The sequence below is a fragment of the Panulirus ornatus genome, chromosome 11 (assembly GCF_036320965.1).
Source record: "Panulirus ornatus isolate Po-2019 chromosome 11, ASM3632096v1, whole genome shotgun sequence".
Classification (NCBI taxonomy): Eukaryota; Metazoa; Arthropoda; class Malacostraca; order Decapoda; family Palinuridae; genus Panulirus; species Panulirus ornatus.
Genome location: NC_092234.1, coordinates 61,819,068 through 61,963,246, shown reverse-complemented (window position 1 = coordinate 61,963,246; position 144,179 = coordinate 61,819,068). Strand labels below are relative to the sequence as shown.

The 144,179-nt window shown below is 44.6% G+C and overlaps 1 protein-coding gene and 1 long non-coding RNA gene across 2 annotated transcripts; one reads left to right on the top strand and one right to left on the bottom strand.

The window, feature by feature from the left end:
• Positions 1 to 30,311: 30,311 nt before the first annotated feature.
• LOC139751600 (uncharacterized) lies at positions 30,312 to 64,573 on the top strand. The gene is made up of 5 exons (XR_011713376.1): positions 30,312 to 30,404; positions 31,978 to 32,173; positions 51,650 to 51,850; positions 60,724 to 61,017; positions 64,448 to 64,573. It is a non-coding gene; the product is annotated as an uncharacterized lncRNA (long non-coding RNA).
• LOC139751599 (uncharacterized) lies at positions 64,424 to 139,277 on the bottom strand. The gene is made up of 6 exons (XM_071667200.1): positions 138,482 to 139,277; positions 99,078 to 99,313; positions 97,839 to 97,974; positions 71,331 to 71,473; positions 68,668 to 68,857; positions 64,424 to 64,560 (listed from the first exon to the last, which is right to left on the bottom strand). Exons 1-6 carry the CDS (start codon positions 138,543 to 138,545, stop codon positions 64,484 to 64,486), a joined length of 846 nt encoding a protein of 281 aa, XP_071523301.1. The 5' UTR covers positions 138,546 to 139,277; the 3' UTR covers positions 64,424 to 64,483.
• Between the last annotated feature and the right edge of the window lie 4,902 nt (positions 139,278 to 144,179).

The window sequence follows — 144,179 nt, the reverse complement described above, 5'->3', positions numbered from 1 at the left end:
GGAATTCAACCCGGGAAAATGCAAGTTAATGAAGATGGGATGGGATACAGTGAATGGAAACCTCAAAACGTGTATCACCCAGCATGAAATAAGTTGTAGGGACTTGTAAGGGAAAAATGTCTTGGAAGTCGACAGTGTATCTAACCTGTAGCCAGAGCTCCACTTAAGGAGAATCTTAGATATGACATGTTGTCTGGAGGTAAATATTAGAATCCCTTTTGAATGCATCGATATGTGAATATTAAGCAATATGTTCACGGCGTATATTAAGTCGAAGCTAGACTATGCTTCCCAAGTCTGGTCACGAACTCAAGGAAGCACAAGGTCCTACTAGTGAAGATCCAGAGAAGGGCAGCAAAGATGGCATCAGGATTAAGGGAGCTAAGTTTCAGTGAGAGGTCAGAGGTCATGACTTTGCTCACCATGGAAGAACCTGATCACAACCTTCGAGTTTATTGATATCAAGAGTGGACGATTTTCCTGTAAGTTCAGAGACAGAGCTGACAGAGGCCAGGACGAGAGAATAAACAAGAATGTTAGAAAAATGCAAAGAGGAACTTGTACTGTACTGGAGAACTGGATGAATGGAAAAAGCTTAACGATAAAACTGAGAGCCAATAGTATACAAAAGTTTAAAAAGTCGTATGACTGTGGAGAAAGTTTGTGATGGTCCACCACTAGTGCAGGACCTCCCTGTACTGGGTGTTGTACATGAGTATGGTGCTGAGAACTCCTCGCCTGGAACCTTCTGTTGCAAGTTTTTAACTTGCTGCACCTGAATCATTGGTTGGAACTCGTTGCCGAAAACTTCTCGTTTAAAACTTAAAGTTGAGAACTCGCTGGCTGGAATTGGTGTTGAGAACTCGCTGGCTGGAAGCTGGTGTTGAGAACTCGCTAGCTGGAAGGTGGTGTTGAGAAACTCGCTAGCTGGAAGGTGGTGTTGAGAACTCGCTGGCTGGAAGCTGGTGTTGAGAAACTCGCTAGCTGGAAGGTGGTGTTGAGAAACTCGCTGGCTGGAAGCTGGTGTTGAGAACTCGCTAGCTGGAAGGTGGTGTTGAGAAACTCGCTAGCTGGAAGGTGGTGTTGGGAAGTCGCCGGCTGGAAGGTGGTGTTGGGAAGTCGCCGGCTGGAACCTAACATTGCAGCTTTTCTACCCAGAAGACATGGCTAACATTTATCTGGCGGGTCTCACTTCTTGAGGAGCAGGGTATGCAATCTCTGGCGTCATACATCCTCCCTAGAATCTATGATCAGGAATCTCCTGCCCGGGAAATTCTTTGGAATCTTTTGCCGGAATCATAGCCTCGACCTGCTTGCCTGCCTGGAAGTGTCTCGGACACCAACGTCCTTGGCCGGGACCTTCATCTTCTGGTGGGGAATATGAACTCTCATCTCATCCTCTCCCACTAGTGCAAGGACGTGTTTCTCTCTCTCTCTCTCTCTCTCTCTCTCTCTCTCTCTCTCTCTCTCTCTCTGCAGTTAATGTGCCTGTCTATCTATCTATCTGTATGTCTCTTATCTATTTGTGTGTCTACCTGTCCGTCCGTCTGTCTCTCCTGGACATAATGACTCGCCACTGTTCGTGTCTTGGGCGAGTTAGGACCAGTTCACTGTCGGCAGGAGACAGTTCGAGAGTTGCAGGAGATTCGTGATGGAGGCTGGTGCAGCAGCTGCTCCAAGCGGGAGCCACTCTGTGCCCGCACTACTGCAGAAGCTGCTCATTATGGCTGGTCACAGCTGGGTCTTCCGCCCCCTTTTGTTTATGTCTAGTGGTAGTCGCTTCGAATGGTGATGACGATGGTGGTTGACGCTCTCTCTCTCTCTCTCTCTCTCTCTCTCTCTCTCTCTCTCTCTCTCTCTCTCTCTCTCTCTCTCTCTCTCTCTCTCTCTCTCACTCGTATTTTCTGATCATCTAGACCCATCACCTCCAAGTCTGGTCATTTCCTGCAGCTGTCAGAATTAGGGGATTAATACTACTTTTTTTTTTTTTCATCTTCTCTCTACCTCCCCCTGGGCCATCACTCCTCGCTTCCTCTCTTGGCTTTACTTTTTCACCACTCTCGCTCCCTCCCTCCCTGTGGGTGACGGCTCCCCCCAGGGGAGAAACCATCCGTCTTGGGGGGAAAGTATCGAGTTTTAGGGGAAACGCAAGTCACCGTTTTCTTCGTAAAATGTTGAGAGCACCTGAGGAAATGTTGACAGGTCAAGACGGAAGCACTGCAGAATTACTGGCGACTTGACCCCACCTTAGTTGACCCGACGACACGCGTCAAAGGCACACCACAAGAGAAGGACGTGGATAAAACTGGTTGACTTTATCATGACGTGGCCGATAAGGCAGCTGAACTTAGGGATTAACCGGCAAAATAACTGGTCAGATAGATAACGCCGGCGGTTGGGACCAGGAAGGGAGTGTTGGAATCTAACCCACATAGTCCAGGATAACTTTGTGAGCGTTGATGAATGAAATCAAATGGCATTCATCTGGGTCGCTCGAGCTCTGATTGGTAGAACTCAGGTGGGAAGAAAAAATGATCTCATCCAGTATGTTTTGGCTGCAGATAAACCTGGTCTTGTCGGCTTTGGGTGAAATCGACAGCTGTTTGGTCTACAGCAGTCTGGTTGTTGCTGTTTTGGTCGGTTCTGAAGCGATGTGCAATGGTTTAGTTGACCGGAGTCTGGTCGATGGGAGATTTGACCAAAATAATTCAGACTGCACCGCTCTGGTCGGCAGTGGTCTGGTCGGCTCTAACATTGTATTAGTTAGCAGAGAGGGAAGTGTCGACGGTGTTAGTCTGGTCGACGTTGATATGGTCTAGGAGTCATATTTGCCATCGGTCTGGTTGGGAATGGAACACAGGCTGCCGATAGTGAACTGTGAACCAAGCTATACATTTTACGACGCTGTCTCCTACACGGACTCCAATGTCTACCAGAGTTGAAGCCCAGGCTGACCACACTGTCTACCAGAGAAGAAGCCCATGCCTGTAGCAACATGTGTGTGTGACGACATCCCTACTTCCTTTTACCATGCTGTGTAACACTGGCTATCAGGAAAGTGTTCCTACCCTACTTACCCTACTGTCTAACATTGGCTCCCCTCAGTGTATCCCTGACCTACTTACCTTCCTACCTAACACTGGGCCCCCCCCAGCAGCATGCCCCTGCCCTACTTAACGTACTATCTAACGCTGAACCCCTCCCCGCAACGGTGTGTCCCTACCTAACACTGACCCCCAACCATCACTCCTCCGCCAGGCAGGTTTCCTAACACATCTGGTGGGAGGTGAGCTTCACGTAGTCACTTTTACGTCATGGTTCTATGATCAAATTATTTCTTTTCCCTCTACTTACAACTTTTACTTACAATGTCACTTATTTGATTACTGATCAGATTTTTTTTACGTTCCTCTCCCGAGCCGCAGGTGGGACAAGTGCAGACCGTGAAGTAAATAACGTTGGTATAGACGACTGCTGCTTAATGAACGCTTTGCACGATGGTTCTCCACGAATTCGTTCATGGCTAACAAATCTGCTCGATTTTTTTGGTAATATAAACATGAAAATATAACGGGTGATTTTATTTGATTAGGTTTATGATGGAACATTTGATATTGACCACCACGAAAGACTAGTGGCAAAAATGAAGTCATTGTGTAGATGGAGTTGTATATCGGTGGTTAGATTTTTTGTTAGCCGAGACGGCACGGCCAGCTGAGGTCCTAATCAAGGCTATCTCATTAACGCTATATATATATATATATATATATATATATATATATATATATATATATATATTTTTTTTTTTTTTTTTTTTTTTTTTTTTTTATACTTTGTCGCTGTCTCCCGCGTTTGCGAGGTAGCGCAAGGAAACAGACGAAAGAAATGGCCCCCCCCCCCCACACACATGCACATACACACGTCCACACACGCAAATATACATACCTACACAGCTTTCCATGGTTTACCCCAGACGCTCCACATGCCTTGCTTCAATCCACTGACAGCACGTCAACCCCTGTATACCACATGACTCCAATTCACTCTATTTCTTGCCCTCCTTTCACCCTCCTGCATGTTCAGGCCCCGATCACACAAAATCTTTTTCACTCCATCTTTCCACCTCCAATTTGGTCTCCCTCTTCTCCTCGTTCCCTCCACCTCCGACACATATATCCTCTTGGTCAATCTCTCCTCACTCATTCTCTCCATGTGCCCAAACCATTTCAAAACACCCTCTTCTGCTCTCTCAACCACGCTCTTTTTACTTCCACACATCTCTCTTACCCTTACGTTACTTACTCGATCAAACCACCTCACACCACACATTGTCCTCAAACATCTCATTTCCAGCACATCCATCCTCCTGCGCACATCTCTATCCATAGCCCACGCCTCGCAACCATACAACATTGTTGGAACCACTATTCCCTCAAACATACCCATTTTTGCTTTCCGAGATAATGTTCTCGACTTCCACACATTTTTCAAGGCTCCCAAAATTTTCGCCCCCTCCCCCACCCTATGATCCACTTCCGCTTCCATGGTTCCATCCGCTGACAGATCCACTCCCAGATATCTAAAACACTTCACTTCCTCCAGTTTTTCTCCATTCAAACTCACCTCCCAATTGACTTGACCCTCACCCCTACTGTACCTAATAACCTTGCTCTTATTCACATTTACTCTCAACTTTCTTCTTCCACACACTTTACCAAACTCAGTCACCAGCTTCTGCAGTTTCTCACATGAATCAGCCACCAGCGCTGTATCATCAGCGAACAACAACTGACTCACTTCCCAAGCTCTCTCATCCCCAACAGACTTCATACTTGCCCCTCTTTCCAAAACTCTTGCATTTACCTCCCTTACAACCCCATCCATAAACAAATTAAACAACCATGGAGACATCACACACCCCTGCCGCAAACCTACATTCACTGAGAACCAATCACTTTCCTCTCTTCCTACACGTACACATGCCTTACATCCTCGATAAAAACTTTTCACTGCTTCTAACAACTTGCCTCCCACACCATATATTCTTAATACCTTCCACAGAGCATCTCTATCAACTCTATCATATGCCTTCTCCAGATCCATAAACGCTACATACAAATCCATTTGCTTTTCTAAGTATTTCTCACATACATTCTTCAAAGCAAACACCTGATCCACACATCCTCTACCACTTCTGAAACCGCACTGCTCTTCCCCAATCTGATGCTCTGTACATGCCTTCACCCTCTCAATCAATACCCTCCCATATAATTTACCAGGAATACTCAACAAACTTATACCTCTGTAATTTGAGCACTCACTCTTATCCCCTTTGCCTTTGTACAATGGCACTATGCACGCATTCCGCCAATCCTCAGGCACCTCACCATGAGTCATACATACATTAAATAACCTTACCAACCAGTCAACAATACAGTCACCCCCTTTCTTAATAAATTCCACTGCAATACCATCCAAACCTGCTGCCTTGCCGGCTTTCATCTTCCGCAAAGCTTTTACTACCTCTTCTCTGTTTACCAAATCATTTTCCCTAACCCTCTCACTTTGCACACCACCTCGACCAAAACACCCTATATCTGCCACTCTGTCATCAGACACATTCAACAAACCTTCAAAATACTCATTCCATCTCCTTCTCACATCACCGCTACTTGTTATCACCTCCCCATTTACGCCCTTCACTGAAGTTCCCATTTGCTCCCTTGTCTTACGCACCCTATTTACCTCCTTCCAGAACATCTTTTTATTCTCCCTAAAATTTACTGATAGTCTCTCACCCCAACTCTCATTTGCCCTTTTTTTCACCTCTTGCACCTTTCTCTTGACCTCCTGTCTCTTTCTTTTATACTTCTCCCACTCAATTGCATTTTTTCCCTGCAAAAATCGTCCAAATGCCTCTCTCTTCTCTTTCACTAATACTCTTACTTCTTCATCCCACCACTCACTACCCTTTCTAAACAGCCCACCTCCCACTCTTCTCATGCCACAAGCATCTTTTGCGCAATCCATCACTGATTCCCTAAATACATCCCATTCCTCCCCCACTCCCCTTACTTCCATTGTTCTCACCTTTTTCCATTCTGTACACAGTCTCTCCTGGTACTTCCCCACACAGGTCTCCTTCCCAAGCTCACTTACTCTCACCACCTTCTTCACCCCAACATTCACTCTTCTTTTCTGAAAACCCATACTAATCTTCACCTTAGCCTCCACAAGATAATGATCAGACATCCCTCCAGTTGCACCTCTCAGCACATTAACATCCAAAAGTCTCTCTTTCGCACGCCTGTCAATTAACACGTAATCCAATAACGCTCTCTGGCCATCTCTCCTGCTTACATAAGTATACTTATGTATATCTCGCTTTTTAAACCAGGTATTCCCAATCATCAGTCCTTTTTCAGCACATAAATCTACAAGCTCTTCACCATTTCCATTTACAACACTGAACACCCCATGCATACCAATTATTCCCTCAACTGCCACATTACTCACCTTTGCATTCAAATCACCCATCACTATAACCCGGTCTCGTGCATCAAAACCGCTAACACACTCATTTAGCTGCTCCCAAAACACTTGCCTCTCATGATCTTTCTTCTCATGCCCAGGTGCATATGCACCAATAATCACCCACCTCTCTCCATCAACTTTCAATTTTACCCATATTAATCGAGAATTTACTTTCTTACATTCTATCACATATTCCCACAACTCCTGTTTCAGGAGTATTGCTACTCCTTCCCTTGCTCTTGTCCTCTCACTAACCCCTGACTTCACTCCCCAGACATTTCCAAACCACTCTTCCCCTTTACCCTTGAGCTTCGTTTCACTCAGAGCCAGGTATCCATTTTATCGACCAACCCCCCAGGGGTAGATTGAACAACTAGGTTGACTGTGGACCGACTTACGCCGTAACCAGGATTCGAACCTATGTGCTCGACCCTGGGCGGCCCGTGAATGCGTCACGGTCAGGAACGCTAACCGATACACCATTGAAGTCCATAAGAATAGCCTTAACTCCCTATACCAAGTGTAGTGACGATACCCCAGCCTCATAATGGTTAGACGTAACACGCGGTGTGCTACGGGGATTAGTCTTGGTCCGGTTCTGTTTCTGATGTTTATAGTAACTACACATGCTTAAACATAGCTTCAAGTCCACGATTTATATTATTTGCGTCTCCAAGTATTTCTCCCCCCCCCCTCCTCCTCTATTTTTCATTTCCCGGGACGGGAGCTGAGGGGCTGGAAATCCTCCCCTCCTGTATTGATTCTCAAAAGAAGGGATGGAGGAAGGGGCTGTCATCTGGTCTTGACACTACCTTGTTCAGGCAGAAGATATCAAGCATGCATGAAAGAAATAGTAATGATGATAATTACGATGATAATGGTAATAGTAATTATAATAATAATGATAATAGACAGGATAGCAATGATGGTAATGATGATAATTACGCAATATTCATATGACAGAGCAAAGGCCTCGTAGCTACTGAGCGAGAATATCAGTGTAGGGATGGAGGTTGGCTGGCTGCGTCTTGTTACAGTTGGTATTAGTTCCTTAATTACTGTTCATCAGCGCCGAGCCTAACTACAGCACGCTCATTATTGTCTTATTCATCGTCAGCCCACACCGCCAGCACCAGTTGGTTGGAGTTGAGCATCACTATAGGATCCCTTCCCTATACCTCCGACTGCCTCGCTAATGACTCCCTTTCCGTCTCCCACTGTTTCCTCGCTACCACCTCCCTTGCTGCCTCCCACTGCTTCCTCGCTACAATCTCCGTTGCTGTCCCCTACTGCTTGCTCGCTGCTGCCTCCCCTGCTACCTTTCAATGCTTCCTCGCTATTGCCTCCCCTGCTAACTCCCACCGCTTCCTCGCAGCTACCTCTCTCGCTGCCTCCCACTGCTTCCGCGCTACTGACTCCCTTGCCCCCCCCCCCATGCTGCGTCACTGCTGACACTCTTGCTGACTCTTCCTGCTGTTTCTCCACGAAATCTCTTGCTACCTCCTTTTGTTCCCTCCATCTTGCTACCGCGCTACTGCTTCCTCTCGTGCCTCCTACTGCTTCTTTGCTATTGACTCCTTTGCTCCCTCCTCTTCCTCTGTCTAGCTACCTTCTTGTATTCCCTTCTAATGACTCTCTTGTTGTCTCTTCTTGCTGCCTTACTACTGACTCTCGTGCGTCCTTCTCCTCCTGCTTCCTCACTAGTGAGACAGTCTACCGACCCTAGCTACCTCCTGTTGCCTTTGCACTAAATCTCGTACTGTCTCATTTTTTCCCTTCCTTTATTGACTGTTTTTCTTCCTACTTCCTCTTTACTGAGATCCTTTACTGTCTCTCATGGCTGCCTCCCACTTCTGCCTCATTACTCAGGTTCCTTGCTACGTCGTCCTCCTGCCTTACTTCCGAAGCATCTTGCTTACTCCTCGCTGCTGCCTCAACACAGACCCTGCTGCCTCGGCTGCTACCTCCCCAGGCTGCCTCTTTACTGTGTCCTCCTAATGCCTCCCCAATGATACTTCACCGCTGAGTCTCCCTGCAGTGTCCCTACTGCTGCCTCAGGACGGAGGACCCCTGCAGCTCATTACTGAACCCGCCCCCTCTCCTCCTGCCTCCCCACTGCTGCCTCACGACAGTGTCCTGCTGTTGCCTCTAATGTTGCCTTGTTACTGAGGCCCTGTCGCAGCTTCACTGCTGAGTACCACTGCTGCCTCACCATTAAGTTCCCCTGTTGTTCCTCCTTGCTGCCTCACTGCTGAGGCCTCTTAATTCGTCCTCCTGGTGCATCACTATCGAGACCCGCCTTATTTTTCAATAGTCACTGACGGGGCACGGGCTAAACGTACCGCAGTCAGGGGTCATCTCGAGTGAAAGGAAAAAGGAAAAGATAATGTAGAAATAAATCAGGGTTCAGCAGGTGTTTGTAGACCTGACTCATAAAGATAGAGAGGTCATGGGAAGAGGAAGATGAAGGAAGGAACAGAATTCCACATTGTAGTTGTTTAAGGGCAGAAGGAGGTATCCTGGTGGTCCATCCTCGAGCTGCCGGTCTAAGGAACTCAGAAACTGTGGGAAGCAGCGGCCAAACAAACACGTGCCACCTTGGGCGTGGGGACACGTGCAGACAACTCCTGAGGACAGTGGCTGAAATACCACTTGAACAGGCTGAAGAAAGGAGTAGCATCACGGCGTACGGAAAGGGATGGGTGAACAGGTGATGCCAGAAGAATCAGCGAGACAGAAAGCTTTTGGTTCCACTTTAACACCCAGGCAGAGGAGAAAACACTCCCAGATGTGTGACCAGTACTCCATTCTTGGGCATATCAATAATGATGTGAATGAAGGAAGATAATCTCCTCACCTATACATCACTCATAACTTTTAGGTTAGAGAGTTTGTGATATGTGGGGTTTCCGTGATAGTGGAAACTAGGGTATTGCCCAACATGTTTGTGTTATCACGGGGTAAAACTGTGGTGTACTGAAATTGAATGAGGGAAACGAATGATTTTCAGATAGAGGTAGAGGGAGAAATTGCGTTTTAGCACTATTAGTTCTGACTAAGTTACTGCTTCCTCTTTTCGAAATGCTACACGGGTCCGATATGATAGAGAGAATATGTCCCACTACTGCCCCACACCTCCCCACAGCCTCCCTACTGCCCTACAGCCTCCACACAGCTGCTTCAGCACTGAGACTTTCTGCTGCCATCTTTTTTTCCACGCTATTGAGGCCAGTGGTGTTTCCTCCGTCTGTCTCCCTATTGAAGCCTTTTGCTGCATCCCCCTCTTCCTATCCCCTACTCTCTCTCTCTCTCTCTCTCTCTCTCTCTCGTCCTACCCTTGTCTGCCCCTGCTTCCTCACTGCTTAAGACATCTCCCGCCTACCCCCTGCTGTCTCCTGCTGCTGCCTCCTCGTGCTGCCACGCTTTGCTGCCTTGCTACCGAGTACCTCTGCAGCCTCTCTAAAAAAGGTTCCATGATACCTCACTACCGAAGCCTCCTGCTGTCTGCCCACTTCTGCTGTACTACCGAGGCTCCCATTTGACTCCCCCCTGCTGCTACTCCTGCTGCCTCGCTACTGAAGCTATTTGCTTCCCCTCTAATTATCTCTTCTGCTGACTTACTACTGAAACCCTCTGTTTGATACCTTGCTTCCTCGCCTAATGTGTCCCGAATGAGGCACTCTGCTATCCACTACTGACTTTTTACGGACACCTTTTGATGCCTCACTAAAGGACCTCCTTGTCCCTCACCACTAATGCCCTCTACTGTCTCGGTAGTGATTTTCCCTGATGCCTTCCCCTGCTGCCTCTTGCTGCCTCAACTTGCTTCCGTTCTTCAAGGGCTTTCTGTTGCCTTACCCTGCTGTCTTCCCCCACTGTCTCCTCTGCTACCTCCCTTCTGTCTCTCCCCCTGCTTCTCCCACTATCTCTCCTGCTACTTTTCCTGCTACATTCCCCTCTGTCTTCTCTGCTGCCACTCCCAGTGCTTCCCCTGCTACCTCCGCTGCGGCCTACCCATGCTTGCTACCCCAACTGCCTCCCTTGCTGCCTTTCTCTGTTGTCTACCCTGCTGCCTTCCCCTGCTACTACCTCTACAGCTTCCCCCTGCTGCCTCATGACCGAGGCCCCCTGCCGCGTTCCCCGGCGCAAACTACAAACGTCCCCTGTTGCCTTACTAGTGAGGTTCCTGCTGTCTTACTATCCTGCTACCTTACTACTGAGACCTCTATTGCTACTCCTGCTGCCTCACTACTGAGCTCTTCTGCTGTTTCCACTGCTGCCTCTCCATGCAGTAGTACCTCCCTGCTACCACCCTCTGCTACCCCCCCCTTGCTGCCTCTCCATGCAGTAGTACCTCCCTGCTACCTCCTCCTGTTGCCTCCTCTGCTGTCCATCCATGCGGTTTGCTGTTGTTGCCTCCCCTGCTACTTCGTCTTACCACTTCACATATGAGCGCCGTGTTGCACCATTAATGATACAAAATGTTCCCTCACTACCGACTCCCCATGAACCATGCTGTCACACCTCGGAATTCATATGCACCTTGCTGCTTGCCTCCCCACTCGATCACCGTGCACAGTGCCACACTGCTGACTCCCCATGCACAGTGCCACGACTCCCCATGCACAGAGCCACACTGCTGACTCCCCATGCACAGTGCCACGACTCCCCATGCACAGAGCCACACTGCTGACTCCCCATGCACAGTGCCACGACTCCCCATGCACAGTGCCACACTGCTGACTCCCCATGCACAGTGCCACACTGCTGACTCACTGTGCCACACTGCTGACTCACTGTGCCACACTGCTGACTCCCCATGCACCATACTGCCTACTTACTGACTTACCATATACCATATTTCTTCACTACAGATCCTCCATGCACCATGATCCTTATTACTGACTCCCCATGCACTATGTTGCTCAATACTGTCTCCCTGTGCACTATGCTGCTGCTTCCTCGTTACCGGCTCCCTGTGCACTATACTGCCTCATTACCGACTCCCTGTGCACTATACTGCCTCATTACCGACTCCCTGTGCACTATACTGCCTCATTGCTGCCTTTGTTCACTATCTTCACCGCCACTCCTTCGCTGTCACTGACCCCAGAATAAATATTTTCACTCACTATCTTCGTCTTCACCAGCTTCGCTGTCACTATTTTCACCATCATCACTTTCACCGTCATCACCTTCACTGTCACTATTTTCACCTTCATCGTCACTCTCTTCGTCATCATCTTCACTGTCACTATCTTCACCATCACCTTCACCGTCATCTTCACTGTCAATATCTTCACCTTCACCATCTTCACCGTCACTATCTTCACCATCACCTTCACCGTCATCTTCACTGTCAATATCTTCACCTTCACCATCTTCACCGTCACTATCTTCGCCATCACCTTCACCGTCATAGCCTCCCACGATAATGTCCTGCACTTCACGTCCCTCAGCCACTCACTGTCTCCTGCTTTCACTTCCTCCTTCCAGTACCATTATTTCACTTCCTTTCTCGTCACTTCCTTCATGAATTTCTTTCAGTTGTGTCACCACGACTTCCTTCATCGTTGCTTCCTTCACTACCACTTCCTTCCCACCCTCCAGCATCCTTCTTTCTCCATCACTCACGTTGCTCACAGTGACCAAGTATTTCTCTCATATATTCGTGTCTGACTCATAATATTTGAGTTGTTGTCTGTCACCAGCCATACCCTACTTAGTTTCTCTGTCTTTTAGTTTCTGATGGCGTGGTTAGAGAGGAGGTGGGACAGGGAAAGGGATAGTTTGAAATGGAAGAGAAAATTGAAGACTGTACGGGTATATGGTGTAAGTTTTTTGATTCATGTTGCTGATGGTTCATAATGTACACAATGGATGACTGGAGCCTCCCTCAATTTGAGCTTTGAGACTTGGAGGGAACCAAAGGGGTTCCATGTTTGTAGTGTTGTCCAGATCTTTGGTTTGTCTGTAGTTTGTATCATTAAGTCTCTGCTACACTCACTGGACTGCTTCTCTCAGGTATGTACCGACTGGTTTAATCTCTAGCCGTCTGTGCTACTCTGCGGTGTCTTCAATATAGGTTTGTTTGTCTGTCTGTGTATGTCTGTCTGTCTGTCTCTCTCTCTCTGTCTGCATGTCTCTGTCTGTCTGTCTCTGTCTGTCTGTCTGTCTCTCTCCCTCCCTCCCTGTCCAAACATACCCACATTCTCCGTCAGAAGCAAAATAACCTAACACACTTGGGCCCCATCTGTCTCCCTCCATCAAGGCTCACGGCGTCGCTCAATATGTCTTCCTTCTCGGGCTTATACACACACACGCACACACACACACACACACACACACACACACACACACACACACACATACACACACACACACAAGCTGATAGACTGAATTCATGTTTTACATTTCGTTAGTAAAACAAGAAAAGCCACAGCATCAATTCTGAATATGAAGAAAAGACTTGACTGCAGTAATCTGTGATGACCTAAAGCTTAGGAAGCAATGGACAGAAAAACAATGAAAAGGTAAACAAAATTCTGAACTTCATGTACGGAGCATTTGAAGTCATGGCCGAAGAACAGATAGGTTAAAGGGGGATTTGATATTGAGTAATGAGAACGATCGAAGTTGTTGATAACCTTGACTTTGGTAGCTACTGAAGACTCTTATCAGTCTTTTACGCTTAGCAACTGATATAAACTCGTGGACAAACGTTTTCTTTCGAATGTAGCGAAGGTCTTTGTCTTCAATAGGATCGTTAAGATATGGAACAACTTACAGATAACTGTAGACGGAAGACGCACCATAAATACGTTCTGAAAGGTCTTGACGGATGTTTGATAACTTGCATTTCCACGACTGACATCATTTGTTCCTCCTCAGTAGATAGTAAGATTCCCAGGAAATATTTCTCTTCCTGGTGTCTTCCCACCAGCAAGCACCGCATCTCGGAACGACACTGCCATAAACCCTCAGTGAGATCTTGTTGGTATACTAAACACGGTCGTGGGTTTACTTTGTTTCATCTCAGGACATCTGTTAAAACTCGAGAATGAATCTACGTTGGAAAATATATTGTTTGTTCCTGAGCTCTGAGGGAGTCCGGTGTGGACAGGTAACGGGAAGCTGTCAGCACCTGCTACTGTATTCCAAGCCCTGTAGTTCCTCAGGGTTTGTACTTTTCGGGAAACAAGGTTGTACTGTGTGGTGATTGCCTAGGTTGTGTTACACTCTGTGGCAGTGTTTCTTTTACATATTGGCGCGTCACTTGTGGCTGGGAATTGGGGAGGCGACAGGCAGGGGCATACAGTGGTCATGTTCCAGATTGTAATAGTGTGGGAACAAAGAACTTTGGCAGTTCACACACTAGGGTCTCTGTATGTTTGTAGCAATTAAATGAGTACAGTTGAAGAGTCGTCCACCAGCCCTGCTGATACAACCTTTCTAATAATTGGTCTTAAGTCATGAGTCCTGGAAAAATCTGGGTAGGCTGCAATGTATCCTCCGCTGTTATCTCCAGTTTTCCAGGTTGTCACAAAGAAGGCGAGGAATATGAACCACATATGCACCACTGAACAAAGTAAGATCTTGTGGTAATCCACTGGTCAGGAAGAGTGTCATTTACCATCATTGGTCACGCAGGAAGTGAGGGTCTGTCCACGTTGCCTTCCTTCGAACCGTGTCTTGTTCGGAGAAGGTTCTAATAGTCGCTTTCGCAGTACAGTCGTGTAGGGGTGTGGATGATGCATACATGGGTCGGACTCTTAACAAGTATAGTATTGTCTTGTGACAGGATTACCCTGTGAGTAGCCTCCTGGCAGTCATCATTTCCTGTAATGAGTTTCGTTACTTCCTTATCACGAGAGAGACTGTGACGTATTTCCCCTGAATTATGTCTTGAACAATTAAGCCCTAGGGAAGAGACTTTAGGAAACCTTTGGTATCTTTCTTGCAAAACCACATTCCAAACTGTATCTTGTACATATAGAAGGAGCAGAATCCTGAGGGTGGAACTGTGAAAGTTAGCTAACACTATCCACTTCAACGCACTTTAGGAGTATTGATTGAACTGCCGCTTGTAGACTGATGGCTGTTCTTCCAAAAAATTTATACCAGGTGGTCAGTGGCACCTCTTTACAGTTCTGTGTAAGCCATGAGTACGCTCTCGTACCGTCTCTTTACGGCAGTTGGTTAACACGATCCATCTTATTCAAGCTACTCTCACTTCCGATACGAGGAACAAACCTTAGCATATAAGTTCATCTAACCTTCCTGGGAAAAGAGGGATTCCAGACGCACAGGCCAGTAAGGTCAACTCATAGTCAGTGTTACATTGGTGTCTCATTGTATTTAAAAAAAAAAAAGAATACTTTCTAATACTATGTGAGGACTTGGGTGTTGTTCCTGGGTTGGAGAGGCATCAGGTCTTACATTTGTAGGTTTAATGCCAGGAATATGGATCCCAGATCGTAGAGTTGTGTTTGCAGCCAAAGTTTGGGATATATTCGTTCGCACTTGATTCCCGCATGATAGCGTGTTTGGTCGGTGGTAGTGGCTGTATTTCTATAGGGCTATGAGGTTATCCATGACTCGTGTGGGAGTTGAGATGTGTCAGGAAGATGCTGCTAAGTGCAAGCACCGAGACCTGATGTTTCCAGTTTGTATGCGTCGTTGACAAAGTGAGGGCGTATCTCTGGTAGGGAACATAATGACTATGTATTTGTGTCTGTGGGTTCGGACGACAGTCGACTGCACCATCTTTCTTATATCTTCATGAATGACTGGAATGTGAAACTGATGAAGGATGAGAAGGCACAGTGATATTAAGCTGGACCTTGTGTGTTTCTTTCTTAGGGCCAGAGTTTTGAACCGACAACACTGCTGACTGAGAAATTACAATCCAGTTTTCATGCCCTCGTCTGTAATCTTCCTCTGTACCTTCTCCTGGGTTACTTTTGTTACAAAGTGTCATATTCTCGGTTACTGCCAGCCGGGTCTCTCATCCTCTTGAACACGTCGAGTCTGGCTGAGGAGCTGCCTTGTTTTTTAACTTGTTAGGTCTTCCTTATAAAAAGACTCGTTAGTGATATTAACGTGTGTTTGGTCTGTAAGTAAAGTGAACACATGTTGTTCCCCATGTTTGATAATCCTTCCATTATTTCCTCAATTGTGGCCACTTTTAAAGTAGCGTCATCCTCACACGTCACTGTAAACCTGACCATTTGCTGAGAAACAATCTAACGTTCCGCTTCCTGTATGTTGTCCACCTCCGTAAGGTTTACATTATTTCAGCCATGAGTTCAGCTGGGAGTGCTGCCACGTATAGCGGAGCACCTTCCCATTTTGAAGCAGTGTATGGACAATAAGCCGAGCCATATTAACCAAGCTTATTCAAACACACTATGTAACAATCAACTCCAGTTATAAGTCATGAGTTAAGGCAGTCATGTGACATTCAGTGGTGTGGAGGTGACAGTTCAAAGCAGTGGCGTCCCTCCCTCCACTTGATAGCACTACCCTGATGGCTGGTGTGGTGGGCCGATTAGTGCCCACAGTTCCCAGAAGCTTGGTGTCGAAACCGCTGGCCATAAGCTAAGCTGACGTAACAGGGGACGTAAACCACGCCTTTGCTGTGGTGTCCGTCATGCTGTGCGTGGATGAATCACGTAAGGAGAGCGTGTCGCAACATCTTGTTAGAAACAAGATGCCAGAGATTTTGAGTTTGCTCGCTTTTTACATCTAGTCGGTTAAAACTTACCATAAGAAGCTATATAATGAAATATCTTTTATGAATTGTAACATCCTATGTAATATCAACCCCTCTGAGGTCTGACTGGGACCCCTTTTGTGACCCTTGTGATCCATTTGCGCTACCGCTCACAGGATGATCATGGGGCGCACAATGAATTTGCCAGGGACACCGGCACAAATCAAATCAATTATCTCAAGACTCGCGGGTACCAGCCACAGACTCGTCTGCCGAGCTTGCCGCTCGAACTTAATTGTTTATGAAGCGAGGGAAGGTGGTGCTCTGACCTCTGTATACAAATACACAACTGCTCGAGAGGTTTGTGGTGCAGTGTAAGGGTTAGGTTTAACCTGCCCAACATGTTAATTTAATGGATTATGTATAAAAGTGGCGGAATGGGTCTTAAAGACTCTACAGTATTGCATCGTCATCCATCACGCCATAGCCTCATTGGTGGGATCGCAAAATGCTTCATGATTTCAGCATATCGTCAGCATATTGTTATCAAAACCACGTTGCCATGTCATGACCACATCATGACTTCATCATCACACTGTCACCATATCCTCGATTCATTATCATACTGTTTCACGGACACCACATCACCTCCCATCATCAGGTCATCATGTCTTGGTCATCACCACATCATCATCATCAGGTCATCATATTTTGACCATCATCACATCATCATCATCAGGTCATCATATCTTGACCATCATCACATCATCATCAGGTCATCATATCTTGACCATCATCGCATCATCAGGTCATCATACCTAGGCCATCAGGTCATCATGACCGCGTACGCCACCACCAATTCATCACACCAGCACATAACTTTACCGAGTCACCTTGCCACCATCCCGTCATCACATAAGTCACTGTATCCGGACCATAACATCAGTGTGTCACCATATCCTACCATCATTACATTACCACATCATCAGAACACCAATATAAATTTGCACTGTCCCTGTGTTATCGCACCACATCGCGTATTTTGTCACCACATCATCGCACCATCCGTATACCAGAACTGTCACCATGTTAACGCTTCATCATATTCATCTGTTCAGCATCACATCAAACCTTCATATCTTTTTATCGTCATCAGACCACTAGGAAATCATCTCATTATCACGCCATCATCACATTATAATCACATCATTCCATCACATCATCATTTTACCATTATCATATCACATGGTCATCATCATTTTTACTATTAACATATTACATGATCACATCATTACACTGTCATCACATCATTCCAATACCATCATATCATTATCACATCATATTACCACTTCACACGATCATTATCCATCATTACATTATCAGAACACCATCATCTCATTCAGTGACCATTACAACATTATTTTATAACCATATTATAATCAGTACATCACCATATTCACATCATCACATAATTACACCATTACATTATCCCGCCATCATTGGACCATCATGATAACATCATACCCTGATCATTATCATCCAGTTATCATAACATTACATCGCCCTACTCATTACACCATCATTACTCCATATTCACATTACAAAACCATCTTTACATTATCCTCTTCTTCCTCCTCCTCTTCCTCCATCTTCTTTTTTTCTCCTTCTTCCCACCATCCTTTCACATCATCTTATCTTCAAACTACCCTCGCATCACCACACAGTTATCATGCTATCATTACACCATCGTCAGCTGTTCACACTACATATTTGCATCGCATCATTATCACATCATGCTATCGCCTCATCTTCACACTATCTTCTCATCACCACAACATACACCATCACATCACGCCATCATCATATCATCTCACCATCATCAGAATGTTCATTTCCATTTTTTCCCTCGACTTCATCTTTAGCGTCTACCAATCTCGCTCACTTTCCTGTCACTTCCATCCACTACTCTCTCTTCCCATCCTCTATCCAGCCTCCCTCTCTCTTCCCATCCTTTCTTTTCTACACTGTGTAGATCCTTCTCTCCTTCACTCTCTCTCTCTCTCTCTCTCTCTCTCTCTCTCTCTCTCTCTCTCTCTCTCTCTCTCTCTCTCTCTCACTGACTCAACCTTTTCAAGATTATCAATAATTCCCTAACTTTCCTACTTTCCCCCCACTCACTCGGAACATTCAGAAAAGGGGGAAATAATATTATACTCTCCTCACTTTGTGATTATTTGCCATCGTCTGTTCATTTACCCATCATCATCAACTCATTTACCCATCATTATCCCTTTAACATTACTCAACCTCTCCCTTCTCCCCGTCGTTTCCCCAGGAACGCACCTGGGGACCCAGGCAATTAAGAGAACTTTACAAATAACTCAAATCTTTAAGCCTCAGCCTGACCCAGAGTGGAGTTCCTTGTACTTCCAGAAGACGAGCTGGATGGGTAATGCCCTATTGTTGCGCCTCACTCCGGCTCACTTTCTCTCTCCTTTCTTGCCTTTCTTTGTGGCTCCTTTATTGTGTCTCACTTTGTGGCTCCTTTATTGTGTCTTATTTTGTGGCTCCTTTCGTCTCATTTTATGGCTCCTTTATTGTGTCTCTTTGTGCCTACTTTATTGTCTCACTTTGTGGCTCCTTTATTGTATTTCACTTTGTGGTTTCTTTGATGTGTCACACTTTGTGGCTCCTTTATTGTGTCTCACTTTGTGGCTCCTTTATTGTGTCTCACTTTGTGGCTCCTTTATTGTGTCTCACTTTGTGGCTCCTTTATTGTCTCACTTTGTGGCTCCTTTATTGTGCCTCGCCTTGTAGCTCCACTATAGTGTCTCACTGGGTGGTGTCTTTGAAGTGTCTTACTTTGTGGTCTTATCAGTAGCGTCTCTGTTTATAGCTCTACAACAGTGTCTCACTCTATTGCTTCTCTGTAGTGTTTCACTCTCTGACTCCTCTCTTGTGTTGAACTTCGTGATTCCACTGTCATGTCTGTGGTCTGGCTCTGGTATGCTTCCTCACTTCTATTAGAATATATTTTGTGAAACGTAAATATAGATGTTATGTTGTCACTACGTTTGTTTTACTATACATTTGCGTGTGAAAGATTTTCATTTTCCTGGCTTTTGATAGATAGTGGGCAATTGTGGCGATGATCAAGTAAACTCAAAGATTTGAAGCAAAATATAAAAGAGAAAAAAAAGGCTAAAAGGACAGCTGCGTTGTTTGTTTGTGTTACCCCTATTGTGCCTTGGGGCTCTTTTACTGTGTCTCATTATATGGCTCTCCTATCGTGTCTCACTTTGTTTTTTTATAATGTCTGCTTTTATGGCATCTGTTAGCTTTATTTTCCAATTTGGCTCTTATATAGTGTCTCACTGGTGGCTTCTGTGTCGTATCTCTGTCTCCCCTATATCGTGTCTCACTTGCTGCCCTTTTGCAGGGTCTCGCTTTCCTGTTCCTCTGTCGTGTCTCATGTACTGTATGTCTCATTTTGTGGTTCCTTTACCGTGTCTCACTTGTTGGCACTTCTGCTGTGTCTCTTATTGTGCTCTGTGTATCGTGTCTCCCGTTGTGTTGTCCTGGTTGGCAGAAGTCTTCCCAGTCAGTTGTGTCGACATATGCTCAGGTCTGCATTATTTGTATGGTCTGCTGTTGGTTGAAACTGCCGGTTTCAAAAGCCTTTAAGTTGGTCAAGAGTTGATACCTGAAGTGTGAGATTGTGCTGAAACTATTGTTAATGATGTATCTTTTAGTTTTGTAATAAAATCCATAAAACTAAGCCATACCCCGTTAGTGGAGTTAGGCGTAACCTCTGTGTACTTTATTATTTTACAGTTCTGTGTTTACTCCAAGTTTGATACAGTTTACAGCTGTTGTTGTTCTACCATTGCCTCGGTCGTAGGTAACTACTGGTGCCGATGTCATCCGTTGGTGGTGCGGTCATTGGATATGTGCTGGTGTCACTGCCAACTCTCTGCATTGCTGGTGTCTCCTCCCACCCTGCAGGTTCGGTGCAGTTCGTCACGCCGCGTTATCTCTTCCTAGGATCTCCAGGCGCAGTGTGCCGTCTCCTTTGGCCTTCTTCATGACCTGCAGCACGTCGTTATGCGGATGGAGTTCTTCCCGGCCGAGTTCTGGGCCGAAGCTACTTAAGTATTTTTGCTGTGGCTGTTCCAGAGTGGCGTCGGCCTCGCACATTGTACAACTTGCCACTTTCGTCATTTGCTACAAAATGCTTCCGCTCCAGCCTGTAGTTGTGGTCCTTGTGTCCTGGCCGCTGCCTAAAGCGAGACCATTACGTGCACGTTTGACTTAATGGACTTTTGTCTCGTCTGGCGCAGGGTGGTGTGACAACACACTGCACCTGTCCGGCCAAACCCACCCTCTCCTGTTGCACCCAACCTGCCCAACCCAAACCTGCGCCCTGATTATCCAGGTGTGCCTGCTCTGTGTGGTGGCGGCACCGTCAATGGTGATGTAAATTCTGTCATCTGTCATTGTCTCCTCCAACTAACTAGTCGGCCTGGTCCCTCCTCCCAGAGTGACGTGGCGAGGGAGTATTCCGGTACTACCGGAGGCTGCTTCGCCACGCCAGTAGGGGCAGGAGTCTCTTACTGTCTCTTACTGTGGAAGCCAAGCCAGCTCGGGAGTCCTACGTCTTTTATATGACAGAGGACAGGGTCGCACCACGGACGACTGCCGCAACCCTTCCTTCTGCTCCTTCCATGGTTGTACGAGATATACAAAGGGGGGAAAAATGTGTGAACCATGAGGACCATTAAGAGAAACCGAATTAATGGGTTCAGTTTCACTATATCCTGACCAGCCATGGGTTAACCCACCGATGACAGAAGTCCCAAGGGGACCACAGACACCGTAGGAGCTTTCCTCAATCGGCTATGACCTCTGTCCTAGGAGAGTAATGCTGTGGTTATTGTCAGATGGACGATGACTAGGATGACGGATGAGAATGTCGCGTACGAAAGGATGTTTACTCGGCGAAAGATAAGAATCCGTATGTGACGAACTGAAGGAGTTCTGACTTTCGCCCTGATGGTCACAGACTGCGGTCCTTAACGTTAAGCTACCGTGTTTCCTTAAGGTGCACAGTGTTCCTTCAGGCCAAGTGATCAGAAATGGGTATTTTTCCTTCCTTTTACTCTTCAAGCTATGGCACTTCTCTGCACTACAATATGATACTTGACCAACAAAAGCATTTAGTACAAAACAGAATCTCTGCTGGAGGAGATGTAAGGACAACGTGCTTCAGGAACACAGGAAAATGGGTATAAGAACGACCTAGATGCTCGAGATTTTGGAACACACAGCAGACACGTCTGTTTCCTAAGACGGCTGAGGATTCCCTGGCATTTTATCTCCTCACAGAATGATGTATTGCTCATAAGCACATCGGGGCCAACATAACCCGCCATAACAGGAATGTAGAGCAACTTTTATGCTCTCCTCTCTACCCCCTCATTCCGAGGTAATGAAGTCTATAGAGCAGAAAAAAAACGGGAGTTAGTTTTAATTTCTGTAGATATGTCGTCAGCAGACTAGTTGACTACAAACGACACATAACAGAGTGAGATACAAATGAACGACCATACGTATGCCATGCCCACCACCTGATGATCCACTCATTCCTGGGGGATTCCTGGTAGTCCCCCCATTATTAAAGGGTGAAGACTTTCGCACTACAATGACAAGTAAAGAAAGTGCGAGAGGAAATGTTGGTACTGTCTAAATATCTCGAAGGCATGTGATAGAGAGAAAATGAAGACACTGTTGAAAGTTCTGACACAGTAGTGTGTATTGAGTTCTGTTAACTGCTCTCAAGTGATTTTATAATGGATGTGACTTGTGTGTGTGTGTGTGTGTGTGTGTGTGTGTGTGTGTGTGTGTGTGTGTGTGTGTGTGTGATCCAACCCATGAATAATGTACGGGTGATGAATAGACAGAAGGGAAGCTCGTACGTCGAGGATCTACGAGTGGGTGCTAACACGAGGAGCTCGTCAGCATAACCAGAGACCCAGGAGCACGAGCATCTTGTATGTCACTAAGACGTGCAGTACCTCGCTTCTGCCAGGGGATTGATACAGAATGTGTGCGACACTTAAAACTCGTGAGAAATAGCGTCTTCCCCCACAAATGGCTTCTCACCGTCCCGAAGTCCTGACAGATAACGTGGCTCATGACAAGTAGAGGTCTAATCCCACCGTAATCTGTCTACTTAGAAACGCCTTGACATACACCATTAATGCTGTAGTCATTCAAGTGTTCACACTCTCCTGAGAATCATCATCGTCCCCATCTATATACGCTACACACGAGTTTATAGATCTTGTCTTCCCTTACAGTCGTAGTTAAGTTAGAGCTGATGTGATGTCATCCAGCTAGCTCGACATCAGATCGAAAGGAAACTTTCTTAGCATTATATACTAACAGCAGACGCCCATGGACGACCAAGTTTAGGAATGCTAACAAATAATCTGTCACTTCTTCCTTACCAAAACCCTGAGTCAGGGTAAAACTTCCCCTTACTTTCAGAGGTGTTCCATCTATATCATTCACTCTTGTCTCATTCTGTTCATGGTCCTTGTCGGTTCTAATACCTTAACTGTCAGGAATGTTTGTCTTAATACTATTTTCCAGACACAATGTCTGGGAGAGATGGAAGATGTCAGTATATTAAAGTTACCCAATAAATAAGGTGGTCCGTTTCCATGGATAGTTTGTCCCATGACAACCACAAGTGATTAATTCATCACCTGAAAGTGTCTCTAGTTACCACTGGAGGACCAGCACAGCGGGTCATGGCATCAAAGTGATTATTCTGTGGGAAATGACAGGGTGCTTGCTGTAGGTGAAGATCTCCAGCATGGGTCGAGTTCTCCTCTGAATAACTGAAACTGTGACATGTCGACTGATTCGTAATCACGAGCTGTACATACACACGACTCTCTGCTGGTGTTTAGAGTCCGAAAAGGATGAGGGCAATCTGGAGGATTCCTTAACTCGGCAGCAATTCTCCAGTTTTCTCCATCTTTGTAACATGCTACAGCAACCCATTGCTTCGGTCTTCTACATCTTTCTGGACTTATGTATTACCTTAGTGGCCTCTGCCGTCACTCACGAGGCTGGCAGACTACTACTGGAGTTACTACCTTCGAGATAAGTAAATTATCAGACTTAGGCCAATGAATGTCGAGCCTAAGCTATGCACTTTCCGTATATATACCAGTACTCGTGTGTTGTGGGGGGTCAGTCTCGTACCCATATCGTAGTCTTTTGAACTTGATATAATTCTGACATCCTCAAGGCATATTGGGAGCTGCGGTATCTCACCGAAGATGACTTTTCTCGCTCTCGGCCTAATCACAAGCGGGAGTAGTCCGGTACACCAGACACACCAACGTCCATATCAGCCCACTATTCACCTGGTGGCTTTATACCACTGGTTATCACCATATCAGTAGCACCTAATCTTGACGCTTGCAATATCAACATCCGAGGAATTTGGGACCTTTTCTAGGATATGCTATTCTATTTACTAAACTGCCATCCTTGATACAGATCTGGATGCGAGAGAACTTATGAAACGTAACGTACAAGTCATTTGGCAAGCAACGGTGAAGATAGCACAGTCAGTAGTGATCCCAGCACAAAATACTGCCATGACCTGTAACCTGTAAATCCCGGGGAGTTACAGACGTAGGACACCGCCTCACCAGCTTATGAACCAACTCCCAAACCCACGGGTGGTAATGTGCTACATGCACCAGACGAATGGAGAAAGCCAACCTTCTCTGTCGGCGAGTCGCACTCCCTCCATCCCTCCTCTTTGGTAATTCGGAGGAAAATAGCAAGGCCTAAGGGAATGGGGGAAGGCCTTTTATTCTCACCCAAGGTCGCTACGCCGAGGGTTGGGCGGGGAAGGGAGGGGACAAGCAAGACACACTCGGGTAACAATCTGCCTCAGCACCAGACGGAGGGAACATATTAATAAGGGTACATTCTGTTCCTCTTCCTCCCACACCATTCTTTTGGTTCATTCTGCCACCCAAACTTTCGCACTTGTATAATGAAGGTCGACTTTGGTCAGGCCTGTTGTCGCACCGTGATCATGGTTCTCTGCGTCCGTCCTTACCACCACATCATTGTCTCTTCGTCAGTAGTAGAATCATACTAACTCGCTTTCACACTGTCCGCTACATCATCATTCTAATGATTAGTTGTGCGCCGCCTCCGCCTACATCAACGTTAATCCTCGAGTTCTACCTCCAGAGCCACGATTGTTTTTTTGTGTGTGTGGCGGTGCGCCTTAATGAAGAGCGGGGCATTTCCTCCGCCATAAAGGAAGATCTTGGCGCTCAGGTACCTCTTTCTGGCCCCCTCATTATCCGCACATTACTGGTGTAGCGCCAGAGTTCAGAGACTCTTGTGATGGACAGATTGTGTGGGAGGAGCGCCCCCCTCCCTCTGGAGAGGTACGTGGGATGATAGTGGCCCCCCTTGATGGGGAGATGGGGACGTTAACCCCACCCCACTCCCCATTCTCACTCAGAGATCGTGGGACGGTATTAAGGAGAACGTGGCATCGTGGCAAGTGTCGTGGTCCACCAGGACGAGGTCATTATCACACTACACAACCAAATGACCCAAGTCTTCGATCATTGTCTCATTAAGAACATAGTGTGGGTGCACCTCACCAGGACAGGCCCTGGACCACCTCGGACTGCTGACGTCACTATGACGGCACACAACATTGCCTGAACCATATGGAACTGCTGATGTCACTATCAGGACATCACATGGACCATTTCCCACTGCTGGCACCACTGTGTCAGGACATCCCCTCCCATCCATGACTCGCTGCGACCGAGTTTGCACAGTATAACTCACAGGTTTGTACTGGGAGGATAGCAAGAGTATACGACGAATGGTCAGTGTCTATATCTCATGACCCACTAGTATAGACACTATACACGAAAATTCTACATCCTGTGTGTATATCATACTACCTCTGCTGTAATACATTACCCTCCCCCTCCCTGTCATACATCATTACACCATTGTTGTTATACTCTGCCCTTCATAACTGTCATGCATCACCCGACCTATGCCACTGTACATCACGCTTCCTCTGCCGACATATGGCACACTACTACTGTACATCACTCTACCTCTACTGCCATACATTGTAGACGATGCCGAGCTGGAAGGTAAAGCTGCAACAGAATTAGAACGTCAACAGCTGCAAGCTGACGTACACATACTGTTGGACTGGGTTTACATGTGGTAAATGATTTTGTGTCGACACATACTAGTGTCGGGATGTCTTGAAGGTTAATGATGGCGATGCAGTGAGCAAGTCATGAACCTCATACCAGGTTCACTGGTGTCTTCACTAGTGTCCATTGGCCTCCCCGCTAGCATCCGTTAGAATACTTTAGATTAAGAATCGGTTAGGTCATCCATGATGGTACAAATTTTTTAGATCTATCCCATCGGTTAGGTCATCCAGGGTTGACTATACCTGACCCCCTTGGCACTTCGAGTGACCATCACCTGACCTACCTAACAGCTGAACTACTAGATTTATGACCTGATCCTAAACTGGTCTTGGTAAATACCTGCTTTGTCTGTTCGTCTACAGTCTTAATGAAGCATGGAATATCAACCCCATTCAAGTGCGAGCCGTTTCAGCCAAAACCCCTTACAAGTACCTTCAACTCTGTTACAAATACGTAACATTCTCCTTATAATTGGAGATCCTACAAGTTACTTATAAAGTGGTTCTGCTACCAGTACCTTCCTCCAACTTTTCCTAAGTTTCTTAATGAGCTACTCATGCTTTCCTATGATCTCCTCTGACCTACATAGACCTCGTATCATGTTAATTAACGTTCCAGCTTGGACAACAGGAAAAGTTTCTTCTTCAATATCCCTAACTACAGCCTGTACCTTCTAAGTTAAATCTTCCAGCGCAGCCTCGGGGTAAAACCCAGTCTTTCTAAATTTGTTCCCAGCAACAGAGAATCTGTCCAAGTGTCTGACTAAAGAGTCGGCAATCAAGGATGAAGATTGGGTCGTCCTCCATTTCCCAGAATCTGGAACCTTGGACTGGTCTGTCCTCGCGTCCTTCCTTCACTGGGCTTCGTACCATTCCCAACCACTTGGAAGTTATAATGGATATCTAACAGCTCTTCCTTCACCATCTTTTTTTTTTTTTCCTTGATTTCTGATCTTACTCGTAACTTCTGACACCTTTTCTTCGAATTGTCTAATTTTACTATGGTGTGTCGGGAGAGAGCCTTTGCTATATAGTCCTTTTCTTTCACTGCTTTTAAGGGAAAAGCGTCTTTTTCAGGAGTGTTTAGGCCAGACCACCTCGCCTGGACCATGGTGGGTCTGTGTGGTCTATGTATTAACGCATAAAACTCTACGGACCTCGAGAGAACAAGTAAGACGAAGGTGACGAGATGTGTAAAGCGTCTAGGTAGATTATCGTAACCTTACTAGAGGTAGGAGAACCCTGAGCTGAACTGTCGTACATGACAAAGGTCAGGGGCTGGCTAGCCTTAGTGGTCTGGCCGAGGCTGGCCAACCACACAAATCTGGCTGAGAGTTGGCCAGCCTTGGAGGTCTGAGGGCAGGGGCTGGCCGGTGGTGGCTGGTCATACAGGTTCTAGCCGGGTCTGGTTATCCGCTCAGGACTGGTAAGCCTTACAGGGCTGGCCAAATATGCCGGCCTTGTTTCAATATACAATTAAAAGACTGTGTAAAAATATGTGGGTCTCACATCTTCATGCAAATTCGGTGACGTGTGGAATGTAATAAACGTGGGCGAGCGTGTCGGGCTGCGGGACCAGCACCAGCAAAAAATTATAATGAAGGATGGCAGCACATGAGACGGGAGACCCTGCTGCCCTGGGGTGAGTCTTGGCCCGTAGTGCTGGCCAAGAGTTAGCTGCCCGTAACGCCTGCCACGACCAAGCTAGCAGTGCCGGTCAAGACCAGCCCGTTGTGCTGGCCAAGACCACCTGTAACGTGCCCACACTGACGGTCTACAACATCGGATTCCCTCAAGTATCTCACGTTGGATGACCAGACATTGGTGACATAGGAAATCATATCGCAGGTGGGTCTCTTCGTGCGAGAGGCACTGGTCACTGGTGGTCAGAGAAGACCAAGGTTCAGGATGCGTATGGAAATGAAAATTAAGAGATTTGCAGATTAGAAAAAAAAAATGAACGCAGTAGTACGATGGTTAATATGAACGCAGTAGTACGATGGTTAACATGAACGCAGTAGTACGATGGTTAACATGAACGCAGTAGTACGATGGTTAAAATGAACGCAGTAGTACGATGGTTAAAATGAACGCAGTAGTGCGATGGTTAAAATGAACGCAGGAGTACGATGGTTAAAATGGTTAGAACAGATATGGTTCTTTCGGGAAGCAGTGTCGATGTATTTCTCAAAAAAACACTTTTTTTTTTTTTTTCCTTTCACAGAGATAAAGCAAAGAACAAAGGCGGACATAAGTTTAAAGAGACAGTGCTGCTAAACAGGTGAAGGGAAGCTATATGGACCATAGCCTTTGTCTGTGTCTTGAGCGAGGAAAGTGCTCTCTCGACGGAAAAAAACAACCACATCTTAAGGAGAGGCACAGGAGTAGTGAGGTGCGTCAGGGGGTGAGGAGATGTCAGTCATCGAAGATGGAATTTGAGAAAAATAGAACGAAAAAGAGTGGCTTTATGCTGTAGAGGAGGAGAAACACCTCTGCTATGGTCGATACTTAGAAACAGAAATAGAATTTAAAAAAGTTAGTGACTTTTGGTTAAAGATAAGAAAGTGGGAGAAGAGAGGTTGTTACTCATATCTGACAGTGATTTTGGGCGCCAATGAAAGCTGAATGTGAGTGGGAGGATGAAAATTGCTGACGGTTTGATATGCCTGGTCCCTCGCCCGTATGGCCCTGGAACAGGAATGGTTGAACACCGAATGGTACAAGTGGGATAGTAACGACTGCTGAACGCTCGCTGCGCATACAATCGTCGTCTGAGGAGAGGCAGCAGTTTACACTCGGACAATCAAACGGGAAATCTCAAAGTTAGTCCAATCAATGGTACCTCAGTGCCATGGATGGAGTTAGGAGAGAGCTTCTTGTGGATGAGGTGGGATGGGAAAGACCTAACAATCCTTTATCAAGTGAACCAACTGGGATGAAAGTATGGAGGTATGAGACGTAGAGTTAGATTTGCAAAAGCTGCTCCAGAGTGGACCTTATTGCCTGGATCGTGAGTAGAATTGTTGATGATTATTCTCAAAATATCCAAAATGGAATTATGAAGGCCTCAACCCCTTCTTGAAGTATATGTTAATGTCTCCCAAGTAGAGGAACTCATCTCTTGGATGAGTATCGCTGGTTTCGTTGGAGGAACAAAGATGGTGAAAGAATGTCATAACTTTGGAGAGATAAGAGCAAAAGATGAAACGGAAAAAAAATAGTGGTGGTTGCGGGGCAAATCCTGAGCCAGATGACTCCAAATTCTGGAGGTTCAAGTGCAATAGGCATGGAAGAAGTGTCTTGGTGTTGGAAAAATACCGGAAACATTATTAGATATCTGGGTCTCCAAAAGAGGTAAAATATCAGGAAGGTTACAACACCCTGGGATATGAAAGGATTTTGAAGGTACGTCCCACATTGGGTGGATCTAGTGTTTGTAGAAAGCCCCTCACAGGCACATCAAAGAACAAGATTCGCGGTAAACCTTCGGTAAAAAACTGCACAGTATGTTTGAAGCAAATTTTCTGGTGTAAAATTTCATATTCTTGCTGTAAGCTCATGAACAAAGATGTGTTCTTGCTGCAAGTTCATGAGAAGTGGCGTATTCTGAGTATCTGTGAATCTCTTATATGTGAGATAAGATCACACACTTCATTGTGAGATAAGATCGCACACTTTATTGTGAGAAGATCACACACTACATATGGTTTTTAACTTTATCATCCTAATCTGTGAATGCTACCCGAAGGTGGGAGATAGGTTTTCTGGCATATTCTGAAACACAGTTTCAAATTATGAGCTATATCTATTTTGCATTATCTTGTGACTATATTATGATAGTGTGATCAGTTAGATTCCCAAGACATTGTATACTACAACAATACTGATCAATACATATCACAGTTTGCGAACCAAGTTATTTCCTCACTTCACTGATCTCGGTCTATTCCTTTGCAATGTATTGTTCAAGGTGTACTTGACTTAACATAGGTTGGAATATACTTACTGCATTTCAAGGAAACTTCACCTCGCTGAAACTGACATTTGTTCAGGTTTCGTGTATATTTTTTCGTGGGAACAGCCACTCCAGCAGTACAGAGGGTAATCCTTCCCTGTATGGAGTGCTTGCTCCTCACACACCTGGGGAGCTCTTGTTTCACCCTCCTCAACAGTTCAGCTAAAGCTGTCCAACTTATCAACTCACTCTTTTAAATTTCTCTTACCCCCATCCCCCTTATCATATAGCCAAAATACTTCCTCTCTCTCCATTTCTTGTTCAAAAAAGTAGAAAGGAGTGAACTAATTGTGAATACATCCATCACGTATGTATTCGACCATTATTCACTTTCTGTATTTGTACAGAGATATGCCGTTCCGGAGCATAGGTGGCCATAGCTCAGCCATTGTTAGTGATGGTAGACCTGCCACTTGAGATGTGACTGATTGAAGTAATCGGGGGTAAACATGGAGGTAAAAATTTCCATGGATCTGGCTGTGGCAGAAAATAATTGGACGTGGATTTAGCAGATCCTCACGTTTTGCAAACGATCACCCGGTATCTGTGGGACGTGATAACCCTTGAACACTATGTGCTAGCCTGCCTGGTTACTAAGTTTGGCTCCTGCTCCCGACATCTGGCTACTTGTTTGGATTCTTCTCTGGCTGGGTCAAGCAGCACATCCCACAGTGACTGGGTTACCGTTAGCAACTCTAGTCGGTTGCTTCCTAAACCTCAGTCTAGTGTAAGCGTGTGTCTGTTGTTTCCTCAGGTCAGCCCATTATCAGATACGGTGCCCGCACTAAGCTTCATGTGTCCCACCTCTCAAAGAGACAACCGAGCACTTTCTACTAAAGAATTTGGTGAGTACGTTTCTTTTACGTTTTGTGATCTGTACCAGAGCAGATACGAGGGAGAAATAGTGAGGCATTAGTGAGTCTAGACAACAGGATGAAGGTTCTATGGAGTGAGGCAGACTTGCTGACTGCAAAACCAGTATCTGTTGAAGAAAAGGAAGCATCAGTAACTGATAGGGTAGACCAGATTGTAGACACTTTTAAACGTCATACGTACGAGGCTGGTCAGTGGCATCGACAGGAACAATCATTTGGTGCAACATACGTTTGATAAAGTGCACTTATATGTCACACACACTTCAGTACGTAGAACAATAATCAAGTCAAGGACAAGAGCAAGATAACAGTGTCCTGTGGCGTCAAACACCTTGATGAGGAGGATAGAATAGTCTGGTCAATCGTTGATCGGTCACTTGGCTAGGTATGCATGTCTGCAGTCGGTGAATAGGTGGCGGGTAGGGCAGGGGGCATCTTGATGGGTCGATGCTGTGCCTCCAGATTTTTCGTCGTTTGTCAGTTTTTAACGAGAGTGATCGAAAATGAGAGCCATATTCTTCTTTGATGCTGAGTCCGATTTTATTTGTTAGTAAGGAAATATCGTAACCATGCATGATTGTTGCTGATGATACAAGAGATTTATCAAAGTCGATCATAAAGTCAAACAATACATAAATTTCCGATACTGAGGAATATTGCGAAAACGCAAGAGAAATGGAATGGAAGTCTTTTCTTCGTCTGTTTCTGGCGCTACCTTGCGAAATGTAGGAGACGGCGAACAAATATAAAAAATCATTATTATTATTATTATTACTAGTAGTAGCAGTTGTATTGTCAATGATGTTACCAATTCAGAAATCATTCTGATCTCCCTTCCGTTCCTCCTGGTGCCTTCGGCGTCTATCGCCCTCCCGAAGGACCCATACCACACCTCCAGTCTTCACGAGGCTCCATAGAGGATGGAGAGACCTCTTGTTATGAAGATAGGAACGGCCAGCCATTGTTCATGATAACATGAACACAAGCCCATGGAAATGTTTGGGGTCTTGATGCGTCCCAGAGGGGCTGGGGAGATGGACACGGGTCTCAGGGGTAAGTGAAGGAGACCATTATCTTCAGGGGGAAGTAAAGGGGACGTGACCCTTAACCCTGCGTTGGGAAGTGTGACGTTCAAGGTGGATGGGATAGGGGGGGGTGTGTAGGCGTGACCATGGAAGAATAGATCATGACTCTCAAGGGGAGATGAGTAAGAAGGATGTAACTCACAGGGGAAAGTTAGTAGGATACAAATCTCAAGGGAGGTGAGTAGGATTTAAGTCTCAGAGTAAAGTAAGTAGGATGTAAGTCTCAGAGTAAAGTAAGTAGGATATGATTCTCCGGGGAAGGCACGTAGGATATGCTTCAGGGGATGATGAGAAGGACTTCGCACTTCATGAATAATTTCATCATCAGCAGCAAACATATTCAGGCTATGAATCCATCACGTTCGGCGGACCAGTACCGTATATCACAAATATCAGTGACACCAAACTAGACCAGCTTGAGAATGATCCCACGATATGTGTTCTCTGTTCCCTCCCAGGTAAGAAGCTGTCAGTCCATTTGAGTAATGCTGCTCTGACCCCAGAGTGGACGTCATCCTGCGTCATTAGTCTTCTGTTGGGAGCGACAGAATCTAAGATCTTTCGGCGGTCCAGGAATATACTACCTCCTACCTACGCATTCCTTGTGTCTTCGGTGCTGCTCACTCTCTCGCTGATATCCAACAGCTTCGTCAGGTAAGATCCCATGTTCCTGGATCCATATAATTTCTCGGCTCGTCTTTAGTGTCTTGCAGGACTTGTATGGTATTTGGTTGGAACTGAATATAGTTCTGGTGCTAATTCTCAATCATTCATTCTGGATACTGGCACTTGGCTGATTCCTCTCCATCCTGTATGGAGCTTCCCCACCGCTGAGGTGATCTTTAGCAAAATTCTTAATGGTCTTAGAAGAGTCCCTGAGTACTCTGGGCAAGATGGCATCTGGTTCATGAGCCTCCTCACTTCCAGTGGATTTGTTTTGATATTTCCTTGACACATGTTCCTCTTCCCTGGCTGGTGCATACCTCCAGGACTCGAGAGAAAGTACACTCTGGGCCACCGTTGAGTACTCAGCTCCCCACATGCGATAATCACCTGTAAACACAACTCTTCCTTCTGACTTCCTTCGTTTGATATGATTTGCCTTTTGACTGCTGGTTTTGCCTCATATGAATTTGAGATAGTATTAGGTGTTCTTTGGATTTATCAAATAAGTTACATTCATAACTCGTATGTTCCTGTTTTCTTGTGCTAATATAGCCATTTCGGGCCTTCTTGTATGTTTGGAATGAGGTCTGACTAACTTCCATCCTGTGAAACCATTCCCTCAATTTTTCTTTTGTCTCCCCCTCGCTGTACCGGACTGTTGACACACACACCTCTACTAAATCTATTACATATCGCTCGATACCCAGCTTTTAGAAATCGACCCCCAAGTCTGTCTTTTTAAAGTAGGTATCTGAGGCTTCAGAGTTCGCTACATACTCTCATTTCCCGTTTCGGGTCGACTTGTTTGTCTTTGAGCACCTCTGTCTTGTTGCGTAAACTCTCTGAAGTACGACCTTATAATTTCAAGGGGAGTTCTTTAAACAATGACATTATGTTTAGTTTCACGACTACTGTGCATGAAGAGTACATACTGTTTGCCTGGTATATCCTGTGATCCATGGCACAAAATGATCGCCTGCATCAGAAACATTCAAGTGTTTACGTCTTCGAGCGGGTGTAAAGGCATCTCTGTCTGTTACCTTATACCTGAGGTTCCCTGTCATACATATGTTATACATATCTTTTAACTTGTGTGTGTGTGTGTGTACTTATTACATTTTGTACGTTATGGGGAGAGAGTTTTACACACATGTTCGGTCTTTTTAACCTAGTCCGTATGCCATGTCTTAACCCCATGTATACACGCACATACACACACCCCGGCTTATACCAGGCACACATCCATCAACCAGCCCCAAATGGGAGGATGTACAGCTGGGTTGGCAGCAGTGAGCCGGCTGCTGCCCTGTCCGGGGCTAGAATCCGAGCCCGTTAGATTGGCGGATCGCAGCGCTAACCACGGTATTACGGGGGGGCCGTGTGTATTTTTGTGTTGTGTATGTTCGAGAGAGAGAGAGAGAGAGAGAGAGAGAGAGAGAGAGAGAGAGAGAGAGAGAGAGAGAGCAAATCGCTGATTCATGTTGAGGGCGGCTTACCGTAATGTCATTACTACCTTCTTGATCAGTACTGGGGGTCGGGTGGACTGTCAACATACGGTTATAATTCTCAAGAGGTGGGGCGCCTTGGTGACGAATTAGGCACTGTGTTGACTCTTAAGTGTTCCCTCTGAACTTATATTCCTGAAGCTTATATTCTGTTGTAGCATAATAGCATCATCGAGGCTTTGTTTCATTGTGTCCCATCCTCATTACTCAGCATTTTCTGGGGTTGAATTTCGTCAAATGTGTATCAGACCAATTTTGGAGTTCATATCGGTTAGCTTGTAATTTGATGAAATCCTCTTCATTCTTATTTCCCTGAAGACCTTGGCATCATCTTCAAACAAATTCAGGTACGAGTCCAGTCCTCCTGGTAGGTTATTTACGTAGATCATGAAGATAACCGGTCGCCAGCCCAAGCTCTGTATCACACCCGTCTCGAGGAGGTCTTACCAACAAGTGTCCTCTTGTACCTTCCACTTGGGTAATCTTCTATCTACCAAAGGAATCTCGCCCTCATTCCTTCCCTTTCTAGAGCAAATTATCACCCACCCCACCCGTATCCCAGACCACTGTGGCCACTTTCCTCATATTCTCGGATCTAATTTTCACTAATCCTTCTCGATGTAGCTACACAATTTTGGCCTAGTTGGTTCATCTGACCAGCCTCTTTATATAAACGTATCTGTTTTAACGTCACCTTACCCTCCAGCAGCCCCTTCTAAACGTGAATATAGGCACGTCAACAAAGCTAACTGGAATAACTTGCGAAAACTCGTTTCTGACTCTCCCAAGGCACATTGCTGTATCTTATGTTGTGATGCTTTTGTCTCCTACAAACGCATAGCAGAAGTTATTGTTGCAGGAATGGAAGCATTTCTTCCATCTTCCTCGAAGATAACCACTTCTTTTGATCCATGGTTCAACCATTCCTAGCTAAAACTCATTCAGGCAAGGGATCAGGCATATTGGGTTTGAAAACACTCTCCTTCCTTCGCCTCCCATTTATCGTTGCCCGTAATCAATGCGTCCCATTATCCAAAGTAGGTATGATAATCTCTCCTCATCATCCACTGATAGGTCTTTCTGGTCTTTAGCCAAGGGCATTGCAAGCAACTTCTGTCGCTCTGTCTTTCCTTTCCTTTTCCGTTCTGACGGTACTATAGCTGTCTCTCCCGTAGACAGAGCAACTCGTTGGTTCTCGTTTCTTCTCTAGAGCTACCTTGGAAGACTACCATTCCTTCACCCCCTGATGCTCCTCTTACTTTCTCTCTGGACACAAGCAAGGCTCATGGTCTTGATGGCATCTTGTCTCGACTTACTCGATAAACTCAGATTTAGACAGGATGAACCCGTGGGTAGACGAGACCTAGTTATGTTGAACGCCTCCAAGACCCAATTTCTACCCATCTTTCTGTTGAAGAGTCCTACAACTTTCCTCTTTCCTATGACGGATCTGAAATCCCGTCTTTTGGCGCAATGAATATGCTTGGTATTACTGTGACAGCCACACTATTTTGGAAACCTCACATTGCCGAATAGCCCACTCTGCCTGTAAGAAAGTAAGGGTCCTGTTTAGATGTCGAAATTTCTTTTCTGTTGAACAGTTGCTGCGATTTTACAAGGATTGACCCATCCATGTATGTAGCACTGCTCTCACATATTTGATGGTTCTGGCTCTGCATCTTTACTTGACAGAGTTGAATCGAAAGCCTTCCTACTTATAAACTCTCCCAGGCTAACTTTAATCCTGATCCACTTGTCCTACGCCGCAATGTTGGTTTACATAGGTTTTTGTTGCTGCTAGCTGGCTGTTTGTGTGCTCCCACCAGCAGATGGCTGCTGCGTCACATGATTGTTGTGTTGCCGTTGGCAACTCAAGGATTGGCCGTTTTGAAAACCCTTTTTCCCTACACCTCGAAACTCTGGAACTCTCTTCCCTCTTATGTTTGTTTCCCGTGACCTGGCACTTATAATTTAAGACAAAGTTTTTCACCTTCCAAAAGCCTTAAATACTATCCTTGTATCTTCTTTTTTTTTTCTTGTCATTAGACTCTTCATATTTCAAGGTCCTGCCTTGATGTAAACTTTTGTCCGTGACTGGAGCCTCGAATGTGAAAAAAAAGAAAAAATCCTGTCAGAAGATCCAGCTTCTTTACCATCCTTCCATGTGGTACAGTTTCTTTTTAGTGTTATTTTTCTTTTCTGCCTCTTTTCCTTTGATCTACCACGTCTCATGAATACATCCCTGACTTCAACCGCTTTTTTTTCTTATTTCTTTGTCTTTCTACGTACCTCCTTGCTTGATAGCTCAAAGACAAACGTAACCATGTAAATGGTCGTTCTTTACGTCTTGATCATAACGACTAATTCTTCCTGTTTCTTTTATCACCAAATCTGCGTCTGGCAACTCTATATCTTCCGCTGGTCTTTTGATAAGTATTTCTTCTTTCTAACCTCATTCTTCCTCATCTGGTGTATGACCTTCCAAACTAGAAATATTCGGTGATTTGCGTCCATGAACTACCTGCGTTACTCATGATCCTAACTTTGGAGCCACCCACTTTTCAGTGTTGCATTGTCAACCTCTGTGTATCTGACTTTCCGTAAGGTCTCTCACTAAGCTAGCAAGCACTGGTCCTGTATGCTCTGTAGTCTTCTGAACCTTTCATCAACCACTCCAGAAACTTTCTTGCATTACTCCTTCTCCTGATAGTAGATATGATTCTTTCTACAGCTTCATCTAATTCTTTGTCTACCTTTGCTAGAATAGTCCCAGTTCTCTGTTCCACTAACACCATTCTACAAGCTCTGTGTCTGTTGATCAGCTACCAAAATTGCACACTCCTGCACCTCCCAGCCCACTTCTGATAGATGATGTATGTGTTTTAGTCCTTTCCTCTTGCTGATATGAGGCTGGCTGACCCAGATTCTCAGTGACGACAACTAGCAGTGAGAGGTGCAGCATGTGGGTCACCATCAGTGTCAGGTTATGGCTGACACTAACGTGCACTCTCGCTGTCCCGGTGGCTGGTCTCCCTTCCTCCTCCCCCCTCACCAACTCCACAAAAAGGGAGTGTTTACCCCCTCGGGGTTACACACCTCTTACCGCTCTCCCACACGACTTGCCTCCCTGCCTTGCCCCTTCCTGGCCTGTCTTTTAGGCCCTTTCTTGCCTTCCCCGAGGGCCCCAGTCACCCAGGGCTCACCCCCCAGCGTCCGGAAGACAAAGAGTGAAACAGAGACAAAAGGCGGCTGTGAACAAGGCCGCCACGGAAGCCCAGACCAAGATGGATAATGTGTCTGCTTCCTGCTCCTCACCCTCTCGCTTGGTAGATGATGACAGAAAATGAAAGATAATTATTACGATTTTCAGAGACAAAAGAATGATTAATTAATACAAAATCAGAAAATGAAGGAAGGATTCAGTGTTTACACACACACACACACACACACACACACACACACACACACACACACACACACACACACAAGAATGATTGTCAGAGTTCTTTGAAACCTCAAAGGCTGAACCAGAATAGATAAGAGAATTTGTGAATATTAAAGGTATTATATCTTTCGTCAGGCAAGAGATGTTCAGAAATGACGCCAAGATACCAGATGGAGGTATTAACACTCCCAGCATAAACTGATACCTCCTGACAAGTGACGTAGAGGAAAATAGACCCATTTATTCATTTGAAGACGATTTTGAATCAAATGATCTGAGATCCAACGAGAGGTGGTAATGTTTCTTATTTAGTGATGTCTGTAACTGTTTACGAACTGCGAGATCGGTGAAAATCTTGGCGTCAGCGATCACCACCGTCCTGTCCGATCTACTGAGTCGAGACCCAGGTACCGTAAGTGTGGATCAACCTCTTAAGACGTGGATATGGTTGACAAAATGTGGACATATTGTGACGAACCCAATCAGTACTCAGTGTAACCCTCGCTGTGGACACAACAAAATTCATAACAACGGCCAGTTCTTCCCACGTGTTCATCATTTGTGGCGTGATTTGCGGGGTGTCTTCGGAAGTTATGTTCTTCAGATCATTAATGTTCTTGGGACATGAACATAGATAATGTTCTTCACAAATCCCGACACGAAGAATCAGGCCGTGTTAAGTCCAGCAAAGATGGAGCCCGCCAGCACGCTTGTCGTTGGCAGTCGCTGCTTTCCTGAGGTGATAGCTAGCTGGTGTGGTCGCTGTGGGCCATCGCTTGGCCTCCAAGTTTACCAGACTTGACTCCGCTTGATCCTTTGTGTCGGGGTGCACGAAGAACATTTGTGTATGATCAGTCATCCAAGGGCACTGTGTATGATCAATGACCCAAAGACACTATGTATGATCAATGACCCAAGGACACTTTGTATGATCAATGACCCAGAGACACTATGTATGGTCAATGACCCAAGGACACTTTGTATGATCAATGACCCAAGGACACTTTGTATGATCAATGACCCAAGGACACTGTGTATGATCAATGACCCAAGGACACTTTGTATGATCAATGACCCAAGGACACTGTGTATGATCAATGACCCAAGGACACTGTGTATGATCAGTGGACCAAGAACAATGATCTGAAGAACAAAGCTGCCGCAGACTACACCCATATCACGCGGGAGATGATGAACAACACGTGGGAAGAACTGGCTGTCGTTATGAACTCTGTCGTGTCTGGAACGAGGGTGCGATGGTCTCTGGGCACGCCCCTTTCCCTGGGTCTTACGAGGTACTGGTTAACCCCCTTCTCTTCGTCTCACGATCTCTGGACACTTCCCCTTCCCTTGGTCCTATGGGGTCTTGGCGTGCCCCCAACCTACTTCCATATAAACCATGGCATGAGTCTCTATGTTCAGTGGGGTCTGGGAGCGTTCCTTACCCTGGGTCACACGGTCTGAGGAAGCCCTGGGTCTCATTTTCTCGTGGTACGCCCTCCCTCTCCCTGGATCCCACGTGGTTGAGGCAGCCCTCTCCTTTCCCTGGGTTCTACGGTATGGAAATGCCCTTCTCCTTAGGTTCCAAGAGGTCTAGACGCCCCCCTTTTCCCCTGACTACCTTACCATATTTTCTCGTCAGTTTTTCAAACCTAACGAAAATAGCGAGTTATTCACAAGGTTTTGTGGTCATCCATCATGCTAGGCTCGCTTCTCTAGACTCTTTGTTTTTCTTTTGATAAGGTGGTTAGAGACGAGGGAGAAGAGGTGGGACAACGGAAGGGATAGTTTGAAGTGGAAGAGAAGACTGAAGTGTGGACTGGTGTATATCATGTAAATATTTTGATACATGTGGCTGATCTAAAAGCGTGTTATTAGTGCCTTATATAGCCATACACCCCCGGCAGCCTGGGAGCGTGTATGTATTTACGTTGTATATTTTGGTTTTTGAAAGGTGAATCAGTGTTTGTAGTGTTGTCAAGATCTCAGATTTGTCTGTCGTTTGCATCATCGTTGTCTTCATGTCTTTACCATACTTTCTGGTTTAATCTTTTGTCGCTTGTGTAGCTTTGTGGTGTTTTGAACATAGGGGTATCTTTCATAGGTGACGAATCGTAGGACCTCTTTACGTATCCTCCGTAACTTCAGCATGCTTGATATGGTGGCAAGGAACGTTGGTATAGATGAGTAGGATAAACAGGTATCATCATGGCTGTGACCTGGTATGACTTTTGGTTTTCTGAAAGGCGCCAGAATCTGTGAAGATTGGTCAGGGCCACTTTTCTTTGTGTGGATCTCTTGCTGGTATGACCTACTATCAAACCTCTTGATTTGATGTTGATATGTGATCCAGGATTCTGCAGCTTGTCCTCTGTGCTAACTATTTACCTTCTATAATATAGCGTTCAGCTTTATTCTTCCTAGGATCACTACAGTAGATCTGTTATGTTTGTTTTTATTTTCCAGTCCTATTTAAATTCGTGTTGTCTGGTTGCCTCCGACTATACTGAAGGGGTATGTTCTAGAAATTTGTTCTTCGATACTTTTGAATGAGTGGCGTCGATGGTATATTTGTCCATGTCCATGGCACCAGCTAGCTAGCTAGCGGGGAATGTCAGCGGTGTAAGTTATGAATAGTCTTGGTGACGGGACGCTGCCTTGTAGGACCCTGCTCACTAGAGGGAATCTGGGTGACGTTGCAGCGTTAATGATCATTTCTGCGGTGCGTTGGTTTAGAAAGTTACACAATAAACTTTGTGACGTCTAGTGTTACATGTTGTCGTAGTTTGTATCGTAGGTCGCTGGTCCACACTTTTTCAAAGGCTTTGCTTGTGTCTCGTATGACTGTATAATCTATTCCTTGTCCTCTGGAGTGAGCAATTTCTTTTTTTTCCGCAGCAATAGCCATTTGTTGAGGTGATGCTTTTGCCCCTCTGGAAGCCGTATTGATTTGGGTTTTACAAGTTAATATTTGCGAGGTGTCCTCGTAACCTAAGGCTTATAATTCTTTCAAAATGTCTCCTCTGGGACTTGTAGGAAGGAAATATGGTGGTAGTTCCTGGGGTTTGTTTCTGGCTTTCCTGATTTAGTTTTCATTTTTACTCTGACCTCTCTGAACCTTCGGGGAAAGTATGCTATACTTCACATAGCACCGTAGGTGTTGAGAAGGTACTGAAGTCCTTTTAGAGGTAACGTGTTCATATGCCTTCTGTCTTCCTCCCGAGGTAGAGTTCTTGGTTTCGTGGATGGCTGCTCGATGTTCAGGAGAGTCATCTGTCGTTGAGAAGCAGTCGTCAGGGGCCAGTTGAGCTGAGTCTTTGGTTTGGTGCGGGATGGTTCTATCTCGGGTATGTTTTCCATGTTTTCGTGAATTGTGTCGCCATAGCTTGATCATTAATTTCGTTAATGATAACTATTATGTATTTCATGTTAACTCTGAAATTCCCTTGTAAGCGCCTGACTCCTTGCCAGAATGATTTTAGGCCAGTATATTTCTGTGCTAGAGAGTTGATCGTATTTTCCTGGCGCAGTATTTTCATTAAGGTCGGCTGGAGGTTTTACATTGGTGGTATAGAGCATATATCCAGCCGTAGGGGTTGGCGTAGGCTAGGGTATTGGTGTGGCGGTGTTTAGTGTCTATCATCTCTTGAGCGGGCGGAGGGTATGATGGTGCAAGTGACTGCACTTTTTCAATGGTTTCCTACCACTTATCTAGCGCCTTGTCTACATCATCTGGGGCATGTGGGTATGAGGCTGGCTGGTCGTGCTCCCGTGTGGAAGGAAACCTGAGGATATTTCTGTGTTTAGACATCCTTGGTAGGGTGATAGACGGTATCAGTATCATGGATGAGGTGGGTGGAGGACTGTAGGAGAGTGTCCGCGCAGGTGTCCGAGTCAATTAGGTTGGCGCCAGATGTTTCTGGGTGTTGGTGAACATTAATCACAAGATGCTTGTTACCATAGGTAAAACCTCTTCTACCAGATTTTTTAGTGATATTTGGTTGCTAGCCATATTGTTTTCGTTCTTTTTGGTATGAACGAGTCTTTTCTATTAAGGCATGACTGAGTAAACCATTAGTGGTTCTCTTACGAATTGTGGGAGTGCGTACTCCCGTCTGGGTTGTTTTGTAGCCTTCAGAGTGGGACGTTGGGTCGGGTCTTCTTTCGTCTCTGTTGTTTTCGCTTTGCCTTTATTGCCTTTTTCTTGATACCAGATTTCATTGCTGTGGCTGGATGCTGCTTTTTGCAGTGAAGGCATTCTTTTTTTTGTTAATTTGCTCTGCATTCTTTCCGTGTGTGGCACTTTTCTGAGCCTAATGAGCAGATCTGATAACCAGAATGTTGAGCCTAATGAGCAGATCTGATAACCAGAATGTTTATCACGTTCTTTTGTGGTGCGAGCATCAACTACATCACACTTACAGCTAGTGAGCAGGGAGAAAAATTGCTCCAGTTCAGTTGGATGGCCGGGGGGATGCGTAGGCGGCATAGATGGAGTCCATCCTGGCAGGCTTGATTAGCCATGTCTACCGAGGGAAACTGGATTTTGTGTGTTTGATCTCGGGAGTTCGAAGACTCTGTAGACCTCTGCCTAGGTCTGATTTCTTTTGATGTGTTTCAGGTCACAGTCCTGTAGGGCTCTGATGTTCTTCAGTATGATGGATCAACGACAGTAGATGTCTGGAGGACATTATTGTAAATCCCTCTTTATTCATATCTTGGGTGACTCTGTTGTTGAACACTGATTCATATGACATAGCATCATTATGTAAAGATTTGCTCCCCCATAGCTGTCTGTAATGTCCACAGGAAGTATGTTCCCTTGAGAGAGGAGCTCCAGTAATTATGATCTTCCTTCCCTCCAGACTTTGCTCATTCTTAGAGTTGCTTCGGTTTTGGATTTCGCTTTCCCCCTCAGCCTGTTGCCTTCCACCATGGAGGTGAAGTGTGCCTATTGTAGCGCAGACACTCCTTACATAGACCTACGCCAGCAGGAGAAAGGGTGGAGGTAGTGTGCCCCACGCTATCATGAATACAGTTTTGAAACACCACACGGGTCGTGTACTTCACGATAGAGGGTGATGGTGAGAAAATATTAAGTAGAGAACAAGAGCCTAAGACCAAAAGCAGAATGAGGGTAGGCCTAGCGAGACGGAACTGGTCAGAGGAATGTCCTCTCTCTCTCTCTCTCTCTCTCTCTCTCTCTCTCTCTCTCTCTCTCTCTCTCTCTCTCTCTCTCTCTCTCTCTCTCTATCTATCTATCTATCTGTCTCTCTCTCTCTGTTAATCACCTTCACTGTCTCTGCGTCTCCCCTTCCACCATCCTCTGCACCTGCCACCATCATTATCACCACTCCTGACCATTCACTATCCTCACCACCAGCTACCTTTCTCTCTAGTCCCCCACCCGACCATACACTGTCCCAACCACTCGCTACCATCCCCACTATCCCTACACCTGACTTCACTATCCTCACCACCACCACTATCCTTACTATCCTCACTCCTCACCATCCATAGCCAGACCAAAAATCGTGCAGGTCTTTGGCCGAGAATTGATAGTGAGGAATAACAAAGAAATCGGTGGAGGGAGCTGCCGGTTGGCTATTAAACTGGAACATTGGCCCAGGTGTCGGGCGAGTTACGGCCGATCAACCCCGATAACCGTGATCGGCTGCCAGAGGAGTCGATCTCAACTGACGATATTCTGTGTCCCGGGAGATCTACGACCCAGAAACCCCAGTGGATGTGTTTATCGTAGCCTGGAAGGTCATTGATGTGCGAGTTTTGCATTTCGTAAGTGCTGTTCCCGTAGAAGCTCACGGAGGGAGAGAGAGGATGTTTGAGGATTTGACAAGGATGGGAAAATTAATGAGTAGCGCAGATCCACTCTTCATCTTCCTCCTCCTCCTTGCAAGGCCCTTCACCTTCACAAGGTTACCCCGTCTACCTCTGGCCTCATTAGCTCATCAGTGGCACACTTAGTAAAGAAAATGATTCCATAAAATGTACCTTCGAGAACGCTCTGAACCCCTAATTAGACGACGCTCAGTGGACGCAAACCAACACACACTGTCGCACTAGATCACCAATCCAACATTTTTGTCCTCCATGACAGCTTCCAGTAAGCTAATATATGAACTACTTCCATTAGGGCTACAGCTAAATATCATGGCTTTATTTCTGGAGTAGGAGATTCCATCAACAGGAGTGACTACTCAGGTCCATTTCTTCGTCTGTGGACCCTTGGAGAAAGCACCTCGAGACAACATCCGTGTTAGTCCTACCTGACCAGATTATTATACATGAGAGGGACATGTGTACAGGTTATAATGGCCTTACACACAGAGGACTTGCTACCTGATGTCCTAGATTCTTCCCTCGACACTTACCTTGACACGCACACACTTGCCGTCACTGTAAGCCTGGAATACGGATGTAACTGTTGTTATAGTAAGGTCGCATTGCCTAGTGCTGAAAGAGTTTTCTCAGACATTACGATAGGCACAGTGAGATCAGTCACGTGGCTTCTACCATTTGTCCAGTTGACAGAGAACCCCAGCTCCTCATACACGGTGAAAGTGGCAAGTGTCGTAATGGAGCAACTCTCAGATGTCTGGATGATGAGGAGGCCAATGATGCGACACTAGACATACACATGGTGATTACAAAAGCTCCTCCTGAACCAATTATCATAAGAAAAGGCCGTGACAGTGACAAGCAAGATGGAGTGATAAAGAAAACCTAAACGAATCTATTTTCAAAATATCCACGTTCAATATGATCTGTGGCTTGGCAGATATCGGAGCGTTATTTTGATTCCCACCTATAATTTTGTGGTATGAGAAATTGATATTTTCTGTTATTCCCACGTATCGTTTTCTTCAAATTTTCTAAAGTTGTCGAAACCCAGAAATAGTGTGTGACCAGGTGCTGTAGGACCCAAAAGGACGGCGGGACAGTAACTGTGGGACCCAGAGAGGTCGTGCCCAGACACCATGAAACCTAGGCAAGGGGCGTGTCCAGTTCCCATGGTACCCACGGAGGTTGTGCCCAGAGATCATGAAACTTAGGGAGGGAGGTGTGTCCAGCTCCCATGGGACACAGGGAGGAGTCATACCCAGAGACAATAGAACCTAGGAAGGGGGCGTTTGAAGTCCCCATGGAACCGAACGAAGGGTTTTGCCCAGACACCATGGAACGTAGGGAATGGGAATCTCCAGACCTCATAGGACCAATGGAGGGGCCCCCCAGAGACCATAGAACCTATGGAAGGAGCGTGTCCAGACCCTATGGGACCCAGGGAGGGGTCATGCTCAGAGACCATGCAGACCTCATGGGACCGAGGGAGAGGCGTGCCCAGAGACCATGAAGGGAGGTGTGTCCATGATACGTTGAACCCAAGGAAGGTGCATGACCAGATACCGTGTGACCCAGAAAGGTGAGGGGGATGGTTGTGCCCAGATCCCATGTGACCCAAGATTGCAGATCTAAAGAGAGGGACGTTTCCACACCCTGTGGGACCCAAAGAGGAGTTCTGCCCTGACGCTTGCTCGACTTAAAAGAGGGGGCATTCCCAGACACTCTGGGACCCAAGGAAGGAGCGTGTCCAGAAACTGTGGGACTCAAGAATATGGCATTTCCAGTCCCCATGGGACTCAGGGAGTGGGGAGCGATCACACCCCATGAGAGCCATAGAGGGTTCGTGCCCATGTAACCCAAGGAAGGGGCATGCCCAGACCTCGTGGAACCCGGGAATATGATTGCCCAAAAACCATGATTTTCGGAAAGAGGGCGGACGTAGAGACTATGGAACCCATGGATGGGACATTCCCACGTGGGACTCACCGAGGGGGCGAACCCAGAGACTGTGGGATCCAGAGAGAGGAATGCTTACACTCCTTGGAAACCAGAGAAAGGGAACCGTCAGAAACTAACACCCGCTTCCACAGCCAGCATCCACCTGCACCACCAGCAACAATTACCCCACTGCCAGTGCCCACCTGCCCCACCTGAACTGCCTGTTTCCACCCGCACCACCTGCGCCTGTCAGTCTACCTTCATGTGTACCTATTTGTATTATGATGACGTAATACCCACCTATTGTACCACCTCCATCTCCATCTAACCTTACCATAAGACCATGAAATCCACCTTCGTTAACAGTACTTCCTGCAATCCTTGTCTCGCGACAACTTGACACCATCGCCATACCACTGACGCGCACCGTCCTCACCCACCTGCATCTCCAAGATCCAACACCTCCACTTGCACCATCTGGACCTTACAGCCTTTGCACAATACCAACACCATCTGCTCCACCTACACCATCTAGACCTAGCAGCCCTCCTTCAGTACCACCACCAGCTTCACCCATCTGCACCTACTTCCTTATGTCCACCACCTTCACCCACCTACAGAACCTGCCTCCTCATGCCCACCACCTACACCCACCTGCACTTACCCTACAACCCACATCATCACCAAATCAAGTTACCACTCCGGCCTCACAACCAGCCTTGTGGACATCACTAACCCCACCTGCACCCACCACTGCCACTTTCCCCACACTTCCCATCTACAGTTTACCGCCACGTATATTTGTGTATTCCACATAAACTCGCACAAATGCAAATGTGTTGGTTCTCTGTAATATAGCAGAGTAGGAAAATATACGTTCAATCTATATTCAAATGTTGTCAGGTAAACTTTCTTAAACTTATCCTGACGCTGACCTGGGCGCAGACGATTGTGGTGACGCAACTCGGGATTGTGGTGACGCAACTCGGGATTGTGGTGACGCAACTCGGGATTGTGGTGACGAACATAGGGAGTGTGGTGACGCAACTCGGGATTGTGGTGACGAACATAGGGAGTGTGGTGACGAACATAGGGAGTGTGGTGACGAACGTAGGGTGTGTGGTGACGGACATACGAAATGTGGTGACGAATGTATGAACTGTGGTGACGAAAGTAGGGAGTATGGTGACGAACGGAAGAGTTTGGAGACGTGCGTCGGGGGTGTGATGACATACGTAAGGACTGTGATACCGCACGCAGGGAGTGTCTTGACGCACGCAGGGAGTGTCTTGACGCACGCAGGGAGTGTGTTGACGCACGCAGGGAGTGTAGCGATACACGTAGAAATATGATGAAGCACGTAAGCAGTGTGCTGACGCATGTAGGGAATGTGGTGATGGGCGTAAGGAGTGTGGGGGAGCACGTAGGAGGTGTGGTGGTTGATGTAGGGATTGTGGTGACGGATTTAGGGAGTGTGGTGGTACACGTAAGGAATGTAGTGACGCACGTATGGAGTCTAGTGACGCTCAAAGGGAGTATGGTAACGGACGTAGGGAGTGGAGTGTGGTGGCGCATGTGGGGAGTGTGGTGGTGCAGGGAGGTGTGTGGTGATAGACGTGGTGTGGTGGCTGATGTAGGAAGTGTCTGGAGGACGTGAGGAGTGTAATGGCTGATTTAGGGAGTCCTAATGATGACGGACGTAGGGAGTGTGGTGGCTGATGTGGGGATTGTGGCGAGGATATTGCTAATATTCATGTTACAGTTCCTTGTGTGCTTAATGGGAGAATATTCACTGATATTTCTCTTGAACATAAAGTTACAGGTTTTAACTGGAATTATAAATCAGTGACAGCTGTATGGCATGGAGGAGTGCTATTTCAATTAAGACCTGTAACTCTTTGATCAAGAGAAATATTACTGAATCTTGAAAGAATGGCAGTATGAATATTGGTGAAGGCCACTATAAACTGGATTGCTTTGTCGTAAGCAAAATTTTTAGACTGCTTAATCTGTCTTGACCGTGAAATAAAGATAAATGACAGGCGCGGTGACAGACACTGCCTACACCAGTAACCACGCATGTGAACGAAACCTGGATGTTCTGGCCTTGAGTGACACAAAGCTGAAGGGTAAAGGTGAAGGACGGTTTGGGAATGTCATAGGGGTAAAGTTAAGAGTTTTGGTGAGAGGGCAAGAGCTAAGGAAGGGGTAGCACTATTGATCAAGCAGGAGTTTTAGTGATGTCTGGAAGAGAGTAGGGAAGTGTGGTCCAAACTGGTGTAGGTTAAGATGAAAATAGGCTGTGGGAGATAGGTGATTATTAGTGTTTATGCACATGGCCATGAGAATAAGGATGATGAGAGGCAAGGGTTTTGGGAGTAGACGAGTGAGTCAGTCAGCAGTTGTGGTGTTAGAAATCTGGTTGTAGTGAAAGGTGATTTGAATGCGAGAGAGTAATTCGGAAATTGGGGGTTTAACTGGGGGACATTGAGTATTCAGTGAGGTGAATCGGAATGATAAACATCTTGTGGAGTTGTGTGCTACAAAAGGACTGGTGACCGGAAATACCTGGCTTAGAATGAGGAGCATACATGAATATACGTGGGTAAATAGGAAAGATGATAAGTGGGCATTATAGGATTACGTACAAATTGATAGGCGTATAAAAGAGACTTTTGGATGTAAATGTGTTAAGATGGACAACTGGTGGAATGTTTGACCATTACCTGGTGGGAGCAAGGGTAAAGATTTGTTGGGGATTTCGGAAAGGGGGAAGCAATATGTGTGCAAAGAGAGTGGTAAGAGTAAGTGAGCTTCGAAAAGAGATGTGTATGGGGAAATGCGAGGAGAGATAGGATGCAGAATGTTAAAAGGTGAGAGGAAAGTGGGTGAGGAATGGAAGGCATTAGGGAAGCAAGCAGTGTTGGCATGCGCTAGAGAAGTGTTTGGCATGTGGGAGGTGGGTAAGTGAGTAAGGGTAGCGTATGATAGGCTGAAGTAAAGTGGTTAGTGAAAGAGAAAAGAGGTATATGGGCGGTACTTATAGGGAAGAATTCCAGATGATTGGGAGGTGTACAAGAGAAAGCGACAGCAGGTCAAGAGGAAGGTGCAGGGGTTAAAAAAAAAAAAGGAGAATTGAGAGTCGGAGTGAACTAGCATCAGTGAACTTTAGGGAAAATTAAATGTTTTGGAAGGAGGTTGATAGTGAGAAGAGAACAAACGAGAACATCGGTGAAAGGGGCAGATGGGGAAGTGCTAACTGGTAGGAATGAAGCAAGGAGGAGATGGAATGAGTCTTTTGAAGGACTTTTGAATGTGTTTGATGATAGGGTGGCAGATGTAAGTTTACGGGTCGAGAGGGTGTGTGAAGTGATAGTCATGGAAATTGGTTTAGTGAAAAGAGAAAAGGTGGTGAAAGCCTTGCATAAGATGTAATATAGCAAGGCGACTGGAGATGATGTTATTGCAAATGAATTTCTTAGAAATGAGGTGACTGTGTTGCTCATTCGTTAGTTGGGATTTTGTGTGTTTGGCCGAGTGCCTGTATAGAGCTGATGGATAAAAGCAAGGGGGTCAGAGATGAGCGTTTGAATTTACAGAAGTACAAGTTTGTTTAGTGTACCAGGAAATTTGTATAAGAGTGGTAATTTGAGAGGGTGGTGGTATGCACAGATCATCAGATTGGGGAGGAGCAGAGTGGTTTCAGAAGTGGTAGTGGATGTGTGACTCTGGTATTTTCTTTGAAGAATGTGTGTGACAAGAGAAACAGTAGGACTTATGGGTGGCATTTATGGATCTGGAGAAGGCATATAATTTTAGGGTTGACAAAGGTGCTTTGTGGGAGGTGGTATGGTTATGTGGCGTGGGAGGGAAGCAGTGAGGAATTTCATCAAGTGAGGAAGAGTGTGTGCGAATAGATGGGGAGGAGGGTAAATGGATCCTGGGGAAGGTGGTGCTGTGGCATCAGTGTATGATGTCACCATGGATGTTTAATCTGTTTACAGTTGGAGCAGTGTGGGAGATGAATGCAATGGTCTTGAGGAGAGAAGCACTTATGCAGGTTGTTGAGGGTGTGGAAGCCTGGGAGGTGAGTCAGTTGTTGTTTGCTAATGACACGGAGCTGGTGGCAGATTCGAGTAAGAAACTGCTGGAACTAATATCTGAGTTTCAGAGTATGTCAAAGAAGAAATTGATGTTAAATATGATCAAAAGCCAGGTCCAGCAGTGAAAAACAGTGAACATTGTCTCCAGGTCATTGTTCACTGTGGTTTATGCGTTGTCTCTCATAATTAGTCAAAGTCTTTGCCGCTGCTTTCCATCCTCTGTTGTCACAAGTCACTGGTCTCAGTGTTAGAGACATTACATCCTGTTGGTCTAACCTAAGGACATCCATGGCAACCCTTTGATCCATCTCTCTAATGTTTTTTTATTGGAAGCCTCCTACTGTCTCTTGTTACATTCTTTTTCAATGTGTGTGTGTGTGTGTGTGTGTGTGTGTGTGTGTGTGTGTGTGTGTGTGGTTACCTAATTGTAATCACCATTTTATATTACATGGAGAGGGAGTTTTACACTCGAAGGGCCTCATCTCTTGAACATTCTCACCATGATTTAACTGTTTGAATCTATGTATAGTGTCTGCATTGACCATATCCTCAGTCATATTTTCACTGTGTGTGTGTTTGTGTGTGTGTGTGCGTGTGTGAGTGTGTGTGCCCCTAACAAAAAACCTTCTCGATGAAGTTGAGAAAGTTTACACTATAATTCAGAGACACTGTGTTGGACTCCACACACTGACCCTCCTCTGTCGTGCCCAGGGACGGAGGCAGGGTATAATGGTAGAGTCTCGGCAGGATCCACCTGGAGGAGGGCCCACCACCGTGCTCCACACCTCTGTCTATTCGTCGACTTTCACTACCTGGACATGTTTCGTAGCGCTCTCTCTCTCTCTCTCTCTCTCTCTCTCTCTCTCTCTCTGGGCTTATCTTACATTCTAGAGCTTAAGCAGGACTACACACCAACAACTAGTAATGGTGTTCTGGCCAGTGAATCACAAGGAAGTTCAACCACAATAACGGGGTAAAAATGTTAGTCACTTTAGTATTCTCGGTTATTTTTTGACTTGCCCTCCAGCATCTGGTATTGGAGGCTGAACCACTTTGTATCCTGGAGTTTATGTTGGTCAGACCTCTTGCCTGTGAACTGTTGACTCAATAAACATGGTTTGTATTTATATGTGCGAGGAGCGGGGGCCATGGCCACTGCCTGCCTGCCTGCTAGCCTGAACACCAATCCAGTACACTGAAAAATCTAATCGTATTCTCACCATTACGAATATCACTATACCAGAACACGATATGGTGTACGGACACTGGGGCTGCATGATGATGATGATAGATGTCAACAAATTTCAACATGCAGTATGGTGCTGTTCACCGGCACGACTTGGACAAATATCATGCACCAGTCAAGGCTGTCTCAGGTGAAAGAAAAGAAAAAGGGAAAGAAAAAGAAAGTAGAAGTTATTAAGGTCAGCAAGTGTCTGTAGACCTGCGTCTCACGAGTGTTAAGCCAGCACACCTCGCTCATACGAGAGTTGGACTCGCATAACTTCCACCTTAACGGCGGTCAGAATAACATGATTGATTTCAAAAAATTATCTGATGTAACTTCCTCTGCTGAGAGGGCTACCGTACGTAACTCTCACATGTTTGAGTTATTCACTGACCTAACTCACTCCTACGAGTGCTGGACTAAAATAGCTCCCTCTACAACGAGTGTCAACATAACTTCCACTTGCATGAGTGATGTGCAAACGTAAATTTCCATTCCACCAGTGTAACATGAACATGACTTATTCCCAACTCTAATTTCTAACGAGAGTTACAGTAACATAACTCTCCTCTACGACATTTCTGTTGAAGTAAACTCTCTCTTCTTCAAGTACTGCACTGCTATAACCCGCCACTCCTGTGAATGTTGGACTACCCCTAACTTTCACTCCTCTAGGGAGTAATCAAACGTAACTCTCACTCCTGCCAGTGTTACTAATGCTGGAGTTGTTAGCATGATTCACTCATGCGAGTGTTTGAGTAGCTGAATTTTTACTCGTACCAGATCTCTGCTGCAATATCTCTCACTCCTGGATTGACATGGCTCACTCAGCACGGAAGATGGACTTCCTTAACTCTTGTTTATACAGTTCTGGGGCTAATAATTCTTATTCAGAGCTCTGGAATAACAGGTTTCTCATTCGTATGAGTTTTACACTGACCTGACTCTTTCTTGGGATGTAGACATCAGCTGCCAAAAGTATTGACACCTTCCTGACGTAGGAGTGCTGAGGTGATGGCCGGAACCATCTTAACATTCTTCGTGTCAGTGGGTTGTGAACAGCAGCCACCCAAGGTAGTGCTACTTTCCTGACTTGAGCATGTTGAAACGGTACTTGAACCATCTAACACTACTGGACTTGCTCACTATATAGTAGGTAATAGTCGGCCGGGCTAATAATAGGCTACTGGGTTAATAGTAAATTAATTTTCATTACTTTTCGTAAGATACACCATACACGTATCTCTTTCATTCCCTGTTTATCTTTCCACTCTTTCTGGTACACACACACACACCATGTACAACACACACACACCATGTACAGTCGCTGAGAAAAGTATTGAAGGTTCATTGGCGAGCTCACGGCTCTCATATTCGAATCAGGATCGTACCGGGACCGCTGTGAATATCGAGCCTGTGATTCATAGTGAGTGAACCCTGCTGCCTCGCTCTGGTAACAGCTGATCTGGTGAGGATGGAGGTGACGGCTGCAGACTTCCAGTGTTGCCTCGCTCGCCCCAACTGCATCCCATCTACTGTGGAGCTCCTATGCAAGATACACCCCTGAGTGTCCTCAGTAATTAGGTAAGTGGACCAGACTTTTGTTAATGGGTTTTTGTTGCTCGTATGCCGTCTGGACCTGATGGGTTTGTCACGACTGAACGGTCATGTGACCTTGAGACAGTTTGATATCTTTCAGTGATTTATTGTAATATTTTGCCAAAACCCTAATCTGTCGTCAGAGGCCGATAGTAAAGAATAGTTATACAAACTCTCTGCAAGCAATACTAGAATAGACTTCAAGTATATGGATAAGGAAATATAAAGCTATTCATATCATACATATGTAACTAGAATGAGCTTCTCATGTTTGATCACCGCACTTAAAGAAGCATGAAGAGCTAAGGGAGAAGGTCCAAAGGAGGGCAACAAAGATGTTACCATAATGAAGAGAGCCAAATGGCAATGTGGGTAGAGGCTTTAGATTTGTCCAGCTTGGAAAAGACAAGAGTTAGGAATGATGATGTGGGCAGTAAACAATTCTTTGAGAGATGTAGGGATAGTAACCAGAGGACGTAACATGAAGCTCACTCAGAAAATGTGGATATGATGTAAAGATATACTTTTAGCGATTACAAATGGGTAAATGGAACAGCAGGATAGAGGACATGGTCAATGCAAAAAGCATTCATAACTCTAAATGGTTGTATGATGGTAGTAAATGTTCAAGAGATGTGGCGCTATGAGTGTACAACTCCATCCCATTAGTGAACAAATGTGTAATTATAAATAGGTAATCGCACACAAGAGCCTGGACCTCGTATGTGTAAGATTACTTCTCCGTACGTTACAAATAGTTGATTACCCACAAGGGAAGATATACCATACAAGGTATTAAGGGATTATCATGGCTCCATAAAGCTGTCGCAGGTCCAGCTTTACCTCACTGGCAACACCTGCACTCCGCCAGACTACCTCGTAAACACCGCACATTAACCACACTAAATTATTACCCACGTGAACAACAACTTAAGAAATCCGGCCCAAGTTTCTGCTTCATCTTGATTGTACCTGAGGCAGGGATGGATCCTTTGGTGGGGGAGGGGGTCATGAGGACCTGCTCCTGCAGGGGGAGGGGACCACCATAATGTTGGGTGGAGGAATGGGTGGGTGGCTTTGACGGGTGGGTGAGACTGTCGGGTGAGTGGGTGTGGCGAGTGATTGGGTGTGGCGAGTGAGTGGGAGTGTCGGGTGCGTGGGAGTGCCGGGGGGTGGATGTATCGAGAGGGTGGGAGTGTCAGGTGGTGGGTGGAAGAAAACGATTCCCTTGAAGGAGTTAAGATCAGCAGGTACCGCGGGATAACAGGCGCCGTTGTAGAAATGGAGACCTGCCACTCCCAGCCCCAGGGATCACGGTCATCGTTATTGCGTCACTCGTGCACCATGCCCCTGGCAGTGCTCGTGTTGCGTCACTCGTGCACCATGCCCCTGGCAGTGCTCGTGTTGCGTCATTCGTGCACCATGCCCCTGGCAGTGCTTATCCTAGGAAGCACAGAACAGTGAGCTAGGTTTGGCTCAGATACGTATGGCCCAGGACATCCGATCTTATACAAACCACGGGACTAGGTCTTCCTTGATCACGTCAGTGAGTCGCACTAAGTGCGGATGGGTACCAGCGACCTAGTCATCATGGTCGGTAACTTCTACAGTTCTTCTGAACCAGTCCCCAGTCTGAGGTACAGTAGCAACAATCTCTGTGGTACTTTCTTTTCAAGACGACGTCACCTGTGGTCACACGACCCCTCAGATCAGCTCTCTTGGACGACGAGACAGAACTCAACGACGAAGTTGTGGATGAAATTTGCAACATTTTATTGGGAAAATGCAACACCACAGAACACCATCTTGCCAGTATTGGCTTGGTTAAGCGACGGGATAAGAAGGTACTGGACGTGATGCGTCAGATCATAAGTGTTGGTCATGCTTCGAGGAACAGGGTCGTGGCTATGGTACAGAGTGCAATAGATTCGGCGATAGATATCTCGGTTGCGGACTCGCCTGTACTCTGATGAGTCAAAGATACTACCTTATGATCTGGTATGCTCTAGACCGAGACGTGAGCATAACAAGGAGGAATACGTCCAAACTAGACTAATATAGTCACGGATCATCTGTAGCAGCGTCATACATTCCTTACGGAGAGCGAGCGTGAACATGGCAAGTGACCAAAACAAGACTGCAGAGTTAGAAGAGGCCGACTGGTCATAGTTAACGTACAGAAGAAGGCTGGCCCTGTGTCTAAAAGGTTATGCGTCCCATTCACAGTGGTAGACATCCTCTATAAGTTTAGTTTGGCACATACGCTTACCGGAGAGTCACGAATGGAGCGCGTTAATCTAAAGGTCTTCAACGATACAAATATTCCCCAGGGACGTTTCTGTTCCCCGAGTCACCAGCACCCATTCCACCGTTGACAACAGATCCCCCTCCGTTGCCTCGGTCGCCTACCGGATTATCGATAAACACAAAGCCCTTGTTTCGTATCAGTACGCTTCAGGCGTAAGACAGAACTTTCAGTGGAATCGGAAGCTCAAAGGGTAAACAACACACTGAAAGAATTGTGTGGTGATGAAGATAGCTCGTACACCGGAAAAAGTTATTGTTCGACATCAGAAGTTTATTGCCTTTCACAGACACTATTCATCATATTTTATGTATATTTTGTTATTGTTGCATTGTTTATAGCCTCCCCCGTTACTTATATTATTCATTTTATGAATCGGTGATTCCAAATTATATATTCTCGTAGTGCCTGAGGAGCAGTGCCACTGTTTAGCCTACCGCCTGTTGGATATTGTATGGTGATATTATATATCACATCAGCTTACCAGCTTTTGTATCTGATTTGTTATTTGTAACGAATTTTGTTAGCAAGCAGTAGCCTCTAAGAGCGTAACCTGAAGACACTATGAATAAGAACCCTCGAATTTTAACAGCTTTTAAGATTTAGAACAGTTTGATTGAAGAAAAAATGAAAAGACTCGTTTCTTTGAACTTGTTCCCTTGATGAACAGCATAAACAGAAGTCCTATACCTTTCATCTTGTAAACTCGAAATTATATAACGAGGAACCTTTGAGCTTTGAAACCTTAGAAAAAAGAAAGCATGAATAGAAAGGTGTGACTTTGAGACTGTAACCTCAAAAGCAACGTGATGAAGGAGATCCTAACCACTCACTCAAAGGGTCAACTCCAAAACAGCCTCGACGTGTGTGACATTGTAATACCAAAACAACTGAGTCGCTAAGAAGCTTCGACCCTTTGACAGTGTGACATAAGACGCGTCATGACGCGGAAACCCCCCCGCGAGAAGCCTCCAAAACAGCATAGCTAGTAAGCCTTGACCTTTGACAGTGTAACATAAGACACATCATGACGAGCTAACCACTAAGCATGATTAGGAAACCTTGACCATTGTCGGTGTAACATCAGACACAACAGTAACAGGTAACCCGGCCAATAACATGGTAACTTCCATAACAGCATGGCTAGGAAGCTTGACCTATGACAGTGAAATCTCAAGAAAAGTGTTACCACGAAGCTTCGATCTTTGACATATTGGAGCTATCACAACAGCATGACCAGCAGGCCTCAGGGTTTGATGTTATAACTCGGGTATGGATAAAAAGCCTCGACCGACCATTTGACGCTATAACAGTAAAAAAAAAGATATATATATATATATATATATATATATTATTTTTTATTTTTTTATTATACTTTGTCGCTGTCTCCCGCGTTTGCGAGGTAGCGCAAGGAAACAGACGAAAGAAATGGCCCAACCCCCCCGTACACATGTATATACATACGTCCACACACGCAAATATACACACCTACACAGCTTTCCATGGTTTACCCCAGACGCTTCACATGCCTTGATTCAATCCACTGACAGCACGTCAACCCCGGTATACCACATCGCTCCAATTTACTCTATTCCTTGCCCTCCTTTCACCCTCCTGCATGTTCAGGCCCCGATCACACAAAATCTTTTTCACTCCATCTTTCCACCTCCAATTTGGTCTCCCTCTTCTCCTCGTTCCCTCCACCTCCGACACATATATCCTCTTGGTCAATCTTTCCTCACTCATTCTCTCCATGTGCCCAAACCACTTCAAAGCACCCTCTTCTGCTCTCTCAACCACGCTCTTTTTATTTCCACACATCTCTCTTACCCTTACGTTACTCACTCGATCAAACCACCTCACACCACACATTGTCCTCAAACATCTCATTTCCAGCACATCCATCCTCCTGCGCACAACTCTATCATATATATATATATATATATATATATATATATATATATATATATATATATAGTATGACTCACTTACAATATATGGTTTCAAGTATTTGACTCCAGTTTTATTACTTTCAACTTCTCCAGGAGAGAGAGAGAGAGAGAGAGAGAGAGAGAGAGAGAGAGAGAGAGAGAGAGAGAGAGAGAGAGAGAGGCGGGGGGAGTTTGGACGAGGGCTTTCCTGCCTAAACATTGTCGGGCGGGTTACTGCCACAGCTGCAGCAGTTATTCAGAGGTAACTACCTTTCCATACCTCACTGTGAGCACAGTAACGTTCCCTAACGTACAGTGTTACCTGTACACTACCCTCGTAACCCACCAGACTTTTTTATGTATTGGATCTATGATACGACCCATCACTGGCCAGTCATTACCCAGAATCCATTAAATGTTCGGCGATTACCCAGGATCCGTTATACGTCCAGCCATCAGCCAGGATCCATTACATGTCTAGCCATTAGTAAGAAGCCATTAAATGTTCTGTCATGAGCCAGGATCCATTATACATCCAGTCATTAGCCAGGATTCGTTTTATGTCCATTTATTAGCATGGATCCATTGTATGGCCATTCATTACCCCGGATCCATTACATGTTCTGTCATTAGCCAGAATCCATTAATATGTCCAGCTATTTCCCAAGGAACTATTATATCCCCTGTCATTACCCATGATCCACTACATGTCAAACCATTAGCCAGGATCCACTAAATACTCAGTCATTAGACATGACGTATGTTCAGTCATTAGCCAACCAATTTCCATTATATGTCCAAACATTCAACAAGACCCATTATATGTCCAGCGATTACCAAGGATCCATAACATGTCCGGTCATTAGTCAGAATCTATTATATGTCTAGTCTTCAGCCACGATCTGTCACATGTACAGACGTCACATCCAGGAACCATCATAACGTCCAGCTTTTCTTCATGATCCGTCTCGTGAATATCAAGATGTCCCAGACTCTACCTCTGGCGACCCCTTGATCCAGGATCCACACCTCGCCCGAACCCAGATACCAGGCGGAGACTACTACACCCACTGGTAAAACCTCAAGCGTTAGAAAACATCGTCTCAGAACTGAACTTCCTAACTCTAAGGGAATCATTTTCAAGTGTCCATAGTTTTAGTTAGTGATGAAGAATGGGGGGGTATAGGCGAGTGGTGGTGGTTGCAACTGTGACGACTGGGGCGCTGCACGTCTCAAGGAGCTGTACCCTTGTTGAGGGGGACGGATCGCATCCTAGAGAACTTTGCGTTGGGGAAATACTGTACACCATCCATGTACAGTCGTTGTCCAAGGTCCATTACATGTACAGTCGGTATTTGGCTTTGTACTCATATCAAAGGGCATGATGACAATGCCAAGAAATGAAGGATTACACTGGTGGCTCCTCCAGGGAATAGTGACAGCCTGGGCGACATTAGTAGTTCCCTGGGACACTGTACGAGTCTGGCTGAGTGTGGCTCCTCAGGGCCAAAGGGAGAGCTTGGCCGACACTGGTGACCCCCCCCGGGGTAAAGTGAGAGTCTGGTTGACACTAGTGGCTTCCCAGGATACAGTGAGCCAGGCCGTCACTGGTGGCTCTTCTGGGCCATGATTTGCCTTGCGAAATGTATCCTTCTCTTGTGAATAGATTTCTATATATTTCTAAAGGAAATTGAAACTGAGCCTGAGGGTGAGGCTGCAGTTCATAATCGTAAAGCAGCCTCGTTCAGAAAATATACTGGTAGGTGCTTCTGTGGAGTGAGGGTTTGTGCCAGAAAGGAAATATACTCATTGGTGGCCACTTGGGCTAGATAGGTTGTAGGTCATTATTCTCCCCAGCCTGCAGATTTGTGTACAACAGATTTGGGGTTAAGTCCTGACAGTGCTTTGTATTCTGCAGTATTATCCTGTATATACATTATCCTATTTATCTTTCATTTTTAGTTCAATTATTGTGTGCAACATACCACTGGCAGAGAAGCTTTAGGTAAATCCTGCCTTAGAGTTATTGCAGGGCTTTGTAACTAAGGCGAATGGATTAGCTTAGACGGGTTGTATAAAATTTCTGTTGCTACCAGCTGGAATAGACAAGAAGTTGTACGGTTGTCGTTAAGAGGTTAATGAAAAGGATATTTTGCCTGTCTCTTCTTTATGTTGTAGCAGCTTTTGCTTGATAGAACAGAACTCCAGCTACCATCCGAGCTGAGGCAGAAGGAACTACACACTGGAGTTACAAAGAGACAGACCACACACACTCAAGGTCCAGGAGAGGTGTTCTGGCCTTAACACTACTTAAAAGGGCAAAAAAAGACGCAGTCCCTTTAAAAGCAGTAGAAGAAAAGGATAGCAAGGCAAAATGTGTCTCCCACCCTTCACTCCCTCCGACAGCACGCCAGACGTAAAACGGGTAGAAAAAAGTACCTTGTAGGATTAATATGCCTGAAAGAAGCTTTGACTGGAAAGTCAGAAGGTAGAATGAACGTGCACATGTCATGTATCCCAATACCAATGACATCTCCTGAAAAGGCCACACACTGTGGCTGTTGCTCAGTTGTTGAGGAGGGAGATGATTCTAACCATATATCCAATAGATGTGCCCATTGGAGATACTCTGACGTACTGCAACATCTTGATGTGAAATTCAAGCATCTGATCAAAGTCGAAAAAGTTGCCCAAGTAAATCTGAAATTATTTTTGGAGAGGCACCTCACCAAACTGACGTAGGTGTAGGAAGAACATCACAAGTGAGGACCGCCAGAAAGATTGATTGCGTCTTGCAAGGTAAGATTACCGAACCTAGTCAGAGTGACAGAGTCGCCATAATGACTAGTCCGAAAAACCAGTGAAACTTTTCGACTTTATACCGATTATTGCAAGTAAGATATCATGACTAGAACTGATACCTACCCCATGTAAAGGCTAGGTGACGTTATTGATTATCTGGGTACCGAAACCACGATTGATTTACTTCGATGTTATCAAATACGTTTGTTGGGGGAAAGCAAAAGAACTTTTTGCCTTTGTTACACCAGATGGTTTTTGGAAACATCCTGTCTCGCCTTTTGGACTTGAGCATACTCTTGCTACATTCCAACTTCTGATTCGGCAAATGAAAGTAAAATCATGGAGGCGTATCTTATAGTTTACAACTCAGAGTTGAACAACTTCACGAGCTCTTTGCTCGCCTCCATCGAGCCAGTCTAGCAGTAAACCTCACTAAATCTGACGTTTGTAAGGCTTACGTAATGTTTCCAGGAGATGTAGTGGGTCAGGGAAGTGTTATACCTATTGACGCCAAAGGTGAGGCTATTCATATATTCCCGCTTACAAAGATAGAGAGAGCGAAGCGAGGTTTCTGTCGAATTTGCAGAAATTTCTCCGCCATTGCTGCTCGTCCCGCAAACCCTTTGAAGAAAAACAACAAAGTTAGCTGGTCAGAGGATTATGAACGTGCTCCACCAGCATGAAAGGACTTGTCGTTGATACACCAGTTCTTCAGGCACCTCATTATGAGCGGCTGTACTGTCCTGCAGGTTGATGTTATTGAGCTGGGTGTTGGAGCCAGTCCTTATGCAGAGAGTCATGGGTAGTTATGCAGAGAGTCATGGGTAGTATTTTCATGTTTGGTGATACAGCACAACATCTGCGTAATACCAGATTTATTAGTTCGCAACTGAAAAGAAAGCGTCTGCCGTCATTCTTGTCCTCCAAGCGTTTTGATATCTGTGCTAGTGTGTTGACTTAGATACACAAAGCTCATAACACGCTCGTATTCACTGAATGTATTAGGAACAAAATTAATGCTTTAGGTGCTGGAAGTTGCAGTTAAAGCTTATGTTTTAGTGATACGACACATTAACATGGTTAATAGATTTATGTTTGTATTAAGAAACTATTTCATTTCTGTTCTCTGATATCTGGGCATTAGATATTACTGTGAAATTTCAAAATTATTTTTATGATACCGAGATGTTTTTTCTTTGGTAATTTCCGTATGCACTTAAAATTTATTTTGGGTGAAGGGGGATAATTATGTCCATTAGTATTTGCATCCGATTCACTACAGTCATTTATGAATAAATGATTTTCTGGTATGGCTTAGTGAAAATTTTTCTTTTTCAGTTACATTATTTCCAAGATGCAGCGTATGTTCACTGATAACATCTCTATATCAGTTGTATAGAATTATATGAGCATATATCCGGTGAACAGAAGCCATAGAAGAAAAGGAAGTTCTTATTCTATTTGATGTACATTAACCCTGGCGTCACTTACCCATTTCCCTGTCTCTTGCTTCAGCCATTCTTCTTATGTCTGCTTTCAGCCTTTCTTTATCCATCTCAGTCCAGCACAATGCTCCCTGGAAGGCGGCCAGAAGTTAGGGAAAATGCTGATGTATTGCTGGGTTGACCTGTCGGGTAGGGTTCATATCTTCTGTGATATATGTTCCTGATGGAAATATGTTTCGCTCTGTTCTTGTATCCTTTTCTTGCAAATCACTCTGTGTATTTTCACGTGAATTTTTCATTAAGTATTGTTATGTCTCCCTCTCATATAACTTTAGTTGCTAAGCCATTAGGCCAATACGCAGTGGCTCTCCGCAGTATTGGCATCTGGGTCGGGGCGCGTAAACCTCCCGTCTAGGCTCGTACCCTGGGAACCAGTGTGGGTCGGGTGGCATAAACCTCCCTTCCTAAGCTCGTCGTACCCTGGGAACCAGTGTGCCATCTGCTCTCCCGCTCTTCATAAACCGTCCACTTCATCCTTGTTCTCTGTTCCTTACTCTCCTCCCTGCATATCCCTGGTGGACCTGCATGAGTGAGAGAGCCGCAGACCACACCTCTCCACGGAAGGTCAACCAGTAGTGGGCGGTGGCTTAGTCTCTCGGCTTATTGAGGGTAAGCTCACTGATGATGTGTGTTGTGTGGTAGTCCTTATCCGTATGTTAATCTTATCTACGTTAGCCTTATCTGTACGTCAGCTCTTAGATCTGTACTTAGTGTTATATATTGACCACTATAGTTAATGACCAGAGACGGGTTATTGAATAATTGTAACTCGGTTATATAAGATTAATATTAGTTGATATATATATATGATATATTCCTCTGGGTTATGTCAGCTTAAATTGCTGTTTAAGGCATCGATAAGTAATGGTATTGCTTCATTTAGGAGAAGTAATGGTATTGCTTCATTTAGAAGTAATGCAGCCTTGTCATAGTTTGAATGCCTGGCAGACCTACCTGTAGAGACAGAGTTTTGGCATAAGATACGAGTGATTTCTGGTGGCCACTTGGGCATGTGTAGGTTGTGGTTGACCGTTTGCCTTGTACCATATATTATGTTGTAATGATATGTAATAACTACAACCCCAGGTATCCTTCTGTTGGGCACTTGAGGTTTTATGACTGCGTTCCAAACAGGAGCAGGAAAATTAAGGACCCTCCTGGGACGAACATTACTCACACACACACACACACACCACAATCCCCTACAACACCAAGGTTTCCCAACTACCACACAAGAGGTCCTGGTTTCGAACCCTTGCCGTTAGAGGGCATTATTTGTTCTATGAAACTGCACGTTCATATACACTATATTCGCATATGTATGTATATGAGCTCCAGACTGATGTAGGCGAATATAAAAATGAACTGGGAGAGATGTGTCCTGGGAGCAGCTGAGTAAGTGTTTCAGCAGTTTTGATCCAGGAGAAAGTATGAGTGATGAGTTATTTGATTGCAACAAGAGTGAGTAATATGACAAGTGAGAGTACAACTGGGAGACAGTGGCTGTTCAGCAAGGTGAATAGGAATGGTGAGGAGCATGAGGAGTTATGTGCTGAAAAAGGACTGGAGATTGGTTGAAAAAGAGGAACATGCATAGACATATACAGAAAAGGTGGTCAGCAAGCATATTAGATTACAAACTGATTGACAGGCGTGTAAAAGAGAGGCTCTTGGTTGTGAGTGTGCTGGGAGAGGCGGATGATATGTCTAGTCACTACCAGATGGAGGCGAGAGTGCAGATCTGTGGAGGCCTTCGGGAAAGAGGAACTGATGCATGATGCAGGTGAGAAGAACAGTGAAAGTAGATGAGCTTGGAAAAGTAGATGAGCTTGGAAAAGATATTGCAGGAGTGATTGGATGAACGATGGCAAAAGATGAGAGTAAACGAATCCAGGCTAGTGGATTAGGAATGGGAGATATTAAGAGAAGAAATGCTGGCATGTGCAGGTGAAGTGTGTAAGAATGCTTAAGTTGAGAAATGGGCAGGTGAGAAAGGATAGCGAGTGGTGGCGTGACGAAGTAAACTTGATAGCAAAAGACAATGCAAAGATATATGGGCATTACTTGCAATGCAGGACTGAAAATTATTACCTGTATAAGAAAAAGTTGCAGGTCAAGTACAGGGTGCAAGGGGTTAAAAAGGAGGGCAAGTGAGAGTTGGGGTGAGCGAGTATCAGTAAACTTTAAGGATAAAAAAAATTTTCGGAAGGAAGTCACTTTTGTGACAGAGCGCGAGAACAGATGTCAAGAGGACAAATAAAAATGTGGGAAAAGGTAGTGGTAAAGTGAGGGCGAGATGGAGTGAGTATTATGAAGAACTGTTGAACGTGTTTGATGATAGGGTGTCAGGTGTAGGGCGCCTGGATTAGGAAGGTATGCGTAGTGAGAGAGTCATGGAAAGTGATTTGATGAAGATATAACAGCTGGTGAAAGCCTTGCGTAAGAGGAAATGAGGCAAGGCGATTGGAGTGAACGGTATTGCAGCTGAATTTCATGAGAAAGGGGGGTGACTGTGCTACTGATTAGTCGGTTAGCTTTTTCATAGTGAGGTGGCTGAGGATTGAATGAATGCACGTATAGTGCCATCGTATAAAGGGAAGGGGAACAAAGTCGAGTGTTAGAACCACAGAATTATAAATCAGTGTATCTGGTAAGATGTATAGGAGAGTTGTGAATGAGAGGGGTGGAGGCTTGCACACAGCATGACTTAGGAGGACCAATGTGGTATTTGGAGTGGTAGAGGATGTGTAAATCATTTGTTTACAGTAACCGACTCGCTTCCCTGCCTACTAGTTCCTCTTTGCAAGACCACTGCATGTAATTCCCTCACCGTCCCATTCATAAGAAAAATTAAACTGACATGGTGACATCACACTACCCTGTCGCAGATCAACGTTCAGTCGGAATCACTCGCTCTTCTCTTCGTACTTGTTCACATGCCTTACACTCTTGATGAAAACTTACCGCTTTTAGTAGCTTTCCTCCCACACCATATATTCGTAAGACCTAGGACAAGGCATCTCTGTGAAATCTTACATATGTTCCCCTCAGATCCATAAATGCCACATACAAATGCTTTTGTTTTTTCAAGTATTTCTCGCACACAGTTTTCAAAGCAAACATAAGATCCACACATTCTCTACCACTTTCCTAAAACACAGGTTCCTCCCCAGTCTGCTGCTATGTACATGCCTTCACCCTCTCAATCACCACTCTCCCGTACAACTTAAATGTTGCACTCGACAAGTTTATACTTTTGTAGTATGAACATTCATCTCTGTTCCCTTTGCCTTTATACAGTGGCACTATACATGCATCTACCAATCTTCAGGCACCTCAGCATGATCCATACATGCTCTGAAAATCCTAACTAACCTGTCTACCACACAATCGCCCCATTTTTTAAGAAATTCAACTGCGCTACCATCTACTCGACCCCCTTGCATCAAACCCCTTTCCATGATTCTTACTTCCCACACCTTCTCAACCAACACACCCTCCATCTGCCACTCTGTCATCAAAAAACACATTCAACAATCCTGTAAAATATTCATTCCAATCTCCTCCTCCAAATCATCCCTACCTGTTACCACTTTCCCATTTGCCCCTTTCACTGATGTTACCATTTAGTCTCTTGTTTTTCTCGCATTATTAACCTCCGTCGAAAACATCCTCGTATTCTTCGTTTACCTGAACTCTTATTTCTCCTCTTTTTTTTTTTTTTTTAACCCTTGCGCCTTCCTCTTGATCACTGCCGTTTTCTCTCGTACAGCTCCCAATAACTTGCATTCCTTCCCAGTATCGCCAATATACCTCGCTTTTCTCTCACATGCAACTTTACTTCATCCCACCACTCGCTACCCTTTCTAACCTGTCTACGTCCCACATGTTACCACTTCTCTTGCGCTTAGCAGTGTATATATATATATATATATATATATATATATATATATATATATATATATAAAGAAAAAAATACAGGTGCTCGATCGTGTTGGGCAATAAAAAATCGTAGTACATAGAGACATTATATTTACAGCTGTACATGGGAGTTGTGTTGGCTTGAGGGGGATCCTCAGTAGGTGGAGGCCAGCAGCAGCAGCAGAAGCAGCAGGCACGGCAGCACCCGCCCAGCACTCCATCCTCCTCCTCCTGCACATACAACATCGTTATTTGGTTCACATCATGGCTACAGTGTTGGACATTGTTTCTACAGTGTAAGATTGTGTCTTCAATGTAAGATGCATGTCATTTACAGCGTAAGAGTGCTACAGTGCAAGATGATGTGTCTACAGGGCTAAATATGGTAGTTACAGCGCAAATATTGTCTACAGTGCAAGGTATGGTAGTTTTATTGCAAGATGATGTGTGTACAGTGGAAGGTAGATAGTTACAGTGCAAGAAATTGTTTACAGTGCAAGGTGTGGTAGGTACAGTGCAAGGTATGGTGCTTGCAGTGCAAGATATTTTCTAACAGGCAATTTATGGTAGTAACAGTGAAAGATGACGAGTGTACAGCGCACGTATGGCTTGCTTGGTTAGAATATTCCTCATGCAGCACCTTGCTTGGTTAGAATATTCCTCATGCAGCACCTTGCTTGGTTAGAATATTCCTCATGCAGCATCTTGCTTGGTGAGAATATTCCTCATGCAGCACCTTGCTTGGTGAGAATATTCCTCATGCAGCACCTTGCTTGGTGAGAATATTCCTCATGCAGCACCTTGCTTGGTGAGAATATTCCTCATGCAGCAACTTGCTTGGTGAGAATATTCCTCATGCAGCACCTTGCTTGGTGAGAATATTCCTCATGCAGCACCTTGCTTGGTGAGAATATTCCTCATGCAGCACCTTGCTTGGTGAGAATATTCCTCATGCAGCACCTTGCTTGGTGAGAATATTCCTCATGCAGCACCTTGCTTGGTGAGAATATTCCTCATGCAGCACCTTGCTTGGTGAGAATATTCCTCATGCAGCACCTTGCTTGGTGAGAATATTCCTCATGCAGCACCTTGCTTGGTGAGAATATTCCTCATGCAGCACCTTGCTTGGTTAGAATATTCCTCAACCAGCATTTTGCTTGGTGAAAGGACATCTCTTGCAGCATATTACCCGAGTAAAAAATACCTAATGCAGCATTTTCTTTCAGCTGTATAACCTGGCATCTTATAGGTCACTGTCACTCAGAGTTCAACCTCGTAAGGAACTGAAGGTTTGACTACAGGTGTTGGACCAAGATTGAATATGTAGAGAGAGTCATTGTCATCAGAATGAACTGGACGAGAAAGTGTCACTGTTAGCAAGCTCTTGTTTTAGCTGTGTTGCTAGAGGCCTTGGACAAGTTCGACCCCGACTTCTCGTATATAAAAAACCAGGGAAGGGGCCGCCACCAGGCAAAGGCCCGTGTCGGACCACTAAAGGTCCCAAGATCTAACAAACAAACAAGTTGTGTTCACTCTGCTCTGTACCCACTCTCTGCCTGGCTGCTCTCTACTCCCGCACCTTCACTCTCTTATGCTATCATCTGTGCGTGTGATCACAATTTGTATGTTATGGGGAGAGAGTTTTACACTCGCGTTGCCCCGTCTCTCATCCTTGTATGTATGTACCATATCTTTACTCCTGTGTATCTTTGCACGCAGACATACACATCCCAGCCTAAGCCAGGACCCATGTCCCCCGTGTGTCACCCTTGCTTGTGTCCCACAGTTTACCAACCGATGTCGTAATCGTTCACAATGCTTGCTGTTGACTTTGTGTCTGCTTTCACGATCATGTCTCTCCACCTTCGTCTGAGTATCTGACCCTCCATCTGTTGTTTCTGACCATTACCATATATATCTTCTATTTACCTCTGTATCTATTTCTCTTCCTCTAATTATTAGCTATTGTATATCTCTCATCGTCAAACACCATATCTACTTTCTCCTCTCTCACAGAATTTATTTTGCTCTGTCCGTAGACATATCTATCTCATTACGTCTATTAGCACATCTATCTTCATCACCAATCTATCTTCTAACTCTGTCACCACATTCATCTTCCTAACCTGTCTATCAGCACATCCAACATCACCCTCTAGCCATGTCATACCCAGGTTGCCAGGTAGCTCCAGCCTGCCCCGTCAATCTGGTCGGCAGACCGATATATCCCCTTGCAACTGTGCTTCTTAACCTCTATCATCTCGCGTCACAATGTCGAATTTGCTTGATCCTCGCGGGACACCGAGTCAAATTTTGCCAGTATTCCACAGCAATTACCCATTGCGAGGATGGAAAACAACTGTTTTTCTACACATACGTACAAATGTATTGCCTTTATAATCCCATATATTCATGTGATTTACAAAATATATTCCTTATAGAATAAATACTAGAGTTGTTTGTTAAGAGACGGTACGATATTCGCTTCACGTCACTAATTAGAAAAGTCCCACATCATCCTACTCGAGCGGCGCTCCACCCAGGGTGCCAAGCATTGCCTTACGGAGAACAATGCCACCTGTGTCCACTCTGCTATAGGGGTATAAGTGTCTTGATAACGTATACGTTATAAGACCTGCACTGTACTGCTGCTTCCTGTAGAGTATCTGAACGACACTCGTCAGGTATTATGGTCCTTCACCTGGTAGTGTTGTACACACAATGTGGCATCCAGATATACCACCCACAATTTGGTGCCCGTATCATCGGACCTGGTTGTATGACGGTCAAGTGAAGGTAGCCCAATCTATCTGCAGCAGTACTGAACCCTATGCACTGTAGTGGTGTACTCTATGCACCGAAGGAGTGTGCCATATGCACTGTAGTGGTTTACCGTATCCACTGTAGCAGTGTACTGTATGCACCGTGGTGGTGTACAGTATGGACCGTAGTGATGTACCGTATGCACTGTAGTGATGTCCCGTATGCACTGTAGTGGTGTACATTACGCACTGTAGTAGTGTACCGTATGCCCTGTAGTAGTGCAACGTATGCAGTGCAACACCAGGATCACACGCCTAGTATCAGAGCACGGATGGGCACAATGCTCGTGCATCATGATCAATGATATTGATGATCCTTGTGCACCGCGCTGTTGCAGGTACAGCATAGCAGGAGGTCTGTGCACAATTGATACACACTACTAGCAGAGTGATAAGAGTTCTATATACACTATCACACTGTACCAACAGTATAGTCGTCCTGGCACACTAACGCACTCCTCCAGCATTATTGCAAGAGACCTGTGCACCTGAACACACCCGACCAGCAGTATAGTAGGAATCTGTGTACCGTAACACACCTTACCAACAGTATGGCAGGAGACCTATGCAACTTAACACACCCTACCATCAGTATAGCAGGAGTCCTGTGCAACCTAACACACCCTACCAGCAGCATTACAGTAGACCTTTGCAACATGACGCACCCTGCCAACAGCATGAGTCCACTGCACACCTAACACACTCTTCCAACAGTATAGCAGTTCTGGCACGCCTAACAAACCCTACCAACAGTATAACAAGAGTCCTGTGCGACCTAAAACCCCCAGCCGAAAGGAAAGCATGTCTTGTGCACGCTAACATCTCGCCGACAGGTTGATAGGAGTCTTGTGCACCCTAACGCACCCTACCTACAGAATAGCAGTTCCGTTCACATTAACCCCCTACCAACAGTTAAACGGGGGTCCTGCGCAACCTGACCCACCCTAGCAACAGTACAACAGACGTTCTGTTCACACTATTTTACCAAGAGTTCTAACAGGGTTCTTGTGCAAGCTGACACACCTTACCAACAGTATAACAGAAGTTTTTGTCACACTGGTATCCTACCAGTAATATAACAGGTGTCCTACGCAGCCTAACACACCAACAGAATAACAGGAAATCCACCCATACAAACACCCTACCGACCGTACAACAGGGGTCTTGTGCAACACACCCAGCCCAGAATGAAACAAAAAGTTCTGTTCACTCTGACTCTCTACCATCATTATAATATCTACGCGCACCACAACACCACAGAAGTACTAACTTAAGTTTTCTTATTGTACAGAGAGGACAGTAACATCTCTGTACATCGATACTGTACAAGAACTATGATGATAATTTCGTGGTATCGCACTATAATGATACTGGTATAGCATACTGACACTCCCATACTGGTATCGCTATACCATGACATTACTGCTATAGCACTATAATAATACTATAACAGCTCAGGTTTGGTATCAAGATTACTAAAGTTGTAGGTAGGTAGGAATATGGGGCGTGGCTTCACCTGTGTTATAGTAGTATTCCTGCGCACTTAAGTAGTCCGGGTCTCGGAGGATGACCTCAGGTGACCTGCTGTGGTGGCTGCCCAGCGACGTCACACAGGCGGCCCGGATGACCCCGCGGTGGAAGAGGTCAGCTCTGGCCTGGAAGCGTAGACCCAACGTCCGCCGGTCGGAGCCCTTCACCAGGTAGGTCTGGAACCAGGCAGGGAACTGTGCCAGTATTTGTGGCATCGTCTCTTACATGCAAGTGTATGATGATGATAGTCTCTCTCTCTCTCTCTCTCTCTCTCTCTCTCTCTCTCTCTCTCTCTATATATATATATATATATATATATATATATATATATATATATATATATATATATATGCCATTCTATCTATCTACCGTTATAGCTAATCCATCTATCTATCTATTTAAATAGCATCTTTAAGTCCCTTTCCAATTCCCAGGGACGGGCTGGTTGCAGACAGCCTCTGCAACATCACTCACACGAGTCCTCAACACATGTCTAGTGTGTTAGAGTGAACCATGGATCTCCACGCTCATCACGCTTCTCACATACTTTCACTTTGCAGGCTTAGTTGATACGTTATGTAAAATAAAAAGAAATACTAACGGTGAACCTTAGAATGTTGTAAGATAATGCAAGTAACTCGAAGCGTACACAAAAAGCTTGGAATAAAGATGTTATCAAAGCTTCAAAGTCAAGCTGAAAGCCAATGTTGTGGCAGCTTAATCTAGCGCTGCATACCTGTGTCTGACAAACACACCCAAGCAATACAGATAAACGATAAGAAAAAAATATATGGCATTAGGTGGAGGAGGTAAATGCAAGAGTCTTCGTAGAGAGGCGAGTATGCAGTCTGTAGGGGATGAGGGGCCTGGAAAGTCAGTTAGTTGATGTTTACTGATGATGCAGCACTGGTGGAAGATTCGAGTGAGAAACTGCATTAGTTTGTGACTGAGTTTAGGAGGTTGGACGTAATGTGAATAAAAGCAAGGTTATTAGGTTCAACAGGATAGAGTGGGCAAGTTAGTTGGGGTGAGTTTGGAGAAAATTTGAAGGAAGTGAAGTTTTTTTTAAGAACATGGAAGCAAATGGAGTATGAAAATGGAAGAGACTCGTAGGGTGGGTGAGGAGACGGGAGCATTGAAGAATGTGTGGAAAGAGAAGTCGTCCTCTAATAAAGCGAAAATAGATGTTTGAAGGTAATTCCAAGTGTTGTATGAATGCGAGGCATAGGCTATGGATGAGGATGTGTGGAGAGGGTGGAGGTTAGGAAATGAAATGTTTAAGGACAATATGTGGTGGGAGGTGGTTTGATCGAGTGAGTAATGAAAGGGTAAGAGAGGGTGTGATGATAGTGTGTGGTTGAGAGAGCTGAAGGTTTACTGAAATGGTTTGAACATAAGGTGAGAATGAGTTTTCAAAGTGTGTATATATATATATATATATATATATATATATATATATATATATATATATATATATATATATATTTATATTTATATATAAAGTGAAGGATATAAGGAAAAGGGAGGAGAGAGTGAAAAAGATTTTGAGATTTCGTGGCCTGAATATGCAAGTGGTGAAAGCCGTGCACGGGACAGAGTGAACTGGAAATGTAGTTTACAGAGGTCGTTGTGCTGTCAATGGACTGAATCAGGGTATGTGAAGCAGCCGGGGGAAACAATGGAAAGGCCTGCGCTTTAACTGTTACAGTTAGAGAATGGATGTAGGCGAACGCGCCTTTCTTAGTCTGTTCCTGGCGCGACCTTGCTGACAGAGAAACGGCGATCGAGTATGCCTTCTTATATATATATATATATATATATATATACAAGCAAAGTGCATAGGAACGCGCACCTTCATAGAATATACAAACCTCCAACAGTCAGGATCGAACCCGGGACCCCTGTGTAACAGGCGGGAATGCTACCGCTAGGCTATGGGCCAGGCCCATAGCCTACTTCATGTGTGCGGGATTATTTGTACACGAGATAGTAGATATGACAGCGAATGGCACGATGGAAGCTGAAGTGAGCCATAGAGTGGGTATGGGGGCGAACTTTTTGGACTCGTTGAGGAATGTGTGGAAAGAGATTAAAGTTTTCAAAGGCCAAAAAATGGGTATGTTTGATTGCATAGTGACCCCGTCGTTGCTGTATGTATGCGATGTGTGGGTCGGAGACAATAATGCATCCCCCTCCCTCACCACCCCAATGCACAAAGGAAACACGCAATAGTAACATCGGACACTCCTGACGCAGACCCATCCTCACCATGAATCATTCACCTTGCTCTTTACCTCCTTGCATACCAGCCTTACTCGCTGACAGCTATACCGTTATGAAATGTGGCCAACAGTTTTACCTTATTACAGGTGCGTGACAACTGTACCATGATCATGGGTGTCTGGCAGCCATACCATTATGACAGGTGGGTTAAACCTTCATCATTATGACAGATGGATGATAGCTATAGCAATATGACAGGTGGATGAAAGGTGTTCCATTAAGGCAAGTGGATGACAGCCACACTAATATGACAGGTGAGAAACAGTTATACCATGATAGATGACAGCTGAAGCGGGTGAGAGCAATGCCACTATACCGTGTGTATGATGACAGCTCCACCATCGTGACACATGGATGGTAACTTACTGAGGGGGCTGGACGGCCGTTGAGGTGCCAGGAGAGGAGCGGCAGGTACTGGGTGTTGGCGGAGGAGCAGTTGAGGTCCACGATGTCCAGCGGGTGGTAAGTCTGCCTCGCCCCGGACACCACTGGCCGCTGCAGAGCCTCAGCTACCACGAGACGGAAGACTAGATCAGCAAGTGTCAACACTGGTCACCAGGGGTCATCTACTGTCACCACAGATCACCACCAGTCAACAGGTCACCTTAACACACTGATCAACTTTTGTTACGACAGGTCATGATAGATGATAATGAATACTTATTGTCCATTTAAAATGCAACTTGTACATTTTTTATGGTATTGAAAGTAAAAAAGAGAAACATTGTCGAATAGAAAATCTATAACACATTGCAGACATAAAAATACAGATATAAAAAAAAACTTTAAACCTGACTCTTGGCCATCATGACCAAATATATGACCTACATTTGATGTCTGTCTTGTGCTTTTAATACATCAAACAATCTCACACTTGAAGGTACAACTGACCTATTATATGTAGCAGTACGACACTGAATAGATCTTGGTCTGACGGCAACATCTGATACTTAGGGGACAAGGAATGTTTTCTTTCATAATTACATCTTTGAATAACTTCCATTCATATAAATGAAATATCTTACCTACTCCCATTTACTTGTCCAATTATCTTAATTTCCCTTTAAACTCACTGGCACAGTTCCTAAACCAAGTTATAGCAAATGACATGATGCATTGTACAAATATGTAAAATAAAATCCAATATTTCACAATAAATTTTTGATTAACACAGTTGTCTGAAAAGTATTATTTTGCATTGATTTTTTTTGTAAATTACGTTAACATTGTTCACAAAACTAAATTGATCATCTTTGATTATTCCAAGATACTTATAATAGTTAACCTTTTCATTCACTTCATTATTACTATATAGAGGCAGGTGTTTTGATGGTTGTCTACTATATTGAGGCAGGTGTTTTGATGGTTGTCTACTATATAGAGGCAGGTGTTTTGATGGTTGTCTACTATATAGAGGCAGGTGTTTTGATGGTTGTGTACTAAAATCTATAACCATTTTCTGTTTCTCTTTCATTAAGATCTAAATAGCTGCTCTTGCACCATGCATGGGAATGTTCACCTTCCTCTCTATACCCCAAATCAGTGTTGAGACAAAGACTTACAAGTGCTGTGTCATCTGTATATTTAAAGATCCTGCGATGCAGATGTATGTAGATTAACAAATGTCTGAAATGTTATCACACATTAACTTTGATCGGTATTAATCTAAAGGATGAAGGAATATATGCCTAATGGTTAACTCAAGCTATAGTAAGGGCATCACTTGTCATCGTAAGCCATCATAGGTCAGCCAAGGTCAGAACAGGTCACCGTAGACCAACGTTAGCCATGATAGGTCAACATGGATCCTTCGTTATCAACTTTACGGAATGACGTCACAAGTTTGCAAGGACTACAAATCGTTATACTTCACCAGAATTTTTGATATACCAAATAATATCAGGTTAAGTCAGAGAAAAATGGAGATCAGATTAGTGACCAGAGGTGAACACACACTATTGCAGGCCAGCAAACACCGACATAGTACTTATTACAACACAATACAGGTCATCATGGATCGTTGTGAGGTCATCACAAATCTTAGTGGGTCATCACGAGTCTTAGCGGTTCATCATGGGTCGTAATGGGTCAATGTGGGTTTTTATGAGCAGTAGTCAGTCATCCTGGGACGTAACGGGTCATAAGGGGTCATCACAATCACAATTTGGTGGCGTGGGACATGTCTTACCATCCTTTGGTGGAATGTAATTCATCTTGGCCAGCACTGGTACAGTGGAGCACATACTGGCCAGTACTGGCGGAGTGATGCACGTCCGTCGTGACCAATGCGGGTAATGTTCACGGTCGTGTTAACCTATGTTTCCCATGTTACCATCACATGATATTCCTCCTGCGTCCCGTCTTGTAATACAACATGTGCCTACCTTCCAGGGCTCACAAGCTTCATATTGCAGCCTCCCCTCTCCAGCTTACCCCAAGATTAACATAGGTCTAACCCCCTTCCTAAATCTTCTCTCCACCTCCCAAACTTTCATCAGAAAAGCACGAACAGAAGAAATGATCCACCTATTGTTGAATACTACCAACTCGGATCATTATATCTAACGCTATCTCCTAAGTTACGGGTCTGCCGTATTAGCGGAGCCATCAATCGTGGACTATAGCAGAAGTTTTGTTCAGTCACCAAGATACACACGGAAGGGCATTGTTGGAAGAACCAGCCTCCAGAATCCTTACTTCTCACATTAATGAGAGTTAAAACCCTTACTGTCGAGCTTTAAGAGGACACACACTTAAAGCAAAGCAAAAACTCAAGTAGTGCAGCTCTTCTGTTTCTGCTGGGAATCGAATTCGACGATATCGCTAATCGTGAGAATAAATGCTACTCGATACGAGTGTTGTTGAAGTCTGAAGCAAAAGTCCAGCTATCTCCAGCACATCTCATTGGTGCCTGCTAGCGTGGCCGATGGGAAACCAAGGTCAATGAGGGCTCGAGAGAGGTCAGTCCAATTCAGAATGGATTTGGGAAGAGTTTAAATAAAAGTTCTGCCACCTCTAGCACAGGTAGGGTCAGCGGTGGTCAGATGTCACAGGAATCTGGGAGTACCACAGTGGGTTGGGATAGGACAACTTAGTTAAACAAACAGCAAAGCACAGCGCTTGGGTGGTGATCAATGTCGCTTTTACTGAGCAGAGTTTGTAGGTTAGAATCTGTTATCTTGTGTAACGAAGGGTTGCCCAGGGATCAGAATTCTATCTAGGTTGGAATAGGTCAGGGAGCATAACAGGTGATATGAATATAATCTTAGGTTGGAAAAAATCGGATTGAAAAATGAGAGGTCAGGCAGGTGAGGATAGGTCTAGCTGGGTCAAAGGTGAAGCTAAGTCAGAAAGGTCAAAGAAGGTTGGAGGGAGATCTTTTAGGTTTGGAAAGACTGACCTCAGGTAAAATAGTCTCAACAGTCTAGATTTGGTCAGAAAAGGTCATGTCAGAAAAGGTCATGTTAGATTAAAAAAGCCAATTTGGGTCGAGATAATCGGTATGATTGGGATAAAAATGCAGACTTGTCCTTATATCAGGTGTGAACACCAGAAAATAAAACTAAATTTTCAGAATGATTTTCTTATCTGATCATATATAGTGCCCGTAAGAGGTGCTCAGACAATTTAGTCCATACAAATTTTGAAATGTGGTTTTTCTATGGTGATGGTGCACAAAGAATGACTGATTCAAAATTGCTCAAGAATGGTTAAGGTTGTCAGGAGAGATTACAGTCGATCAAAAGAGGTCAAGAGAAGAGAAACTGAGTCAGGAGAGACTAGACAAGATCAAGAGAGGTCAGACTGTGTGAGGAGAGGCTAGACAAGATAAGAAGCTAGACTGAGCAAGATAGCGGTTTGGGGCAGGATGGATCACGTTAGATCAGAGAAGACGAGCTAAGCTAGGAGAGGGCAGGTTAGATCGGTGAAGGCCAAGACGGCTTAAGAGATCGGATCAGGTTATAAAGAGTCTGGGGAGGTCAGACTTCGTCTGGAGGGGTGAGGATTACTTCAGATATCTTAGTTTGTGTCGAGGGAGGAGGGGAGAGATGGGAAGATACCAGGTAGATGTGTTCCGGTTGGATTGGAGGAGATCTCTCTAACACAATGAACCATGGCTGGGTCATGAGTCCAGAATCCTCAGAACCGCCATGAACTTAGAAGATGCCCCCAGACAGGATGACGGTACCTCACCTCCACACATCCATGAGCCATCCTCCCACCTCACAGCCATAAGATACATGCCGTCCAACTGCTCTTCTCTTTGAGTAATGACTCTCACATCCCCGAGTGTAAGGGATAATTTTGAGATAACTGAACTCTTTAGAATATTGCGAGGTGAGTGTGCCATTCCATGACTTACGAAATAGCCAGACATTAACAGAGATGGCGAGTGTGATGTCCTTCTCGCAGAGTGACAAGAGAAAGCCAGTCAGCTGGCTCAGAATTCCATCATCAGGTCGGCGGCACTACAGATGGGACGACATAAACCGAACCCGAGTAACAGTCAAGTAAGATTGGTCGCCACTCAACACAACTATGGCAAGATTGGCTACCACTGAAGCCAACATTCAACATTCTCGCCTCTGAACGCAACCGAGGAAAGATAATAACAGACTTTACAGACAGACAGGTGCGCGCGCGCACACACACACACACACACACACACACACATATATATATATATATATATATATATATATATATATATATATATATATATATATATATATATATATATATATATATATATATATATATACAACATAACAGAAACTATCAGATACGTAAAAGGGGCAATCACCATCACCTACTCATCAATACCTACAGTCATCAACACACACTCTGCCACCATCACTCGCAGTCATCATGAATCATAGTCAATTTTACCCACTGTCACTATCGACTTACTTCTCTCCCCAGTCACACGGCCACATCCCTCACCCATGACACCTGGCCACTATCCTCCCCCACGGTACCTGATCACTTCCCTCCTTGGGCACCTGATTACATCCATACCCAAAAGAACCTGGCCACTTACTCCACCTAACGCCTGACCACTTCCCCCTCAGCATCAGGCTGTTTCCTTAAACTAGGCACCTCTCCACTGTTCTGTATGGGTAACTGGCCTGTCCACCTTGCTTCTGGGCACCTGGCCTCCTCTGTCTCCTGAAAACCTGGCTACGTTCGTCCGCTAATACCTGGCTTCCTCTCTTCTTCCTTGGAACCTGGCCACTTCTTCCCTCAGCCACTTGGTTACTTCCCTCCCTGGGCACTTAGTTACTTCCCTCCCCAACGGGTACCTGGCCACTTACCCCTTCAGAAACTTGACCATTCTCTCCCTCCCCCCCCAACCCTTCCCCTCAGACAGCTGGCCACTTTCCTCCCTGGGCACTTGGTCACTTCCCTCCCCCACAGGCACTGGGCCACTTCCCAAAACTGGTCGGGAAAGGGCTATTCTTTATCCTATTTCCTCATATATTCCAGCCTGGGTAAAATACTGTCTTTACTGCCTCTAATGTTCCCATTCTTAACATGCTGTCTCCCACACACGTTCCTCACATCTCTCACACACATGACTCCCGCGTCTCCCAGCTGTCTGTCCACTTCTGTACTTCACGAGATCTCGCTCTCAACGTCTCAAACAATCGAGACTCTCGCACACAATTGTCTGGGTCACATTCTCTCTCTCTCTCTCTCTCTCTCTCTCTCTCTCTCTCTCTCTCTCTCTCTCTCTCTCTCTCTCTTTCATCACTCGAACACATTATTGTAAACAAACTGTCTCTCATTGTCTCCCCGTCCTTATAAGTCCAGTTACGAGTCAGTAATGTCTCTCATTTTCTCTGCATCCTGGATATTCTCTGACAGTTTTTTCGTGGTGTCTCATCTGTCTCTCATAGACTTTCTATCATCTCATCTCTCGAGTAAGCAGGCACAAGTTCGTCTCTCTTTGTCCTTGTACTGTCTCTATAGCTTCTGTGCTCTCACATATCTCCTTCCCTATTGCATGATCTCTTTGTGCCTTTAATCTATCTCAAGACTCACTCTGTCTCGAGTCGATATTGTGTCCCATCTGGCTATCCAATTAACCGAGAATCACACCGTCTCCCCTCCTGTCTCGCTGACCGAGACTGTCTCTCCAGAGCCGCCTCACAGGCCAGTGTGTAACCTCCTCCAACCTCGTCCAATTGTTTCAGCTGTTGGAGACGTTTCTTACCGTCCTCGAGACTCGCCAACAATCAGCCACAGTCCTCCTGGCCTCCTTCAAACTCTCCCACACTCACAGGTTCTTGCTCTCGCCTCTCACGTGACAAGTGTGAGAGTCTTTCAGCAGCAGCCTCCACGTTGCCACCATGAAGTGTCTTGGTAGTCCAGTGTGGCAACAAACGAGGCGTAACTTTTATCATTTTCCGTCGAAAAGTTTCCTTCCTTCAACACTTTGTTATCTTACAGTAGTTGGGTATCTTTCAACTGCTGTTATCTTACAGCAGTTGGGTATCTTTCACCTGCTATTATCTTACAGCAGTTGGGTATCTTTCAACTGCTGTTGTCTTACAGCAGTTGGCTATTTTTCAACTGCTGTTATCTTACAGCAGTTGGCTATCTTTCAACTGCTGTTATCTTTCAGCAGTTGGCTATCTTTCAACTGCTGTTATCTTACAGCAGTTTGCTATCTTTCAACTGATGTTATCTTACTGCAGTTGGCTATCTTTCAACTGCTATTATCTTACAGCAGTTGGCTATCTTTCAACTGCTATTATCTTACAGCAGTTGGCTATCTCTCAACTGCTGTTATCTTCCAGCAGTTGGCTATCTTTCAACTACTGTTATCTTACAGCAGTTGGGTATCTTTCAACTGCTGTTATCTTACAGCAGTTGGGTATCTTTCAACTGCTGTTATCTTACTGCAGTTGCCTATCTTTCAACTGCTGTTATCTTACAGCAGGTGGGTATCTTTCAATTGCTGTTATCTTACAACAGTTTGATAACCTTGAAGTTCTTATCTTACAACAGTTGGATATCCGTCAACGGTTGTTGTCTTACAAGTTGTGTATAATTCAACTACTGTTATCTGACAACAGCTGTTGTAAAGTCCTTCAACAGTTATCATCTTACAACAATAGCGTATCTACAATGCAAGTACCTAATATGCAAGTGTGTATATATATATATATATATATATATATATATATATATATATATATATATATATATATATATATATATATATATATATATATCAAATGTGTAACCTATGATAATTGTGTATGTTCCTATCTGTGCTGTATGGGGACAGAATCGTACACGCGTGGTTCACCATCTCATAAATTTCTCTACCGTTGTACAACTTCTCAAACTTCTGTATGAACTAGTCAGCACCCCTCGTATCATCGCCTGGGTTATGCCACTAATCCATCACTGTGGTAATGTAACAAGAGTCCTGCTTCTTTTCTTTGCACGACATCTGGTCGTTACTCCTTTACATCAAAACCGATTTAGAAGCTGGAAGACTTGTAATCAAGTCTTCTTTTAAACTTATTATTTGCTCATGGTGGGTAGCCTCTCCCTGTAGCTCAGTTCTCTTACTTTAGGCACAATCCTCGTTGCCATCCTATGGACAAGCCATATTAGATAGGTGTGTATTCAAGTGAACTGATTATCATCATCCAAGTACTTCAAAATGTAATTTTCATTTTGTTCATTAGAAAGTTTGCCATTTCAACGACCCTCCTATGGATGAGGTATTATGACGTGGTGTTTTGGCGATGGGTTGGATATCACTTCGACCACCAAATACCATTCACACACATCTTAATGTATCATGTTTGCTGCCAGGTCAAATTCATATCAAGGCCTTGTTTCTCCGTGCATTTTCCTCCTTCTCTACCATGTATCAGACCAACCCTGGAGATTCTCTTTGCAAGTTAATGCACTTTCTCGACATCCCAGACTCCTTTCATCACCCACAAGCATATATATTTAGGTATGAATCCAGCTTTTCTGACACGTCACTTACACAGATCAACAGTGATGACTGCCCTAAGAGTGAGCGCTGCCTCATGCCACAGGTAATCGTAAAACCTTTGAACTTAGTTCTATGTTCCCTTCCATTATGATAATTTTCGATCCACAGAAGAAGTCTGCCACATACGCCCGTCTGTAAATCCGGCTTCCTTTATATATATGACAGTGTCAAATGCCTTCTAACAGGCTTATAACACAACCCACATAATCATCTTATCTCTTGAAAACAGTCATGACTTATTAAAAGAAGCCTAGAAAAGAAGTGGAAGGAATGATTTTCTTTTCAACCCATGGTGCCTCTTTCATGTATTTTCCTCTTTAAGAACATTCATTCACTTGTTTCCTGATCACTTTTTCTAGAGTTTTACCTATCACAGGTTCGTAGTTAAAAGCAATTTCCTCTCCTCTTTCTGAAAAATAGGCACGATATGTTCTCTCAGCATCACCACAGAAATTCACGTTGAACCTTTTAACCCTTGATAGACATGAGTCCAACGTAATCCTTCCTTCACCCTACACTACCAACCGCTTCCACTCAACAAAACGCCAGCTGTACTCGGCATCACCTACAACACGCATGACATCTACTCCCCACACCAAAAACATCACCACAAAGAACATGTACAAACTAAATGCTCTCACTCACTGGTTGGACAAGAAAAAAAGAAATCCAATCTAGCCCAGACTACGCTTCAGCTGCCTGGTCACCCAGATATAACAAAGCTGCCAACCCCACAAAAATGAAGCATTTTGAGTAATCACTGGGTGTGTCAGTCACCACAAACATTCAACATCGGCATCGTGAAGAAAAAGGTTTTCCAAAACGATCTCCTTTCAAAATGTTCAGCATTCAGGTTTTTTTGCAACAGCACTAAATTCATCTCATCCAAGTCACTCCATAACTAACACCACCCCAATTTAGAAATAAAAGATTGGTCCACGCAACACACTTAGGAAACCTATACGCATTGATCCCTCCTTTTCAACAAACACAACAGTGACAAAACATAAAAACATCGAAATGACCCGACGAGCGCTGAACAAAGGCCATCCAGCCCAAATCTTAGCATCTCCCCACCAGACATACATCCTTCGCAAACTACACTCTCCAGACATGTACTGGTTACTCATTCCCGTCTGCGCCCTAGACAATACCAATTACTCCAACATTACAAAGTTTCAACATGGCACAAGACCCCTGTTGCTCAAGCTACAGCTACCACAATAAAAATAACGAAACATTACTATTTAGCCTTACGTCCTCCCCACAAAGACCCACACACACACACACACACACACACACACACACACACACACACACACACACATCGCCATACTTTATGATGTTATCCCGCGGGCCCGATGGACATCAATTGCTCCCAGAGCACAGCGGGAACCCTGCAGAAAGGACTTCTAGGACAATGTATTGTATAACAGTTTTGTGTCCGACGACAAACGTAGATCCTACATTAACTGTGTATCCTACATAAGTCCTGAACCATTTAACAGTATCATGTCCCACAACAGGAAGAAAAAGTCCAGCAATTTAATAAAGATACGAACTTCTTGAGCCTTCCGCCATGGTGACGGATAGTAATGTCCAGGCAGCATGTATGTGTGCTGGATGCATGCACCAGGACGCACGCCACTTGATTCTGGATGCATGCGACATGCACCATAATGCAGGTTACGTCCACCACGATGCGGACTACGTGCACTAGGAGGCACACCATGCACCAGGATACATGCTATATGCACCACATTGCAGGCCACTTGCATCATGACACATGCCATGCATGTACTAGGACCCAGGCCATATGGATCAGGACACACGCCATGTACCGAGACGCAGGCTACATGCATCATGATCCAGGCTACATGTGCCAGGATGCAGGCTATATGCACAATGATGCACACCAGTTGTACAAGGATGCACGTCGTATGATCTGATGTGTGCCGCTGTCAGCGACTAGTTTATTGTGCATCCCAGCTCATCGTGTGAGCGGCAGCGCAAATGGATGAAAGAGGTCACAAATGGTCTTCGTTGGACCTCGCTGGGAAGATGGATTTTTCCATGAATTGCTTCAAAGTTGGTTCATTACATAAATATGCAGTCCCAGATAACAGATGTACCGATTTGATGTGAAAAGTAGAGTCTTAGGATTTTAGGTATATTGCCATTAACGATTAAGTGTTGTGCCATTTCTTGCTGGGTTTGTTTGGATTAATGCCTAAAAGGCTCTATTTTTTACACTCCAAAACATAGCGTTTTAGTTAGTGTCCAAATCTCTGGCCACAAACTTTACGGTTCACTGGCTTAACATCTTCAGATAGGCTAAGCGCCAACAGTTTAACTTTAATCTAGCAATGACAACATCTTGAAGCTTGCGGAATATTATTTCTTTTTCTATATACTGTTTAACTTTCCACGTTTCTGATAGTTCCTATTTACATCCCTCTATTTGCTTCAAGAAGCCTCTTAGTCCCTTCCTAATTACAAGTTTGGAACTTCTGATTAACGTTTCAGTGTTCTTTTCAACAGCATCTTTACCAAGCGCGAGTTTAGCTAAAGCATCAGTTTTAGCAAGCTCACGGTGGTCTACATGAGAAGGAATCCATGACAACTTGATATGAACCTCCTCGACCATTACTGCAGGTGTAAATTTCCCGACGTAGTATTGACGAAATTTGTTTCATCCAGCGGTGGTAATCATACTGGCCAAGGACCGTTTAACTCTTCAGTTGCCTCCTATGGACGTTGGTGTGGAGTCGAATGAGGAAATTTTAGGTAACACGTTTCAAAATCTACCTGGCAGCAGCCATGGGTCACGCCAGCCACCTTCCCAAGAAGTTTCTATCTTACAGTTCTCTGGGAACGAGGGGAATAAACAATGATCCTTTACTAATGGCCCCAAATTCGCCTAGAATCTAGATTTTGAAGATCTCGGCTCTAGATACCCAAGAGTCCGGATGAGACATATAGAGCTTACATAGTACGAGCGGATGCACTTATGATACAATTGGTTGATCTTTCTTACACAACGCCATGATGAATGTGCGGTGACAGTAGCAAACACTAATGTTTACTGATGCAGTTTCTCAGTTCACTCCGCTATGCACTTCAGTCCCCTCGCTACCATGAATGGTTAGGGCATACAATCAACACTTTTGTGTTCCTTAATAAAGCATCCAGTCCTCTTGATTTGAACTATAGTATGAGGGTCTCTGCACCCTCTGCCCATAGGCTGTGGTTGTCTCGGCTGTGGCTGTGACATAGAGCCTTGCGTTGAACCAATTAAGGAGCATCTGGCCAGACTGCCGTCCAGACCACGGCACGAGCAGCTAACGGAACAGATGGCAGGATTGTGTGTCCCATGTTTTCTGTTTTCTCTGTAATGACAAGAGGAACATCGCTAGTGCCTGTCGTATGAGCAACCATAAAAGATGCTAAATGTTTTGATAGCTAATATAAGTCACATCATACACAATGGCTGCAACCCTCCACCTTCTCACTGTCACCTCCATGACTGGTACCATGTTTCCGTCTCTAATGTCCTATGTAACATTAATCCAACCTTGAGTATCCTTGCAAGTGATTTCCCTTTACTTAATTCATCACAGGGAGAAGAGATTGCCTCGTGAACTTTTGTGTTCTAAGCCAAGGCTTAAGTGAAATGTAGATGACTACGGGTAAACCCAATTAGCTCAGACACAGTGTCTCTCTCAGTGTCAAACGATGCTTCCAAAAATTAAACAAAGACACGAAAAGTTCACAACTACGGACTGTGCTGGAAAGTGTCACATTCAGGGGGGTCAGTTAGCTGTGGTTTAAGGCCAGCAGAGGAATGGTCCCGTACCTAAGCTCACGGGAAACTTTAGGGGACTTTACATAGTAAAAGGGAAACTCCATTAGAACAATTTCAGTTTCCAGGGCTGAAGTACGGGGAAAACTCGTATGACCCTTGCCGACCACTTAACGAAAATGAAATTCACCCACACACACCACACCCAGAGAACAACAGGTTGACCCACACTGTGGCTACTGAACAGACAGGTAATGCCTAGGTTGACAGTGGAAACTAGACTAATGAAATCATTATTTCTATGTTCTCAGGTAGAGAGAGAGAGAGAGAGAGAGAGAGAGAGAGAGAGAGAGAGAGAGAGAGAGAGAGAGAGAGAGATAGTTAACCAAATGTGGGTAAGTTTGAGAGTTGAAAAAGAAGCGTTATAATAATAAACGATAACTTTTTCTCAGGACTGTGTTGGCAGCGGCCATACTGCTGTGGGTTTGCCAACCCAACCTCTGGGAGTACATTCGGTCACAGGGGTTCGCGAACACGTACAGTATCTAGTATGTTGAACCGTTGAATGGATGGTCACTAAAAGAACAGTCAGTCGTTCTTGCAGATTGGTCTAGTAGTATGTTCTGTATAACTAATAATGATCAGGCATGTAAGAAACACCAATGAATGTTGATAAACGTAATATTTCGTGGTGCTGACAAGAGCTGCATATGTCATACAGCAGCTATCAATCATCACGTAATGATTATATCTGATGACACTATATTGGCAAGTATCTACTGCGGCAGACCATGCAGGATTCTGTATACCATATTGTTGAATAGGCAAGGATCTACTGCGGCAGACCATGCAGGATTCTGTATACCATATTGTTGAATATAAACACAGCTACTGTGTCAAGCAGTTGTAAACCTTATATGTCAAGAGAATGGTTAATGCGTGACCAAAAGCAAAGAGTAAATATAAATAAGTTGGCGAACTCTGAGTTACGGTCCTTAGAAATGTTTATCCATTAACGCAAGGAAAACATAACATAACCATCAAATGATATACTCCAAACTGACGTTACAACAATGATGTTAGACGATTACAACAGTGAAATGTGTCATATCAACGCCATCCCACCATCCTCAAATACATGGTTTGCAGGAGCGGAGGTAGGGTGGAGGAGACGCTGGAAAGGAGAGAGGGAGGGAGCGGGATGAATAGCGGTATTCAAGCACATTTTTACAAATCATTTCATATCGTATGTTAGTCTGCACGGTCTGAGCTGTGCCGACTGGGAGATCGAAATGCACTTAGAAGTTTGGGGAGGAACGAGTAGGGAAAGTTAGGGAGGCGGAGGGGGAAAAAAAGGGGGGAGGGGTAGGAAACGGTGAGTGTCTGACGTCACAAGATTTGACAATTTCCCCGTAAATGTTGCATGATCCTGTCGGACACAGCAGCTGTGTTTATATTTAACTCTATGGTATACAGAGCCCTGCTTGGTCTGTCGCAGTAGACACTTGGTAATAAAGTGTCATCTAAAATATTACCTGATAAGGGACAGCTTGATGACCCTTACAGAGCACACCACCAGACCAATCTTGCAAGAACAAAGTGACTGTTCTGTTTGTGGTCATCGATTCCACAGTTCACGTTACTGTACTGTGTTCCACGTATCCTAACTCCTCCCTCAAACAGTGTTACCAGCTCAGTTAACAAACCTACCTGGTACGTACTCACCAACTCGTGTGCCCGAGTGTACAAGTAATCAGGCATGGTGCGTTGGTTAGTGCAACAAGAGAAATCCTGCTCATCTATGAGCCAGTGGGATTAACAGACTGTAATTACCTGTGGAAGATCTTCAAGAGGGTATTAAACCTTTGCCACAGTTAGGTATGGTAGAAGAGAGGGTGAAATATACTGTAGATCCGTCTGTACGAGTGAGTGTTACCCACTTCGGGCCAAGTTGGTGGGGTGAGATAGGAGCTACAATAAGTTTGAGTTCACTTGTCATCAATGGGTAGTGGACCACAAGCCAGGTGGATACACAAACAGGACAAAACTGGGAAAGTTCAGCTTCGATGGTGAGATTTAGGATTCTTTTCTTAAAGCGGCTACTACAGCCTCAGATGCACTTCATTATCATGCCAATACCTTTCATAGGCAGTGTGAATGATACAGACAACTAAGGTAGAGAATAACGTTACCTTTACCCTAGGAGCAGACAGCGAGCTGAGCTTAGTCGAGGTCATCGCGGAACAGCGAGGTCTTGCTCATTACAGTACTGATGGCTATATTCTTAGGTCTGACTAATTGCTTCACTGAATAATTCAATGGGATCTTAATTGGTTTACTTTGGGTAAATGGATGCAAGGTAATCACCCGCGCTACTACCTTTCAACGTCCTGATTGACTTGTTAGCGAGGGTCAGAGATAAGTGGAACCTGAGATGTACATATTCTAAGGCTTTCAGGGAAGTTATTATCCTCTAGTGGCACCACATACTACACCATCAACAAGGCTTGGTCAACATACCTCTCAGATCAGGTACACTGTACACACTATCATGTCATCCTTTCTTCATCCATTTGTAAGTTATAAAGTCCACAGAGTGGACACAGCTAGTACATTGTCCGACGACAGACGACCTCCAACAGTGTGGGAGGAGAATGAACGACTTGTATGCTTGTCATGTCTTCCTTCAAGTGCTCCATTCATTCCAGGAGGGTTCCTGGAGTTCACCATTATTTGAAATTTCTATATTCTAAAGAGATGTAGGTTTGCCTACTTCAAGGAGAGTTTCCCAACTCGTGTTCATTTTGATATGACAGTTTTCCCGATTTATCCTGTCGAGTCGCTTGTCGTTAATATTCTGCAATGGATTCTCGAGTTCTCACAATACTTGGATTATATATAGCACCAGACGCTTGTGAACTTTGAGATCTAAAGATAGATTACTTTCTTTTATGTTGACTGAGACGACACGACCAACTGATGCCCTCCTCAAAGTCATCTCAATAATGAGACTCACACACACACACACACCTGAGGGTTTCAGTTCCCCACCATTCGAATGGAAAAAGTTCAAACATTCCTTGTAGTAAATGAAGATATCTCCTAGGTAGAGGATCTCGGCTTGTGGGGTAAGAGGATTTTACGGCTTCGTGGCAGGAGTTTAGATAATCGAAAGTAAGTTATAGAATTTGTAGTCAGGAGAGCAGTAGGCGAAACAGAGGAAAACAATGGTAGTTGGGAGACAGGCCTTGAGCCAGATGAATAAAAAGTTTGGGGACTCGAAGTCCTCAAGGATTGCCGCAGGTGTTTTGTTGTTGGAATGAGCATAAACACCATCTTTGAATGGGAAGCATGAGAACCTTAGACAACTGGGTCTCAGAGAGAAGCAATATATCATGAAAGGCAATAGACAGGTGATGTTCAAAAGGAAAGAGGTTACGATAACGACCACGAATGTTGGTATGGTGAATAGAGAGGTAAGTCTATTAGAGAGGAAAGGATCGTGGGAGGGGATGGAACTACTACTCTTGAAGCCCTCCCTCTGATTGGCAATAGAGTCAGGCGGGAACCCGGAGATTCTTGGTACATCATGATGCTGGGGACTAGGAACCATAAGTTATTTGGATTCTACCAAAACTGCATTTAATAAAGATTTTGCTGACAAGAGAAGGCAAGAGAACTAAAGTGAAGAAAACAAGTGAGATCTGAGGAGGTGTATAGTGTTTGTAAGGAAAAGACAGCAGGATTAGCCCGTTGGTCCAGTTTTGATTGAAAAGAAAGCAAGACGGGCAATCCTGACATGGAGAATGTAAGATGGTTCTACATGATGCTATGACACTCGTTCTCTTTCTCTCACTGAACACATAGTATACGGAGCCCAACCACCCGAGGATTGACCGTCATGATCCTCCTTTCTTATCATAATCCAGTCTTCCTTCAAATCAACGAAGCTGTGGAACTCTCTTCCATCTTCACCTCCTCCTCAAAAATTTTCTACCTTTCAGAGTCGGATCTTCGAACACTTCAGAAACTCTCGACTAACATCCTCATACTTTTTCCTAATCCATATTCCTCTCACTCGACACGGCCACGACTGGGGGCATGTTTTGCCCGGGTCATGTCGTTTGTTATCTAAGAGACATACACACCAAGACACACTATATGAACCGGGATGCAGGTAACATGCACCACTGTGCAGGTTTCATGCACAAGAATGCAGGCCATCTACACCAGGATGCACGCTAGATACATCAGGATGTAAGTCATCTTCATAGGGTTACACGTCATAAGTACCACTGATGAAGGTCACATGCACCAAGATGCAGAACAGATTTCCCCGGATGCACACGACGTGTACCAGCAGATCCCATGCACCATAACACACGTCATATGAGCCATGATACACGCCTCATGCTTGAGGATGCTGGCTATATGCTGCAGGATATGCGCCACACGCACCAAGATGCAGGCCACATGCAACAGGATGCAGGATACACACGCACACACGCATACACACACACACACACACACCATCCAGGCAGCAGGGAGGAGCTCCAGGCGATGATCCCTGTGTCTTTCGATTCTACAACTCCTGGAGCCTATAGTTGTGTATAAGTAAGAGGGAAGTAGAATATGAGTGGACCCTCGAGTGATATGTTCATTAGATATTCAGTTTGAATGTGACAAATTTTAGGAGTTTAGATGAGGTTTGCGGGTGGAAGTTTCTCAGGTTCAAATAAAATGCAGGAGTGTTACCAAATTCAGTAAACTAATCTTTTTGTTTTGTTCGAAGGAGACCCAGTTTGTAAGAAAGTGAGTGGATGACGTAGTTGAAGTGAACAAGTGAAGGCAAGTTACTGTATGAAAATGCAGCTCTGGCTTGGTAAAGTTTTACTGTGTAGCGCCCAAGTACAGCGCCACAAAGTGCTATCTTACTGACGACGCCCTGACTTGGTGGCAGGTCACAGCAGCTGACCTCACCTGACCTTATAATCCCCAGAGAAATGAGTTTGGTGGCCTAATCTACGGCTACTCCTGTGATATCACCCGGTGACATCCATACTCGATGTTCGGTTGTGGCAATTCAAAAGATGTCTCCATAGATGACCTGACCCTCTCAGTCCATCAGCATGGAGAGATGTAAGAGCTTGTGACATTCGACTTCGACGACCTGATCTTCCTGCCTCGTATATACCCGGGTATCACCGCGGGAAGGCATTCCAGAAGTTGACTCGCTCATGAGGATAATTGTACCATTCCAGTACCTAAAGTCTTGGTAATGTGACTCTTGATTCGAGCCGCCCTTAAGGGCGTCTCCTACGTCAGTCGAAATCCCAACATGACTCCTGACGTTTCATCTTCCAGCCGGGTATCCTTGTGGTGCCTCATCGGTGCCTACCTTCGAAAGAACTCACGTGGGATATCGTCTCCGCCCATCAGCTGCAGCAGCTGTAACAACAAGGGACCTACGGCCACGCCCGCGGTACTCCTGCAACCCTAGCACAAACCAGCAGTCGCTGCACACTCCAAGAGCCGTGACACGGGCCACGCCCACCTCCTACAGGAACTCCACGTAGACTCGGCAGCCACGCACTTCTCCCGCGTGCTCCTGCATCATCTGGCATCCTCACCAGCAACACAGGACCCCCACCAATCCTGTCTCGTATTGATCGACCTTCCTTACTCTAACTCTTCTTCATCATAATCCTTCACCTCCAGTCGCTCAATGTCCCTGAGCTATCCCACCGAGGCTATGTCACTTTATGAACCTTAACCACTAAAGCATTGCTGTTGTTTAACGTGTTTCCGTAGCCCTCTCTTATTTCTACCACTCCAACAAACCAACCAGAACACCCGCTAAAAGTGTAACCAAAAAGTAACAACTGTAAGTGGCAGTTAAAGATCTAAGTTTTCCCTAAGTCTGAGGATATTTTGTCCAGTAACTTTCATTACCGTTGCTAACACTGCTGGGGGGATAATGTAAATATTTAACTGAGCCAAGAAAGTCTCGTATGACTGAAATTACAGAAATTTACTAAGACCAGTCAGTCTTAATGTGATCTGCACACAAGAGACGAGATGAAAAAGAGAAAACACATTTGGAAGTGTATGGGAATTTGCTCAATAGCAAGACCGGAGGGTAACAATTAAAGCGACAGTAAAAAAGAAAAAAAAAAGATACATTTCCAGGATCATGAAGGGTGTTCTGAGATGAGAGAACTTAGAGATCTACGAAATATAGTTTCTTAATATGAACGTGCACTCAGTGCAACGGAGGGGGATTCAGATGATGCAAAATCAGATGAAAGAAGAAGGTGAAGCCGTTTAAAAGCAAATAATGTCTGATGGATCTCTGCTAGATTGTGCTAGGGGCTGATCAGCAAGGACTAAAATGGATACAGAACCTGTTGACAATATTGGGCAGGAAAGTGCACGTGGAACAGTATCGATAGCTGTTCATTTTTGAGGATTGGACTAAAGCACAAACAGAAACTACACACTCTTGTTGTAGGATAACCATCTTCGTGAGGCAACGTCTGCGGTTTACGCTTCCTTGTTCCCATAGTGTAGGTCCTGCAGCTGTAAATTCAAGAGGTACTTCGTCTATATCAAGACTATCGTAAGTCGGCAACACAATCGCCATGTACCAAGAGCGGGCGTCCGCCGCTTGGCTAGCTTTCCTTCTCGAGTACTCGGAAGTGGGGTTAAATCCATAGATCATACGCTAGAAACGAGCTAGTTTACCTGCGCAATTCCTATTTCTGAACAACTAGACGCCTGGAGCGTGATCTGTTAACAGGTGAACCCTGGAACCGTTAATCGCCATAAAGATATCTAAGGCCGTATTACCACCTGATCCTTGAATCACTAACCGAATAATTCGTTTGCGCTTACGACAAAATGTTACGTGCATGCACAATGGGCATTATCTTCCCGTCATGGGAATGCATGAAGACAGCACTAAGGCACTTCGTACCGGCATCAGTTGCAAACATAAGTGGTCCAGTGAAGTTTTGGAATATAAGAGCTGGAGTTGTGGTCAACGACCGCTCGAGTGTCTGGAACGCCTGCTGCCGCTCAGTGTTCCAGAAGGATTCACCTTTCCTCAGCAGATTTGTCAATGGCTTGGCTATAGTGCAGACCCATGTATAAGCATCCTATAGAATCCTGCTGGGCTGTGCAAAGTATGTGATATCCTCATCAACACGAGAGTGGGAAAGTATGGAACAACCTTGACTTCATCATCACAGGTCGATTTCACCTCTCGCTTGACATGCCTCAGAAACCTGACCTGCTCCATTAAAAAACTACATTCAATGAGCTATCTCTCTTTAGACTAGCCTGATCCTGTCTTTAAAAACACCAAGCTTAAGCTTCTGAGAATGCTGGTTCGTATCCCCAGGGATACGACGATGATATCTTGTAGACCAAAAGGCTACTTCTTAACATATCCAGGAAAACAGTAATCATCAAATGGGCGAAGGTGATTGGAGAATTGCGCAACATGAGAGGTGTCTTCCAGAAATGGTGATAGCCGTATGGAACTGAAAAAGAAAAAGCTTATCCTTTTCAGCCATGATGACTTGCCAGGACCCCTGTAAAAGGTCCAGGCTACTAGCAACCGTACTGTGCTTGCCTGTGGATTGCAGGGAATCAGATAACACTGGTACGGGTCACAGCATTCAGACGACACTAATCCATTACACGTCTGAAAAGTCTCATCAGAATCGGGAACAATCAACAAAGGAGCATCGTACGGGCTCAGCCTGGCCTCCAGTCACGTTAGTATTAAGCATTTCCTAACCCGGATGATCTGAGACCCATTGTCGTGAGTGTGATAAGCCAGGATGTGAAAAGAGTTAGAGTGTGATATTCTCTATAATGTTAGTATTGTTAAGATTCTCATGCGGAAGCGTATTAATACTCTAATAATTCTTGATTTGAAGGTAATCCATATTGCAAATTACTGCTGTAATTTGCTGTGATAGCCCTATTCATCTATACCGATAGCGTCCACATCACTTCCCACACCATTTACAGTACGCGATTGCACGTCTCTAACCACAAGATCAGCAATATATTAGTTATTCTCTCCAAATATATGTCATCTCTGCATCTCTTGGCCAGACAGACACGGATGGTGCCATTTCTTGCATTAGATCTCAAGATTCTACTTGAAGCTTATTTACTGTACGTGGATTTAGAATGGATAAAGCGGTCACACTGTGTGGCTATTCTTCAGGGTCAAGGTCACTGGAGCAAGCGAAACGCTAAAGGGTTTGCGTCCTCACGCAAATGGCCTCTCACTACCCTGTAATCCTGCACGGGTTACTTTGCTGCACAGCAGATCTTAATAATAATCCCTGGGACGCGCCCACACACACACACACACACACACACACACACACACACACACACACCATGCTCAACTGTCTCAAGTTTCAGAGAGATGAAGCGCAGGCTCACTACCCGAGATAAATACCGCACACTTTTTCGCAGGTTTATCACGCATTGAAGCACCACTCTCAAGAGCCATCGCCGCCATGTGCAAGGTTAGAGGGCCATAAAGTCTGCCCCTTTTAATTAATTTACAGAGATGAAGGGTAACTTCATCACCAGGGTTACAACATCACCAGTCACCGTGCACCATTTCCTAGCTCTGATCTCTCATAAATGGTCCTTCATGAATGTATAGCCCAGTATATGGTTAACTGGAATGCCACTATTGCCCTGGACACTCACACAAGAAGGCGACTGGAGTCATGCCTGACACGACACCCAGACTCATCAAGGATTGAACCTTCACAATATTCAGTGGACAAACCTGTATATCCATGAAAACCTCCTCTCTAAACCACCTGGCGACAAAAATAAGGTCATCCAGCGCCCACATAACCTGACGTGTGTGTGCGCTACAGTGATCCTCTGCACTACTGGCGAGTCACGAAACAAAACACCTAAATCCTTGGGAAAGTAGGCACCCAGAGAGAAAGCACCAAAAGAATTGTTCACCCTGGCCATATAGCTAGCAGGTGAGGCGTGAGGCAGTTCGCCCCGGGTCTACTCATTTCCCTCAGCACAACTCGGGCTGGAATTGGGTGTTTTACGAGTGACGAGAATAACCTGTGCAACTATGGAAGGGGCAGTGTGGAGGGTTGCGGGAATCACTCCACCACACAACCTTCTGCCAGGCGCTTGAATCATGTAGGCTACTGCAAATGGCCATGCAACGTACACAAACACAAGATCCCTTACTATTACAGCAAAAAACATGCACGATGGGGGCGCACTTTTCCTGTGATTTAACACGAGAAGGGAATAGCACCACAGCTGGATTGATAGACAGCGGCTGCAGCTTTTAGCGACACTCCTCAGACAGACAGACAGACGTAACGGTTTACTAATAAACACTAAGTGGCTACGAATAGATCCAGAAAGAACAAGTTTACAAGAATGTTGATAAGTGGTTATGGGTTGGATTAAAACCATTACATAAACATGTCAAAGATAAAATTCTCCACCAAAGAAGAGTATAAAAGCTTAAGTTCCTTGATAAGTGAATAACAAAATTCCATGATAAAGTTAAAGTTAGAAATGAAGTGAATTAAGTAAGAAGGTAAGATATAGGATGCACGAGTTCCTGAGTCTAGCACCACAGCGGGAGGCTCGGAAACGGTCTGGTGCCTTTGGTGCAGGTGTCCTCATGTGAAGAATAAACCACAACACTACCTTAAAAGTCTCCCACAGAAGGATGGGATTCCTTACTGAGGCGCAGATGAGAGTTGCCTTGGTATGAGGATGTAACATCCATCCCCTGACATCGAGGGAACTAACGCGGAAGAGCCTCGCGATAGCGTCACTGTATATAAGCTGTTTGCTGCCGTCACCATGAAGGTGCTCAGGCCAGCCCTCACGAGCTCAGCACAACCGCACCCTCGACGTATCCGCGTTCTCTATACAGTCCCGAAACGATTCACAAGGGCGCTTTGGGGTAGACCCAATAACCAGAGATCAGTGTCTTTAACGCCGAGCTAAGCTGCAACGAGGGATGTCGGTATGTTCTTCCATCGTGTTATTTTACAATCTTAATCGATAAAAGACCTTGCGTCCCACTTGATGGACAAGACGTTATTTCTAGACTCCAGAATGAAGGCTTCCTTAAGCTGTTGCTCGGCCATGTGATGAGAATACCTAGAGAGGAGGAAGTTCTGCCTACAGACGGTGGCGGTGGTGGGCGAGGCAACCCTTGGCTCCCAAAAGGAATGGAGTTAAGGAGCGGGAATGGAGGTAAGGAACGCGCCTCCTGACCCACCCCGGGAAGAACCCGGGAGGAGGTGTGACTGTGGCAGCCACGGGTGGAGACGAAAGCTCTGACTCGGTAGAATTTCTAAGAACGAACGCAGCCAAAAAGTTAGCATGGGAGGTTCCCAGTGCGGTAGACAGTCCTTGGTCAATAATGTAAATTCTGTCAACGTCTGTTGCTGAGGCAGGTAATCAGCTGACAAACCCGTCAACACGAGTGCAGACACTCTCATCAGCCATGGACGACAGTGCCCAACCACAAGATAAAGGTAAACCAGATTGAAAACATCATGTCACAATGAATGAAAATACGAAGGTCTGGGGCTCTAACTCTCAAAACAATCATACGAGGAAAAAAAGAATGTAGAGACAGCATAGAACAGGGTAAAATAAACATAAATCATTAACTACTCTTATTGAAATGCAGTGGAGATAGATACAGATAAACCAAGTAGTTGTGACTTAAAATTATTATACCAACTAAAAACAATAGAAACAAAGCAAATGGCCACAAACAAATATACGCCCAATTATTTCTCTAATGTACTAAATACCTACGAGATGTGAACCGAGATAGTGGCATAGGACCATCCCTCAGGTGACATGCCTGAGCAGCAGAAGAGGCCAGGATAATGCGGGGAGGATGAATGACAAGCCCAGGGCAGGGAACCACCCGCTGCACGTTCAGGCTGGAAGGTAGATGACGACGTCACAGATGCACGGCTCAAATGTCACAGAAACCCAACGCCTGCCAAGAAGCAACAGGAAGCAACAGCTGAAGTAACGGGCGAGGCGAGTAGATTGTAATTAGCCCAGCAATACACATAGGCTATATGCTGCCGCTGACAACAGTATCTCCACAACAGCACATCCTTGAAGCACATGAAATGACGTAATCGACCTGCGTCGCGGATCAGAATTGGAACCGCCCAGTCTGGAGAGATGCAAGTCTAAGCTGACTCCGGCCGACGGAGTGACTCACTGTGAGGCCTTCGAGTCAACCAGGAAGGAGAGGGAGGCGGATGGTTGAGCGTGAAGTGCGCGTGATGACTGTGTCTTGCAAAGTGATTAGAATCAGGCGGTGAACACCTGTTGTTCTGAGGCATACCAAGCTCTCGCTTGCTGGTGTCCTTCCGTCTCTCCCTGGCTCTATGACTAGGGCTGCTCGCTGCCCCACCATCTAACCAATCTTTCAGCTGACACTGCAATATGTGACGTGTATGTGACATGCACAGAGGCACACCTGGGACCAGAACATTCCACAGTGCATAAACTTGTATACAAACTCAACCTAAGACCATTATCCAACATCCTCGAGTCCTAACTAGTTGCCCAACAGTAACTGCGTGATGATAATTGTATAACTTTAAAACAGTAATATAGTATGATATACAGTACAACTTTACCATTTACACCACCAAGCCCCTACAAGGCACCCACTTAGCCCCAACCTGGCCCCTACCAGTCACCCCATTATAACCCACTTAGCCCCAACCTGGCCCCCACTAGGCACCCCACCATAACCCACTTGACCTCCCACCGTGCCCCCACTTGGCCCCCATCAAGTTCCTACCTGGCCACCCTGGCGGGAGCACATGCTGCTGACACAGCTTTTCCCACAGACACAGACACTTTTGTATCCAGCACAATTCCCGGTGCTCTCTCTCTCTCTCTCTCTCTCTCTCTCTCTTACCCTGTCATGTCTTACTCGACCAACGGTCCTCACACCACATATTGTCCTCGTACATTTCAGTTTCAACACATTCACGTCTACCGTACAGTCTTGTCTACAGACCATTCCTCGCATTCATACAAACACAGTCGGGACTACTGTACTTTCATGCAAGCACTTAAAAAAGAAAAACCCGGCCTCATTATTCACGACAAAGCTTACATTACCTTGTCCATCAGCACCAAAAGTCCCCAGATCAATCCTTGTGGAAATCTTCCCTGCTTGTACCAGCGAAGCATCCTTTCGAGGCTCAGATTGATATGTGTAAAGCCAAATAGAAGGAGTTAGAATGTGTTAAGAACGTCGTCTAGGCCAAGATAAAGAAATTCTTTATTACAGCCCTGAACAACTGTAACTCTTAATACAGTCACACTCTACCTCTACACCGAAATATTTGCTGTTTACAAAGCTGGTGAGCATTAACTTTGTAGGAGCATCATTATAAAGGACAGCATGACGCAGGACCACAGCGCACTCAAGAGGACCAATGTGATCTACAGACATTCATTCTGACGAGTCTTGTAGGCTTCCCGACATGGCTCAATAATACACTGGTGTTACCACCACTACATACATCGTCCAGGAAACTAAGCAGCTTATTCTCCAACTGCGCTCAAGGAATCTGAGCAAACAGAAACGTAAAATCCATTCAAGACAAAGGAAGCTTATGGATACCGAAGCCCTCTGATACGAGAAGTTTCACCTGGCGGTAATAGGTAGATGAAGCCTTGCATTGCAGCCAGCCACCTACTCCTAGCCGAAGGAGAGCGCAGGACATATCCCGGCAGCCAATAGAGAGACGCTGTTCCCCGAGGCCTGCTACTTTTGCGTCCGCTTTTCACAACAAACGACCCAGTCTTTGTTTCGCTCGTCAATGTGACATATGCACTTTCATACTCTGTGGTGGCTACGTCTGCGTAACTGTTACTTGGAATCGAGCACTTGTCCTGACCTGTATCTTACCCGAGAAAACCTCTTCTCCGGTGGAGTATAAAGCGTGTGGGAAATATAAGTGTTTCCCAGTAGCTGCCAGGATATTAGCAGACCTTTTATCACATGATTCTCCCCTCATCGAGATGTGACCGCGGGAGAACTCAGCCTGGTTCTTGTAAGCGACCTTACTTGGGGATTTTTACTGTCAAAACAATCGCTTTTTTTTCAAGGCAATGCATATTTTTAGTGGATGCGCATTTGTGTGTGTGTGTGTGTGTGTGTGTGTGTGTGTGTGTGTGTGTGTGTGTGTGTGTGTGTGTAATAAGGGTTTTTAAACCCTGGAAGCGGGTTCTAGTCCGGTTAGCATGGACCGCTCCAAACCAGCTGCGCCATCCGTTGGAGAGGTCGATGATCAATTCCCACAGATCATACAATAGGATCAACCTCTCTTGTATTCCTCAATCCTTTCTATAATACGTAATGTGATTGACGGATGCAGTGGAGAGGGATCAGAATCTGACACAAGTGGCAAGTGGTGGCTACCCAAAGATCAAAACAGCTTCCCAAGTCAAACATCTCTCGAGGATGACACGCTTCCACCGCTAGAAAGTTCTAGCCACCATCCTCGTTAGCAACGGAGTCATCTTCTCCAGGAATCACTTGCCTGTGGAAGTCAATGAGTTCGTGGAGAGATTGGCCGATGAGGATGTAATATGTGCCCCACACATTACACGCTTTGTTCACGAATCGATTCACTCAATAAATTTCGACCATACGTACCACATCCTCCGAGTTCTTTCGATTTAAGCAAGGGAAATACGGACGCGAGGAAACAACCTTCCGTGCTTCTCTTCCCAGCTGTGGTAAATGTGCGGGAAAAGGACGTAAGGTTTAAGAGGCGGACATCAGAAACCTAACAGTGGTTCACTGTGAGGAACCTCACCCTGGCTCTTCGCCCACATGGCCTTAGTGGGTGAAGGAAGAGGAAAGAGAGAGCTTTAGTGTCCCACATGACACCAACCCAGCACATCTTACGCAGACGCATTGAGAGAGATAAAAGAATCAGCTATGTGTCCAGCGATGCCAAACAGACCCCCTCCTTCTGTATCTGATGCCACTGACATTTCTAATCAGAATGTGAGTCATGGAAACTCTAATATCAATCATGGATAGATCAAAACCATTTACTGTAGAGAAAAGTGTGAGAAATCTTCTATTGTTCATGAGTTTATGTTGTGTAAGTCGTCTTTGTGTCCAGCTTTATCCGCATGAGGTCGTCTGTAAAATGTCAGGTCAAGGTCAGGTAGAGAGAGGGTGGGTCACACAGACCCTCGTGCCATCCTCTCACTCTGTATCTTGTCCCACGAAGTGATGCACAGAAGCGTTCAGGGTTCTCCTGCTTCCTTTTCCTGGTGGTGCTTCCTCATTCATGAAATTACATGTCTGTTGGGATTTTCTACACATACACATCATATATATATATATATATATATATATATATATGCGTGTGTGTGTGTGTGCTAACTCGCTAACGCGGGAGACAGCGACAAAGTATGATAAAAAAAATATAAATGTGTGTGTTTGTGTGTGTGTGTGTGTGTGTGTGTGTGTGTGTGTGTGTGTGTGCGCGCGCGCGCGCGTTTGAGGAAATGGATCACCGATATAACTTACAGAATCTGAAGAATAACAGCAACAAACAGGAATGGAGTATATAGTTGAAAACTCACAGTGAACGGGAGTGGGTATCATGAGATTTGTGAAACTGTGGAAAAAAAAGTGCTTTCTGTATAGACAACAAACGACATGTGGGGAAGAAATGGATGAGAGATGAGGGTTATTAAGAAAGGAGGTGGGAAGGGTAGGATAACGCTTCCAGCAATAGTAACTTTACTTAACAAGTCATGAGAAGTGAGGCGAGAATACCTTTCACAGAAAACGATCTTCAGCCAGTAAGGAAACGGGATAATGGATTCACCTTACAGAAAAGGGAAATGCAGGGGTGTCTAGTTCGTAGAAAACGGGGTGCTGACCGACCTTAAAGGGGGGGAATAAGAAAAAAGCTGAATCCAAGCAACTTACAGAAAACGGTGAGGCGAGCCTTGAGCACCTCCTTCCTGAACTTGGGATGCTCGCCGATGACCTCACACTGGTAATCGCCAGACGTGGTCCTGGACACCGCCCGGAGCACCACCTCCCTCTCCGTGGACACCCAGCACTGACGGAGGAGACGCCCAAGACGTTACTCAGGTTGAGCACTCACCAGCACCCGGGAGAGAGAGAGAGAGAGAGAGAGAGAGAGAGAGAGAGAGAGAGAGAGAGAGAGAGAGAGAGAGAGAGAGAGAGAGAGAGAGAGAGGCTATGGTGTTTTAACAGTCTCACGCATGAGGAGGTTCAGCAGGCTAGTATCCCACACACATCCTCATAATGAGGAGAGAAAGGAGTTGATCAAATGCCAATCTCAAGAGGAAAACAGGGGTTTAGTGCTCATACTGTAGGGGAAGTGCTCACAGTGTAGGGGTATCAGTGCTCATATTGTAAGGGGAAGTGCTCACAGTGTAGGTGGTCAGTGCTCATATTGTAAGGGGAAGTGCTCACAGTGTAGGGGTATCAGTGTTCATATTGTAAGGGGAAGTGCTCAAAGTGTGGGTGGTCAGTGCTCATAATATAGGAGGAAGGGCTCACAATGAAGGGGGTCACCGCCCATATTGTAGATGAAAGTGCTCACAGCGTAGTGGTTCAGTGCTCATATAGTAAGGGGAAGAGGTCATGGTGTATGGGGGTGAGTGCTCATACTGTAGGGGAAGTGGTGACAGTGTTTGGGGTCAGTGCTCATACTGTAGGGGGAGGAAGTAGTTGTATGGGGTCAATGTTTATACCGTAAAGGAAGTGTTCAAAGTGCAGGTGGTCAATGCATATACTGTAGGGGGTGGAATATTCACAGTGTAAGCAGTCAATGTTCATGCTGTAAAATGTTCACAGTGTGGGGGATCAGTACTCATACCCTGGGTGTAGATGCTTTCGGTGTAGGGTTCAGTGTTCATACTGTGAGGGTTAGGTGCTCACAGTGTAGGGGTCAGTGCTCACTATCAGTAATGCTTTCTTTGTTACTACTCACACTTTGTGGTGAAGAGAACAGTGACCTGTGACCCCTGTTGTGAAGTGGAGAGAGGAATGACCCCTAAACCCTGTTGTCTAGTGGAAAGAGAAATGGTCCCTGACCCCTGTTGTCACTGTTGTGATGTGAAGAGAGCAGTAAACCTTGACACCTGTTATCCAGTAGAGAGAGTAGCGACTCCTGACCCCTGTTGTAAGACTCACGTCAACATTGACGCCGTCGACGTGGTAGGTGTGGTGATCGAGGCAGCGGTCGTCAGCAGCGTGGCGGGAGATGCCCGGCTGGTGGCGGTAGAACTCCCTCCCGTCCTTGTACCACTTGAGGGTGTACAGCGCCGACCCTCCCTCGTCCTCATAGTCGCAGCGCAGGTGAACATCGTCATCCTGGAGGGCTACTGCCGGCACGTCCAGATCCCTGATGCGAACACCAGCAGCGCCTCCTGCAGCAGAGAGGATGTGTGCTAAGCAATGATACATATGTTAGTAGTGGTCCTAAAACACCCGGGACATACTCCCACTTTCATCCCATATATCCCACTCCCCCACATCCCACTCGGTCCACACTATAATCCTGTAAAATCATAAGGTAACCCATAGTTCTGCTTGGCAGGTCTCTAAATGAGAGGTTAGGTATCCAGTTTCATGAGAAATTGAAAATCTTTCTCCATTATCTCGACTTGTTAGAACGGAAAGATGTTTACAGATGCCAGCACACCCACTGTTACTGTAGTACTAGTACACACAGGCCAGAACACTCACTGGCACTGTAGTACTAGTACACATAAAGGAGAACTGTTAAGGGAAATGGCAAGTAGTAGCCTATAAATAAAGTCATCGGGTCAAATTGCGAACCTCCTGAAGATGAAAGACTTTCATAATCATGACGTTGTGGCTTCCATTCCCAAGACTATGAACTCATGTAGGGGAGTGATCAACTGTCCTGATGTCACGGACATGAAGAAACAAGGACAATACCATCAAGGAACTCTCAGATGAGCATGTGATCCCTGCTGGATTCACAGCCAAATATGAGCAAGGCGAGCGGCGTAAGACCCCAAGGTGACATTCGGAAAATCAAAATTATCGACGTGACTTTTGATGGACACAAGAGATGCCAAGTCAGACGACACATCCCGATCCTGGAGACTCGGTAAAGTCTTTTCTGCTCTTCCGGTTCGTTTGAGAAATGCTCCGGCGGAGAACACACGAAGTTGACTCTGTGTTCACTGTAGTATAAATCAGCCACCTAAGCTCGGACCGAGGATGACCCAGGTACGAAAATGACAGGGAGATCTGCCCAGTTGAAACAATGATTAATATTATATGGTGAGGCAAGGAAGAGGGATAAGGAGACTCACGAGACTTCAAAACTCAATGAATCCTATGAATTAGCAGTGAATTCTAAGTCCATAATGTGTACAATTGCTACGCAAACGGTGGGAAACGTTGAATTATGACCCATAACTCCTGACGAATCTCCCGCAAAGCATACCGAAACCGACTCTGAAGAGAACCCACGCAAAGAACAGCCGAGCTGCATTTGTAAGCTCATTGAGAGAACGGAAAATGAAAGGCTTATAATTTCGTCAGACACACAACATTCAGTAAATGATCGACCGTGTGCCTCCATAAGCCCAGAAGGACAGTAGATCTTTTAATGAATTTAGTACAACGTTTTAGATTGATTTCCTACAAAATGCAGTTTTTTTATTGGAGTTTTTCAGATTTAGAAAAAGCCGCTGACATAACGTGGCGAAATGGAATCTTAAGTAAACTCTATGTCACAGCTTTCATTTGTCATTTATCCTTTTTATGAGTAATTCTTTTTAAGTGACAGAACATTTGCTGTCAAACTTGCTACACCTAATGTAATCTCGAACACACTGTTCAAGGGAATTAGGTGCCACAAGGCAGCATTATAAACTGAACACTCTATAATATTAACGATATTCTCTCTCCAGCTTCTGTCCCCCATAATCTTAGATACTCACTTTATGCTGATGATTGTACAATATGGCACTGTGCCTCGCCTAACGCACAATTCTCGGATGAACATAAATTCTTTTACTGGTTAGTAGGTATTATGATAAACTGGTTCGGTAACCGGTTAAGAGTCGAACTAGTGGAGTGAATCCTCACTTTTCTGATCTATTTCCGGGTTCAAAGAGAGCTCAAGTCCACTCACCGTTGGTCACTAAAGTGAGAAGCTACGTTTCCACGAACTGTAAGTGACGCTGTTATTTTTACCTGGAGAGAGAGAGAGAGAGAGAGAGAGAGAGAGAGAGAGAGAGAGAGAGAGAGAGAGAGAGAGAGAGAGAGAGAGAGAGAGAGAGAGAGAGAAACTAATTTTGCAGTTGAAATCAGACAACAACCTGATCCTCTTTCGAAATGATATAAAGCTCGATTAAATTCTTATCACAGCTTGATACCGAATAATCACATTGACACTTTGGTAATAAATGTAATAAAGGACTAAATATCTTTGAAATAGATGTGGGTTCTTTATGGAGGGGCTGACAAGAAACTTTGATAATGGTGTACAAGTCGATGATTAAACCTTAACTACAATACGGCCTTCACTGGGGAAAGAATTCAATACTTCTAGGGCAAAGTCAGTGGATCAGCCAGAAAATTTACAACAGAGTCAACAGAGAAGCGGAGGAGTGTTCGATCTGCCACAAGAAGAACATAGCGAAGGAGGTCTCGTGCTCGCCCGCCTACCTGTCAATGACGCATGTACTTCCCACGCACAGCCACACCTAACGAATAACGCCTCACCAGGATGCCAGACACGTTAAAGCTCCTCTTCAATGAAACATATCTTCATCCATCATAATCACCATAATCACGAACTACGAAAAAATCAACATAGCATTTCAATCAGAATTAAATATATTTCACAGCCTGTAGTTTCGTGGTGACAAAATCAATGTCCAAATTGTTACTGTTCTCAAAAAACATAGAAATAATCAAGACGAAATAAGGTTAAACCTCGGTCTGCTCTGTGGTGAGGCTGACTCCAGCATGTGGCTACATTAGCTCTGGGTGTGGTGTGGCGGGAGGTAGTTTCCCTCACCGAGCAGCCTGCCTGGAGCAGCAGCAGTCGGTCCCCGGAGCTGGTTCCGCTGCCGTGTCGAGCTGGTGGATACGTGTGTATTGCATGACAAGGTGAAGACCTACCTAACATGTCCTGTCTTCGCAGTCCATTCCCCCGACTACAACAATGATGCTCTAACGATTGGGTGGTGGTTAGCAACATAATGACACCTTATTCACCTAATATATTTCTCTTCTTTTTCGTTCACTTTTTCAAAAAAAAAATTTTCAGTTTAATCTGTTCATTCTTTTCTTCTTTTTCATTTTCATATAGATGACATAGGCTTTGTAGGCTTAGTGTACGTATAGTCAAAAACCCAAAATGGGCTGCTGGCCTAATGACCTAACTCTCAGTTCGCTAGTCGTTCAACCCAACAAACCAACCAAGTCCACATGGGCCTCATACAGTGTATGTGGTCCAAGAAATATTCCCAACACCTGACGAAGCTGTTAAAGATTTTTCTATGAACGTTGATGGCCCGTAGATCATGGCAGCTGACGAGCCTGAACCCCAAACAGCCTTTCAATCGTCACTTTCACAAGGGTCGTACGCATGATGAGACTCCATGTACTCCTCGATTAATACTTACCACACAAGGAAAATTATCTCTTGGCTGATGTACGTAGCTTGACGTTGACGCCTGACAGGCGACTCACAGGCCTCCAACCCAGACCAACCAAGCAACGAGTACGCCACACCTCTCTGTGGTGTCTCACATGAAACTGACTGACTGACTGACTCTTGCGAACTGCGCCTTATATAGGAATAACTGTCGTTAACGTAGTCGTAAATAATGTACAATGATGGTAGAAAATATGACGAATGTATTCAAGTCTCCTTACCAATCGACAACAACAAATTAATCCTCTTTAGAGAAATAGAATTACTAAGAAAGGAAACTAGATGAACCAATAGTAACAGAAAACGAGATGATGCAGTGGAGGACTAACGTAAATGAGGGTTACGTTATCGTGTGTAGAGGTAGTACAGCGGTGTTTTTGAAATGTTGCTCAGGCTTGGATCATTTAATCAGTAATGATTCTAATATCTTAATGAACAACTCACAGCTACTGTGATACAGTATTGAGACTTTACAACGTTGACCCATTCCGGGGTAGAGTAGCAGGTCATGTGATCCAGTGGCCGGTGGCAGGGTGGGGGAGCCTTGGGTCACGTGACCCAGGCCAGGAGGTGAGTCTCGGGACAGCCTACCACACCTATCCCAGTGTGTACGTAAAGATCAGATCCAACCGCGTGTCCTCACCCCTCACTCTCAGCCCAGCCACAGCCTCCACCCTCACCCTAGACGTCCTAAGTTGATAGTCTGTGAGGGACGTGTCTGTTAGGCCCCGGGTGCTATAGGCTTGGCCTGATAAACTTCCCATGGTTAGCCCGAATGAAGCCGCCAATAACCTATGCCTCTGTAGGCCACGTATCTCCGGGAGAGCATGATGCTACCTTCACCCAAGTGTATACGCTGGGTCACCAGACTCACTACACCGTAATGGCGGAGGTTTTCCAATCATTTAGAGGATATTTTCAGCCATAGCCAAGGTAGCAGCTCCAGCGTAGGTGAACGTGCAACTTACAACACCTGTCTGTCCCTTAAATGAAATGTCTTGATCCACATGAACAATACTAATTCTCGAGCATGTTGTCATGGCTGTATAGATTACCGTTAGCAGGGAGCACTCACCAGGCACCAACACATGGGGTCGAGGACGACATATGCTCAGGGTTCACCTCATCAGACCATCTGTTGCCTTTCATTAAAGCTATGTCTTGCGGGTCTCTCATTCGTGTACTAAGAGCATCCCGCCATCTCGCTGCCAGCAAATACATAGACCTGCAAAAACTGAATGAAGGCTTTATAATCGCCATCCAGCTTAACACTATCAGGGCCTGGCACAATCTCCTCTTCGGGAATGCCTGCTTTCTGTTCCTTTTTCATGGGGCAAGTCCCTGGCTTCTGAAAGCATTAAATGAACACTTAAGGCTAACAACCTCATTCACATTCCCCATTAGTGAAAGAATTTTCGCCATGGCTACAAAACCAGTGTCCTCAAATCCCCCAGCTTTAGGGTCCTAGGAAGCTTGGGATATAGCAGAAGGCAACACATTTGATGCAATTAGAACTGCTATCAGTGAGGACACTTGACTACCTGTAGATGGTAACGACTCAAAACTCAGAGAGAAACACCCACCATGATCTCTCAGCGATAGTAATGCTCCACTTAAGGACGTCTCTTCCCTCTAATCTTTTACTCACTGATCTTGAGGTGTATAGAGACGTCCTTAGAGGTCTTGTCTTTCGCAACTGGGTCGATAGGAGGTGTCGCAGACGTGAGACCCCCATCACGTTATGGAGACGGGTTAACCCCCACTTTGGGTCAGGTTGTCAAGACCTCTTTTGTCAAACTTCGTAAATGTGTCAAAGTTTCTTTCATCGATAAGATTCCGTCGTCAACCAGGTCGTTTTCCTTCGGCATTTTCCTCTGCTCATTAAGGAAATTGATGATGACATCAGTTCTATTGCCATCGTCAATTTCCTTCAACGTCAGAAGCGACTGTCATTTGTCAGAGGCGTCAGTAGTGAGACAACCGCCTTGTTGAGACCAAAGCATCACTGCTTGGGCACCCCGCTGGGCTATGAAGCAGCAGCTCGTGCTGCGTAAACCAAATTACGTATCCTCGCTCATGGTAAAGTTATGGTCAATTTCTTATTACAAAAACGCTTTCGACCTCGTGAGATGAGACGTTATCATTACGTAAGTTCAAAAACTTTTGACATAAATGTCGTCTTCAGCAATAATGATACTTACGGTCTTATCAGAAATTCTGTAACCACTCAAAAGGTTTGAGTGTACAATATCTCATGTAAAGAGAGTGATCAGATTTACACAGGTTTACATATTGTTCTCAAACATTGCTTACCCAAGACTTCCATCCATATTTACTTCCAGGTATCTAATACACTTTACTTCCTACATGCTCTCACTATTCAAAGCTCACACCCCCAACTAGTCTATCTCTTTGTGCTGCTACACCTAATAGCCTCGCTTTTATTCACATTTACTCTCAAATTTCTCTTTTCACGCGCTCGTCCAAACTCAAAAACCAGCTCCTGCAATTTTACGCTCGATTATTTCACTAGTGCTGCGTCATTAGCAAACAGTAACTGACTCACCTCACAAGACGTCTTTCCCCGGCCCCCCAACCCCGACACACTGTTGATCTGTCCTCTCCAAAACCCTTACATTCACCTCCCTCACCAACCCATCCATAAACAGACGAAATACTCATGGCAACATTACACATCCCGAGCTGCAGAACCATTCTCGCCTGGAATCACTCACTCTCATTTCTTCTTAGTCACACATACGCCTTACTCACTCTCGATCAAAGCTCTTTACTGCTTCTACTAGCTCTCCTGGCGTGTCATATGTTCGTAACACCTTCAACAAAGCATCTCTATCCAGATACTTGAATTCCATAGACACATTCTTCTGCTTCTCTGAGTATGTCTCACACAAATTCTTCAAAGCGAACGCCTGAAAATGGAGAAAATTGGATTTGTCAAACTATGTGACGTGTTCGACTTAAACGACGGCACGACAGGAACTGGACCAGACGAAAAGACGACATCAGATGTGGATAGTGATGATGTGGGTGAAGTGAACAATGATGTGATGAGTAGTGAAGGTGATGAAATGGTGTTGGGACACGAATATGATGATGATACCTAAAAAAGGTTTGAAGGTTAAAAGAAGAAGGTGATGAAAAATATAGAGAAAAGGAAATCTAAAAGAAAAAAAAAAACGATGATGAAGATGAGGTAAAGGAATCAAATCAACTAGACGACAAAAATGTAAGTGGAAAGATGGAAGTTTGACAACATGTGCTGATATGAATATCCTCTTTAGAACATTAAGATTCACACGTATGCACTACCATCAAAGTTCTCGTGGAACAGGATGTGAAAGAAATGAAAAACGTTATTTCCTACATCAAGGAATGTGCCTATATTGGGAGACATTTCGTGAATGTAAATGGGGCGCTAGAGAAATAGCTTGCTACATCTACCAGGAATCAAGAGATTCTAAGAGGATTGAAACAGATATATGAGAACAATGTCAAGTAATAATTCAGATATCAGAGTGGAGAAAATCAAATGACTATAAATGTCATGAGGGACGAGAATATAGACGGATCGAATCACAGGGATGACAGGATTCATGGCAGCATACTGAGGGTAGTGACAGATAATGAAACAAATCGTATCGTAAATTACAACCTTTATTGGTTGGCTAATAATTACAGTCCTACTGTGCTGTCTAAACCTTTTTTCTTTTTTTTTTTCACAGCTGGGTTGTTGATGGAAATGACAGCCAGTCTGAGGGAATTAGAACCGATGTATCACGCACCTTTGGGGATGTAATCAATGAGAAACAAACAAAAGCTTAAAAGAGAAAGAAATAGTAAATGATCCAACTGAGAACTCGAGACCAAAGGCAGAATAATGGATAAGCTTTGAATGATAATATGATCGTTATTAGCATGGCAGAAGCATCAGCTTAATGACGAGACACACAAAGACACGGACATCGAGCAATATGAAACCTTCTGGACTGATGTGATAAGTGTTAATAGATCAATGTGTGGAGTGGCAATACATGTACATAGCAAATCAGAGGGAAAACTGTTGTTGAGGATACGTCTTACGAAATAGCAACTAGTTTCCAGGGAATGTATAAACTCTCTGAACACACGAGATATGATAACACACACACAAACCAAAACTAAACAAGGAGAATCTAATGCAATTTTTCACTTAGGTAGAAGCAAAATGGAATCAATAACATTGTAACAAAGTAGAGCAATAGATTTAACTTCACCTTTTGAAAGAGATTTAGAAACATTCACAACAGCACTTGATTAACATTAACTAGAGAGAAATATCAACATGGGTCAATGCCAGTTAACTGAGTACAATACGCATATGAAACTCTGGTAGACGCCGTCTGTGTAGACGTTTATCTAGATATTCGAGAAAGTAAATTACAGAATTTTGTGAGATGTAGACAAAGAGATAAAAGAAAGTGTAATCAAATGTTTTGCAGAGAACTACAGAGTTGATCAGATACGATCAGAAGAAAACAAAGTGATGAAAACTATTTACATCACAATCATTAATGAAATGCAGTGAAAAACAGTTGAATAAATACCGAGGACGACAGGCAATAATGGTACAACGACGTTACCTTACAAGGATATAACAGGAAAAGAGACAATGATGAGACTGTTAAGATGTAAGGGTCGCGTCGACAAATAGAGTTCGACAAATAAAAGAGAATTGTATAAGCAAGGCCGGTAATGAGAGGTATGATACTGAGAAATTTCCCAACGAGAGATAGAAAGCTGGTGATGAAAATGCTGCACGTAGTTGGTTACAAACATGTTGCGCAGTCACCAGCTAAGCAAGCTGAATCTAAGACCTGAAGAAAAGTTCAGCAACACCTTCCTGGTATATTAAGGGATCTGGGCATATAAATTATCACGAGGGAATGAAAGAACTTCAACTTTACAGACGAGAAAGAAGAGAAAGATGTATAATTCAGGTCTGGCAGCAAATAAGAAAGACTAAAAAAGAAAGAAAAAGTCACAGAATTAAAATCCACGTATTATGGAAGGAACATAGTAATTCATTCCTTGAGAATTCCATGAAAGCATGCAAAAACCACACCAAAACAAAACTACACAAGAACTCAAGAGGAAGGATGGAGAGACAGCAGTGTTCTGCTCTGCGAAATGAGAAATCTGCAAGGAATGAGCACTGCAGCCTTTGAGTGAAGACTAGAGAAACGGCCAAAAACTTCTGCACATGAACCCAGGATACACAGACCATTGCAATGTGTGTGGCAGCAGAAAACAAAATGATTATAAAACCAGCGGGTTACGTGGTGAGCCGTACACGCTACCCAATCCCTTAAGGCAAACCCTCTCTCTCTCTCTTTTTTTTTTGCATAGTCTCTCTCTCTCTCTCTCTCTCTCTCTCTCTCTCTCTCTCTCTCTCTCTCTCTCTCTCTCTCTCTCTCTCCTTCGACTAGGTATTAGGTTGCCACTGCCTAAGGGATGCATAATTCCGGTGCTACCCGCCTAGGTATCGGGACGGACAGTGGTGGCTACGCAGTACTTCAGCACTTCAGAGGCAGTCAAGTGTCACTCCTTTTACCCAGGTAGCAGCTGTCTTATCTTTCTACCTCCCCCCACACGTGCACAGCAGGCTCTCCGTCCACAAACATACAGTCTTTCCTTCTCATATATATATTACTTGGCAGCACGTAACTCACGCGATTTGTTCCTCGTAACTCTGTATTTTCCTGGTCAGTGCTACGTGCTGACCCTGCCATTTGCCGGAATCTCGTTGGAAGGCATCGAAAGTACGCTCTCTCTCTCTCTCTCTCTCTCTCTCTCTCTCTCTCTCTCTCTCTCTCTCTCTCTCTCTCTCTCTCTCTCTCTCTCTCTCTCTCCACGAGATATCTACATGATCACCACCGGAAAGAAAAAAATAAAAGCTTTTTCTTAATGTTATATTCTGGAAATCATTTAATATTTTGAAACCTTTCATAACATCTCCCCGCAGTCTGCGCCTTTTTTAAAGAGAATAACTTAGGTCACTGAATCTTCCCTCGTATACTTTATTCCTGACCGACGGGATTAGGTTGGTTGCTCTCGAAATAATTTCTAGCCTTTCCTCAGCTTTGATCTGGGCTGGTGACCAGACCTAAGCAGAGTATTCCAATGAGGTCTGACCACGACGTTATAAAGAGTGAGTGTTGTATCCTCTTTCTGGCGATGAATCCTGGCATCGTGTTGGCTTTATTGTGTACAACTAGGCACTGCTTCCCGTGACTTATGGGAAAAGTGCTTATCTTCCTTGACTTCCAGTAATTTTGTGCTCATGATTTATATTCATAGCAACAGGGCGCATCACTTTGCTTTTCTCTACGATGAGATCCATTTTCCATGTCTCTGATCACTTCACAAGTTGGACTTAAATCCTTTTGAATCTTCGTACAGTCGTCCTTCGACTGGTCTAGATTCTCCAGCTCTGTGTCGTCGGCAACTTCCGAAGATCTCTGGTGAGTCGTGTCTCCAGGTCGTTAGTGGAGACAATGAAAAGTATGGATCCTAAGACTTGGCCCTGTGGAACCCCATTCTGCGCATCAGGCGAATTTGCATATTTCCCCAAGTCATACTACTTGCTTCGTATCTAAGATCCGACCTGTCATCCATGTGCTGAATAGATCTCAAATGCTGTGAGCTTTAATTTCATGAAGCAATCTTTTCTGTGGGACTTTATCGAAGATTTTACGGAAGTTTAAGCTTTTAACATCAGAGAGTATTTTGAAGTCCCAGTTATACTGTATATGACTAAAGAACTCAATCAGACTCGTTAAACATGATCTTTTATTTCGAAATCTATGCTGATGGTCAAATAGCACCTTTTAGAGATATCACAATTTTGTCCATAGCTATAATTTCTAGCAAAAGTACTAGAAATTCGATGGAACGGTAGATCGAATTGCACTATCTATTTTTTGAAGCAAGTTGCGTCGAGAATGAATGCAGACTGAGTAATCAAAATGTGGAGCAGATTTGAAGGGAGTGAATAGATACAGCAATGAGTCTTTATCTGTGTATCAGTGTGTCTGTCGAAGAAAAGAAACAGTTGATAAAAAGGAAGAGTGTAGGGCACAAGACAGTACCTTGAAGAACATCACCATTCAGAAGCGGAGGGGTAAAGGTTCATCCATGAATAACTGCAGATACTTCGACCAGAAAAGAAATTAGATAAAAGGGGACACAGAGAGAGAGGGAAACCAAAAGCGGGAGGCAGGAGATTAGACCTCGATGCCATAACCTGTCAAAAGCTGTTTCTATAAGCCAGGAACTCCCCAGAAACTTTCAGAGATGATGAAAAGATACCATAGCATAGGAGACGTTATCACTGGTGGATCTTACCCTGCGGAAGCGCAAGTTTGGAAGCACTCCAAAGAGATAGGTGCTTTACGGACAGGCCGAAGAAAGATATTATCGGTAGGGGTGTACGATAGCATGAAATGCAATATACAATGGATCGTATGTATCGACATTCAGTTATTTAATCATATTCATGCATGATCACTCCCGTGAGCAGAACATAATGCCACCACCGGAATGATGTAGTCCATCTCCAGAGAAACGATATATCCTGGGATCGCTAACTCTGCTAATAAGAGTTTTTCTCTCAGAATTTATGGCACGAGGCTTTGCTGACTGAGAATGTAATGTGTTTTCATCGTTTTCAGGTTAGTATTGCTCACACTGATGTAAAAAAACAACGTTAATGTTTCCCTCGGAAAGGCACAGGTGAGTGTGGCTCACACTTTTGAGGTCAGACCACCATACACAGTTCACCTGTGACATTGTTTGACCTGCAGCTTTGTTAATCGTTACTAAAACATTTCTTTGAAAAGCAAACCCTTTCATCTTGGGTTTAGGTAGCTTCATCAGTGGGTACTCTTACATTAACTACTCACCAAATGATCACTGAATAAAGAATACAGAACATTTTCACAATCCTGAGTTGTCATAGTTACAAAATCTGATTGTTACAGGCGTTTAATGGTGCCAGGTTTTCCGATAACGGTTCAAATGTTTGTAATGATGGCTCCAGGTGTTGAGGACGATGTAACAAGTGATTTTGATGATTATTGCAGGTGTTTCTGGGTCATATAGTAATCCATGAGTGAGTCCCATAGTGGACCATAAACATAGCCAGGAGTGGAACACATATTAAGCCAAGACTAGGCTACAGAGTGGGCCACATAGTAAAGCAAGAGTGGGCTACAGAGTGGGCCACATAGTAAACCAAGAGTGGGCTACAGAGTAGACCACATAGCAAGCCAAGAATGGACCACATAGTAAGCCAAGAGTGTGCTACATAGTGGACCACGCAGCAAAACAATAGTAGGCCGAAAGGTGGGCGTCAAGATCACTGCTGCTGATAACTTTACACGTGAAAAGGGTGGTGGGGCCGACACCACTCACGGTACCCAGGCCATCCTGGTGACCGGTAACCAGACCATCCTGGTGACTGGTAACCAGACCATCCTGGTGACCGGCACCCAGACCATCCTGATGACTGGCACCCAGACCATCCTGATGACCGACACCCTGACCATCCTGATGACCGACACCCAGACCATCCTGATGACTGGCACCCAGACCATCCTGGTGACCGGTAACCAGATTATCCTGATGACCAGTAACCGGTTCAAAAGAAAAAAAAAGACTAGACAATAAATACTGGCTGATTCCCTGCTCATTACTACCAATAAATATATTTAATGTGTGTTCAGAATCGGTTTGCCATTACAGTAAATCAGGGACTTTGGTGATCATACATAACTCGTACAGCTGGCCGCTACAGCAGGCGCGAGTTTCTGGTATTGTTTTGCTGCGGCAGACGGTGGTGTGGTGCGGCGAGGCTCGCCCACGGAGAGAGAGAGAGAGAGAGAGAGAGAGAGAGAGAGAGAGAGAGAGAGAGAGAGAGAGAGAGAGAGAGAGAGAGAGAGAGAGAGAGAGATCTACGCTTACCCACGACAATGTTTTCCCGTGTTACAGGGATGCGGCACGGCACAGGACTGACTGCGTCACCTGCTTCTCCCCATCTACAGTCGCCCTCTGCAGCCATCCACATGGCCCAGTTGTCAATGTTGGCTTTATCTTGTCTAGTTATCGGACCACTGGTCTCCTCCTCCCTCAGAGGTTGCGGTGCTTACTTCTGCCTGGTTTCTTCGTTCGTTGGGCATAAGGTTTAAGTGTGATTATATGATTAACATCATCCTCCACGTCCATACTGTAACTCCTGCAAGTCCATACAGTAACTCCTGCAAGTCCATACAGTAACTCTACGTCCATACAGTAACTCCTCCACGTCCATACAGTAATTCTTGCTCTACATCAGTACAATATGTTGTAGTTACTTCTATAATGGCTTCACTGATATTTTCTAGTCTCATATGTCTCCTTTACTCTCATTTGTTTGATCTTTTCCATCCCCTGATCACTTGCTGATATCTTTTTCGCCCGTCTCCTCCGGCGATCCATCATTTCTGGATTTTATTCACCTGTACAGCCACAGTCTGCCCTTCGTTCTCCTCAGGCTACGGAATGAAATTAAAGTCTTCAGTCAATAATGCTAATGGTTAAGTTTCTCATTTCCTTTGACTATTCAGTATCTTGTGTAAATTTACGAGACATTCATTAGAATGTCTGAGCTTTCCCTTAGGAGGTTTTTACATTACTTTGTGTTTACGTTTAAAGCTGGGATGTGTACAGTTATTTTCACTCGTCGTTTGACCTATCCACATCAGCTGTACTCTTTTCAATTCGTAACGTACACACATGGCTGTTCCACGTATGGTCGTCCCACGTAAGGCTGTTCCACGTATGACTGTCCCACGTATGTATGTCCCACATATGACTGTCCCAAATTGTTTAACATCCTTCCCTTAAGCTGGGAAAGTTTCCATTGGTTCCAGGTCAGCCGTCGTTTTTTCCTTTCTAAGTCATGTTTTTTTTTATTGAAAAGCATTACATTATTATCCATAGTTTGGAAGTATCAACTCATCATCTTAAGAGGTGATAAGTTGCATATGTTTAATGTCAATTCTATAACCTAAAGGCAATGCAGCAGACTTTCTGTTGCTGATATAACCAGGTATTCAGAATAAGTGTCGATCACCTATTCTCAATTTTTCTTTTCGACTTCCTACAATACAACTTGCTTATGAGCAATATCAAACGCCACTTTCAAGCCAAGAGTTGCGGTGAATGTGTGTCGTTTGTCCCTATGTGCAGTTGGGGCAGTTGTGATACAGTTATGCACAGTTTTGCCCAACTGACATCAGGTGACATGTGGTATTCAGTTCTGTGTTGTACACTGTTGAGCATCATCCTCTCAAAAGTTTAAAAGAATCCGCTCCTCAGAAGATGGGATAAACATAGTCAGGTTGACTGTAGTTCGGTATTAGTACAATGATACTGTTGGTCCATGAAGAAGGTAACTGACCGATGGCATAGTTCATAACATACAATCTCAACAGTGAATTGTCTGGTTGACGTTTTAGAAGACTAATGATGTCATTGGTGATGCCTTCTTCCCCAGGGGCAGTAGTCTTGCTCCTAGTCGATACTGCATCGGGTTCATACTTAGTACATGGGAGATTACATTCATCGTATTCCTAATTCAGCATTCACTTGATAATATCGTTCATATCTTTGAATTTTCTGTACAAATTACCTCTAGCCTTTGATGATAACATGCAAGAGCTAGAAACAAGAGCCCAGTCTGCTAATAGTCTTGTGCAGCGAGTGTGGATGAGAAGTCTGTTTTCCCTACCAATGATTGTGTTCATGCTTCTGGCTTTGCGTAAAGGAGCGTGTTGATTTAATCCAGTAACAAGTATTTCCTGGTTATTTTGTCTGATTCAATCGTTCCCTCGCTGCAGCAAGCGATGCTTTAACAGTTTTGATATTTGTTGTTTTGAAAGTTGTTTGTAGCCTGTACCTACTGTATTGTCTGACTGTAACTTCAATTTAGGGTCTTAGCTACAATTCAGTCCTTTCAATTTAGGGTCATCGCAGCAATGATATGGTCTATTGTGCTGACCTTTCCTCTTCTTGATTGCAGGTAACTAAAAGTAATCAAAAAAGAATCAGAGATAATGATTTCAAGGTCTTCGTTAAATCTACATTTCCAGTCTCTTAATCTCTGCATCAATCTCAGATAATATTCTTGTCCTTGTTCCACTGTTAGCAGCATTGACTCTGGTACCAACACAGAGCTTGCGTGATGCCTAGTTATTGGTGACTTGTCAGACGTTAGATCAGGAGTCTTTTAAGGCAACTTGTCAGACGTAAGATTAGGCGTCGTTAAAGCAAGCTTACACACCTGTCAGAGACCCCGTCGCAGATGTTAGTTGAATCGTATCAGTGATTTTGCCGTCATCACATACACCTGCGAGTGAGTTGAATCTAAATGATAAAGAAAAAAAGATAATCGCTCTGACCTTCTCTTTATATTGTCAGTTAAGATTCGGTTGTAGAGCAGAGTGTATAATTCTTCATTTTACATATTCACATGTTCCTGAGTCGCCTACTGCCCGCCATTACAGTTGGTACCAGCTGGTGATACCCCATGTCAAGGATATGATCCAGCTGTGGTCAAACCTACTTGATATGATACAGCTGTGACTAGGCTAGATAGTGTTGCCAGGATATGATCTAACTGTGGCCAGTTGGAAAACTCTTATGATACATCAAATTCGTTGAACTTTATCTCCTTTAAGGAATACTTTATCGCCTTATCCCGCGTCAGCGAGTTAGCGCCAGGAAACACACGAAGAAAGGTCACATCCGCTCACATCCATACACGAGCTGTCATGTGTAATGCACCGAAACCACTGCTCCATCTCCACAGCCAGGCCCCACGGGCCTTTTCATAGTTTACCCCGGACGTTTCACATGCCATGGTTTAGCCCATTGACATCCCGTCGACCCCTGTCGGTCACATCGTTCCAATTAGCTCTATCCCGTGCACGCTTTTCACTCTCTTGCATGTTCAGGTCCTCGATCACTCAAAATCATTTTCACTCCAACCTTCCATCTCCAATTTAGTTTCCCGGTTCTCCTTATCCCCTCCACTTCTGACCCATATACCCTCCTTCGCACAACCACACATATAGCCCATACCTCGCAACTATACAATATCAATGGGACTACTGTACCTTCAAACATATACATTTTCGCCTACACCCCCCCCCCCTTTCCCCACTCCTCCAAATAACGTTCTCACTTTCCCTACATTCCTCAATGCTCCCAGAACCTTCACCCCCTCACAAACCCTATGAGTCACTTCCGTTTCTAAAGTTTCATCTGGTGCCATGTCTACTGCCAGATATCTAAAACACTTCACTTCCTCCAAATGTTCTCTATTCAAATTCACATCCCAACGAACCTGTCCCTCTACCTTACTAAACCTAATAACCTTGCTTTTAATCACATTTACTCTCAATTTCCTCCTGTGACACACTCGTCCAAACTCAGGCACCAACATATGCAGTTTTTCACTTGAATCTGCCATCAGCTGTATGTCATCAACATACAACAATCTATTAACTTCCCAGGCCCCCCCCTCATCCCGTACAGACTGCATACTATCCCCTCTCTCCAAGAACCTTGCATTTACCTCCTTCACCACTCCAACCATATACAAATTAAACAACCATGGTGACATCACACACCCGCGCCGCAGACCAGGTTTTACCTGGATTCACTCACTCTCCTTTCCACCAACTCGTACTCACGCCATGTGCTATTGATACAAACTTCTACTTGCTTTCCTCCCACACCATATATTCGTAAGAGCTTCTACAAGGCATTTTATCATCCCCATAATATGCTTTTTGTTGTATATGAACGGCACATTCAAATCCTTCTTTTCCCTAAGTATTTCCCACACACTTTCTTCAAAGAAAACACCGCGACCTGGAGCCTGGCGCGACCAGGCTCTGGAGCAGAGATTCCCTCTGTGCCACACTGGATGACTGGGCTTGGGAACTGGCGTGTTTGTTTGGGAGGCTCATAGCGACCGTGTGTTAGGATGATTGCTTGCCAGAACAACAAAGGAGAATCCATCTTTTCTCTCACAGAAACTGAAAGACTTGACCAGAGTTCCCAAAGTGTCGCTGTGAATGTGTCAGTGTGTGATAACTGCTGCATTTGGTATCTTATAAACGGTTTATATATATATATATATATATATATATATATATATATATATATATATATATATATATATATATATATATATATATATATATATATATATATATATATATATATATATGTGTGTATATGTGTGTGTGTGTGTGTGTGTGTGTGTGTGTGTGTGTGTGTGTGTGTGTGTGTGTGAGTCTGATCGTCAGGGTCGAACCAGCAAGGAGGGACCAGCAGGGTGGCACCCTTTTTTGCAACCAGTTATGAACATAACTTGCAGTTTACGTGTTTTTTTTAACACCTTCTCAGCTGCCAACGCCTAGGCTATCCTGGAAATTTGACGAATCATCATTAATTCCTCAAACTCCTCTTGACGTATGTCCTACCTATTTAGCGTAGCCTATTCAGTAATGGGAAGAAGTTCACTATACACATGATCCGTGAACACCTACTAAGTCTGTATCGACTGCGTTACGACATGCAGCAGCGTCGACGTGATATATGAAGAACTCTGGGAACTGTTTCGATTAAGCTTTACCTATGTTCTCGCTGGAGCGGTTCAGATCTGCCACAGGTGCTGTCTGTGTCCACGGACGTTACCAGACACAATATCGGCCGCATTCTACTACAGCAATCTGGCCAGTGCAGGCAGCAAATGTGCAATATCCAGGTAAGAAAGTGTGTGTGTGTGGAACTTCTGCTCAAACTGTTTGTACCTGCCCACATAATCATCCCCCTATATTGTCTACACACACACACACACACACACACACACACACACACACACACGGGCCTCCATGGTAAAGGGGTTAGCATTACTGTCGGGGGTTAGGCCGTATGTGTTCGAATCCCGGGCGCAGCAGGTGGCCCACAACTGTTCATTCTTACCTTAGGACAGATCAGTAAATATGTACCTAGCTTAAGCAGATATATATATATGTATATATATATATATATATATATATATATATATATATATATATATATATATATATATATATATATATATATATATATATATCTTTTTTTCTTTTAAACTATTCGCCATTTCCCGCGTTAGCGAGGTAGCATTAAGAACAGAGGACTGGGCCTTTGAGGGAATACCCTCACCTGGCCCAATTCTCTGTTCATTCTTTTGGAAAATTAAAAAAAAAACGAGAGGGGAGGATTTCCAGCCCCCCGCTCCCTCCCCTTTTAGTCGCCTTCTACGACACGCAGGGAATACGTGGGAAGCATTCTTAATCCCCTATCCCCAGGGATAATATATATATATATATATATATATATATATATATATATATATATATATATATATTTATGCATAATTCTTGATCGCTGTTTACTGCGTTAGCAAGGTAGCGCCAGGAGTAGACAAAGAAAGGCCGTATCACACACATTCATTTTCCAGCTGTCATGTGCAATGCACTGAAACCACAGCTCCTTATCCACATCCAGGCCCCACAGACTTTTCCATGGTTTATTCCACACGCTTCTCATACCTTGGTTCAGTCCATTGACAGCACATCGACCCCAGTATACCATATCGCTCCAACTCACTCTATCCCATTCACATCTTTCATTCGCCTGTATGTTCAGGCCCCCATCACTCGACATCTTTTTCACTTCATCCTTCAATCTCCAGGTTGATCTCCCAGTTCCCCTTAATGCCTCCATATCTGTCACATACATCCTCTCTGTCAACCTTTCCTCACTCATTCTCTCCATATGTCCTAACCATTTCAACACACCCTCTTCTGCTCTCTTAACCACACTCTGCCTTACAACATCTCTCTTACCCTTGCATTACTTGGTCGATCAAACCACCTCACACCACAAATATTGCCCTCAAACATCTCATCTACAACATATCCACCTTCCTCCGCTCAGCCTTATTTATATACAGCTCATGCCTCGCAGCCATATAACATTATAGGGACTACTTCAAACATATCTAGTATTGCCCCACCTTCTTCCCCTTGATAGCGATCTCGTTAATGAGTTGGCCTTGATTTGGGCATTCTTTTTCCCGTGTCGTCTCAGCTCATACGAAAAAAAAAGAGGACAAAATCCTGTTGTGACTGAGGCGTCAATAATCAAATAACAAACACAGGGTCGGTCCCTGCCAGGCAATCAACTCCTCATCAGGGAGTTGGTTGTTCTCGCTGGTTGTCGCTGCTGAGCTCCGTGCCTCTTGTGTTGCATGCCAGGTGATGGAAACATGTACTTGTTTGCGTCGTGATTATCAATATATTGTCATTAAATAATCGAATAAGAGTCACTGAGATGGACGTATGAGTTACTCAGTCGTTGATGCTTTTACAAGTGCGTTTCTCTCTCTCTCTCTCTCTCTCTCTCTCTCTCTCTCTCTCTCTCTCTCTCTCTCTCTCTCTCAGGCACAAGTTCGCTCTCACGCGCCTCTGTGAAGCCTTAATTTTCACCGTCGCATATTTCCCTTTCCCCAAACGCCGCGTGAACATCTAAACTTATAGAACCAGCTTTAATTATTTTCCAAGGGAAGAGACAGATTGTTTAATTGGTACCCAAGCACATAGGCTGCTGAGAGAAAACACCGCGGACATCCGTAATATAGGGATCGAATCCTGGTCGAGGCATCCAGTTCACAGTCCAGCCAGCTCTACATCCTCCCGTCGGGTCTGGTCGATAGAATGGGTACTGGCAAAGGCGCGCGTATGTGTGTGTGTGTGTGTGTGTGTGTGTGTGTGTGTGTGTGTGTGTGTGTACTTATATAACAGTAAAGACAAAGTATATATTCACAAGGTTATGAAGACGGGGCAACGTGTGTGTAAAACTCTCTCCCGTAAAACACAAACAGGTATAGTGATTCACGACCAATGTAGAAAGCTAGCAGCAATATCGTGCAAGAGGACTGTATTGTTGTACTTAACATACTTTATAAAGTACAAGTTTATCATCTGTCATCCATATCACATCTTCCGTCTCGTCACCAAGCACTCGTTCTCAACACACAAGTCAACCATGTGTGACTAAACCTTAGTGTTGCGTGTCCTCCCTCACCACTACAGGGACTCTAGTGAGGAGCCTGTCGAACTCTGGATAGTGTTTAACCCAATGTGATGTGAGTAACCCTGGAATTAAACCTCTGGAGGATGTGTAGACCTTGAGGAAGATCTCCTCATGATATGAAGTCACAGCACTTTACAATAGATATTTAGACAGTACACAATTCTTTCTAAATCTCACTTGTTTTGTAATAAGTTCTAAAGTATTACAGTACAAGCCTGCAATTACTTAACCATGATGGGGCGTAACCTTCGCTCATATCCTCACATACAGAAGATCGCAAAATCTGCTTTTCCAGAAGCTATGGATAGTGATTACGTGTCCTTGTTATTTGTCTTGTGAGCAGCTGTTCTAACACAGCGTGAGGTTGTACGTTTTCTACCTCTCTCTTAGCCGAAATGAAATAGAATATTTCCACTTCATCAGCTCTTGAGCTAAACCTCTCCACAATCTTTCATTTTGTTCACCGTCTTTTGGTCCCGTCTCTCTAATCTAAAGGTATCATTTCGGTCTCTGCTCTTGTGTGCCACCTCCCAGTGTTCCATCGTGGACCCGCGGCACGCGTCTGGCTGCAGCTTCCTATACTTTATATATGGACACCACCAGGCACCTGAGGAATCACTGTTGTGATTCCTCCTTCTTTCTTCGTGCAGCAAAGTTGCAGAACTCTCGTCTTTTGTTTTCCCTCATCCTACCTTTTCATTCATATAAAAAACGAGTCTGCAAATAGCTTAAAAAATGTTCAGCCCAGTCTTCGCTGCATTATTTTTTTCTAATCTGAATTATCTTATCCTTCATCTGATATGACAGTGATTAGGGCATACTCTACATTTGACATATTGGCTACGGAAAAAAAAGAAAAATGTACATAAACATATGATTAAACTACCAGAGTTGTTCTCATGTGTAAGTTTAAAAGTCATTCGCTTATGGCGACGTTTACCTTGTCTCCATCAGTGATATTCTGGGCAAATCTCTCAAGAGAAAAGTGTGTCACTAAGTTATTCATTATCCTGAGGCCAATGACTTCTTTGCACACTGTTACGAAGGTTTTACGAATAAGCAGAAACAAGGTTACCCACATGACCTGCCACTTTACTGACTACTTCTGTAAAGTCTTGAATGATCGGAAATTCGTTCTTGAGAAATTCTACAATTACCTAAAGTCATTAGTTAACATCAGTTATCAGGGTTGATTACTGTACAAGTGATCTTGCTGGGATGGTTACTGCATAAAAGTCAAGCTTTATCTTCAGAAATGAGCAACCATAACCTATTTTCATTTACCGTATTGATGTATGAGGGAAAATCAATTTCTGGCAAATATTTACAGTAAAAAAAAAGAAGTCAGTTTTCTAGAAGGCAAATTCATATATCAGGAAGGGAGTCGATTTTATTCATTTCCATACCCCAGGCTGCAGGACGTAAATTAATATTCCTACGTGTATAATTTTCGGTGAAAGTCATTTGTTATGATTTGATATCAATTTCTATTTTCTCTAAATATAACAAAAAGAAACAATGATAATAAAACTGAACCCCTGTTTACAGGCGTCATTACGTCAGATGGGAAGAGTAACACTAAGCAAATACTGCTTCCATTCCTGCCTCTCCTAACATCAAATATTTGCGTGTGTGGAGCATCAGCGGGTAACACGCTGGAGCCACATGGCTTTCCCTGGAAGATACTGACAGTTCCTGTCAACAACACGAGCTCATTTTCCTTACTGACGATGTGGCCGGCCATGGTACTGCCCCGAGCCCCGAGCACCTCCCTGCTTCTAGTACACAGTTGGACACAGTCTTTTAATTCGAGTTGGATACAAACAACATGTCTGGAAATCTCAGATGTCTCATATATTTCATGGATAACCAGGACTCTTACATGATACTGAAGCTTCCTTCGCTGGACGAGAATGCGTGTTGATGACATTAAACTTCTGAGGATTAAACATCGACCAATGACTTGAAGTGAAAATTACGCAACCTGAATGTCCAGCAGATAACATGGAGAATGATGTCTCGCATTCGTGACCCTCTGATAATGCAGGCGAGTCCCTCCATGTCCCACTGGCTGGTGTCCCCACACCTGAACAATTGCACTGCTATATAGAATGGTGTCCACATCCCACTATCTCCTGCGTGTATGATCTATTAACGAGAATATGACTATTGAAAAGTATATCGTCTTTCACTCACGCTCGGACCATATTCAAATGATGGAACTCCGTATAATGAATCCAGAATGCAAGTGTTCTATTTTCCTTATGGCGAATAGAGTAAAATGCTTGCTGGACAACCCAGGTCAAACGATGGGAACAATAGAGGTCTTAGTGAGGGCGATAGAGCTGCAGAGCGGACCTAAGCATGAAAACCTGTTAGTCACACTAATCCATCACATTCCAGACCTTCCTCAGATGAAGGAGCTGTAAGAAATGTATCCTTGGCCACTACTCAGACTAAAATATCATCACTTTCCACCCCTGTGTAGATCACTGTGTTATGATCTTATGAATTCAACCTTCTCTCAACAGTGATTAAACATCGGAAGTTAAGTCGCATAACAATGACTGCCTTACTGTCTTTTATCCATGATTTTCATAAGTACTGTCTTCTGTATAGATCATGTAAAAATGTTAACACAACTAGAGTAACAGGGAGCACCAGTGCCCAGTGTTCTTAACGTAATTTGGAGGATCTTCTAAAGACAAAATACTTACAATATTGCCAACGTATTTCAAGTACTTTTTCTTGTTCAAACGAGATATGTGGAAATCCGGAGGTCCTTATAAACGTTTAGTGTCTCAAGGGCCAGGTAGATTGTACTGCTTGTCTCTACCACACTGGTTTGTGGATATAAACTTGTTGACCAAAAAGGTGTTAGATTACGGTAGAGCCTCCCATCCCCGGAGTTACACACACTGCTATGTTTCCCTTAGCTCCAGGCACACCCTTGTCTACCAAGGTTCATTTTTAGCCTCTTACACCTCGTCTGTATGTATAGCCTCCCATCTCCCAGCTACACATACCATCCTCACTCTCCGAGCTACAAGTGCAGTCTCTTCTCTCCCAGCTACACATACGGTCTTCACTCCTCAAGCTACAAGTACAGCCTCCTGTCTCCAGGTACAAGCATAGGTTTCTCGCCATTAATATCAATTCAAGTCCCCCTCCACTTACCTAATGTATGATCACAACCATCAATGTGCCAACTACAGGCACAGCTGTCTCTTCTTAAGCTATATCCAAAGCTTCTCTCCTACATCTATAACCGGAGCTTTCTCTTCTACACCTACAATCACAGCCGTCTCTCCTCCAGCCACTACGACGGTCTTCCCTCCCCACTAATATGATTATCTTCCGCTCTCACCTCACTCACAAACACAGTTTCCCTCTTCCCCAGCTATACAGTCACAGCTGTCCCTCTTCCCCAGCTATATGGTCACAGCTGTCCCTCTTCCCCAGCTATATGGTCACAGCTGTCCCTATTCCCCAGCTGTATGGTCACAGCTGCCCTCTTTTCCAGTTACAGGCACAGTTGCCATCTTCCCTAACTAAAGACTCATCTCCCATCTTCCCTGATTAGCTATAGACACAGGTTCCTCTTCCCCAGCTATAGACAGAGACACTTCCCCACCCCCTCTCCTGCCCTTCCTTCCTTCCTCACTACCTACAAGCGCAGTTCTCCCTCACTAGCTGCAGGCGCAACTCTCTCTCCCCATTAACAAGACATCACTCCTCTCCCCCAGCTATGAATGCTGCCTCCCCACATATAACCTTAACTCTCCCTGCTTCCCAAACCATAAACACAGCTATCTTTCTCCTCTTGCTACAAATACAATCTTAGCTACGAGCGGAGCTAAGTCTCACACAGACTACAGCTACAGCTCTCCCTCCTCAGCATATGTAGGTACAGCCCTCCCTCTCTGATATATGTAGGTACAGCCCTCCCTCCCAAACATATGTAGGTACAGCCCTCCCCCCTGATAAATGTAGGTACAGCCCTCCCCCAACATCCGCAGGTTCATCCCTCCCCCAACATCTGCAGGTTCAGCCCTCCCCCAACATCTGCAGGTTCAGCTTTTCCCCTCTAATATATGTAGGTACAGCCCTCCCTCCCCAACATATGTAGGTACAGCCCTCCTTCCCTAACATATGTAGGTACGGCCCTCCCTCCCCAACATATGAAGGTACAGCACTCCCTCTCCAACATATGTACATAGAACCTTCCCTCCCTTATAGACCAGATATTGCCAGCCCTCCCTAGCAGACTAAGCCACCATTCCGCACAGAATACAGCCGTAGCTCTTCCATTACCATAGCCCTCCCTTCATCACATATCAAAGACAGCTATATGTACACCAAAGACAACAGACACAACCTTCCCTTCACTACACACCACAAACACAACCATCCCTCCTCCACAAATACTCCCCTCCTTCAGCCATAGAATACAGGCACAATCCTCACACTGCCACAGACTGCAGGGACAACCCTCCCACCGCCACAGACCCCCACGCCGCCCACCCCACCCCAGTCGCTGTCAAGCTAAGAGAGTTGCTGGCCGGACAGCTGGCGGTGGGGGGTTGTGAGGGTGGTTGGGTGGCGAGGGGTGGCTGGGATAATGGGCCTCCATAACTAACTTTCGGGTTGATTACTGCCTTGGGAATTATACCTAAAGCCAGAGCCTTAATTAAGACTAATTCATTAAAATCTGACTGTCTCCAATTGGCAGTGGCGGTGTCTTGGGTAAATCATGGCTAATTTGGCTAAGTGGGTGTGCTAATTCACTTAACAAATACCGCGAATGTGACAGAGAGAGAAAGACACTGATGACTTATACTTAAGGTAAATATCTACCAGGTAGGTGCATTCAGACGACAAATCATTAGAAACTCCTCAGACAGCGATGATAGATGAAGTATTTTGGAACTTTGGACACAAGGAATATTGCAATTAAATCCTTTCACGGCTGCATATTCCTGTGGATTTACAATTGTACTTACGGAAATATTACCTTTGTGTAACGCCCAACGTAACCCCGGCAACATTACTTCAAGTTGTCTATATCCGGATTGCAGAGATGATGACTGAAATTTTTACTCTTAAGTCAAATTCCTCGAAACATATTCCTGTGATTTACGAGAAATATTCAGATATATTTCCTAACCACATCTTCCCCTCCCAACCTCCAATCATTTTTTTATTCAATTCTTTTTTTTTATATTTTTCACAAGTTACTTCCCATCTTCTAGATCCGGAGGGATCATTATATGAGTTCACAAGCTTCTTTTCCCCTACTTGTCAAATGGCAGAGACGCCTTGATAGCTCTACACCCATACAGACATTTTTCTTTGTATTTCGTTACTGTATTCTGAAAAAGCTTTTTTTTCCCCCGTCCATTTGCTTCCCTTTTTCTGTTCCCGCTGGTCAATTTGTGAGTGCAATTCCCCCGTAACCAGTTCAGTTGGAGAGGTGTGGTAGGTGACAAAATGTAAAAAAAATCTTTTTTTTAGTTTTAATCTACAAATACTTATTTTGTTGTTGTTGTTGGCCTCAGATTTAGAGGTATTTTAAAGGAATATCTGAGGACGAAGGTCAAACAACCCCAGAACCCATGACTGACCAGTCTTATGGACGCCAACTATCCACGGTACAACCATCCACGGTCCATACAACGTACATTTCCTCCGCCCACTGGTCCTTCAAACCAAACGTTTTCGTCCTTCCACTGGCCCTATAACCAACTCGCCTCCAGGGTTAATGTTGCCTCTCTCTCTCTCTCTCTCTCTCTCTCTCTCTCTCTCTCTCTCTCTCTCTCTCTCTCTCTCTCTCTCTCTCTCTCTCTCGCCTGTGACATATATGTATCCTCTGACTGCCGATCGTAAGTACGGACACTCCAGTCAGGTCTTCCAGATTTACGAAAACCCTTTTTTTTTTCTCTCTTCCTCGCTGCACATATGTCAACAATCGTGCATCCCATTCGCGTGAGAAATTCAGAAAGGATAATCTGTTACGTTTCCTCCAAATTATTGTATAATTCCTTTAAATGCTTGATTTCTCCAAACGACTGTATGGTTCCTTTGAATGCTTGATTAATTCCTCGAAATAGTAGTTCTTTTTTTAGGGTTATTTGTGAGCACAACTCTTGTGATCAGCTGACTTTAGATGTTGTATTTGGTGTCAACAGGCAGATGAACCATTGTGGTTTTGATTCTACAATAAGAATACCTGAACTTGTGATGATATATTTTGAAAATGTAACTCTCTTCTCCAGTTATCTTACTGTAATGTAATTTCTCATGGCTCAATTTGTGAGCTCAACTCCTCTGTCACCAGTCGATCCTAGAAGTTGTACTTGTTGTCAGAAGGTGGAGAAATACCAGTAGTTTTGCGTCATTATATATAATTCATCTTGTTATCCAAGTCTGACATCTTGTGAGGGATTCTATGAGGTCAGAGGTCAAACAGCCCAATATTCATACCTGTGAGTTGTAGATGACCGTCTTGTGAGCACTGAGCCTCCGCATCATCTTGACCTAGAAATTTCTACTTGATATCAAATGATAGATGAGACGCATATAGTTTTCAGTCTTGATGAATATCGGGTAAACACTTTGACAAATTATTTCTTCACAGTCCGAATGATTTCGCCAGTAAGGAACAAGTGATCCCTGGGTATGGATTACTTGCTGCCAACCGTTGAAATCACCGAGAAAAAAGGTCATCAGAAAAGACCTGGGTCTCAAAATGAAATTCTTTTCCTTACTGTCATTATCATTACTAGCAGCCCGGCCTCGCCCTCCCATCCCAGTGGCTAAACCTCCATTTGCACTCTGGTCCTTAAAACCATCTTCTCATTCTTCCGTATTAACCAGTGGCTTCATCTTTACAGTCACAAGATAGGTTCCACAACCTTGTACTTGGGGTTCCCAAGCTTCCATACATTTGTTAGCGGTTCGAATCCCGCTGTTAAGGAGGGGATATTGGATTTCATGAAAGTGCGCGGTTATTGCATTGTATTCGCGTTCATATACCTCCACTTGTGACAGGTAGTTCGGTGAAACTGTTAGTTACTGGTTAATGTGAGCCTGATGGGCTATGACCCACGGATACTCAATTGCTCACGGACGTGGGACAGAGGGTATTACATGACTAGTAATCGAATAGTCATTTCTTTATCATTGGGTCCCCAACTAAAATTCTAATGGTAGAGGTTCAAGTTCTATTGTCAAGGAGGCATTGTGTTCTGTAAAACTGCGCTCTCAATGAAATGTGTTCGAATATATATACGACTATAGTGCATATGAAGGCGCGCTTTCGTAGAACACCCGTCTAGACCCCGTTGCTCATACCTTCACCAAATTGCATTAGAAAGTAAGATATCCTCTAGTAACTTAGTTCCAAAGAATTCCATGTAAAGATTACTTAATGCAGGTGAAAGAGCGTTACCCATTGCCATACCAAATTTCTGAACATAATATTCTCCATTAAAATGGAAAACACGGTCTTCTTTACATAATTTTATCAATTCAGTAAATGCAGACTTTAAAACAGGTAGATCAATATTATCCAGGACCGGTTAAATATTCTAAGAGGAAATCAACTTGCGGGTGAGGAGGCCTGGCAAGTCAGTCAGCTGTTGTTTCCTGATGACACAGCACTGGTGGCACACACTGACCCCTCACCTGGACTGCTCGGTGATTCTTAATTTCCAAGATGGTTCAGTGATTTGGGCGGCCCACTGACTTCTGCTTGGTAGCAAAATCTCTCTCTCTCTCTCTCTCTCTCTCTCTCTCTCTCTCTCTCTCTCTCTCTCTCTCTCTCTCTCTCTCTCTCTCTCTCTCTCTCTCTCTCTCTCTCTCTCTCTTTCTCTCTCTCTCAATCATCATCATCCAAGGCATCCCTCTTTATCACCGTCCATGGACGAGTCCCTCACTCCCTCTAACTTTCAACCTTCATTCTCCTCTGCCTATGTTCCCTTTCCGTTCCTCTCTATTCCCTCTCAGTTTCCCTTTCATTCTCCTCCGTTCCCCTTCCCGGCTGCTGCTGATGCTCTCTGTGGCCGCCACCCTGCCCACAAAACACAGCCCAGGCCCCACACTCGGACACTTCCCACGACCCTCGCGTGTTAACCTCCCGCCAGTATTACCGCGGCCTGCGCCCTGCCATCACCAGGCCCAGCGCTACTGCGCAACTCCACTCCCGCCCCCTCCAGTCACATGATCCTACTGACCGGCTTACTTTTTAACATTTCTTCTCAGCCAAGGCAGTGCACCGTCAACCTCCTTCGCAGTTTGCCCACTCGCTAAATTCTCATGGACCTGACTCACCCGAACTTAATGACTTCTCCTGGGCTAGGAGAGTTCTGAGCCACCGTCCCGTGACTCTTGTTGGTTTAAGAGGGTCTTGGAAATACGTTCCGTGCCTCTCATAAGGTTAGGAGAGATCTGTTCCATGACTCTAATGAGAAGAGTCTTGAACTCCCGTCCCGTGACTTTCATAAGGTTAGGAGATATCTGAACCACCGTCCCGTGACTCTAATGGATGAGAAGAGTCTTGAACTACCGTCCCGTGACTCTCATAAGGTTAGGAGAGGTCTGAACCACCGTCCCGTGACTCTCATAAGGTGAGGGAAAAAGAATACTTCCTACTTATTCCCTGCATGTCGTACAAGGCGACGAAGAGTGGCAAGAGCTTGTGGCTAGAAATCCTCCCTTTCTACATTAGTATCCAAAAGAAGGAACAAAAGTGAGGGATTTTCCCCCCTAAGGCTCTGTCATCTGTCCTTGACGCTACGGTCATGTGGGAAATAGCGAGAATGTGTGAAATATATATATATATATATATATATATATATATATATATATATATATATATATATATATATATATATATATGTATATATATATATATATATATATATATATATATATATATATATATATATATATATATATATATATATATATATATATATATATATATATATATATATATATATATATTAGTGTAAGGTGGGAGCAGACTTTCTCTAATGTAAACAGAATTGAATACGACAGCTTAATCTTCCTTTTCATGTTCTCTAATTTTCTCCGTATCATTCTCCCATTAGGTTGGTGCTCAAACACAAGTTGTCCAAAAATATCTATTTTATTTCAAGCAAGCTTTCGCTTTAACAGGAGCATCATCAGGACCATCATGACCACGGCCATATAATTCTTTGATAGCTTGCCAATAGGACGTAGACCTAATGCCACTTTAGTATAGGTGGAACACGTCACTGACCCGCCACAAGTGACCGAGTCCGCCATTTCAGGACAGGAGGAACGTGTCACTGACCCACTCGGTGCTGGGTTATGAAGGTCAGGGAGAATCAAACGAGCCTGACCTGATCTCAATCCGGACAATAACGGTTTCGCGTGACCCAACTTTGTGTATTTAGTGATGGACTGTCTATATTCCGACCTCGTTTAATATTGTTCTTCTGTGTTTCCTCAACTGTAAGTTTTTCTATATTTATGTTTCCATATTTTGGATTTAGTTTGCAGCTCATACTACCCGTCATGATATTGTTACTTTGTATTGCTTTTAGTGTTTTCCCTTACTGTTTATGTGCTATGTACTGCGGGTTTTTCCGAGTGCGTTTCTTATATACATTTTGTTTGCGTTTTACATTTCATATCCAAATTTTGTGATTTTTTTTCTTTTCTGTAGATCCAGATGATGCATATGTGAAGGTGGATAGTTTGATTAAGATAATACGGATAATTTTGGACAACTGGTGTTTAAGCACCCAACCTAATGGTGCAATAATACTGAGGGAATTAGAGAACATAGGAAAGAAGATTGATAACTCTGAATATGCTGTTGTGTTCAGTTTATTGTAGATTAGAGAAAACCTACTCCCAGCTTACACTTATATATATATATATATATATATATATATATATATATATATATATATATATATATATATATATATATAGTGTGTGTGTGTGTGTGTGTGTGTGTGTGTGTGTAAGAGCAGGGATCTTTAGTATTAGGAACAAAATTACTTGATGAAACGTTTTCCATAATTCATCATACAAATAATATTCCGCAGGAGCAAAACAAACGAGCACGCAATAAATGTATCATTGAGAATCCTTCTGGAATAAAGATGTTTACGTACCGAGCACATCTATCGTTCACATAACATAAAACATACATAAGCTTGCGCCGGCGAGAACCGTAAATCCTAAGGAAATATTACGGAGGTAAGGGAGTGGACAGCGGGAGCGTCATAATTGGGTTACATTGGCCTCGTATACTGGTGAGAATTTACTCTATTGCTGCCACAACCGCGCCAGAATATTTTTCCTGTGAAATATTAGCAAAGTTCTCTCGCACGACGCAATACCAGGCAAGGACTCTCTCCTCTTTAACTGTCTATTACTGGTAATGTGTAAGTGGACTCTGTCTTGGAATCATAGATTATAAGTGCGCTCATCACACTTTATACATCTTATAAATGTTTTCCTCATAAAGTGAGAATTTGTAGTACAATGCGACGCGGGAGAAAGCAAAGTGAGCATGATATGGTGGCTATGTGCGCCGTATCCTACTGTAGTAGGTTGTAGACAATAGATTAAAGTGATGTCTGGAACCATCTTACATCCACTGTGTCGGTAGGTTGTAGACAGAAGCCGCCCACCGAAGCACAACTTGTATGACTTAGGATGTTGGAGTGATTCCTGGAACCATCTTACACATCTTACATATCTTACACGTTATACATCTTACATATCTTACACATATCACACGTTACATATCTTTACATATCTTACACGTTACACATCTTACATATCTTACACGTTATACATCTTACATATCTTACACATATCACACGTTACATATCTTTACATATCTTACACGTTACACATCTTACATATCTTACACATCTTGCATATCTTACACGTTATACATCTGACACATCTTACACGTTATACATCTGACACATCTTACAAATTACACATCTTACACCTTACACATCTTACATATCTTACTCGTTACACATCTTATCCCCTCCGTGTCAAGACTGCTGATCTTAATGTATGTTTTATTGAATGTGAGAGCTAGGCTAGCTGGGCGAGTGCTAACGTCCTTCTACATGTTTCCCACACCTCTCCTGTTCTATTTTGTTTCCTGTCTTAACATTTTCTCTTGTTCCTCTTTTCACACTGTGAATCGATAGATGTTGAAAATGACTGAGGTTGGGGAGATATGCCGAATCAAGAAGTAGAGAATTTACTTACTGCCTTCACACTCTTTCGCGCCCACTCTTTTGTTTTTTACGGTATTTCATCTGACCTCATCAACAAGGGGAGAGTTGATGGAGGAGGTAATTCAGTAACTCCTTACGCTCGTTACGTGTTTTGTTGGGCCCGGCATCATGTGGGGCCTGTCCGTGACTGGAGCCCTCGACATGAAAAAATAATGGTGGTCAATGCTGGACCTGGCCCCAGCACACGCTCCCGGCTCCTCCCTCCGCCACCACTATAACCACTACCAGTACGCACTACTTCACGACTACAGCCACAACCACTGCCTCCTAGACCACCACTACAGCCACAACCACTGTCTGGTAGACCACCATTATAACCACAACCACTGCCTCCCGTACCATCACTACAACCACAACCACTGCCTCCTACACCACAACTACAGCTACAACCACTGCCTCCTAGATCACCACAACCACTGTCTCGTAGACCAACACTACAACCACAACTACTGCCTCCCGTACCACCACTACAACCACAACTACTGCCTCCCATACCACCAGTACAACCACAACCACTGCGTACTGCACCACCACTACAGCCACAACCACTGCGTACTGCACCACCACTACAACCACAACCACTGCGTACTGCACCACCACTACAACCACAACCACTGCGTACTGCACCACCACTACAGCCACAACCACTGCGTACTGCACCACCACTACAACCACAACCACTGCGTACTGCACCACCACTACAACCACAACCACTGCGTACTGCACCACCACTACAACCACAACCACTGCGTACTGCACCACCACTACAACCACAACCACTGCGTACTGCACCATCGCTTCACCCACAACCACTGCGTCCTGCATATTGGTTGCACTCCGTTGGTTTTTCTCCCAAAGTTCAAATTCCTTTCAGTAAAAAAAAGTCAAACCTGCTAAAGCAGACCTTTGCTTGGGATGAACATACCAAAGTGTATATTCTCTGCGTTTTACTACCCATGCACTTGAAGCCAATATTGACAGTGACCAACATACGATCTTCTTCACCTGACTTTTCGTTCACAAGTTCTGCAGACGTTAGCCACAAAGTCCTAATCACATAGGCTGACGCTTGTACCTCGTCCCTCCTGATATCACACGTCACAGTCAGGTTCCTCCTGATATCACACGTCACAGTCAGGTTCCTCCTGATATCACACGTCACAGTCAGGTTCCTCCTGATATCACACGTCACAGTCAAGTTCCTCCTGATATCACACGTCACAGTCAGGTTCCTCCTGATATCACACGTCACAGTCAGGTCCCTCCTGATATCACACGTCACAGTCAGGTTCCTCCTGATATCACACGTCACAGTCAGGTTCCTCCTGATATCACACGTCACAGTCAAGTTCCTCCTGATATCACGTGTCACAGTCAGGTTCCTCCTGATATCACACGTCACAGTCAGGTTCCTCCTGATATCACACGTCACAGTCAAGTTCCTCCTGATATCACACGTCACAGTCAGGTTCCTCCTGATATCACACGTCACAGTCAGGTTCCTCCTGATATCACACGTCACAGTCAGGTTCCTCCTGATATCACACGTCACAGTCAGGTTCCTCCTGATATCACACGTCACAGTCAAGTTCCTCCTGATATCACACGTCACAGTCAAGTTCCTCCTGATATCACACGTCACAGTCAGGTCCCTCCTGATATCACACGTCACAGTCAGGTTCCTCCTGATATCACACGTCACAGTCAGGTTCCTCCTGATATCACACGTCACAGTCAGGTTCCTCCTGATATCACACGTCACAGTCAAGTTCCTCCTGATATCACACGTCACAGTCAGGTTCCTCCTGATATCACACGTCACAGTCAGGTTCCTCCTGATATCACACGTCACAGTCAGGTTCCCCTTGATATCACACGTCATAATCTGGGTCATTATGACACTTTCATAACTTCATTACTTTACATTTTCTAGGATTACATTTCGTTAGCCTTATGTTCAACCACTGTTCTATTTTGTCTATTGTCTTTGCAACACAGTGCATTTCCTGTTGCTACGCACTACTCTGGCATCATCAGCAAACATATGTGTGTGCGGGTCACTGTCAGATGCCAAGTTATTTACATAACTGGGAAATAGTAGGATTCCTAACAATGAACTCTGAGCGGCGTCATTTGGTACATCTACCTAGCAAGATGAGGTGTCCCTAACTTGGATCTCTCTCTCTCTCTCTCTCTCTCTCTCTCTCTCTCTCTCTCTCTCTCTCTCTCTCTCTCTCTCTCTCTCTCTCTCTCTCTCTCTCTCTCTCTCTCTCTCTACGCAGTTATCCGTCTACTTGAATAGTCCTTTATTCGAACCACTTTGAAAGTCTACCTTCACCACCAGTTTACCATGCGGGATAGAATCAAATGCCACTTTTAAGGGGTCAGTCAAAGGATTCACCTTCCACTCATCCTTCCGTAGTACTCCCGAGTGATGTTTGCTCTCACGTGCGAGCCCAACAGGTCCGTCATGCATCACCGTGAGTGTATGTTGTCCCTCATTTTTGTCTCCTAGACGGAGAATCACCCTTGCTGACCACGTTCGTCAATGACAGAGGCGTGTAGGTCGGGGCTTGGCCTTCTTGCTATCTCACATTAGCTCACCTCCATCCTGACCAGACACTATCCTCTGCGAGCGAGATCTCAACCAACGTCTCCAGCTGCCTGTCCAGGTTCTGGTCGACAGTCCTTGAGTCTAAATCACGAGGTGCCATTTGGTCCATGATCACCAGCTCCCTAATAGGTCTCCCAACTTCCAGAAATTTTACTCAATACTTTCCAGTATGTCTGGCCTCTCCGCCCCCACCCCGACAGCCATGGGAATTTCAAGTCACCGAAGGTCAAATCATGATGAAACTTTTTAGTCAACTTTTCAAATATGTCCTCATCTGTGTCAATAACTTTTCCTTTCTATTTCTCAGATCTAATCATCGTGTCCTTCACCGGGTAATAAGCCCTCGCAGATTTATGAATAGCTCAAGGTGGTCCTTTGATTCAACGGTTACAGTTCGTTCGTCCATCTCTCGCTTCTCCTTGTACTTCTCGACAGCTGCCTGACTTCTGCGTCTCTTACATTGCTTGCATAACGCATCGTTGTATTCCCTACCGTGATCTCAATTCAAACATCTCATCAACTCCTTTCCTTTTATGTTTTGTCTCCTCTCCATCTACTTCTCTTCCCCCCCACCCCACCTTACCATTCCTTCGTTATTGAGAGCAGAGACTCTGTTATAACGTCGCTTATATGTCAAATTCTGACCGTCAACCTCCGACTCTGTCCCCAGTGCTGTAGGTGTTCAGTCCTTTGTCGTTTCCTTCCTATGATTTCTGTTGGATGGAGTTATATTGTTGCAGTCGTCGCTTTTACTTTCAATATGCACTCCATTTCCAGCACGAGGCGATCGCTTTAACCAGCTGAAGTTTCAGAGACGATGTTTCCAGTTGCACGGCTGCAGTACGAGAAGAATGGACTTAGCTTTGATGTTATGTTCGTATCTCTAACTCTGGTAAACTCTGTGACGCTGGGAGGAAAAGTTCCCTTCTACACATTCCAAAAACTTGACTATCTTTATCTTTAAACTCTCGAACAGAAACGAGTTTGTCCACTGCATTTTCTTACAGCGGAAGACCCAAGCACAAGACTGTACCCATCACTGTCTGATGGTTCAACTTGTTCTAGCTCATGTGACGTTCTTGGGGGATTTACATATTAACAAGACTGTAAGACAGACTTTAACACTATATTCGCCATAATGTTCTGTGTGAAAGGTCTGTTGCTCGGAATTACAGTCTGGAATATGATAACTTTTCCTGTCAGGCGAGTTAGACTAATCCTCTCGTGCGTGATTACCATTTGTGTGTGATGTGGAGAGAGTTTTACACTAGTGTTGCCTCGTCTCAATCTTGAATATCTCGTGTCCTTTACTCCTATGTATGTCTTCACACACACACACACACACACACACACACACACACACACACACAACAGCCTAAGTGCCCATTGATCAAGCAGTCCCGAGGGGACGATGAACACCTGGGTTGGATGTAGGCCGACTGCCGTGCCAACGTCTTGATCCAAGCATGCTACCTCTGTCTCCTTTCCCATCTTGGGCTACATTCACATTCAGACACCCAAGCGTGAAGGGCCTGGGTGGTGAGTCAGTTGCTGTTTGCGAATGGCATTTCTCTGGTGGCAGATTTGTGAGAAAAACTCTGAAGGTTGGTAACAGAGTTTGGAGGATTATTTGAAAGATGGAAGTTGAGAGTCATTGAGAATAAGAGTAACTTAATGAGGTATAGCAGGTTGATAAAGGGGGGACGAGGCAGGATAGGATGAGTGTGAGTTTGAAGATGTGAGAACCTGAAGGCAGATGAGTGCTTTACGCACCTGAAAGTGGATATGTCACCTGATGGTACCATGGAAGCTGAAGTGAGTCACAGAGTGAAAGGTAGGAGGCAAAACGTCTGGGTGCGTGTAGAAGTCTGTCAGGGTATGTGTGAAGGTACAGTAAACCTGACGGTATTGTGTGGACGAGAGTCTTAGGCCCTAAAGTTAAAAGAATGCCTGTAGTGTGAGGAGGGCTGATCGTGTATGGAATGACAATGTTAGAGTCGAGGTGAGGTAGTTAGCAAAGTCTGGCTGAGAGTGCTGGCCACGGTGTGCTGAAATGGCTTGTAATTATGGAGAGGATGAGGGAGGAAAGACTTACAAACAGGGCTTACATGGCGGAAGTTGAGGGAGTAAGGGGGAGATGTAGACTGAGAAAGAGATGGAAGGCTAGAGTTAACGAGGCTTTAAGGTGCTGGGGCCTGACATTCAGGAGGGTGAGAAACGTGCATGGAATAAACAAATCGAAGTGATGTGGTGTACAGGGGGTGACGTGCTGTCAAAAGGCTGAACCACGGTATCAGAATTGGTCTGGGTAAACCTCCATATTGTCTATGGGGCTTGGCTATGGATGGTGGGCTCTGGTCTTGCTGTACTATACACGACAGATGGATAGTAGATGTGAGAAAATGAGGCCGTTGTTTTTGTTTGTTCCTGGCGCTACCTCGCTAAAACGGGAAGCAGCAAAGTAGTATGGATGAAATTGTTATTTATATGAATATCATTATCATAATCACTATCATTACTATAATCATGCACGTTGATAGGAGTTCATGTCTTGTCTCAGGTGATTTTGAGTTTGTCTTTATCGAAAAATAAATTTTTGGAGACATAGAACCTCTGACACTTTTCTTTCCACGTAAAAACGCAAAATTTCCCGAGTAATCGTTTAGGGTTGTCGGTCATCAGGTGGGATGACACCATCACCGTTACCAATAAGCGTGTTATCGCCGCCTCGGGAGATGAGATCTCACAGCCCAGGTCACACGGCCTCCAATAAGCCATCAGAGGGGAAATGACCCGCAGTATTGGTCAATAACAGTGTCACGGCTTCCGATATCTTCCTGTTAACAGAACACTAACTTTTAATGTAAGAATCCGTTCGCGGGGCTCGAGGTCTCAAGTCACTCGCGTGATCTGACGAGCGGAACTGACTCGGAAACTAAGTTGATGCCATTTCATACATGCGTAACGCGTTTACTGTGTGGTGATGTATGCTTTGATTACTTCCCATTGGAATTAATTCCCAGGTGATCAGTCTGTGTCGCTGGGCAAGACATCCAATCCGCCACGTTTCCTCCCGTGCTGCGCCCTTGTTCAGTACTCTCTCTCTCTCTCTCTCTCTCTCTCTCTCTCTCTCTCTCTCTCTCTCTCTCTCTCTCTCTCTCTCTCTCTCTCTCTCTCTCTCTCTCTCTCTCTCTCTCTCTCTCTCTCTTCCTAGGTTTTGATATTGATGTGAAATTTGATTAGGATTGATCTGCTCTGGCCGTCACAGTGGCTTTGAAGATTGTGCTTCTCCCTTGTTTTCACTTTTTTGTTAATACTGTAATTTTTTTTTTAACTGATTCTGTTGTTTTCATATTATTTGTTTTTCGTTTTTCACTGACTTTTGTTTTTTGAATCAGGTTTTTACTTTCACTTTTCTCTTCTTTGGATTTTGACTGATTTACGCTAATTTTCAACTTTGATTTTATTTTCATTTTCATTTACTCTTCAACTTCGTAAATCAGAATGTAAGTGAACCTGACCTTAGATCTGACCTCACCTGTGACCTTGATTTAACTTTGACGTCATCTGGGGTCATCTTAACACCAAGCTTTGGGGCTCTGATCCCTGAGACCTGGCCCAGGACTCCTGATCCACTGACCTTAACCCCGACCCTTTTGTTTTCCTTATTGCCGTCTCTTGATCCCTGAACTCACAGCCTCTTAATCCTTCATCCTGATCTCTGATCCTAACCTCCTACCTCTCACCTCATCATCCCTATCCTGGCTTCAGCTTTGACTCAAGTCCCTAACTCTTATACCGCGTCCCTGATCTTGACTCTTGCCTTGTGGCACTGATTCTCTCCACTAACCCTGGACCTGATATTTACCCCAACCCACTCCCCCTGATTCTTGACCCTTATTGTCCATAATGTTGGTGGTGTTAACTCCACACAACACGCAAGCACGTGCACGTGCACACCCATAACACGTAAGTTTGTACATGTGCATATAGTAGGCAGGTATATGCCCGTGTATAGGCAGGTTAGTACAAGTGTACAAAATGTGTGTTAATGAGAGGAGACGACATGATGATAGATGCTGACTACCAGCAAAAAATGGAATCAAACACAAGAAAGCAGTGTTGATGAAGAGAAAATGAATCAGTAGCAAGGAATGCATTCCAAAAGGCATTATCCTCTTATGTAAAAAAAGGGGGAAACAGATTCAAAAAATCTCCCGATGGACATATGCATCAGTCAGTCTATAGCACAAAAATAAGAGGAAATTTAAGTTACCGAGATATCAAGCCAGTATGATAACGCACACAGTCACCAGAACGTGATAAACCCAATTGTTCCTTCTCTTGAAGAGACAAAGACAGACATAACAAAACCAGTCATGTTCCTGATTAGACGCAGCCTAGATTAGAGCAGTGTGGCTGACTTCACATCTAATGACTCGTGCAATACCAATACACAGAGGAGGGCATGAGCTTCTGCAGAAACGATATAGATCTAAGAAGTTTGAGATCTCATGTAGCAAAAGACTACACGAGTGGTTCATGATTAGGCAGGGAAGCACCTGACTGACATCGATATAAAGGAAAACCAACCTGGATCTCTGTATGGTAGAATATAAAAATTCTGTTGCTATCTCATCATTACAATATCGATGAAACCCAAAATGCAATAGGAGGGTAACGGATGCAGGCTTCACGTTTGGCATTTAGAGATAGTACGGAAAATAAACATAAACAATAAATCAGGACGATGGATTAAGAAGTTTATGAAAATAAAAGAAAACCCGTGTTTGTGGAAATCGAACCCGTGCGTGATGTGATGGAAGACGTTTTGCAGATGACACCAGGGGATCAGCAGACTGTGAGAAAATGCAAATAGGTTCAGATATGAAATATGAATACGCAGAAGACAACTGAATGAAATTCAGTCAATGAAAAAGCTGAAGGAAGAAGCCATGGCGTGATCAGTAGGTCAATAATGACACTTCACGAGGGTCACAACAAAAGAAATGGAGAGAGAGAGAGAGAGAGAGAGAGAGAGAGAGAGAGAGAGAGAGAGAGAGAGAGAGAGAGAGAGAGAGAGAGAGATGATAAAGACCCATGACTAATCATTGAAATCATGGGATTCGGAGTTTAGACGAAGAAAAAGAAAATGCATTATTGTTTCAAGAAATGATCGGTATGATAATGACAACTTACACGACGAGAGATAAGAAGCTGACGATGAGAACGGCCAATGTTTAAATTAGTAGAAACAGATGAAATATATAGGTAATAATTCTGTGGAATATATCGAAAAAGACACCGACTGGGAATATCAGATACTCCAGCTAGAAATGGGCGGAGGGTCTTCAGTATTTTGTCCAGCGAAATAAAGACTTGCCACGAGTCAGTACTGCAGCCTCGACACGACTGGACAAATGGCCAAAAACTGTTTCAGTTGAACCCACGGGAGAAGTCTCTGCGGTGTGTGTAACAGCAGAGGACAACTGCACTGGCAGACAAGCAGGCTACGCAGTGAGCAAGTACGGGCTAAATCCTTCCTCATGGATATATCTCGTCACAGATACTCGCAAGCTGGTAGATTCTCTCTCTCTCTCTCTCTCTCTCTCTCTCTCTCTCTCTCTCTCTCTCTCTCTCTCTCTCTCTCTCTCTCTCTCTCTCTCTCTCTCTCTCTCACCAAGTTATCCCAGTAACTCACCCAAATGGTGAGCCCAGACGGCAGCTAGGGCGAGCCAGCTGGCTAGCCTCCACATGGCGGTCATCTCAGCTGGTGAAGCTCAGGTCGACGCTCATTCATGGTCGTAGGACAAACAAAATGTTGGTAGCGTCGGATGCAGCTCATGATTCACTATCTTCTGTCAAGGGCTCAGGAGACGATGGTTCATATTCCACAGACACTGTAGACTGTCTCCAGACACAACTAGACAGTCTATATACACAGCTCCTTCTAGAGTTCTATATCTCCTATATTCACGTTTTTAGAAGACTTGTCTGAGGTTTTCCTTCCTCCAAAATATCTTTTCAGTAAGGGATGTACATTGGGCAAGGTGAGTTTATTTATGGTGACACCCATAGAAGTGTCATTCATAAGGAATAGACTGAACTGAACAGCTTAGTGATCCAGTACTTAGCTGAGCGGGAGTCACGCACTTAGAGTATAGCCTAACTGGAGGAAGGCGCTTGAGTAAACCCCGCAGAGTAGGTGTTCTACAGTCCCTCCACCTATGGCAGTCTACGGCGGTACTCTTTCAGAATAGTCCGTCAGGATCTTCCATTGAGAGAGTCCTCCACAGGACCCAGCGGATGGTCGTGATCTGTAGGACCGCCAAGCTGGAGGAACCCTACAGGAGATGTTCTCTACAGGAGCGGTAACACAGGAGAACCCGCCTGAAGCAGGAGCTACTACAGTAGGGCGCTGGAGGCTGTGGTGCGTGTGGTAGTCGTGTTGGGACGGGAAGGTCCAGAGCTCAGCCTCGCTCACCCGAGGCCGCCACCCGACTGACGGCCACCCACTGCCTCTCACTCACCCCACTAGCCTCTCTGGGGGGCGTCCTCCCCCAGGAGAAGGAGGGATGGGGCGTAAGGGAGAGGGAAGTACTTAGCTCAAGAGGCATTACTTTCTTTTACTTTGCTCCTGAAAGGTTTCGTCCAACTAATGTGTAGGAGGAAGTACTCCTGTGTGGGAAGGTGCCATGGCAAACACTACAGGTGCAGTGTGGCCTCAGTCAACATAGTAGATACAGAGTTAACCCTTCGTGTTAAGTATACTAAGTAAGTAAGTACCTTCAGGAGAATAGTATAACAAGAATAAGCTCGCGTATCACTACACATAACTAAGAATCTCAAAATTTCCCGTCATATATAACGAAATTCTTTGAAATGTTGACTGACACTAATATACATCTCAAGACTTGAAGAACATCAACTAAATCAACGAAGATTAACATGGATGTAAAGAAACTATGATACAAGGAATGAGAAGTAACATTGTCTTGAGAGTGTTTAGTATTTTCTCTTTTTTTTTTTCTACTTCGCTTAGACGTTTGAGACATAAAACAGCAGAATTTTGTTGAGGTTGCAAAACAAAGCACAAAAGTCAATTAGGACGACGGTTGAAGAAAAGACTTGCAGTACAACTATTATGTAACTCCGGCACAGGGCGAGAGGGGTTAGGCGGGTTCCAGGGCCCACTTGACCGTCATCATGCGACTGGAAGTCACCTTACCTCCATAGCTACAGCTCATAGACCTGGCTTTTTATCCATCCATTTCTGCAACATTCTAAGTCTTAGATCGAAGCTTCCTTCTAATGAGTACCATCTGTTTTCCCCTTACCTGGTCTTTTTCTTCCCTTTGAAATAAGACTGTCCAAAACTGCTTCTCTGCACTGTCAGGTTTCCAGCCATAATTTCTATCATCGTTTCCGCTCCAAGGATAACGTTTGTGACCACTGTAGTACAAAACCACTTACTGCTTGTCTCGTGGATCCCCAGTCTCCTAACTTTGAAGCCATCCGGCTCAAGATCTCTCTGCCTTCTATCACCTTGCTTTTGTGTTTCGTTTATCCCCCCCCCCATCCCCCACAACAACACAATTCCTTCAACTATGTACAAGTCTTCGACTAATTTAGACTTTTTGCCACGAAGCTCTGCTCTCCTTTCCTCCTCGTGCTAAGATCCTCTATGCTGGGGATTTCAATATGCACAAGAATTGGTTAGGCTCTAACCGAGACGATCCTGGTGGAGCCAAAGCCTTTTTCTTTTTCCCCTCTTAACGATCTGGAGCAATTAATAAAACACCCTACCCGAGTTCCCGACCTCCACGACCCTTCTTCCAACACTCTTGACACTTTCTTTTTTTTTTTTTTTATCTCTGAACCCTCCTAATACAAACACCATTTCTTTCCCCTTGGGTCCCCTCTCACCATCTGGACCACGATCTTATTCTGTTAATTCCACTTGATCACGCCAATCCTCTATCGCCTCCTTGAAACGCCAACTTTGGCACTTTGGGAGAGGTTAAAGGGTATCCCTACACAGCTTTTTCACTGACTTCCACCCTGGGATGCGTACTGCTTGTCTGGTCGAGATGCCTCGCATTGTGCTGACCGCAGAGCAAAGGTTATATTGGCTGAGATTGAGGCCTACATCCAAGTCTCCAAATCTTTTTCTCCTCAATCGTGGTTTGATCGCTCCTGCCTGTTCCAACAAGAACGGCGCGTACTGGATCATGAAACTCTTCCTTTCCTCTGAACCCATTCCGCTTTCCGATCTGCTCGGGGTCATTACAAAGCTGTTCTTCGAAGAAACAAGTGCACTTTCATAAAAAAAAAAAGGAGTGTACTGACTTGACTTCTCCTTCTACTGGCAAGTCTTATTGATCCCTAGCCAAAGTCATCTCCAACAACTTCTGTAATTCAACCTTTCTTCCACTTTTCCGACCTGATCAATCTATTGCTAACTCTCTATAACTGGTAAAACCGCTATTTTTGGCACCATGTTTTCCTCTTCTTCAATCCTAGATGATTCAGATTCTAATCGTCCGCCATCATCTCCCTCTAAAGCTATTCAGTCTCCTATATTCTCTCGTCCAGGTGCTCTTTCAGGTCCAGTTAGACAAATTGTATAGCTCATAGGTCATATCTTCTCAAGTTCTAAGAGAGTGTGCCTCTAAGTATCAATTCTTGCTTGCAAATTTCGCCTCTGTCTACAAACTCAGACACTCGCCTTCTGCCCGGAAGCGCACCTTGGTGCAGCCCATCTCTTCGAAAAAGACCGCTCTAGCCCCTCCAACTATCGTCGAATTTCTCTCACTTGTGCTGTCTCTAGTCTTAGAAACTCCACTAAACTCTCACCTTCTCAAACACATAGAATCCCATTCCCTCCTTTCAGATCACTAGTATGGAATTGCCAGTGCTGGGTCTACTGGCGATCTCTCCTATTCTCTCAGGGATTTTGGTGAAAATTTTGTCGCAGTTTACGATAACTCTAAAACATTTGAGAGTTTATGGCATAATTCTTTGCTTTTCAAACGCCTGTCCTTTGGTTTCATCGCTTCACATTTTTCTTCAATGCATCTCTTCCTCTCAGGCTGTTCCATTGCAGTCGTCGTCGATGAAGCACCTTCCCCCTCCTCTCTTATCAACAGTGGCGTTCTGCAAGGTTCTGTCCTATCATCTGCTCTCTTTCTTCTCCCAATAGATGATATCTCTTCTATTTTCATTTGCGACGAACCGTAAAACTTTATTTTGTATCTTCTTGTGAGCAGGTTAGAACAGGTACTATTATGGATGTGACTAGGTGTAATTTATGGCTCTCAGGAAGGTACCAGGATCTGTACAGACTGATGAGGGCTGCTTTTCCCTTCTGTGGTCTCTCTCTCTCTCTCTCTCTCTCTCTCTCTCTCTCTCTCTCTCTCTCTCTCTCTCTCTCTCTCTCTCTCTCTCTCTGAGTATACATGCATACATTCATAAGTTGTTAGCGTTACTGGCCATGAATCAGCACGGCTTAGCTCGTTGTCAGACCCGCACGGGTTCGAATCATGGGCGTGGCAGTCGCCCTATGCCCATCCCAGGTGTTCATCCTCCCTCCTCGCTTGGTCTATAAATAGGTACCTCGTTCAGGGTGGTGCGCGCGCGCGCGCGTGTGTGTGTGTGTGTGTGTGTGTGTGTGTGTGTGTGTGTGTGTGAGTGTGTGTGTATACATACGTAGGACTGGTCATGCTACTTATATACGATAATAAGAGACGGGGCAACACAAGTGTAAACCTCTCTTCCCGTAACCCACTATAGTAATCACATTGTGGGCAGTAGGCAGACAGATACTTACCTCGTACTGCTTACGAGAATTTTCATGGATACAAATAAATACAAAGGAATTCACAATCATCGCAGACTCTACGATTCGTCACTAATAGAAAACATATCTACGTTGAGGACACCGCTGAGCATCACAGACGACTAAATATTAAACCAGTCGGTACATACCTGACAGAAGCAGCCCAGAGAGTGTAGCAGAGACTTGATGACAACAATGATACAAACTACAGACAAACCCGAGATCTGGACAACACTACAAACATGGAACCCCTTTGGTTCCCTCCAAGTCTCAAAGCATTGAGGGAGGCTCCAGTCATCCATTGTGTACACAATAAACAATGTTTACCTTAGCTTAGTAAACATACACACACAGTCAGCCGAGGGTATATAAATAAAGCATCAAAATTCTCGCTTCCAAAAGAATCAGCCACATGCATCAAGAACCTTACACAATCCACCTGTACACACTTCAGTCTTCTCTTCCATTTCAAACTCTCCCTTCCCCCGTCCTACCTCTTCTGATTCCCCTCAAACCAGCCCATAAAAGACAGGGAGAGAGACGCTACCTGGAAGAATGAATCGAAAAGAATAGAAAAGAACAATCCATTTCGCATGTATTGTATATATCTTCGCCTGGGTTGGCAGTGTGTGTCTACCCAAGTGGTACTGCAGTAGATGACAATGTCTAGATAAAGTAGGCCACATGAGCAACTGGTTGGATCACAATATGTAGGGAGGGTATTTGTTAGATTAGGACGCTGATCTGGAGTTGGCTTAACTCGGTCAGTTTAAGTTTCGTCTGGTTCAATTAGGTTTGTTAGAGTTTGATTACATGCTGGATTAAGGAAAATTTAGATAGGTTGATTACACTCATCGTTCAACCTCAGCAATGTAGTCGAATGGTTTTCTTAACGCTTACGAACGACAATAAACGACGGACCTCACGAACTGCTGACGATCATCTGTTAAGTCTAACCAAGAAGCTCAGCTTGTGGGCCGGACTATGATTCACCTACTAAATAGTCGTATCCCTCCTGACTGTGATACGAATATGTCATACCTACTATATTCCTTTACCTCCTCCAGACCAGATATGGGTATCTCTCCCAGTTATGGTGAGTAGATATCGTCTCTTTATTCTCTCTTACCCCCACGACAAGATGTGATTGTCTCTCCCGGCTAGTTAGGTGCCAACACCTTATCTCTCCACGTACACAGATCTGTAAGAAGTGTCGTCGTTTATCCTCTTATCTCTTCATTGAATTTCTGTTCCAGTCACAGCCTCATTTGTTCGCTATCTGAAAGGATTTCCACCCCACGATTTGGCTTTTACTCTTCCAGCCTATGGAATGAACGACCACTCTTCACCTCCAAATGACACTGGAAAAGGTATTGGCCAGGCTCCCATAGCAAGATTTCCAATACGTGAGTGATAATCTACAACTCGGGCCTTCATAACTCATCCGGGTGTGAATATCCAATTTTCACATTACCATTCAGGTATTGGAGCCTGGGTTATGGGATGCTGGTTCAGTGTCGCCTCCAAAGTCGCCGAGAATTTACGATGGTTCGTGTCGTTG

Coding starts and splice junctions, on each gene's coding strand:
- LOC139751599 (XM_071667200.1), bottom strand. CDS start 138,545: ATGACCGCCATGTGGAGGCTAGCCAGCTGGCTCGCCCTAGCTGCCGTC. Junction 99,314..138,481: donor CGTCTGGGCTCACCATTTGG/GTGAGTTACTGG, acceptor TCTCTGCTGCAG/GAGGCGCTGCTGGTGTTCGC. Junction 71,474..97,838: donor GGCTCGCCTCACCGTTTTCT/GTAAGTTGCTTG, acceptor GTCTCGTGGTAG/CTGAGGCTCTGCAGCGGCCA.